This window comes from Vanellus vanellus, assembly GCF_965231255.1.
Source record: "Vanellus vanellus genome assembly, chromosome: 11".
NCBI lineage: Eukaryota > Metazoa > Chordata > Aves > Charadriiformes > Charadriidae > Vanellus > Vanellus vanellus.
Genome location: NC_138916.1, coordinates 3,384,185 through 3,507,210, shown reverse-complemented (window position 1 = coordinate 3,507,210; position 123,026 = coordinate 3,384,185). Strand labels below are relative to the sequence as shown.

At 55.7% G+C, this 123,026-nt stretch overlaps 10 protein-coding genes across 12 annotated transcripts; 5 read left to right on the top strand and 5 right to left on the bottom strand.

The window, feature by feature from the left end:
- Positions 1 to 16,741: 16,741 nt before the first annotated feature.
- On the bottom strand, positions 16,742 to 35,209 carry PPCDC (phosphopantothenoylcysteine decarboxylase). Of its 2 annotated transcripts, none has more exons than XM_082489027.1 (6): positions 35,141 to 35,209; positions 33,140 to 33,306; positions 27,562 to 27,657; positions 25,066 to 25,194; positions 22,857 to 23,025; positions 16,742 to 18,004 (listed from the first exon to the last, which is right to left on the bottom strand). In XM_082489027.1, the coding sequence occupies exons 2-6, from the start codon at positions 33,290 to 33,292 to the stop codon at positions 17,919 to 17,921; spliced, it is 633 nt and encodes a 210-aa protein (XP_082345153.1). In that variant the 5' UTR covers positions 33,293 to 33,306; positions 35,141 to 35,209; the 3' UTR covers positions 16,742 to 17,918. The 2 variants fall into 2 exon arrangements, with proteins under 2 accessions (XP_082345153.1, XP_082345154.1); XM_082489028.1 differs by lacking the exon at positions 35,141 to 35,209 and adding an exon at positions 34,395 to 34,472.
- Positions 35,210 to 37,595: 2,386 nt separating this feature from the next.
- On the bottom strand, positions 37,596 to 42,734 carry SCAMP5 (secretory carrier membrane protein 5; the record flags this gene model as incomplete). Its single annotated transcript, XM_082488940.1, has 6 exons — positions 37,596 to 38,754; positions 38,874 to 38,991; positions 39,233 to 39,334; positions 40,110 to 40,266; positions 42,287 to 42,415; positions 42,728 to 42,734. The coding sequence occupies 6 exons, from the start codon at positions 42,732 to 42,734 to the stop codon at positions 38,560 to 38,562; spliced, it is 708 nt and encodes a 235-aa protein (XP_082345066.1). The 3' UTR covers positions 37,596 to 38,559.
- Positions 42,735 to 50,964: 8,230 nt separating this feature from the next.
- Positions 50,965 to 51,603, top strand: RPP25 (ribonuclease P/MRP subunit p25; the record flags this gene model as incomplete). Its single annotated transcript, XM_082488787.1, has 1 exon — positions 50,965 to 51,603. The coding sequence occupies one exon, from the start codon at positions 50,965 to 50,967 to the stop codon at positions 51,601 to 51,603; it is 639 nt and encodes a 212-aa protein (XP_082344913.1).
- Positions 51,604 to 54,308: 2,705 nt separating this feature from the next.
- Positions 54,309 to 62,564, top strand: COX5A (cytochrome c oxidase subunit 5A). Its single transcript, XM_082488690.1, has 5 exons — positions 54,309 to 54,568; positions 58,281 to 58,397; positions 59,463 to 59,584; positions 60,892 to 61,014; positions 62,409 to 62,564. The coding sequence occupies exons 1-4, from the start codon at positions 54,493 to 54,495 to the stop codon at positions 61,003 to 61,005; spliced, it is 429 nt and encodes a 142-aa protein (XP_082344816.1). The 5' UTR covers positions 54,309 to 54,492; the 3' UTR covers positions 61,006 to 61,014; positions 62,409 to 62,564.
- Positions 62,565 to 63,367: 803 nt separating this feature from the next.
- On the top strand, positions 63,368 to 67,693 carry FAM219B (family with sequence similarity 219 member B; the record flags this gene model as incomplete). The annotated part of the gene is made up of 6 exons (XM_082488980.1): positions 63,368 to 63,439; positions 65,140 to 65,242; positions 65,554 to 65,644; positions 66,554 to 66,631; positions 66,758 to 66,806; positions 67,308 to 67,693. The coding sequence occupies 6 exons, from the start codon at positions 63,368 to 63,370 to the stop codon at positions 67,464 to 67,466; spliced, it is 552 nt and encodes a 183-aa protein (XP_082345106.1). The 3' UTR covers positions 67,467 to 67,693.
- Positions 67,694 to 68,921: 1,228 nt separating this feature from the next.
- MPI (mannose phosphate isomerase) lies at positions 68,922 to 72,708 on the bottom strand. The gene is made up of 8 exons (XM_082488834.1): positions 72,632 to 72,708; positions 72,101 to 72,228; positions 71,500 to 71,700; positions 71,263 to 71,404; positions 70,894 to 71,076; positions 70,603 to 70,776; positions 70,239 to 70,447; positions 68,922 to 69,760 (listed from the first exon to the last, which is right to left on the bottom strand). Exons 1-8 carry the CDS (start codon positions 72,645 to 72,647, stop codon positions 69,542 to 69,544), a joined length of 1,272 nt encoding a protein of 423 aa, XP_082344960.1. The 5' UTR covers positions 72,648 to 72,708; the 3' UTR covers positions 68,922 to 69,541.
- A 579-nt stretch (positions 72,709 to 73,287) lies between these two features.
- SCAMP2 (secretory carrier membrane protein 2) lies at positions 73,288 to 87,170 on the top strand. Its single transcript, XM_082488724.1, has 9 exons — positions 73,288 to 73,381; positions 79,336 to 79,416; positions 80,100 to 80,189; positions 81,185 to 81,302; positions 82,033 to 82,161; positions 82,704 to 82,863; positions 83,383 to 83,484; positions 85,212 to 85,329; positions 86,368 to 87,170. Exons 1-9 carry the CDS (start codon positions 73,325 to 73,327, stop codon positions 86,512 to 86,514), a joined length of 1,002 nt encoding a protein of 333 aa, XP_082344850.1. The 5' UTR covers positions 73,288 to 73,324; the 3' UTR covers positions 86,515 to 87,170.
- Positions 87,171 to 88,094: 924 nt separating this feature from the next.
- Positions 88,095 to 93,167, top strand: ULK3 (unc-51 like kinase 3). Its single transcript, XM_082489025.1, has 16 exons — positions 88,095 to 88,216; positions 88,473 to 88,613; positions 88,816 to 88,936; positions 89,051 to 89,155; positions 89,263 to 89,406; positions 89,513 to 89,595; positions 89,732 to 89,887; positions 89,966 to 90,071; positions 90,206 to 90,246; positions 90,396 to 90,498; positions 90,613 to 90,677; positions 90,769 to 90,847; positions 90,964 to 91,004; positions 91,090 to 91,137; positions 91,236 to 91,290; positions 92,365 to 93,167. The coding sequence occupies exons 1-16, from the start codon at positions 88,115 to 88,117 to the stop codon at positions 92,379 to 92,381; spliced, it is 1,407 nt and encodes a 468-aa protein (XP_082345151.1). The 5' UTR covers positions 88,095 to 88,114; the 3' UTR covers positions 92,382 to 93,167.
- A 4,951-nt stretch (positions 93,168 to 98,118) lies between these two features.
- On the bottom strand, positions 98,119 to 100,502 carry CPLX3 (complexin 3; the record flags this gene model as incomplete). The annotated part of the gene is made up of 3 exons (XM_082488855.1): positions 98,119 to 98,343; positions 99,880 to 99,967; positions 100,342 to 100,502. The coding sequence occupies 3 exons, from the start codon at positions 100,500 to 100,502 to the stop codon at positions 98,119 to 98,121; spliced, it is 474 nt and encodes a 157-aa protein (XP_082344981.1).
- Positions 100,503 to 110,751: 10,249 nt separating this feature from the next.
- CSK (C-terminal Src kinase) lies at positions 110,752 to 122,557 on the bottom strand. Of its 2 annotated transcripts, none has more exons than XM_082488832.1 (13): positions 122,461 to 122,557; positions 115,359 to 115,438; positions 114,929 to 115,042; positions 114,165 to 114,277; positions 113,377 to 113,596; positions 112,888 to 112,981; positions 112,721 to 112,786; positions 112,497 to 112,596; positions 112,290 to 112,380; positions 111,940 to 112,013; positions 111,628 to 111,823; positions 111,330 to 111,416; positions 110,752 to 111,187 (listed from the first exon to the last, which is right to left on the bottom strand). In XM_082488832.1, the coding sequence occupies exons 2-13, from the start codon at positions 115,371 to 115,373 to the stop codon at positions 111,005 to 111,007; spliced, it is 1,353 nt and encodes a 450-aa protein (XP_082344958.1). In that variant the 5' UTR covers positions 115,374 to 115,438; positions 122,461 to 122,557; the 3' UTR covers positions 110,752 to 111,004. The 2 variants fall into 2 exon arrangements, with proteins under 2 accessions (XP_082344958.1, XP_082344959.1); XM_082488833.1 differs by lacking the exon at positions 122,461 to 122,557 and adding an exon at positions 118,578 to 118,598.
- Between the last annotated feature and the right edge of the window lie 469 nt (positions 122,558 to 123,026).

Sequence of the window (123,026 nt, the reverse complement as noted above, 5' to 3'; positions counted from 1 at the left end):
AGCTCTTTGGCCTAGGGTTTTGTGGCCTCCTCCTCCCCGCTTCGGTTTTGGCAGCAGCAAGGAGCTGCTTTGATGCCCTCACAAGACAGATTTTCCACCGATAACAGATCCTTGTGGTTGCTCCTGTGACTGGCTCCTACTGAGTCATTCCCCCCGCGGGGCGAAATCCCGGCGGCCCCAGCTCCCTCTGGCCACCTTGGGAACGGGGTTATCTTCTTTCCCTCAGCTCCACCAGCAGCAAATAACCCTCCTCTGCTCCTGACCCCGCTCAGGGCTGCAAGCCCTGACCCAGGGCTGAGCCCACCCTTGCCCAACGTGTCCCCAGGGACTAACTGCCGCTCTGAGTCTTGGGCCGCGGGGGTCAGCATGGGTGAGCAGACGTGTCATCCCACCTCACCGGTGGGTTTTGTTGCTCCCCAGCCCGGCACAGATGGCCAAAGGCAAACATAAGACCTCGGTGAACAGATGTGACTTCTAGACCCCTCCTGGCACCCAGCAGAGCGAGCGGGCGATGGTCCTTGCGTCTTGGGTGGCTTTCTCTTCCAGGAACTGCCTTCTGAAGCCGCCCTCAGCCTTCTGCATCACGCCGCCCTACGGCAAAGGGCTTGATCGTATGGAGAAGCATCTCCTTTGGGTTGCTTTGAACCCGCACCGGCTGCTGGATGCGCTTGACGGCCCTAGTTTTTACACAACGAGAAGCAGTGAGTAATCACCCCCTCCTTTATCTTCTCGGGACCTCGGTCACGTCTGCCCCTGGTATCTCTTTCCCAGCCCGTTTCATCACCTTTTGCCCACCGTTTTCACGCAGGCGGGCAGAGGGCAGCGGCTCTCCAAGGGCGTTTGCCAGGGGAAAGCTGCCAGGGGAAGGATGCTCCTGGGATTTGGGATGCCTCCCTTGTTTGCCGGGGAACGGGCAGGGTGTGGGGGAAGGCTTGTCTGGGAACATCTCGTGCTCTCCAGCTGCTGGCGATGGGAGGCGGGGATGGCTCCCGACGGTGGTTGCCGTACGGGGTGAGGTAAACCGGATTAGTGCGGGGCGGTTGGGAAACGGTCTGGACCCTCTTGCCCAGGTTGGGGTCGTATTGCAGCAGGAGAACCAGCAGCTCCTCGCAGAGCCCCGAGCACTCAATTACCGCCCCGGGGCGCTGAAACGCCTTATTGCCCTCATAAAAAACTCCTTTCACTCATCGGGCTAATGTGGATTTTTATTTTTTATTTTTTTTTTTTTTTTAGCTGGGGTCATTACCGTCCCATAAAGGGACCGCTCACCACCTCCTCGTCCCCGCTGCCCCCAAGTCTTCTGCACGCTCTGCCCTCGCCACGGCCTCCGGTGGGGTTTGGCTGCCAGAAGAAGAGCAGCCAAGTTTGGTTTTTTTTTTCTTCTCCTTCCCAAGGCAGCCTTCAAATCTATTCTGCAGCGAGGATGAAGGGGAAAAAAAAAAAAAAAAAAAAAAAAAAAAAAGAAGAAAAAAAAAACAACCAAAAAGGCCATTTTCCCCCCCCTCTTTTCGCCTCGCGCCGAACCCGCGGGCGCAGGGAGCTGTCGGAGCAGGAGCGCTGAGGGATTTTGGCACGGTGGCTGCCTGGCCCGTCCCATATATAGCACGGGGAGGGGAGGGGGGGTGCCGCAGGATGCGGCCCCGGGGAGCCCGCAGCCCACGCAGAGCCGCGGCAGCCGAGCCTGCCAAGCCACCGGCGAGCTGGAGATGAACCTGAAGCCGTTCCTCGGCTTGGGAGCCGGCCAAGCTGCCTCGGCCAAGTGTCTTCTTTATTCCCTTCCAGGCTTTTTCCGGGCCGGGGCGTATTTCCACAGCGCGGAGTCGGGTGGAAAATTACTGGCGCTGCTCCGGCGCCAGGTCCCTGCCCCGGCAGAGGTGAGCTAAGGCTGCGCGTTCAGCTGGGGAACTCCTCGCCACGGGATGCTGCTGGGGCTGGGACGCCTGGAAGCAGCGGCTAGATCATCTAAGAAGAGAAAAAGCAAGATATTAAAACCAAATATATAACCAAAGTGTTTCCTTAGAAATGCTTCTCTGGAGACGTCCGTACATCGCAACCCATGGGAGAGGGGTTTTGGCAGCCCAAGAGCCGCCTGGGGTTTGCTCCGCAGAAGTCTCACGAGGAACAACAGACACATCCCAAACGGCACAACGCAGCAGATGATAAACCCCGATAAGCGACACACACCAACTTCCAACAGCCCGAAAACCCAACCCAAGGGCCTTGCAAACAGCCATGGCAAACAAACGCCGCGAAGCCGAGGAGCAAACAAGCCGTCAAGCTTCAACTTGCGAGGGCAGGTTTTGCAAGAGGCTTTCCACGCCAGCACGTGGCTGCTCTTGCCCCAGGGAAGGGGGCAGAATAATGGGAAATAAAAGCCAATACACCACCCGGAGGGAGGAAGGCGGTGTCGGCAGAGAGATTGGGGTGACGGGGACCACCCTGGGTTTGGTGCAACGACTCGTGGATGGATGGATGGTTGGATGGTTGGATGGATGGATGGATGGTTGGATGGTTGGATGGTTGGATGGTTGGATGGTGAGAGGAGCAGGGAGCAAGCCCTGAAGATCTCCTTTCTGCTAACCAGGGTGTGATTCACAGACCACAAGGCCGGCCAGCCGAGATGCTGCTCCTCCAAAGACACAGAGGGGAACATCGCAATCCTCCTGTTACGGGAAACCCCCGATTTCAACATGCAAACCAAGAAGCTGAGACTTGGGCGTTGCTCTCAGCTCGGGTGCAGCATCCCCGTGACCCGGGAGCATCCATCCCAGCGTGGTTCCCCAGGGGACTCGCACCTGCATCCTTTGATGCCTCCCAACGCCTCTCTGTGGGCATTTTCCTCATTAGAAGGTGCAGCAAGGGAAGGTGTGGGACACCCCCTTGGGCCGAGCGGATGCCTCCGGTGCTCAGGGATGCTCACCCAACCCAGTTCCCGCGCCGCAGGGCTCCGGGCTGGCAGAGCTGGGACCGGCGGGAGAGATGGAGCATGTCCTGCTTGTATCCAGGTCACTGGAAAATCCCCTTGACTGGGAGAGAAGCAGGACATGGACATCACATACCTCAGAGGGCTGGTCCTGGTCTCTCCCCTCCACTCCTATGGCTCTGCACCTCCAGCCTTCCTAGTTTTCCATTGAAACTACCGATTTTTGCGAGTATTTGTGAACAGTTTTGGGGGGAGTTGGCTCTTCCAGCCAGGAAGGGCAAGCCCAGGTGTTTGGTGCTCATAAAAAGCAAACATCTGTTTGGCGAACACGGCAAAGCCACTCATCACCTCCCAATCCCCTCCTTCCCACACAGCAATTTGCAGTGCCTGGAAAGGGGGGAGGAAAAAAAAAAAAAAAAAAAGAATAACAATAATAAAAATGAGTGAAGCTCTTGGCCATTGCCTGCCACAGCAGTTCTGGATGCAGACCCAAAGCTGGGGCTGTGGGACCTTCTCCAGCCCGCTCCAGGAGAGGAGGTTCCACTAGCCAACCACTTTGAAGTTCAAGCTCTCCTTCTCCATCCCTCTGTTACTGGGATGGAGGACTTTAGGGCTCACTTACTGGTCCCCAGGTTGCCTCAGCAGAGCTTTTATTGTGAAAACCCTTGGTGAAGATGGCTAGACATGAGGTGGTGGTGGGACGAGCCATGCTCTTGGTGCCAGGACGGCTTTACCACCCCGAGTAGTGGAGAAGGATGGCTGCTCAGGGCTGAAATGACCCTCTGCCCTGCACCTCCTCCTCCCAGTACCCACATCCTCATCGTCTTACAGGTCATAGATACCTGTTACAAGGAGGCTTACCCCTCTGGAATACCTGCTGCTGTCTGATCTCCAGCAGCTGGATCAGCCCTTCCCACCCGATGCCTTCAGGGAACCACAACTTGGCCCCGGCTCAGCATCTCTCCCTGGGTTGGGTGACTCCCCAGCTGGCCTCGATGCCACCAAAGTCCCTGGGGACTTCCCAGGGCTGTCCCGGCTGACGTCCAGCCCCTCCAGGGTCGGAGCTGAGCAAGAGCTGCCACCTGGGGCTGGGCAGCCTTTGAAAAGGCTCATGATGAGTCGATTAGTCTTGGAGAAGGTGCCCCCATGACACCTGGGCATCTCCTCCTCCTTCTCTTGCTTCCTGCTTTTCCCGCTCTCCTTTAGCCCCGTTCAGCAGCCAGAAAGGTGGGGACCGTCCCAAAACCCCGTGTCCTCCAAGGCGCAGCTCAGCCAGCCCTGCAGCAGGGCAAGCGATGTGATCGCACCTGTAAAAGCTGGAACCTGCCCGGGATGTTCCCACCACCACGCTGAGATCCGCATGTTGAAAGCACTCAAGAGCACCCCATCTCTAATTACCTCCCCTATTTATTTATTATCTCTCTTTGCCATTGCTCATCACCTGTCGTTGCACATTTCCTTTGATTTTCGCTGCAATACAAACCCACTTACCAGGTGTTTTCTTGGTCAAGGACTTCGATTGCACCATCCCGATGACTATCGCTACCGAGAAGCCGCTGGAGAGACATACTGGAGAGGGCAAGTTTTGACCAGCCCTGGCTTCGCAGGCCACATGCTGGTTGTCCCCACGTCCCCATCACAGCAGGCGGGCAGGAGGTCTGTGCCGGAATTAATTGATAAGGAGCTGTGTGGAGGTCCTGGCAAGGTGTCACCTAGGGCCGAAGAACATGGGACCATGGCTGGCTGGAAGGGCTGCTGTTTTGATGCCCCACGAAGGTGTCAGGTCACATCGTGGGCATCTCAGCAAGCACCAAGGCAAAGCCGTGGGAGATGCACCAAGCTCTGGCAGCGGAGCAGCAGCCACCTCTGCTCTCACCCACGGCCAATGGCCAGCAGCTACCAACACCAGAAGCTTCATCCCTATCACCCTTGGGGACTTGGTCAGCCTGGCTGATGGTTTGAAAGCTGCTTGGGCGCATTAATATGGCTACGGAGGTGCCTTTGACTTAAGAAATCAGGTGAAAAACCCCAGAGAGATGGTGTACACCCGGCCACCGGTCTCTGAAACACAAACCGGAACCCTTCCCCGCCACCAGGACACCAGGTTCCCCAGGGCACTCTTGGCTACCATGATGCCACCAGGGATGGGGACCTCCACAGACACCGGATGCTACCAAAACCTAAAGGCACAAGCTTTGCCCCTGGACAGGCAATTAGTGGGCTGGGCTTTGCTTACGCTGCTGGAGAAGCCCAGTGGCTCTGCAAGGCCTGGCAGGTCTTGGGTTTTCCAGGCCTTTCATCACTTGGCCGGTGGCATAAGTAAATCCCAGCTCGGAGAAATCTGGCTGAGCTCTCCCTGTTCTCCACAGTCACAAAACCCAGCACTTTCCCATCAAAGCCCATCACGGGAAGAAGAACTACACTCAGTGCATGGTCCCATCTGCTCTGCAGAAGGTGACTCCCATCTCAGGAGCCCGCCTTGGCCTCTACGGGATCTTTTAGCCCCAATGAGAGCTTTCACCCCCTAGCAATGATGATATTTTTGGAGAAGGCTCCATTGCCCAGCATAGCAGTGGCTGTCCCACTACCACTTCATGATATATCTCCCTCCCCACCCCAACCACCCTGCAGCAAGAGCGCAAAATTCCCCATAGCCTTTGGTCCTCCGATCATACCTCAGGGCAGCACCACCTCAGAGGCTTCCTGGATGGCCAGTCTGACCTCCTTGCTGCTCCAAACATCTCCTCCACACGTGTCAAGCCAAGTGGGTCAGTGGGTGGCCTGGGGCTGGGTCACCGTGCCCTGCTGGCTTTGCCCCCAGGGGATTGGACATGGGCTGTATGCCCTGTAGCCAGCTCCATGGCCATACAGACCAAAGCTTGGAGACACCATCCCAGCTTCCATGTTAAGCGTGGGATGGTCATAAGATGGTGCCATTCCCAAAATCCCCATCATCTTCCTCCCTCCTTCCCCACAATTGTGGGCAGCACCTGTGGAGCTCCTCCTCCAAGTCGCTTGGACACACATCTTGGTACCACCTGTGAGAAGCAGTTAGAAGTCCATGAGCGAAAAGAAATCTCAGAGGATAAATCAATAAACTGCTCCCAAACCTGGTTTTAATTATCATTATTAATACAGACTTTGATGGGAAGAAGGAGAGAAGAGCCGGCCACGAGTGGCTGGTGAGGCCGGGGGAGCAGAGGTAGCTCTGATCTACCCGGTTAAGCAACAGACGTTCATCTCCTGTTGTTTGCAGGGAGCAAAGGTTGAGAAACGCAGTGATTGCGCAAAACAGACGTTAACACATCTGTAACCCAAAAACCATGGGAAAAAAAAAAAAATACCCCAACCCCCCACATTCCTGCAGTGACACCCATCGGTTCCTCCCAAACACACATGGCTGTCGTTGACATGGGTTCCACGAGCGCGGGCAGAGGAGCGGGCAAGCTGCCCCACTGGGACGGTGGCCATCAGCCGCAGAAGCTGGGAGGAAACCTCCCCGCCTTGGAAATACTGGGTTTTGCCTTCCTAATTTCAGGGGGCTCCTTACCAATGCCACCTCACCCTGGGAGTGATCACCACCACCACCACCTCCTTTATCTGCGGCTTCCCCGTCACCCCCGAGGCGGCTCCTTCCAAGCTCGCCCCACTGATCCCGTTGGGTGGCTGCTCCTTATCGGCACGGACCAGGGAGCATCGCTTCCCTTCTTCCCTCCGGGGAGGCACGCCGAGCGAGATAAGGATCCTCTGGCTCCGAAGCTGGGGTGGGGAGGGAAGGAGGACTCCCCCTGAACCATGCGAGCGCCCTCCCCTCAAGGACGAGGTGGAGGAAACCATCTGCCATCAGATACCCGAGGGCACTGCGCGCCGCAGCCGTCCGCCTACGTGGCCGCCTGCCGGGTTGCCCATGGCCCGGGCATGCCGGCGAAGGCAGCCCTGCGGCTCGTGGAAAGGTGAAAATTGACATCAAATGAGATCAAACCAAGCGAAGAGGTACGAGAGAAGCGTTCCGCTTCGCCAGTTGGTTCCATCGCCCTTTTCTTTAGGGCTGCCGTGGAAGAACACGGATTTTCCTCCAAAGCTTTGTGCAGATTGAGATCAGCGGAGAAATGAGACCTTACCACAGGCTTGGGAAAACCCAAACCCATAACCGTGCTGGTTTGCGTCTCGTTTTCTGCTGGGCCTGGCCGGATGCTTGGGCGAGGAGGGTCCATCTCCACCACCTCAGCGGCCAGGAGGGACCTTCCTCCTCTTCTCCACCAGCCTGCCCAATGGAAGGGGAGACGTTGGGATGGTGGACCTCCATCTGGACCTTCCCACCCGCACACCCGTGAGGCTGCGACAGGAGAGATGCCGGCTCCGGGAGGATTTGGTGATGCCTACGGAACGGGGTTGGGAAGGGTTGCCGGGGAAGCGCCGGGGCTCACCGGGAAAAGCCGAGGAGCCGGAGCCAAAGGGCAGCCAGCCCCGGCACACCGGCCGGGCTGGGACGCGGCCGGCCGGGATTTTCAGCAGCTGAGTGAGCCGGCAAAGCAAACATTAGCAAAGAGCTCCCGAGTCGTGTAAACAAACAACCAATTAAAAGATGAAATAAATCTCCCCAGGTACATAACCTTTCTATTTACACACCGGCCGGCTCTGGAAGAGCTCCAGAGCATCTGACCCAGCGACGCCTGTGATCTACCTGCCGAGCTCCCGCGGGATGAAAGCGGTTGGGTTTCAGGGAGTGGCTTTTAACTTTTCTACCATTCCCCCCCCCCCCCCCAACCCCTCCCCCTTAATTATATTATGATTTTTTCCTTGTGTTGGGTTAATTCCGAAGGAAACCCCCCCCAGCCCCTTCCCTTCTGCATCCCCTTCCCCCTGCGGAGTCGTCACCGCCTGCCTCCCCATCTCAGTTCCTCCACCTCTGGACTGTGCCGACCTGTTAATTATGGGATTTAAGGCTGGCGTATAGGAAATGTAGTGGGGGGGGGGGGGGGGGTGCAAATTAACCCAGTAGCGTTAATGGAGGAGCAGGAAGAGAAAAGGCAATCTTTAAACGGAGGGCAGACAGCCCCGGGGACCAGTTGAGCACGAGGTTTTGCAGGGATGAGGATGCTCCATGTCTTCAGCAGGACAGGCCCTGGGTGTTTCAAAGCCAGAAATCCTGAAGTAGGCAAAAAAAACCCAAAAACCCAATGGGTGTGTGCAGGAGGAATGTTGATTTCCCACCACCACCTCCAAACCCCCTGTTTTGCCTTTAAGATTAGGGGTGGTTTGGCCCTCACGCCTTGCGCTAAGCGGGCCAGAGCGAGGAGCGAGGAGCCGCTGTCTGAAACAGGAGGCGGGAAAAACACCGAGGCAAAGCGGCGTATTTTGGGAGACTTGCCTTCAGGCAGGGCAAGGCGGGAGCTCGGCTTGCTCCATGCTGGAGCATCCTCACCAGAGCCGCTCGCCCCTGCAAACAGCTCCCACCGCAGCAGGACCAAATAAGCATCGTTCGCGCGGTGGCCAAAAGTGATGCTCAGTAGCCACGTGCTGGGAAGCGAGGAGGGGTAGGGTCCAGGCTCGGGGCACCTGGCCCCCTCCGAGGTGTTTGCCGTGATGTTTGCAGGGGTATTTAATAACAAATATATAATAATCCCCCCAGCACCCGGGAGGGAAAACCAACCCGCCCGCCTGGAGGGCTGCGTCCTCCTCACCAAGGACTTGGTCCGGCCTCCTATGAACGGTGACACCACCCCAAAGATTTTTACGGCGGTTTCTGTCCCCTCACGGCCCAGCGGACGGATGCGGGACGCCAGCTCGCAGCTGGTCATCCAACCCCACGGCCACCGCTCCCCTCCCGCCGGCACCCCACACCGTGTTCCCCATCAGACCCCTCGTCCGTTCTCGGTGTCCGTCCCCCCGCTCCCCGTACGCAGCCGCTCTGCTGATTCAGGGCAGCGGGGACTCACCCCCGGGCGATTTCAGCGCAGCAGTTTAGACGGTTTCTAATCCCAGGCTTAATTTTTAAGCCCCGGGGGGTTCTGGGTCCCGCAGAGGACCGCAAGCGCTCAAACATCCCCCACCCCCCCTCCTCCCAGCCAAGGTCATGGCCGAGTCACGCTGACCCTTTCCAGGAGGGTCATGGTGATGGGGGAACAGGCAGTTTTAATCAGGGGCGTTAATTGGGCTTAAACGCACGCACCTGCAGGCTGTCGTTGCCCAAAACTAAGCGTGGAGGCTGCGGCGATAAGAATGGCCAAGGGGAAGCATCGCTGCTTTTTGTGGCTGGACGTTCATTTTCCACATCAGCCTAACGCCAGAGCCTCTCCGCGCCGCCGCCGCGTCAGGTCTTGGCCATCCCTCGCCTCTTTTTATTTTGGGAGAAAGAAAAAGCTTGTTGGACAGCAGACTGGAAGCTCTTTCAACCCTTAGTTGACGGCGTTTCACCTTGAATAAAAATAACATTTATCGAGGTGCTTGGTGTGAACTGGGGCAGCTACCAAAGCACCCCGCTCTGCCCCGCTTCCAGGTCTCCTCCAGTCCTGCATGAAATATTTCGGGGGCGGGGACTGATGGGAGGTGCAGTTTGCTCAAAATATTAAAATAACTACTTAGAGGCCACACATGCGGATTCACCCATGCGCCAGGGACTGGCAGCTGTCCCCCTCCGGAGAGGGGATGGAGGGGGAGTGATGCAGCTTGGACACGTCCGTAGCTCCGGCTGGGAGCGGGTACCCCCCAAAACCCACCATGGCAGGGATGCTCGGTGGTACCCCCAAAACCCACCATGACAGGGATGCTCAGCAGTACTCTCAAATCCCAACTGCATCAGGGATGCTCGGTGGTACCCTCAAACCCCACCACTGCAGCAGGGATGCTCAGCGGTACTCTCAAATCCCAACTGCATCAGGGATGCTCGATGGTACCCCCAAACCCCACTGTGGCAGGGATGCTCAGTGGTAGCCCCCCAAACTCCACTGCAGCAGGGATGCTCAGCAGTATCCCCAAACCTCACCATGGCAGGGATGCTCGGTGGTACCCCCAAACTGCACCACTACAGGGATGCTCAGCGGTACTCTCAAATCCCAACCACATCAGGGATGCTCGATGGTACCCCCAAACCCCACTGCGGCAGGGATGCTCAGTGGTAGCCCCCCAAATCCCACCGCAGCAGGGATGCTCAGTGGTAGCCCCCCAAACTCCACTGCAGCAGGGATGCTCAGTGGTGCCCCCAAACCCTACCACGGCAGGGATGCTCAGTGGTACCCTCAAACTCCACTGTGGCAGGGATGCTCGGCGGTACCACCAAACCCCACCGCGGTAGGGATGCTCAGCAGCCCCCAGCTTCGGTCCTCTCCGAGCCCCTGTGGCAGATGGGGCACCCGCCTCTGGTGGCATCAACCCCACCCTCCCCAGGGAGGAATTTATGAGCAGAGAGCAGGGGAGGGGGGAAAAATAGACCGAAGCCCAGAAAACCTGCCCAGACAGGGAAGTGAAAGCCCCAAAGATAGCGCTCCCACTCTTTCACATCGGGGCTTTCAGTGATCACAGCTGCTTTCACTTCTCCTTCGCCCCTCCGCCTGTTCCTCCACCGGTGGGTTTTGGTTCCTCTCCGCTCCCCCACCACCTTCCCCCTTTCGAGGCCGAGCCTTCAAACCGCTTCAGCTTTTATTTCCAGTTTTTAAACTGCAGGGGTGCTGCCGGTTCCCATGTCCCGTGTGGGTCTCTGCCCGGCTCCCGAGCCGTGGTCCCCTCGGAGGAGTTGGGGACACGGTGGGGATGGGGGATGATGCTGCAGCCGTGCCGGGATCTCTCCCCTTGCTCGGATGGATGCTCTGAGGGGGGGATGGACGCTGGGTAAGGGGAGGAAGAGAGGGGCGAGAAACAAGAAGCAGAGCAGAAGGTGGAGCTCTGGCTTCTCCCACATCTTCGACTTCCAATAAACCCCCAATAAACACAATTATCGTTTTTTCCAAAGAAGCAGCGAAGAAAGCGGGCGCTGCAGGGAAGCGCGGGGCTTTGTTCTGCTCGGGGTGATTTCAGTGCCGACGCACGCAAACGCTGGCGAAGGGTCAATATTGACTTTCGGCTGAAGCAACCGGCGGGGTTCATTGACTGGAGGCGCGCGGGCGCTCCAGCTACGCCAAAACCCCGGGCTGCGGCGCCGCACCCTGCCCGCCCGCTTTTGCCCTTTCCGTGAAAACCCTTCAATTGAAAAGCAATTCCGTACCGAGGCGTAAAAGCTGCTGTGGATAACGCGTCGCCTTTTCCCCTCACCGAGGCATCCGAGCGGCAAACCTGCCGCAGGGGGTGTGCGGGATGCAGGGGTTGCCCCCCCCCGCCCCGAGGGATGCTGCCAGGGCAGGATGCAGGCAGCACAGGATCACCGGGGTGGTGAGCGGCCAAATTTTCCTGCCTTTATAAAGGCCGGGTCAGGGCTTTCCCCGCCACCACCACCGCCACCGTGGTGGAAGAAAGCCTCGGCGCTTCCCCGTCCAGGCATCCGGCAGGCACATGGCATCATCGCCCGGCAGCGTGCGGGGACCAAGGGACGACGCTTCCCTCCCTTGCCGCTCATCCGAGGTTGCTCCCGGAGCTGCCCCACGGCCTCAGAGCCGCAGCAGATTTGGGGGGACGAGAGCCCCGGCGAAGCGAGTTGCGCTTTCCCGCAGCGGGGAGTTTCCAGCTGGGTTTTTTTGGGGGGACGTGTCGCCGTTTTGCCCCCTTTTGTGCCTGATCCACCCCCATCCCCGCATCCCGGGGCTTCTGCCAGCGGCAGGCTGGGCTCCCTACCGGCCGCATTCCTTCGAGCTGACGTGGCTTTTCTTTCTTCCCCCATCCTTATCACGCTCGAGTTCGTGAATCATATTTCTCCAAAGCTATAAACCACCCAAGCGACCCGTGTAAATCAAGCAAGACAGAAAGCAGAGCCAGGCACGGGGGTTCGGGCCGCTCCGGGCGGGTACAGCTCCCCCGGGGAAAGGCTGTTTGAGCCCTGCAAAAAAAAAAAACACACACACCCCAAAAAAAAACCCTTTTATAAAGCTTTTCTCACCACGCGTGGTCCCCCCAAGGCCACAAATTCTGCTTTCCCTCGTTTCGGCGGCCGTGGGTGACTTGCCGGAGGCTACGAGTCATCGGTCCGGGGGATAAGAACACGCCGGGCTGGGGTGTCGGGGGAGACCCCGATTTTCTGGGTCTCCACGGCAGAGCCCATCTCTCTGTACTGCCTCCAGAGCGCCCGGGAGCCTGTGGTCGGGAGCAGATTGATTTTTATCTCAACCACGATGACTACACGCCTAAAAGTCAATTTATTCTTCGTCTCCCCGGCCGGCACAAAGGCTCGATGCTGCTCCTGACCCCTTTATCCTCTGTTTTCTCCCCAGAATAATCAGAAAAGGGAGGTGCAACGACAAAGCCAAGAGTCGCAGAGAAACGAATCCCAGCCACCACCTGAAGGCCAACATGACATCCCACGGACAAAAAAAAAAAAAACCAAATCCCAAAGCAGGGAACGGCTGCCCCCGCGGGATTATTTCTCTCCCCGCCTCGCGCATCTCCGAGCATCGTCCGCCCCTGCCCGACTCCCGAGGAGCCCAGAAACCCTGAGCGGCACAGCCCCCGGGGGGCAACCCAAGCTTCAAATTAAGCTCAATTACTCCTGGAAACGTTTTTTTAAACCGCCTCGGCCAAGGCGAGAACGCCGCACCTGCAAGTTTTAATGGCGAGGTCGTCCCCGCCGAAGCCGAGCTATCAGGGGGAGCTGGTGCCAAGGAGTCTGTGCCGAGCGCTGCCGGCTCCTTCGGCACCATCCTTATCACCGGCCGAGGCGGCTCGGCTGCTTTCGAACGTCTTCCGGCTCGGAAAAGCCGGAGAAGCAGGAAAAAAATGAGGTGGACGGAGAGCAAAACCCAAAAGGCACGAGGCCGGGAGCGCCGGCATCCCTTGGGATGCCTTCCTCCGCCGTAAGCCCTGAATCCAGGGAGGGTTAAGGGGGGAAGAAGCAACACAGTGGGTGACGCTGCGAAAGGCTCTGCGAAAGCCCCGAAGCGCCGAGGGGCAGGTGAAAATCAAATTTTATAGATGATTTTATAGCCACTTCCCTCCCGCGCCCGCTGCTCGCCCTGCGTCTTTCTCAGCCCCCTCCCCGGGTCCCCCCACGGTGGCTTTGAATGGGAGACGGCCGCGGGCTGGGGGTGGGCAGGATAAACCCCAAAGCCCGTAAAGCAGCGGGTTACGAATAGGCGGCTCAGCAGTTCCTTTGCTAACGGCAGCAGTTTGGAGCCGGAGACCCGGATTTTTTTTTTTTTGATTTTTTTTTTCCAATTCTCACTCGCCGCCGGCAATTCATCACCCTCCGGCGGCCACCGCCCGGCCCCGCTGCGGTCGGAGGTGGTGGGGGAAGAATAAAACCTCTTCCTGCCAACCCTCCCCGAACCCTATCCCCCGCGCTTTCGAAGACACGAAGCAGGCGGCGTTCCCCGCTCGCCGGGCGGGTAGCCGAGGTGCGAACTCCACCGGCCGGTGTGCTGCAGGCAGGTGTCAAATCCGGAGCCCCCCCACTCCCCCCCCCGGGCTGCGAAGCCGCTGCACACAGGCTCTCGAAACCAGGGGCGCCGCGGAGACGTGACTGCTCCAAAAGCTCTAAAAAGTCGAAAAGCGGGGACATTTTGTCACTTTTTTTTTTTTTTTTTAATTTTTATTTGACTTTTTCTGCAATCTGTTCACGTACCTTTACTCTGGCTGCAGGCTGTCAGGACAAAGGCATGGGGTGGGATGGGGTGGGATGGGGTGGGATGGGGTGGGATGCTTCCCCTCTACTCTACTTTGGTGAGACCCCACCTGGGAGTGCTGCCTCCAGCTCTGGAGCCCCCAACATCAGAAGGATGTGGACCTGTTAGAGAAGATCCAGAGGAGGGCCATGAAGATGATCAGGGGGATGGAGCCCCTCTGCTGTGAGAGCTGGGGGTGTTCAGCCTGGAGAAGAGAAGGCTCTGGGGAGACCTTATTGCGGCCTTCCAGTCCCTAAAGGGGCTCCAGGAGAGCTGTGGAAGGACTTTTTATGAGGGCATGTAGTGATAGGACAAGGTAGAATGGCTTCCAACTGGAAGAAAGGAGATTTAAAATAGATATTAGGAAGAATTTTCACTTTGAGGGTGGTGAGCCCCTGGCGCAGGTTGCCCAGAGAAGTTGTGGAAGCTCCATCCCTGGTGATCTTCAAGGCCAAGGTTGGACGGGGCTCGGAGCAACCCGGGCTGGTGGATGGTGTCCCTGCCCAGGGCAGGCGGGGTGGAACGAGATGATCTTCAAGGTCCCTTCCAACCTAAACCATTCTATGATTCTGTGCTGCACCTCCCATCCCAAGTGACAGCAGAAGGACTTGACATCTGGGGAGCCGACTCCTGCCCAAAGCACCGCGCTTGGAGCCAGACGCAAAACAGCACCGCGGCACCTCCTTCCTCCTCAACCTCAGGAAGCCAAGCAGCAAAGGGATCGCGCATCAAGTTTGGGATGGGGGGGAAGCAGCCGGAGAAATGGATGCTCAGGGTCATGTCCGAGGCCAGGCGAGGCCGGGTCGGAGCGCAGGAAAGGAGGAGGGCTGCTGCCTTAGCTGAGCTTTTGTCCCAGCTGTTTATCGCTCCCCAGCCAGTGCTGAGAGAAACAGTTTTAAGCAGCGTGAATGAAACTGCAACGCAGCGGGTTTCATGGGCATGCTGCCTCGGTCATCAGAGAGTTTCATGGGAAAGCGAAACCAAAAATCAGCAAGCGGCTTAAAAAGAATCATAGAATGGTTTGGGTGGGAAGGGACCATTAAAGGCCACCTGGTCCAACCCCCCTGCCCCGTCCAACCTGACCTGGAATGTTCCCAAGGATGGGGCATCTCCCACTTCTCTGGGCAACCTGGGCCAGTGTCTCACCACCCTCACAGTAAAGAATTTCTTCCTGATATCTCATCTAAATCTCCCCTCTTTCAGTTTATAGCCATCGTCCCTTGTTCCATTGCTCCCCTCCCTGATCCAGAGTCCCTCCCCAGCTCTCCTGGAGCCCCTATAGGGACTGGAGGGGGCTCTAAGGTCTCCCCAGAGCCTTCTCTTCTCCAGGCTGAACCCCCCCAACTCTCCCAGCCTGTCCTCCCAGCAGAGGGGCTCCAGCCCTCCCACAGCATCTCCGGGGCCTCCTCTGGCCCCGCTCCAACAGCTCCATGTCCTTCTGATGTTGGGGACCCCAGAACTGGAAACAGCACCACAGGTGGGTCTCTGAAGACCAGAGCAGAGGGGCAGAACCACCTCCCTGGCCCTGCTGGCCGCGCTGCTTTTGGGGCAGCATCCCTCTACTCTGGAGAGCTGAAGGAAAAGAAAAAGCCTGCAGGGAACATCTCGGGGCTCCTCCACGAACCTGAAACACACACAAAACTGCGCAGGATGGAGATGTCAATCTGTCTGCCTCGAGGAAGTCATCACTCCACACCTCTTTTGACCTCGGTGGCTAGCCGGAGCCTGGCCGTCCCGGTTTGGTGGCCGGGATGCCAAAGTCCCCTCCTAAAACCGAACGACTGGTGTGATGGCAGACAGGGCTTCCCCCCAGTTTCTCTTTCTGCCGCTTTTCCACAGCGAGCAGGCAGCGGAGCGTTCCTGCCCGCGGGCTGCCTGCACCTACCTCACCGTGGGTGGGGACGCGTGCCTGCATCAGGGTGGAAGCTGCTCTTGCTTCAGTCTCCAAAAAGGAATGTATCTGTTTCTTCTATTTGCCCCGAAGGAAAGGCGGTTTGGGCACAGGTTTATCCCAACCTGCAACGCTATCACGACCTGCCTCCCATTAGAAATCACAGCAGTTACGCAGAGGACCATTTAGCGGCACAATTAATACCTGTTTCTGCAGCAGAGATGAGACAGACCGAGAGAGGTGTCCTCTACGGAGGAGTTTTCTTTGTGGGTTTTTCGGCCACTGTGCAGTGCCCCCCTCATTCCCTCAGGCTCTGCTCAGCCACACGTTCCTACTGCTGCCCTATATATTTGCAGGACAAAGAATTAACTCCCTTTTTTCAGGGATCTGCGGGTTCCTCGCAAGCTTTAATTTAAGCCTCTCGACAAGGCTGAGAGGCAAATCTGTCTTCCTGCCTTTACAGATCAGCTCACCGGTGCTACAATCACAAACGCCAGATCTGTGTGGTACCAGGCGACCCGGCGCAAATTACGGATCTCGAAAGGCCACGTTACCCCCTTCCGCAGAATTCTCGGAGCTCGTGCTCTGCAGCATCCACCGGACACTCTCTGGTGCCAGACAATACCCACCAACGTTTCTGGAGCAAGCTTAAGCCAGCAAACCAGATTTGTAACGGATGAACACTTATCAAGGACACGGTGTTTTGACCTGGTATGAGGAACCTCATTGTCAGATTTTCTGCCCTGCCAAATGACGGCCTAGGAGGAAGGATAAGCAACCGCAACCACACAAGATATCCACGGCAGAGCCAAGCGAAGAGCCCCAAGGTCAAGTTACAGTTGCAACCGCCAGAACACGTATTTCCCTGTAAGTGGGAGAAGCAACGTTCACTACAAAACTCATGGAAACCAAGAGACATCTCTTCGACCGCCTTGAGTAAGCTTAAAGTGAGGTCCCCCAACAGGTGGAGAGCCACATGAAAAACGATGGAGGTCACACCACAAAGGCTTCATGGCAAAACGCAAAGTTCATGACCACGGTACCACTACGGCCCTTCACGGGAGCCACAAGCTCCGCTCGCACGAGGCTCTTTCTGACTTGATCCCCAGAAGCTCCGTATCCCCAGCTCCATGTCACTGGAAGAGCCAAAAATGGGAAAGTTCAGAGGTTTTTATTTGTGTGGAATAGATAAGGAAAGCAAACATACCCCGATAACCTCTTCCCTCATGCACAGCAGTCTGAAGGTTGCTCCCATAGGCAGGATGCACATTCTGTACCGAAGGCCTTAAATTTGACTGGGTCTAGTTAAAAATAAACTCTCTGGGTCATCAGTGCTCTGCTACAGCGACGTGTTCCACAGCCCCAGTTTGCTCCCATTCCCCTCAGGAGTAGGAGCATGTTTCCAAAGAAAAACTGGACTGGGGGAGCCCTGACTGGTCTAGCCCACGGGGTCAGAGGATTTCCCAATTTTTTCGTGCCAGTCGGTTAATTTTCAAGCTGAAAAAGACCGTCATAGGTAAAGTTTGACTTCACTCCCTTGGGAAACACCCACCCCGGCTTTCCACAAGGGCCCGGCCTGTTCCATTTCCCGACCGGAGCACCCAGATGGGCAGGTGTCATTTTGGTTCACAGTTGACGTCTGCATCCCTATCCAGTCAACAGATACAAAAGGGCAAAGGCTAAGCTTCTTTCAGTCATTTTTTTTTTCCCCATCTCTGATAAAAACAGCATGCAGGCACACTGATTCAGCAATGATGTTAGGTGCACAACCCCCCTCCCCCCCCTCCCCCCAGGAGCAGCTACGAGAGGCAGTTCTTCAGGGGCGGAATTAAAAGCTCTTTTTTATTAAGTTTCCAGAGGGGAAATGCTTTTTGGACAGTGACTCCTGCTGGAAAGGTGAAATCAGCACGGCTACGGCCCAGGCTTTGGAGAGCAGGGATGTCCCCACACCAACAGGCTGGAAGGGGCTGGCATTATCCCCATCATCAGGACTTGCTCTCCTCTCTAGCCGCCTTTGGAGGAACCGCTGGGCCTGAACCACACTGGAAATTCCTTCTGCGGCCTCCTCAGAAAGGAGGGCACGTGAAATACTGGGGGCCGAGTGGCCCAGGGGAACGTTACTCCCTCTCTGCGAGATACCACAGAGTTTTCCCACACTAAAGCAGCATGTTCTTGGCTTTGGTTTCTGAAAGTCTGCAGTGATGTACCACATTTTTGTGTGGCACCAGCTGGAAGCCAACCGTTTCACTCCTTCGGTTGAAGAGCGCGCTGTAGGTAGGCATGCCATCTCGACTCAGCTTCCTGTTGGTTTTATCTTCATATCATCAGGGAGGAAAACAAATACAATTTACACACCAAAGCATCAGCTCTGCGTTGGCAAGTCCCGTTCTTCAAGGATCCTTTTCACGCTCTCCACAATGGTCCACACTTCTGCCATGGCACCGCGACCTGCAGGGTAAGAGCAAAGCCACACGGTGAAATCCAGGTTCGGCAGAGACGGCACAAAGCATGCGCTTCCCCCATCTCACCTCCTTGCTTCTCCGCACACTGCAACGCTGCGGCAAATTAGATGTACAATGGTGGCACGGCACAGCAAAGCTCACCAAGTAACCCCACGTGTTTCTGTATGACTCGCCCAACAGAAAGCAACTGCAGAGGTTGGAGGATCTGCTCAGTCCACCTGGTTCTGCAGGGGTTCTGTGTTGAATGCCATCAGGGGAGGAGAGCGAGAAGAGTATTCACGCCGACTTAGTTTGGCTCGTAACTCAGACGTCTAAGCAGGAGCACAAGCTCCTCAGTCAATGGAGAGAGGCAGGAAACCTCATGACCTTAATAAATACCTCATGTTCTCAATCTTCTCCAGAGGTGTCTGCACCTAACCCTTGACCACACAGGGAGTTACTATCTTAGCTCAACGCTGCCCTGGGGGCAAGTGTGCAAAAGTGCCCCAGAAAAGTGCGTGGGCAGCAAAATACCCTATTTCACCTCCTTTCTCCAGTGTAAACATTGGGTTTTTTTTAAATGGCCTTGCCTATAAAAAAAAGACTTGCCGAATTCATACCATTCCCATGACTCTGCAGTTAGAGCCACATTAGAGAAAGCTGTCCTGGATTCGCACCAGCTTGAATCTTGGGAGTAATTCTTGGAGAAGACTGAGTACTGGACAGAACAAAATGTAAAAGCTTGTCCTTTTGGACCGGTTAGATGAACATTTAATGAACATTGCCAGAAGAACATCTAACCTGCACCGTGCTGTTGCTTCCCTCTGAAATACTTTCTAAACTTAGGTTCAGAATTTTAAGAATTAAATCATCTTGTCCAACCTCGTGTACTGAAACCAGTCCCATTCACTCCTGCAATCCGCTTGGGGCTGAGGAAAGATACTTTTCCCACCAGCATTTGTCGCCAGTGGAAGATTGAAAAAAAAAGGAGTCTATTGATCTTTTGTCCTGCTGGCCAATTGCTCTAATAATTTAAAATACGTGCCTTATTTGACATCAGAAATTAGTTCTGGAGGGCTTCGTTTTCCTCTTTTTCTGGTCTGCTTCCACAGCTGGGTTAGCCAGCACACAGATGGAACGGTTAAACCAGCAGGCTCCAAAGGACAGTAAGGATTTGAGGGCAGGCAAGAGATGGAAGGGAAGGGGACAGGCCACCCTGAGCAGCAGGGAGAGGTGCTCTTTTGTGGGCAGATCACAGCCCTGAATCTGCACGGACCCACGGTTTTCCAGGACGGATGAGCCACCCGAACCTTGTCTGGGACAGAAGGTGTAACTGGATATATCGGAGGATTTGCAATGAGGAATGACACTTGTGGAAGGTCAAGAAAATTGGGGTTCCCTGCAAAGTAAGACCCATTCTCCACAACGCCTTTTTCAGACCTGTAAATCCCAGGAGGTCTGAAGCCCCCTGTGGACAAGCCGCAGGCAGATTTGGACCCTTCTGGTCTCCTAACCTCGAGGAGAAGAGCTGCAGCTCAACAAGAGAAATTCCCTGACTGCTTCTGCACGGTTTGGCAGAGCAGTTTGTTCTTTGTTCCCTCAAGAACATTTCCAAGGCCTGCCTTTGCCCTCCACCACCCACTTCCTCAACCTCTTTGGCAATTCACAGCTGGATTTTTAGGTTTAGCAGAGCAAAACCTTGCTAAGGAGTCTGTCTTACAGCACAGCTCATGCCTACGGGAAGAAGTCTTCCAGCATGCCAGGTTCTAGACATGCAGCCAAGGACGGTGAAGCTACTAGCAGTTTGGAAACGTTTTTGCAAAGGCAAATTGCTGCAGGCCCATGTGCGGTACAGCACTTCTCAAAGCTCTCTTTATATCGTGGCACATGGATATCATCACGGCCAACAGCCAGTAGCTTAGCTTTAACTACCCAATCAAGGAAACATTTTAATTGTCAACTCTATTCAATTTGTTATTTTAACTCTCTTCTAGCTGGACTCGACGTCTAAACCCACCGATCTATTAAGGAAGAAAAATTAATCAGGTAAAGTTTGTAATGCAGAAACCCCATGGCAGTCAGGATCTGGCCCACTTCAGGTGAGACCAGCCACATGAGTGGAAGAAGATAAACCTCTTTTACAGCAAGACAAACCACAATGTCAACAGACAAAACTGGTGCAAACTGAATCTCTTTTCTTCTGCAGCAGATGTGTGAGCTTTGCTACCTACTGCTCAGGTGGAAGCTGGGCAAACCCCTTTGTGGATGAAACCCACAAAACCGAAGTTAGGGTGGATGAAGAGGCCTTGGGGTGAAAGGCCTGAAAAGAGGGGAAGAGAGGAAAAAGTCAGTGGTGAAGACTGTCTTGGGTCTTCAGAGAACGGGGGTCCATTACTGCTGCGCTGGTTTTGGCTGGGATACAGTTAATTTTCTTCATAGTAGCTCGCATGGGGCTACGTTATGGATCTGTGCTGGAATCAGTGTTGATAACACAGGGATGGTTTAGTTCCCGCTGAGCAGGGCTCACACAGAGTCAAGGCCTTTTCTGCTCCTCACACCGCCCGCCAGTGAGTAGGCTGGGGGTGCACAAGGAGGTGGGAGGGGACACAGCCGGGACAGCTGACCCCGACTGACCAAAGGGATATCCCATACCATATCTCAGCAACAGAACTAGGGGGGAGGTTGGTGGGGCACCGCTGCTCGGGGTCTGGCTGAGCATCGGTCGGATGGTGGTGGAAAATTGCTTTCATTTGCATCACTTGGCTTTCTTGGGTTTTATTTCTCTCTCTTTGTTATTTTCCTTTTCATTACAATTTATTGTTATTATTTATTTCAATTATTAAACTGCCCTTATCTCAACTCACGAGTTTTCTCACATTTACCCTTCCAATTCTCTCCCCCCACCCTGCCGAAGCGGAGCGAGTGAGCAGCTGTGTGATGCTTAGTTGCTGGCTGGGGTTAAACCACGACAACTGCTTTGCTATAATTTTTCTACATACTGCCAGCAAAATCCTGGCATTTGCCAACAGGAAAATCTTGTTGTGAATTGACTCACAAACACAAGCGGAGTCGAGTCAGATGCGGCTACAACTGCCCCAGCTGTCTGTACCATCCCTCTCCTACAAGCTCCTTCAGGAGTTTGCTCTCACAGCAGAGACAGCTGAACTGAACGCGAAGCAGCTCCCAAATGACTGCTGGTGTAACGAGGTAAATCCTGATCAACGCTGGGCTACTTTGCCATTCTGAGCTACAAACCACAGCAATTCACATGCTGCTTCTCATGTGGCTCATGCATCCCTGTCACAAAGGGCGGCAACCCCCAGGAAAGGGGCAGGGCAGAGCAGCGGAAGGTGGAAATCATGTTCACCGCCCAACTCTAATCCATTTGTGCTAGTGAGTCAACTCACACGGCCCTTTCGCATCTCAGATCCCCATCTGGGAAACAGGGATGACAACAACACAGCTCTGCCTCAGGTGCAGGAACCTGCAAGAATAAGCACATGACCCATTAGGAGGCACTCAGCTGCTTGCTACAGGAACAGAGACCCTACATACGTACGAAAAAAAGATGAAGGGTAAAAATAAAGGACAAAGAAGCTATGCCAGATGGCCTTTCCACTTGTGCCAAAACGTCTGCACAGAATGACCTCTTTTGGGCGTTTTCCCTTAACGTTATTACAAGTACGTAAGAAGTTTGATGTAATCAGGTCTAAAATCCCAGCGGAAGAATAATTGTCCAGGATATTTCAACTGATGCCTGAGTTACATGACTACACTTACCTAACTGTAAATATTTCTTAGTCTTCAGCTCCAAAAAAACATTCTCTAGAAGCACTGCATCTACCTAAGAATTCAGAAATTAAGCCAGCCCTAGAATTTAATCGTGAAGAACATTTTAACATCCTGTCTTTGCTACAGACTGTTTGTTGAACTATCTGACAGAGCGGTTAAAATCCTGCTAGAGCTGGAGATGTTAAATAAAAGTATGAGTACACTACTGTGCAGGTAATCACACATTTGCTATTATGGCTGGAACTGGGTGATATTTTACAGACAATTTGTCCAAGAAAATTTTGATAAAAAAAGCGAACCCATTCATCCAAATTGCTTGTATCAAAATCCTTCTCAAAACCTCCCAAAAGCCAAAATACCTGCGGTATATGAAAGCCGCTCCTAAAATACAAATGAGACCATTTTAGTAGTATTTCTTAGCACTGCAAGTTAAGTCTTTGGAAACCAAGCGTGGTAACTTTCCCTACCCCCCTCCCTCACTTCACAGACTAGTCTGATGTCAAAACTCCACATCAAAACTCGATTGGGAAACTGAAAAGTAACCCAGGCAACAAACAACAACAAATGTTAAATGCACATCCAGCTACACCCTCAGCCACGTCTGCAAAGCGCTTATTCTCACTGCCTGCTCTCGGGGATAAGATATTATCCCTATGTTAGAGATGAGGAACTGAGGCATGATAAAAACAGCCCACAGCCACAGCAGAGGGCACGGTCAGGACACCCAAATCCCAGGCTGATAACACTCACTGCAAAGCCTTCCTTCTCTTTGATCTACTCTCTTCTTGAATGAGTATTTCTTTTAAATATCAGGCCTATCTAACGGCTCATTTGAAAGCCTGACTTGTACAGTCTCTTAAGACTACTTAAAAATTAATGAACAAGAATAATGGATATCAGCTAGCACTGGGCAAAGCTTCAGTTTGTTTGTAAAAACCCTGGCAGTGAGCACCTTCTCCCTGCAGTTCAACATCTTGAAGGCCACACGGCAAAAGAATGCACATCCCTTCGGGATAAGAGCAGCACTCCTGCAGGAAACCAGTCAGAAGACATGCAAAAGGACTGACCTTCATCTCCACACACTAGTTTCTTCACCACACAGGGGATCTCTGTGTAGCCAAAGCCTTTCAGTTGCTCCACCTGCTGAGCTGTGATGGGATGTTCCCACATGGCCGTGTTCATAGCTGGGCAGAAGAGCAGAGGTTTGCTCAGATCCCAAGCACGGATGACACAAGTCTGTAAGAGAAGCCAAGAGGTTCAGCTCTAAGATGGGTTGTCTTTCCTTATTCCTTCTTATCCCTTTGCTGCACAGAAGCGCTTTGCCAGCCTGGGTGTCATTAGGGGGGCCAAAGCCTCAATCTGTCAGTGTAGCTGGACTAACCCACAGGGCTGCTACTAATTTGTATTACATTCCAGCAAAGCTCATCTCTGACAGGCAAGAAAGATGAGGGAGGCTACAGAGAGGGTAGATCCCATCCTACTCCGGCTTGGGGCCAAGCAAGCAGCCCAATCGCTGGAGCAAACCAAGCTGGAACATCACACGTGCAGACTGCCAGCCCATGTGGGAGACCGAGAGAAGCTGAGGGGTGGCCACAGATCATATCAGTGAAAGAGAAATCCCCAGGCAGCACTTCAGATAAGGCAGCTGTAGAACTAAACACAGAAAGTTGGCAAGTGAGTCCTTTGTAAACGATATGCCAACTGGATCCGTAACTCCTCACAAGGGAAGTGCTGTCGCTTCCAGGATACAAACAGAGGATAATGCAAACACATCTGGGCTGTTGCAGAAGATGCTGGCAGACTACAAACCATCTAGCAGTTCCTGCGTGCTGCAGGGAATCATATCTGACTCCTCAGTAATACAGAGGTTCCAGATAACCCAGTATCACCTCATCTCCTTAAAAAGATAAATGCTAGTTGCTCTTAATGTAATGTCCATCACTGTCGCCTGGCCCAGCAGCATTTCAATCATGCAAAGAGAGCATCCCAGGTAGCAACAGTCCCCAGTGCAGGGTCTCTGCTCAGATCACAAAGTACTTACGAGAATCCTGCCCATCCTTTTTAATGCCCTGTGATTTGAACCCTTCCCAGCACAGGAACGTCTGCTAGAATCTGTTGTAACTCGCCAACTGGCACCGCCAGCATTTGCTTTTCCCTTGCTGGAGGTAACTCTTCCTCTCTGAAAAGACTGGCAGGATTTTTGTGAAACCGCACGTCCCTAACATCCTTCCTGAGCTCTTCCCTCTGCTACCACCACCACATCTATAGTACCACGGGGACCCAGAAGGACAAGACATTGCTTGTCCCTCCCACAGTTCCTCGTGGCTTCTCTCTGATCTCCAGTGATCTGCTCATACAAACGAGGGCTGTTGCTCTGGGCATATTTTGACCGTTTATATGCCCTCCCTCTTACCTGAACAGCTAAGTTCGTTATGCAGGGCTCCCCCAGAGCTGACGCGGTGCCCTCCATTTCTAGTTCTAGCCTCCTCGCATTACTGAAGAGTGATGCACCACAGCAACGCTCGCAGATCTGCAGCTTCCTGGCAGACCTTTTGGGTGGTTAATGCTTATGACTTCTCCTAATAAAGACCTAACGCCTGGACACAAAGCATTCAGCCATGCTGAAGTTCCTCATCGCCCAAGAGAAAAGCACATGCTCTTTTAATACACTTTCTGATCAGCCTTCAAGCCAGAGTATCTTTAATACCAGAAAAACAAGCCTGAACAAGCAAAATCCCCCATAGCTGAAACTGGAAGGTAAGTAAGTGTGAGCATGTTTGAATTTCTGTGCTATGCAGTTAGGTGAGGGAGGAGGTGAGGTAGCAGGAAGTAAACAATTTTATCTGATCTCACAGGTGTCTTTCCAGATTGCATCTAAAAAATGCAGAGAGGAACTCAAAAGTGAGTGCAAATGTGTATGTGCACGCGGGTGTGTGTACATGCATGACGGAGAGAGGGTGGAGGTAGAAAGAGAGAAATACCACCCCTCAGAAAAAGCAGGAAAGGCACAAAGCAGGGACTGGGACATAATGGAAGAGACTGACAGAGCTGCGGAGTGGTAAGGGATGTAGGTCAGGGAAGGAAAGAACAACTGTTTGAGAAGGAATAGGGGAACCATACTGGAGGAAGAGAGACACAACATATGAAGTGGGAGCAGAACATGCAAATCTCGCTGTTCTCGATGCTGCAGAAGCACAAGAGTTTCCATGAAAGAAAGGTCAGACAGTTTAATGCCGGGAGGCAAGAGAACTCCCAGGCAGAGCTCCACTTACTCACCAGCAGGTTGTCACAGATGCCATTTGCGAGCTTTGCCAGCGTGTTTGCATCAAGAGGTGCCACTAACATAAGGTCTGCCCACCGTCTGAGCTCGATGTGCAGGACTGGGTCCGAACGACCTTTCCACATCTGTGGATGAGACAAGATGCAGATTACCGAAGGCTCACAATGAATGCTGTGAATAATTGGCACTTTATCTTATCGATCCCACCATGTAAACTTAGTGGGAAAGAATTCCTCTCACATTCAGCAAGGTCTGATTGTGTGGGGAACCAGAGACTGCAGCCAGCGCTCACTTTTCTGACTTCCTCCCTCCTTCAGCGCAGGCCATATTGCAGCTACATTTAGGAAGCACAGTTAACGGACAGCACCAGTGTGCCTGGTGCTTTACAAATGGGTATCCTTTCCCCACAAAGACAATTCACACGTCCAACCACCACAGATTCCAATGCCCAGGAAAGAGCTTTGCCCATCCACTCCCCATTCATGTCATCACTCAGCTTCAGAATTGTTCATGAGAGCTCCCTCAACACTCAGCATGTCTGAGCAGAGAGGAGAGCTCCACCCTACCGGCCAACTGAAGCCAGACAGGACCAAACCAGGGGTCGCATTTCCCGAGGAACCCATGTCATGTATAACCTTCACGTTTCTTTGAAGTGAAGCTGTCCACTGGCTTTTAACAAGGTATAGACCCCGAACTGCACAAGTCACTTTTCAATTGGGATGCACGCCCCTAAGCACACCCACAGCAGCAAAGTAAACCCTCGTAATTACAGTAGGGAACAGTCCTGTTGGCCTTCTCTAGGATGGATGAGGTTTAGTCAACTGGGTATTTCCCTCTTCTCTTGGCTCTAAACGAATATTTCTATTTGCAGTAAAGCTCCAAGTTGCTCGAGAGTCCTACTCTTTTCTTAAGAGCACAGTTAACTGGGAAAGCGTCAAGAGGAGCAGCAAACAGCATCAGGTGCTTAATCCCCAGAGGACACACGCAACCACAGGCCAGCAAGAGGTGTATCAGGGCCACAAACTGTTCCTTCTCTGAGTCACTGGAAACCACAACAAAAAGGCAGCATCCGGAAAGCTGGTGCTTCCTGACACCTTTCCCAGCTCCTCCACTCACTTCTACTTTTCCTAGAAGCACTGAAATGTGTAGTTTTATTTTCAGAGTAAAATATCTCACAAACAAATGCTGAGCAGGCTTATTTCCCACCCTTCTGTCAGAGCGGCATGTTATAAGGGCTCCATGCCTGCTTTCCGGTGTGCCAGCAGACCTCAAAGCCTGATCCGCTCCGATTCGATCAGCCCACCGAGGGTTCCTCAGAAATAACTGCCTAGAGCTGTAGCACCCTGGGACACAGCAGATCTCCACCGATCTCCTAACGGCTAATTGCCATTAGCATGCCTCTCCCCACAGAAAAGCAATGCTTGTGTGTGAGTGCATTGGCAAGAGTCCTAGTAAAGAGTAGATCACCTTGTACTCAGATCAGTACTGCAAAGTAGAGATAAAATGTATAGAGAAGCAAATGCTGATGTTTATACAATGATCCTCTGTGTACTCAGGGACTCTCGAAGCATGTCAGCAAAACTGTAGTCAAGAGAAAAAGCCATTTTACAGGGTCTAGAGATGTCCACAGCCCTGACAACTGAGTTATCCCTTACTGCAACGGCTCTTCTACGTACGCGCACGAGCTTAGATGCAGACACCTCTGAGATAAACACTACTTCCACCAGGAGAATCTCTCTAAATTCCAGCCACCTATCACACTGGTGCACGACACCCCCAGATACTGGCCTTGTCTGCACCGCTACAACCGGGGTGGCCCTACCAGCACAAGGTTACCCAGTCAGACATCAGACTGAGTTTTAAAGCAGTGTGGGAAGTTTTGTGAATGTCAGCAATGTCTGCAGATTCAGAATACGTAGCGTTAAGGAAAATTAAGCTGTGGCCTTCGTGACAAGTATGACTCATGACAAGCACCAAACACCCTCACCACGACTCTGCAGTGGCTTTCTTGACATTTCCTGATACTCCTCTCAGAGCTGCAGATAGCGGCTGAGTCCAGAGCAGTGAGAGATCACTTCTACCCTCATTGTCTGCTGCAAGTGTGCTAGGGAGGTACAAAATGCTCTGGTACAGTCAGGACAGCCTTTCTTTTCATCCTCATTTACAGCACGGTTGGAACCGCATTCTTTGAAAGCCATATTCCAAAGCATACATTACTAGAACAAAGAAGGGAGTCTTGGCCCGGGATTAAAAAAAAAATAATTAATGTGGTCTCTTGCAAAGAAACTTAGAGGAACACTTCTATTTGCTGTTAAGCACTTGAACAACTAAGTGAATCTCCCAGGGAATCTGCTTTTTTTCTGAAGCATGACCCATTGGCCTTCTGGAAGTAGAAGGCACGAGCGCACGACAGAACTACTTGAATTACAAAACATGTGGCTAGTGGGGACAGGAGAGAAGCCCTTGCGGCCTCAAAAGGACTAATAACTCACCTGCCACTCATCTTCATCGCTGTAGAGGGTGACGGGAATCTCCTGGGCATTGTAAAAATGCTTTGCTCTCTCAGTAGTGACCACCTTCACTTCGAGCTAATCGGAAAAGAAAGACAGACCGATGGTTAGACTCGAGGGCAATCCTGCAAAGCTTGGTAGAGGAGGAGGGCTTTAGCAACAAAGATTTTGAAAGCTACATGGATTCTCAGAGGACCTTCCCCTATTCACAGTTGAAAGGCCAGGCCACTGTAGGTGTTTGCGGGAGCCAAAGACTCATTTCATGCCACCCTAAAACGGGCAGGTGATTAGTCACCGCCTGCCAAACATGTTCATATGGCCAGTTCACAGTGAGGACAGCAGAGAAGACAGAGCAGGTCAGAATGAGATGCAGTTCTGCACAGAACTTCAAAGAGACTGTAAGAAGCAGCAAACCAAAGCTCTGTGAAATATACCCTTTAATCTCAAAATACGCCTGCCAAAGGGAGTAGGAGAGCATCTTGCCTCAGTGGATTCCCTTAACCACAGCACAGAGGACTGCTGAGGGCTGGCATGCCTACACGGCACTTGCAGGATCAACCTTCCCACACTCAGAGCCAAGAGGAAGCTCTCTGCCAAGAGAAAGCGCAGTGCTGAGCAATCAAGAGTCCTGCAGAGGGACAAGTTGGCTAGCTGGGGCTCAGCACCACCAGCGCAAAGCAAGCCCACCTCTGCTACACAAGGCTTCACAAGAAAGAGTGGCTTTGGAAGACAGAGTACGATTTCTTGGTCAAATGGACCGCATTGCACACCTCTCTCTCAATGATCTCCTGGTACCAAAGGTGGAGAGGTAGCTACAGACTGCTGGATACAACTTTTTAAAACCATGTTAATCAGACTTGCTCCAGCCAGGGGTAAAAATACCAGAAGCAAGTTGGGGTTATGTCTTCCAGCTATCCTTCCTCTCAAGGTAAGATGTTGGAAAGAGGAAAACCTCTGCATAAGTATGTTCATAGCACAGGGTTTCTTTGCAGCCAAAACAGTAAACCAGTAGCTGCTACAAAGGAAAGAGAGACAGGGTGAAAATATACAAAGGCTCTCTCCAAAATCTTAGATAAACCTGCCTTCCTTGTTGAAAGCCAGTGGAACCTTCAGTTATATGGTATATACTGGGGAAACCCTACCATTCCCTTGGCCGTTTATTTGACATGCACAGTTACAAGATGTTAAGATGCCCTACAACACAAGATCCTTTTATTTCCTCCTGCAGAAATCTTAACAAGTGGAAAATGGGGGTTCTCCCTGGGTTCTACATGTCGCGTGACCTTCTCAAAGCTGTAGCTCTGACTAATGTCGCAAATAGCTGCCTGCCACATGCAGTGAAGCGGAGGTGCTCTGCACACACCAGGATCAGCCGCAAAGCAGAGCCACTGTTGGACTCATGCGGCATGGTATTTCCATCTCCAATTCCTCCCAAGGACGTACCTTAAAACCAGTCAAAAAAAAAAAAAAAAAACAACAACAAAAAACCAGGCCAACGCATGGAAGGAGTGCTCCGAAAAGACTTAATGTTGCAGATGCACCTCAGGCCACTGATTACAGTGAAAAATAACCCTTTTCGTTGTTATTGGACATTTTCAACCACAGTCTGCTCCTTCAAGCAGTTCACAGTGCAACTCACCATGTCATTCTACGAGCCCAACAGAGAGATGGGGAGAAACCAGCCTCACCAACAACTCCTTCCCGCTAGAAAACTGCGAGCTGATGTACCAAACTGATGAAGCATTCAGTCTGCACACTCTTGCTAAAACAGTCTGCCAAAACCCTCCAATCTCCAAGAAGCTATCTTCAACAGTAGCGGTCAAAGTGACAAAACATGTTAACCTATCTCCCCAGCACTATCTATTCAACTGGGAATGGAGCAGTGTTGATTATCTGCACCCTACGTGACTAGAATAACAGCTGGAAGCAGCGGAAAATCCCAGCCTGAGCATATAATTGTCTTTGGTAATTTTTCCCATTTCCTGAAGAAAAAGTAAGGGAAAATATAGCTGCATATAACACCAGTGTTTGGTACCATACATTTGGTTCTTTGCCTCTTTTAAATGTCTGCTCTTTTTCAAGCGACCCTAGCTTGGAATCACAGCTGCATTTCTAGTGCTTTCTAGTGCGAAGATCACATTCACAGCAATCAACCATATTGTTTCCATATTAACCTCACCTCACAGGAAGCTTTTCGGGAGCCAAGCAACAACACCTGCAAAGGTGCTAACGCTGCTCTCTGCTACCCCATGGGCTTCAGTGAGGTGTTAACCTCACAGCCTGCAAGATACTATGTATTTGGTGATTTTAAAGAGCAAGGTGCAGTTTAAAGGGGCGTGTCTGCTCGCTGAAATGGTACCAGTAGGCCAGGTCTGCACTAAAAGTTTTCAGCAGTAATGTTTGTTAGTGCTATTCTTATTTTACAGTCAGTCATAACAGTATAAAGATTTTCAGGTGATACAACTCCATCTACCACATGACATATTTTGTCACTTGCTACTTCAATTGTGTCGTTATCCACATTTTTCTAATTTAGACCAGAAATACCCCTCTAAGGCTAAAGGATATACAAAAATGCCACTCTGCATTTTTTTTTTTAATTTTTTTAAGATAGTTTCATAACGATCTCTGGTCTTAAAAAATACTTGTTTCTTCAAAGCATAAGCCCAGGAACAGGGAATAGCTGGCTATAGAGTACTGCATCCAACCCACTACAAGCTAGAGCACACCAGAGGACTCCAGCACTCCCCAAGAAACTCTATTAGTAAGAACTCCCTTAGTTAAGTATTCTCCCTAATTAAGGTTTTCTGCTGGGGTGGTCTCCTGGATCCCTTGTTCTGAGGAAGTCCTTCATGTCCTTCAAGCTATGTTGGAAAGAGATCAGTGTTCTCAAGATCACTTTAGCCTACATAGTTTTTTCTTTCTATTTACCTGGCACACCCTCTGTTTGCCTGTGGTTATATCTCTGCTTGAACAGTAAAGTCAGTCTAGCCACACTCAAACTCCTTTACTGGAAACAGTTTAGACTAGTTCGAGTTCTTTCATTTGGACCATTTCAGCCAATGCTCCCGAATAAACTTTACTGCAAAACTGCTCTCCTGTGTTTACGCAATATCACGAATATCATCTCTGGAAGAGGATCCTCCCGTCGTAGCCATTTCTGCTTGGGGTAAGGGGGTGTGTATGATTTTTTTTTTTTTCATACTTTCCCAGATTTGACAGCAAAATCTTTACACGCAGACCTAGCTTTGATAACAACTGCTGCAGAAAAGAATGAGTGGCTCCTTTGTTAAATGGGACCTACAAGCTGACGTAGAGGGTACCTGGCTGCAGCACAATGAAATGACATGACATGATTTAAACCGAGAAGTCCAGATGACATCCTGTAGCTTCAAGAGCAATACATTTCACCCACAGAAAAACTTGCCGTTTCCTATCTTTATGAAAACCAATATTCTGCCAACGTGATTTTGGTCATCATATTCCCAGCAGGGCACTCAAAAAGTACCAGGAATTGGACTAAGACAACGCATGTGAATGTAGCACAACCACGAGAGTTACCCACAGTGTCCTGACGAGACACTATGGGCTGTCTCCCCACAACACCAGGTGCAAGGGTAATAACCTGAAAGGCGTAAGCAGATGCCATATAAATTTCCTAGATCTTCAAAGAGGTTAAACAAAAGGCAGTAAGATGTAGTCACATCTATTATCACCCTCAAGGGGATGTTTAATGAGAGCAAAATCACACTGCCAAGTTGTTCACCGAGCATCACTTTAGCCAAAACATCAATTTAAACTAACCACTACGGTTACAAGCCTCTGACCACATCTCCTTTAGTATCAAAGACTTCCTCTACTTCTGCCCTGCTTCCACCGATGGCTTTTTAAAGTTCTGTTCTATCAGTAAAAGAATTGATGCAACAGGCTTGTGCAGGACTTAACAAACTCGGTGGAAAAGTTATACTGACTCAGCAGGCTTTAGATCAGGCCTTGAAATCACATCAGAAATGAGTAAATAAACAATTTTAATTAACAAATTAAGTACCAGAAGCTCCTGGACTGGATACTTCACTTTCACTCTTTGTGCAACAAAAGCCTAAAACCAGTGGGCGCAAAGCCTGCAACGGATGTCACAGAACCTATGGGCCTTCACAGAGAATTCAGGTCCAGCCATCTGCAGTTTTTAATTATGAATCAAATGCTCAGGGAGAAGGAATGCGTTTGACCTAGATTCCTACAGTGGGTCATTTGCATTCTTCCTCTCACCTGCAAAGAAGGATGTTCCAAGCACCAAGAGCGAAGGAAAAAAAAAAGAGACAACAGGGAAGCCAATCCGAGAGACGGAGGATTAGAAGATGCATATCCTGCATCTGCCACGAACAAGAAGACAACTGCCGGAGCTGGCTCTGGTCTGGTCACCCAGAGACCGTGGCATCATTTATCTCTGGCCCTCTCACTCCAGGCTAGGACTTTTGGCCTCACTAATCATTTCAGGCCAACTCATAAATCAACTGAGGCCCTTCTTTACAACACACAATGCCAGCCCAGCTGGCAGAACCGGTGCCCAACAGCTCGCCACATCTTCGGTACCAGCTGGGATATCAACATCAACCAGATACTTCAGAGTTACTCAGGGATTGCACCTCTTCTGACTTTGTGTTCATGTATCTACAGGTAAAGCCTCCTAAACCATCCAAAAGGATATTTGTTAAGCAATCTGGCAAATATATCTGGATATGTAAATGCACGCTCTTCCTCCTGCCACTCTTTAACTTCACTGCTCCAAAACATTTGCTTCATTTCTTAAAAGCTGAAGGTTTTCTGGTTTCCTCCAACTTTATTCTACAGCAAAAGTTAGCACATTTCCCTCCCTGACTCTAGTCACTAGTGGCCTCTGCTGGACACCTCTGCTACTCCAGACAATAAACTGTAGTACAAAAAAAAACCCACACAGACACATATAGCAGCTTGTATTTTCTATTTCTGTTTTTACAAGACCTGTTTTCCCTTTGTTGGTCAGATGGCAGTGTCCATCTTTGCAAACTCCACGTCTCACCTATGGAAAACTGCAAGGTCCTAATTAGAGATTTCAAGTTCCACAAAGCATCCACCTGTGTTTGTAGCCATCTGATAAGGTGGCTGACAAGGACATATTCCAGAAAACAAACAAACAAACAAACAAACAAACAAAAAAAAACACAAGACAAGGACCTATTCAATCATTTCTGAGAGAATGAAGCAAGCTGAACTGAACAATGCTACTTTCATATTCCAGAATCTAAATGTCCGCCTATGGAAATAACCAGGAACAGTTACTGCCCTTACGACCTGATTTAAATCTAACTCCTACGTATAAAAAAAAAGTATGAAATTATATGAAAAAGTATTAACCGATTTTTAAAAACAGCAGGACCACTCCCTCCCAACAAATTTTTAAACTAAAGGACTCAAAGCCAGAAGGCACTTTTCATTTCAACAGAAGCCATCGAATCTCTCCTCCAAATGAAAAACAGGGTAACACCAACTTCACAAGACTTCTACCAATAGATTTACTCACCCCTGGGATTTTCAGCAATTCGGCAACGAGGACAGGCAGCTTCAGGGCAGCCACACTCCCAGTCACACCCACCAGGACACAGAATTTTTTCTGCAGCACAGATGAGCTCTTAGCTGCAGGAAACCCTGGTTCTGGCGGTGAGAACAGCTCCATGCTCCGATCAAACTCTAAAAGCACAGGAAAACAAAGACACTTGACTAACAGTGCCTCCGAGCGAGGCTAGCACAGCAGGGCTTGAACGCCAAAGTATTCCCAAGGACACAGATTTAAGCCTGGACTACGAAGGACCTGGAGTAATTCAGTCTGAGGATGAACACTCAGACTTCAATCCACAAAGCTTTTGAGCATTGGCAGACCTTTAAGCATAGCAGTAGTCTACTCCTCCTGTTCAACTGCAATTTTCTCTCAGATACTGGTAAACAGAATGATAAAAGCTGTGCAGGCAGGCCACAAAAGTATTCTGGTAAAGCCCATGACCCCCAAAACAAAGACACACTCTCCCACATTGAACATGGTTCAGAGTTTACAATAAATGTACCTTTCACACTGACTGCTGGGAAAACACGTGACCCCCAGCTGGGTTAGACTCCCTTCACGCTCTCTGGTGAGTAATAAACGCAGGGAGACACTTTAAAAATTACAAATTTTGGGGCCCTGAGGCAAGTATTATCATCTTACTTCCTATCCTATCACTAGGTATTTACAGCTGCACTAGGAATGACTCCCCAGCAGGCAAAAAAAAAAACCAAACCAAAACAGTGAAGAAGTAGAACACAACAGCCACCAAGTGAAAACACTTTCTTAGGGACGTGAAAGTCAGAACTGCTCACTCCCCCAGCAGCACCGAGCAAAGCAATCCACTGACCGATGTGACTGCTTCAAAAGGCAGGCTGAGCCAGCAGCTGTATCGCAGGTCTCCTGCCGCCTCCCAGCTTCCCTGCACCCCTGCCACACCGATAAATCACAAATGGCTGTTTTGGTGAGGAAAAGCGTTCCCCCCCAGAGTGGATGCGAACATCTCTGCTTCATGAGTGATTAGCAAAGAGTAAATTCACTTCTTAAAAAAATCTGAAAAATGCGTTTGTAGCGAAGATATTACACCAAGATTCAGTAAGGCTTGTTCAACGTTAGCGACATCCTTGTTATTTGGAGGAAGTGACTTGGAAGTGTTGTGGGTAGAACAAAAAAGAAGAAAGAAACATTCACCAACTCAGCTTTTGGAATGAGGGGGCTGGATTCCTGAGAGAGAATATACCCCTTTAGTCCTTCTCTGGAATGACTCAGCAGCAGGTTCAATTTAGGATCCTTCGTGGGGTGATTCAGCTCACGCCTGTGCGGCAGTTGTGCATCAGTCTGACCTCCACATCCAGCCTCCGAGACACATAAGCACCCACCAGCTGCAGCACAACAGCAAGAACATGTTCTTTCTCCACGCTCTGCTTGGAATGAATATGTTTAACTCAGGCCCCCGAGGTTTCTCAGTGTGTTTATAAAAAATTGCTAGGATAGGAGCACATTATCAGCCTGAGCTTCGAGGCACTGATTAGCAAGAGTAATTAGAGGCAAGGAAATCCAGCGTGCACATTGGCTAGGCAATTTCAACGCTACTGCAACGCTTTACGTTTATCTGTATCTAATTCAAATTAAGTTAATGCCATCTCAGCATGGAAAACATCCACTTCCCTTATGATTGCTAAATGACAATTAACTCACCGAAGCATCCAGATCTTAAAGCCTGGGGAATAAGACACAATTTTTTAATAGGCAGTTTTCAAAAAGGGCTGTTAGTGATAAAACAAGAGCGCGACGTTCTGGGCCGCGCTTTTCTCTTACCCAAACACAGCTCTGGGGAATCAGCTACCAAGCAGCTTACAGGCCTACTTAGTTATTTCACACAGATTTTTAAACAGCTGAAAACAGCTTCAAAAGGCCGCTGAGGCAGAGAACAGAACCGAGACACCCCAGGCGTTTCCAAACCGTAAAGAAGCAACGCTTATATACCGGTAGAGGCACCACGGGGCCCGGTGAGGAGAGTGACAACCCCCTGAGCTCAAGCCTCGCCGCCCGCTGGGGCCAGGCCGCGGCCTGCTCCTGAGCGGAGCCCGCCCGCGCCGTCGCCAGGCAACGGGGGCGCGACCCCTGCGTTGCCCCGGAAGCCGAAGGGCAGGCTGGGAAACGCTGATTGGCTGGCGGGGCGCATGCGCGGGGCGGCCTTGAGCCAGCAGCATGGCGGGGGCGGCGGCTGTCTGCGCTTCAATCCGTCCCAGGCCCGGCCACCCCCTGCCCTCCCCCGGGGTCCTGCCCGCCACCCCGCCGTGTCCCTCAGGTGCCGGCAGTCCCCGGAGCGCTGGGTTGGGGCGGCTGCGGCTCCGCTGCCGGCGCCTGAAGCACTGCCAGGCAGCCGCAGAGGGGCTGGCGGGCCCTGCGGCCCTTGGCATCCCAGGAACAGCCTCTCCGCAGCGCCGGGGAGCAAAAGCCTACGCGCAGGATCGCTGCAGGGGCGGGCAGGCTGTTTAAAGCACCTCGGAAAGCTGTTTAAGGGAGGATCCTGGCTCACGGCAAGGTTGTAGAGGTGTCAGAAGGCAACAGAATACTCACTGCTCGGGGGAAAACAGTGTGTGTAGGGGAAGAGGGTCGAGAACAGGGGTGTCAGACAGGCGTGGGGCCATCAGCTACTCCGGCATCCCCACAAGAGACGGTGAGCAGCTCCCAGTGATGGATGAGCCCAGGGGGGAGTTACAGACCAGGAGTGAAACCTTTCCTACGGGATTCAGGGCAGCTGCAGGGAGCTGGCAAGGGAAAAGTGGGTTAGAGGACCACTTGTTTATTGTCTTGACGCAGAAGCGCAGCAGATCTGGGGCAGCGCGTGCTGTGTGCTCTCCAAGCCTTCCCAGACACGGCTTAAAAGCGGCAGCTCTCTGGGCATCCCTCTAATGTTGTCAGCTACAAATAAGCAGCAAGAGAGGCAAGAGGCAGAGGGCTGTCCCTCACCGATGGCAGGATGTGGAAAGCAATGGGGAGACCTCAGTAACACCCTAAACGTGCTCTAGTCTGGAGCTGTCTCCTCACCCAGACGCAGAAACACCCAAGCGTCATCTCTCCCACCCCTTGGGCTTCAGTGGCACCCCGCTTTAATCACAGCCACGGCAGTCCCCACCGAAAGCAGTCGCAGATTAAAAATAAGCATGGTGAGAGCAGGGGGTACGGTATATCCTGCCTGGCTTGCGCTGGCAGGGTAGGAAGGTGGGAGCCAGAGGGGCAGGTTTCAGCGGTCAGCACTCACACTCGCCCGTTCAGGAGACACACCGGAGAGGAGGGTTAGATGCTGAAGCAATGTCTGTTAGTTACAGCTTGTTACAGTTATTATTTATGCATCTTATTGTAAATGCAAAAGGTGAAGTCACTTAATTCATCATTTCTCAGACATCGATGACAGAGCACGTGATTTGGCATAGTAAGTTTTAGGCTAGCTATAAATGAATTGCACAATATTTAAACCTGATTAAGTACATAATAGGCTCAGCAAAGGATTACTTTTCTCCTTACATTTTATACATATATATACACACACACACACAGAGACAGGCATTTTATCATTAGCTGCATTTTAGTCTTGTCAAGAGACGACAGCCTACTGCAGAGTGACTGAAGTGATACCCTTAAAAAGGAAACTATTCTTGGTGGGCTTCGCTGGAAAAGAGAGGTTCCTCTTTGGGGTGATTCTCGTGGGTAGGAGTCACAGACAAGTATCACCAGAGAGCGAGAGGGGACAGGGGGGCGAGGAGTTGGGGACACGCATAGCTCTGGCTAGCTGTGGGCACGAGCGGTGGCACGCTGAGCTCGTGTCCTGCAGCGGGCAGGAGATATTTGAGCCAAGGGTCCGGATCAGATTCTGTTTGTGCTGCTTTTCTAGGCCTTGGAGAAAAAATTGGCTTATTTAAAGTGCATTTAGAGTCTGAAAAGCATCTCTGGGGAGGAGCTTTCCCTACTCCCGCCCTGCAGCGTCCATCAGCTCCCATTTACAAACAGCTCTTTTCCAGGCTCTGCCGGTCACCTTCCCTGGCTGCCGTAGCCCAAGAGGTGTTAGTCTGAGCTCAGCTGCCTCCCGCTAAGGTGCAAGACCATTATTTAAAGCCTGACCCCGCTCCTAACTGGGCAGGGATTCAGGGCTGACAGGAGCAAGGATCTCTGCACCGGGAAAATACACAGCAATGTTTCGCTGCGCTGCTGAGAAGCGCCAAGTGAGCGGGAATCCTTCCCACCAGCCTGGAGGTTTCCTAAAGAACCTTAAATCAGCACGCACCTCAAAAGCTATCAGGGACAAATCTTGGCCCCGCTGTTTATGTGGTCAGTGAGACTGGTTGTATGTGCTTGCATACAGGGTGACAAGATTTGACCCGGAGCCTTACCCAAGAATAGGTCCTCTGAGAAACACTCTGCCAATTTTATAGCCCCTTTTCAAAACGGAAGCCTTTAATAAAAACAGACTCGGGAGGCAGAATGTGGAACGGGACGGTCGTATCCCGCAGGGAAAAAAAAAAACCCTGTCCTCGCTCCCCAACGCACTTGCACGCACACACACACACACAGAGTGCACCGGGGCTCCTGCCCACAGTCACGCACAAATACTGATCTTCCACGTCAAAATGTGAACTACTCATTTACAACACCACACACTGAGAGAAGTTGTAGATCCTGAGCCAGGGTGTAGATTAGGAATCTCTTGGCTTCCAGCATATCAACAGCAGGATTTAGGATTTCTTTTTTTTTTTTTTTCCCCTCTTTTTTTTTTTTTCTTTTTTTTTTTTTAAATGCTAAATCAGTCAGCCACCTGCTTGTTAAAAAGCAAAAAGAAAAGGGAGAATTCCCAGGATTGCTTGCCCTTGCTGAGACAGCGGCAAGTGGCTGGACACTACCAACTGAAAGAGAAAACTCACACGCGTCGGAAACCTGTGGTTCAGCGCTTATCCCGAGAGGGGAGATGGGTGCTGGTTGCTATTTTTATCTTTCCCTTTGGAGGTGGGGAGGGGGGAGGCTTTTGGCTGATGTGGTTCTAACGTACACCTATCACCACAGTAATTAAAAAACCACCACCATACACTATTTCACAGGGAAAAAGAAGACACGTGAATGTACACATACTACCACGCACAACAAGAGCCCTGCAGGTCAACTCACGGCCTCTTCAAAATGAAAAATAAAAGAGAAAGGAAGAGCTCAAGACAATAATGGGAGAGAAAAAAAGAAAAAAAAGAAAAAAAAAGAAACAATCCAAAACGATCTCGTTACAAAGACCGGGAAAAGAAGAACCCTTATGGTACACTTTGACTTTCTGAAATAGCTGCAGAAACTCGGCTCAGCCTTCCTCCTCCTCCCTTCCCCCCCTCCAGCTCTTTCGCCCGAGGACAGAGTCCCGCTGCTCACATCTCATTGGAGTAGGTGTAGTTCGGGGTGGCCGAGTACTGCGTCTCGTGCTGCATCATGGCCCCCTGCGCCGCCCCCATGGCCGCGTTCTGTGCTGCCTGCTGCACGTGGGGGTTCTTCCACGCTCCCGTGGTCCACTCCTCCTGGGCTTTGCTGAAGCTCCCCCCGCTCCCCCGGTAAAACTTATGCACCTGTAGCAGGTTGGAAAGAGAAAATCCAGAGGTGCTGAGCGACCGCAGCTTGTGCTGACCCTCCAGGGTCAGCAAATCTGAAGCAACGCGGCACCCCACTTCTCCTCCTCTTCCCGTACCATAGTGAGAGCGATGAAGGAGAAGACTGCCATCCCCGTGAACAGGACGGTGGGGATCAGCATCACCACAGCCGACCCCACGTTGGTGCCGAAGAAGGAAATGGCTGCAATCCAGCCGCTGCAAAGAGACAACAAAACAAACGGGCCGTTCAGCAGCCTGGGGCTTTCCCGGCCGGCTCTGCACACCCCGGCCTGCCAGCATCCCTCCCCTACAACCCTCCTGGCTCCTCACGAACCGTCTTCCCCAAAGAGAGAAGCTACTGAAGCACTGAGGATGTTAAAACACCGAGAGGCCGCAGCAGCAGCAGCTCGGGGGTGACTTGTCCTTGAACCCAAGATGAGAGCAGCATCTTCCTTACCAGACACCCCAGCCGGGGATTCCCACCGCCTGGATAATGCTGATCACCAACTGGGCCATGAAGGTGAAGAAGAAGGCCATGAAGCTGAAGGAACTGTCTGTCCTGCAAGAGAAGGCTCGGTCACATCCCTGCCGCGCTGCAAGGGAAAGGAGGTGCTGCCACATCTCAGACCCTTTCGGGGCAGAAGCAGCTGTGGGTTAGCGAGAGGGTGGTGAGAAGCGGAGCTGCCCGCGGGCAGCAGGCACCGGAGCAAAACTATAGGCGAGGGAAAAACTGCGAGAGGCTGAAGGTGGTGAAGGGGCGCCTTGGGAAAGCCACGGGGCAATCGCACCCTTCCCCACGGCTCGGCCAGCTCCGCGCGTCAGGCGAGAGGGCATCCGTGTTCGGACACGGCTCTCTGCTCACACTGCCCTACCATCAGACTCAGCCTTCCCGCACGGGGAAGAAATACACCCCCGCTTTTCTAGATTTGGGGATACGGCGCTGGGGATTGACCTCAGCAGCAGGGATAATCGATATAAGCACCTCGAGGGCTCGTGGGAGAATGGAAAAGAAGCCTCAAGGATGGACGGGAGGGGAGGGAAAGCTGGCACCCCAACTGCATCCTCACCGCTCCCCCTGATGCTGCGCAGAGGCACGCATAGGGCGTCTTTATATCGCACGGTCGGGGGTTTGACCCTCGGGAAATCCCAAACACCCTTGCTGCAAAGGTTAGAAAGTAAAGCTAAAGGGCTTGGACAGAAAGAGCAGAAATTCCCCCAAATATTCAGGCAACGTCCCAAGCTAAGCGCTAACTGTTTAGGGAGGAAAACAACAACAAAAACAAACAAACAAACAAAAAGACCATGAGAAGCCGGGCTCAGGTGTGACCACTTACTTGAAAGCTTTGTAAATAGGTCTAAACCAGCAGACATAGGAGCAGGGCGTAAAGAGAATGAGCCAGAGAATTGCCAGTCCAAAATTAACAGCTCCACCGCCTCCAATCAGCCATGCGAGGCAGCCAACGAGATTCACCGCCAAGGTGATGCTGTTCACTGCAAACACACACACACACACAGAGGGAGCAGAGTAGCGCGTCCGCGAGGACGTCGGTGCGATAACGAGAGACCCCCGACCCCAGGGATGCCCCGTGCGGGGCTGGCCTCCAGCGGGTTTGGCCAGCGGCGTGTCACCCTAGCCGGATTTCCCTTCACTTAACTTAAATTCAGCTGGCTGAGTCTGGGGAGCATCCCCGGGTCTAACCTCAACTAGGCAGGAGGAAAAAAAAAAAAAAAATTAAAAAAAAAAAATAAATAAATATGTCACTCGGAGTTGTGATGTCTTCAGCAGGTCCGGGGCTCGTGGGGCTCTGAGGATGGGGAAGAGCTGTACCCTCCCGCTGCCAGCGATCCTGGGCACGTTTCCATCAACGGAAGGAAACCGGAGGAAGCGAAGCGAAGCTTTTTTCCCTTGCCTCCAGCTACGGCTTCGCTGGAGGAGCTTCTGCAAGAGTTCCCTGAGCTGAGAAAGCCCTGAACTCCCCTCCCCGCCTCGCCAGTTGACTGGGGTGGCGTGTTTGCTTCTCCCACCCCTGCCCGGGGTCACGCCGTACAAGGGCTACTACTGTGAAACCCGGCTCAGCAGACGCGGGAGAAAGCTCATCTGCATTCTGACGCCTCCGATTTTTGAGAATGATTCATTATTCCCGACGAGAATTAAAACCCTCCCGCTGCCGCCCGCACGAGAGCTGCAGCTGGCAAGAAAGGGAGCTCAGTTGGCCGGGCTGACCGGGCGCTGGCGGCTCCCGAAAGCCCCCAAGGACACCGAGGGGACCTTTCAGCCTCTCTGCGCTTGCGTCTGGCTGGGTGTTTGCGGGGGAGTTTGGGGAGAAAAATGATCCAGAGAGGAGCTCCAGAGACAGAAACCAACACGCTGCGGGAGAGGCTGGAGCAAGAACTGAGCTCTATTAAATTAAGCAGAGCAAGAACAGCCAGATTGAGATGGGGAGCGGGATTTAACACCCCTAAAACAGCTTCCCCAGGGAAGCACAACTTTTTCCCCTCCTTCCTCCTTCGTAGAAAAGCTACGCTAACCCTCCTGGCGTGATGGGGGAAGTTATCCCGGGGTCACCTTCCCGATGGGAGGCGGTGCCCACTGCCCCCGGCGGTGCCAGCCTGGCGCCGTGCCGCAAGCCGAAATTCCCGCCCTCGCCGGTGGCAGCTCAGCTCCTCGCAACCCGCCTCCGAAGCCCAGGGCACTCCCCGGGCACTGACACGCTTCCAAAGTTCAGGGGAAACGCCTGCTTAAAGAACTAAGCTCTCCTAAAAAGAAAGAAAAACGGTGGTGCCAGCCGGCCCCGAGCTGCGCACGGTACGTTCCCAGGGTGCGATGTGTCCCTCCGGCTCTTCTCCCCGCCCGGGGTCGGTACGGAAGAGAGATGCGGGATAATTTTAAGAGTTAGAAGACGGTGACAGCTCTGTTAGCGCAGCACGGCACACAGAGGCATGCAAGAGGAACCCGGCTTTGGGGGAAGCCCCTGGCTCCCCTGTTTTGGGAAGCAGGCACTCTGGCCCTCCAGTCCAAGCGGCGTTCTCAGCCTCGGGCCGCTGCCAAAAGGCTCATGAGGAGTTTGGGGTGGCAGAGGAAAGCCCTTCCCCAGCCCGGCTGCCAAAGAAAGCCGGCGGAGGCTCGGCAGCTCTCCGGTGGGGTGAGGCCGGCAGCTGAGCGAGACGGAGAGGGGAGTAGTAAATCCTTCAGCAGGAGGACATGTGGGTGCTGAACCATCTCCTCCTCCTCCTCCTCGCAGCAGGCTCCAGCAGGACATGAAGGTCACCACCAACGGCCCTTGGACACCGAGCCAGCTCCACACCTCCATCCTGGAGGCTGGAAGGGCTGAAGCTCATGAGATCCTCCAGCCCCCATCCCCACCGGGTTTTAACAGGAGACACCATAGGCCTGGAGGGGCAGAAGGACTTCCCCTGCCCACTGCTCTTTCAAGCTGGTGACTTCTAGAGGAGAAGCCTTCAGAGAGGCACACGCAAACCCACCCGAGCCATTCCCCGCCCAGGGACTCACGCATCCAGAGGTAGTAAAGCCGCTTGGCCATGGTACGGTGCTGCGGTGGGATCTCCGCATCGAAGTCCTGGTAGAAACATGGCTTCAAGGGGATGAACTTGGGCAGGGGAGGGAAGTTGTTCACTTTTTCTGCAATAAAAAGTTTCACCAGCATTGGGCACTGCACGGAGCTGAGAGTAAATCGAGTCTTCCTAATTAGTCTCGTTCAGCCGCAAGAACTGAGAAGTTTCATGCAGGAATTAAGGATTTCCCCTCGCAGCCACCAACAGCCCACCCACACGCATCGAGACAAATTTAGCCCTTGCTGGCCACGTGGATCCTGCAAGCGTGGCCACCCGCAACCCCACCGGGGACTAACAAGGTGACATTATGGCCGGTAAAGCCCCAGATGGGCTTCAGAGACAAGGGGCAGCCCAGCCAGAGACCCCCCCACACCCGTACCTGCCATGCCGGCACGTGCTCAGCTGCTCTGTTCCACAGGAAAATTAGGGGAAAAAAAACGCAGGAGCTTTACCAAAGCTGGAAGAAAACGAGAGACAGAGTGATGTGAAGCGGTGAGGCGCCTCCCCGAAGAGCCTTTACCTTCCCCGCCGCTCCAAAGCGGCTCCAGGACAGCACTTTATTTCCGCAGACACTTTCCTCTACAGGATTCGCACGCCCGGGCTTGCGGCCGGCACCTGGCCGGCGGCAGGATAAATCCCAGCTCCTCCAGCCCAAGGCTTACGTACCCGTTAAGGCGGAAGATTAAGAGGAGATCCAGCGATGTGGGGCAGGGCGCAGGCTTTAACCTCCCACTCCCGTCTGACCTACATGCGGCCCCGGGAGAGGGGCCGGGCTGGATGCTGCGGGCAGGCTGAAATCCTCAAGTTCATTACCTGGCCCCAAAACCAATTTTTTTTTTTTTTTTATTATTTTTTTTTTCTTTCTGCAAAGAGCCTCTGTTCCAGCACGGGGAACTACCAGACAGCGTCGCAGCTCCCCGCGCATCCTCTGCAAGCGCGAGCCAGAAACCAGGCCAAAAGGGAGCAGGGAAATCAGCTGAAAAAATATCAGCTGGGGAGAAATAAATAAATAAATAAATAAATAAATAAAATCAGTGGCGATTGTTACTAATGAGTCACTCGAGCGCTGTCTTAACGATTACTCAGTTCGTTTGGCACCTTGTTGCCGTATCTTGCAGGTGGGAGAGGTGGGAGCTGGGCACGGTCAGCCCTGCTCAGCCCTGTCCCAGCGATGAAAATGAAGGAAAATTAAAGCGGGGGCTGAAAAAAAAAATTAAGCGGTGAAGACGGCGGCTCTGCGTATCCCCCACCCGCCTGCGGGTTTTGCCCTCTCCCCGCGCCGTCTCGGGCAGAGAAATGGCAGCAGCCGATGCATTTCTCACGACAGGGGGGGTCCCGGCGGTCGGCGCTTCGGAGGAGAAGGGAAGTTTTTGGGGGTGCAGCCCTGCAGCCCCCCACCCCACAACCATCACCCAGTGCCAAAGACACCGGCCAGGCAAAGCAAACCCCCGCGGCTCGCCGACGCGCCGTCTCCCGACACCCAACGGCAGCCCACGGCCGGCTCCATCGCCCCGGCGCTATAAATACGAGCTGACGTCTCCCCGCCATGACGGAAGGCAGCGGCGATGCACTGGGGGTGTCGTGTCGTGTGTGTGTGTGTGTGTGTGTGTGTGTGTCCCTCCTGTGGCACATGTGCTGGCAGTGGGGACACATGGCCAGGCGCGCCCTCTGCCCCGACGCCTGCCCTGCTGTTGCCAAAAAAAAAGGGACTTCTTTGGCAAAATTTGGGTTTCGTTTTTTTGGTTTTTTTGGTTTTTTTTTTTTCTTGCAAAACTCGGGAAGGAGGGGGAGGGAAGTTTTTGCAATGCACCACCCCATTGATCACCCCAACATCCCCTGCGGGTGCCGGGGGGGGTGTGAGCCCCACGGTGCGCTGCCCCGGGGGGGGGGGGGGGGGGTTGGAGAGGGCACGGATTGCCTTCCGTGGGTTTCCACGGGTGAAGGGCCGCGTACCCCCCCCACCCCCACTCCCACCCGACCCTCCCACCAGCGGCCCGGCTAGGGGAGGACAGAGACTTACCTCCACGCTCGGTCCCCGGCTCCAGGCGGCTGCACCCACGCGGGTTCGGGGCGGCCCCGTGGGCGTCCCCACCCCCGAGTAGGGTGCAGGGGGGGGGGATCTGACCTCTCTCCCCCCTCTCCCGATACAGCCCCCCCCCTCCTCTCCGGCCCCGGGGACTCACCCGCGTGGCGTGGCGTGACCCGAGGGGTCCCCTCCCGCGGCGGGTGGCGGCAGCCGCCCGCCCGGCTCCGGCTCCTGCCCCTGCCGCAGCGGCCGAGTTCTCGCGAGACTACGGCGCCGCCCGCCCGCCCGCCTATGGGGCAGCCCAGAGATCTCGCGAGAGCTGCAGCACCACCACCAGCCGCCGCTGTCCAGGGTCCTGCTGCCGCCGGCGGGGAGGGGCGGGGACGACGGAAGGGGGCGGGGCCTCTATAGGGACCGCATGGGGGGGGGGCTCTATGGGGTGAGAAGGGCTCTACAGGGTGGTGGGGGCTCTATGGGGCAGAGCAGACCCTTCATTGGGCATGGGTATCATAAGCGCAACATGGCTAGGAGGAGACCCCCCTATGGGGCAGGGGAGATCCTCCATCGGGCATGGGTGTCATAAGCTCGACATGGATAGGAGGAGAACCCCCTATGGGGCAGTGAAGACCCTCCATTGGGCATGGGTGTCATAAGCTCGACATGGTTAGGAGGAGATCCCCTATGGGGCAGTGGAGACCCTCCATTGGGTATGGGTATCATAAGCTTGACATGCATAGGAGAAGACCCTCTACAGGGCAGCGGAGACCCTCTATGGGACAGGGGAGATGCTCTACAGAGCAGGAGAGACTGTCTATGGGACAGACCCCAGCAGGGTGGGCAGGCCCAGGTCAGCACAGGTTGCCCATAGGTAGGGCCAAATTTCGGGGACCCCACACCCTCACCCTGCTGCGCTCCAAGCCAGGGTCACACAGGGCCAGTGTCTGCCCACCCTGCCCTCAGCTCTGTGACACCCCCTCATCTCAGCTCAGCTGTGCAGCTGCAGAGACATCAAAAAAGCGTCCCACGTGGCTTTTTCTTAGGGTAGGAAGTTCCCCGTTGTCCCATGCAGGTCTGAAGCCCCTGTCCCCATCACCTTGCTTGGGTTCCCATGGTGGTCTGCTTCACCCCCAGTGCTGCTCCATGCAGCAATTAAGGGTTTGCACAGAAGGCTGATTGCATTTGCCAGCAATGCTCAGGTGGGAGGCAGGGGAAGGGACTGGATTGGCTCACAGATGGGCTGCAACAGGCACAAAAAGCTCCTAAAGGGGACATAAATCCCAAATTGGCTTGAGGACTCCAAGCAACAGGAGGACTCTAGTTACCATCACTTGTCCTCAGTGTCATCAGGAATCCGGTGCAGATCTCTTGGACCTCCTGCCTCAGTGCTTGTATGTTGATGCAGCGTCATGAAATTGGCTTTGACAACGAAATTGTCCTCCCTTCCCGGGATCCAACCTCCATTGTCAGCACAATATCACACTTGACTGGGCACGGAAGGTCAGCGAGGACAACGTCCCACCATGGAAAGGTGCGAAGAGCCGCACAGGGAAGCGGCTAAGTCTCTTTACACCACCAAGCCCTGTTCACCAAACAGCCCCAGCAGATGACCAGCATCCCTCTGTGGGGATGCTGGGGAGGAAACCTGGCAGAAACAGGGAAAACGCTTGTTTCACAGATGGCAAAGTGAAGGGAATCAGGAAAATAAGCGTGCTGCAGATGACCCCATATCTGAGGACCCGGCTGTCCACTCTAAGCACCTTCTGGGTCTTGGCCCCTGAGCTGCTGTTCCCTGCAGAGAATGGGACATCCATCTCATGTATGACAGCAGGAGAGCAAGGGCAGGAACACAAGCAGCAAGAGGAGATAGGAACGTGGCTGTGGATCCCCGCTCTCGCCAAGCGCCGCTGCTCACCCACGTGTGAGACCTCACGGGGGTGCTCCGAGACCTGGAGTGGCTGCGCTGGCTCTGCTCACACCCACCCTGCCTGCGGGCATCCCCACGGGCACCGAGCGCCCCGGGGATTTGGGGTTGGCCACAAACCCAGCCCTGCCTCTCTGGGGAGGATTTCTTGGCAGACTCAGCTCAGGCCCCATTTCGCCACAGATCAGCTGCCAGATCCTTCCCCTGGGTCCAGAACCACGGGAACTGCTGTGTATCCTTATTTCTTGTCTCTTGAGATTTTTCTGCTCTGGATTTGCTCCCTGCCTACCTCAGGTCCTCCAGCATCTTCCCATCTCGGTGAGGCTTTGGAGACCAAGGGCAGAGCTGTTCCTTGCCCTCAGCACCACCACATTGCTATCTCTTACAAGAAGAGATATTCAGAAGTCAAAAGGGTATGTGCTGCCCTCACTCATGGAGGACTTCTAGGGAGCCAAGGAGATAACACAAGGCTAGGATAAGAACCTTGCTGCCCAGTACCCATCCCGCACTACCTGAGGCTGGGGCGGGTGGTCAGGTCCAACCAAGAGAGTCCAGATCAGCCACCAAGTTCACTGCAGGTTCAAGGTCAAGCCACAAAGCTAGGTCAGGTCCAAGTACTGGTCAATCCACTGGTGTGGAGCAGCAGGGACAAGGCACAAGGATGGCTACAGCTGAACCAGAGACCAGACACAACATAGCTCAGACCAGGACTGACCACCCTGGGCTGAGCTTAAATAGCCACAGGCGGGGGGTGGGGTGGGGGGGGTGTCCCAGGTGGGGCTGGTCAGGACCATTAGGGTTTATTAGTGCCCTCAGGGCCCTTACAATGTTCTTCTGCTCTTTGCACTGCAGCTTTGTCTTGTAAAGGGTTTTTTTCTCTTTTCTTTAACTGTCTGTCCACTCAAAATTGTGGAAGCTCCATCCCTGGAGGTGTTCAAGGCCGGGTTGGATGGGACTTTAAGCAACATGGTCTGGTGGGAGGTGTCCCTGCCCATGGCAGAGGGGTTGGAACTAGATAATCTTCAAGGTCTCTTCCAACCTAAACCATTCCATGATTATCTTGAATTCTGCTGTTTTCTGTTTATAATAGGGACAAGGCCTTTCTCTTGCTGGCTCGGTTAGCAGGGAGCTGGTGCTACCCTAGGATGCTCCTAGGGTTCCTCTGGCATCTTGAGACAGCCCCAGCACCCCTGGGAGCCTGAGGCTGCATCCCCTGGGAGCTGATTCCCAGGAAGCAGCAGGTCCCAGACCCTAGTTAGGATCAGGGCAGGGGGGGGTCCATCTGTGTTTTCCCCTGGGGCTCCAATCCACGTGGGCATCAGCCTGCTGCCGAGTGCAACGTGATGAGCGCCTGAGACCCGAGCCGGGCCGATGTGACGCAGAGATGGATGGCAGCACCGAGACTTTCCTTGTATCGGATGCTTCGACTTTCCGAGCCGCTCCCGTGCAGGGCCACCTTGGATGAAAGAAAATATAGAGAGGGCAGGTGGAGGACAGGGGCTCGGGTTACTGCTCCTCTCCAGCTGCCCTCTGCTCCGTTAGGAATATGTTTCTGGGGTTTTTTCCCCCCCTTTCCTTGGCTGCGGCCGCTGTCAGCTCTGGCTCCGCGCTGTCCCCTGCATCCCTCTCCATCCCTGCTGCTGCCAGCGTTCCTCTCTTGGCTCCTCAGCCAAATGGTCCTCCCAAGCTCACACCTCCTGTGGGGTCAGGGCCAGGCAAGAAGGTCCTGCAGGGATGGGGACCCCCACCAGGATGGGACCTCCAGCCCTGCCGGGTGCTGTCAGCCCGTGGCACTGGGACACGGCACGCTCAGAGAGAAGCTGTAGTGGGGAAAGAGAGGAAGAAACCAGTCCCTGTGTCCCAGTGTGACCAGAGCGGATGCTCAGGGAGGACAGGCATACGATACGCAGCGTGAAATTGCTTTATTCCTCTTCTTTTTTTTTTTTTATCTCCCTTCCCGCCTTTACCATCTGCCTCTTCTCCATTTTAAATGACTCCCTGTCCTCTTTCCCAGTGCTTTTTTTTTTTCCCCAGTCCTGTGTCCCGTCCCGTCCCCCCCAATTGGGGCTGTCTGTGCCTGTGTGTGTGTGTCCCCCCCGTCCTCTTTTTCCCACCCCGCTGTTCGCTGCGGCGGAGCTCATTTCAGCTATTCCTTTGGCTTGGAATAACCCATCCACTCTGTTGTCCTCCAACAAATAAGCTGACAGGCTAATGAATGGCTTCGGATGGTAATTAGCAGTGGAGTTGCTAATAATGAATTTCATTTACATTTTAAGCACTGCAGAGGCAAAGCAAGACCCTGTCATCAATGCCCACCCCCACCCCCCCCCCTCGCCGCAGCCTCTGGGGGGTGCGCACCCCTCCGCAGCCCTTTGAGGGACGCGGGAAAGCTCAGCTGTGGATCGCACCTCGTCTGCCTCCATTTCGGAGGCTGCGATAAGCAGAATTTGTTAAGCAGCAATTAGGGAAAGAGGTGGGGGGGGGGAAGAAGCTGCTGCCGCCGTTTCCACCATCCGATGGGCAGTGGAGGCTCCCCAACGCCACGAAAAAATGGGCCACGGGAGGCAAGAGCTGGTCCCGGGGCAGGAAAATTGGGATGGGCGGGTTCACCCAGCACCGGGGGTTCATCCGGCCGCACCGAGCAGCCCCGGCGTGGTCAGCCCTCGGGTGGCCGCGTAACCCTCCGGCGCTGCCGGCGGCTCTTTGCACACCTCAATAACGACACGGAGGATACCGCGGAGCGCCGGGGGGGGGCATCTGGGGGATGCTCAAAGCCCCCATCCAGCAGCGGGGGTGAGCCTGCCTCAGTTTCCCCCTCTGTGCCAAAGGGGCCTCGCCGGGGGTGTCCGCCGCACCGGGAAAAAGATGCTCTCCATCCCCTTGGGTTTTCCCGCACCGCTCGCAGGCGGAGCATCCCGTCCCACGCAGGTGAGGCACCCTCACCGTCCTTCTCCCCGCACCCGCAGACCCCGCTGGACCCCAGCCTGGGGGTGCTTAGATCAGGGGGTGTCCCATACCTGCTCCACCCACCCCCACCCACCCCCATTTAGGGCAGCGGTACCCACAAGAAAGCGGCTTTGGGGACCACGGGGATGCAGGGGTTCGCCCCGGCCAGGAGGGTACGGCCCCATCCTGCCCTCACCTCTGCGGGCATCGGGTCGATTGATTTATTTATGTATTTTTTCAAGCCCTGCTCGGGGTGAAAACAATCCAGGGGCCTCCGGAGGCCGATAAGATTTGACTGCAAGTCAATACTCGGCGCGTCTTTCCGCCGTGCAATGATCCCCCTGGCAGCAGGGTGGGCGGGCAGGGGACAGGCAGGTGACAAGGGCAGGGACATCGCCTCTGCCCGGGGAAGGGATTGCGGGGGGGGAGAAAGGGGAGATTTTTTTCCTTTTTCCGGCCTGCCATGGGTATCTCCTGGGATGCATCGCCACTAAATGGGATGGTGACCCCCCCCCCCCCCGGCGGGGATGTGGAGATGAGCAAGGGATGGGGTCTGAGGAGAAGGGAGGGATGGGGAAGGAGGAGGTGGAGGGAGACAAATCGCCCGTGAAAACCGGCTCTGCTGCGACATCTGCTCCTCGGGGCTTTTGGGACAGAGAGGTTTTTCCTGCAGGCAGAGGAAAAACTCAGAGGCTGAGGCTGCGGGGTACCAGAGATTGGGGGGGGGGGGGGCGGGGGGGAGAGCAGAGACCTGGCACGCTCGGTGCATGCCCCCACAGCCGGGTGCAGCCGCGATGCCATCTGCCAGCAGGATTTCTCCTGCCTGCGGGTGCCGGTAGCTTCTCTGATGGCTAATAAGGGTTGAGCTCAGGCTGATGGCTTTCCCAAGGTACCTCCCACCTCTCCGTGCCATCACCGGGACCCTTCATCCCTCCGGGGATGCTGCTGGGGAGAGGCAGGCAGGCAGGCAGGCAGGCAGGCAGGGAGGCAGGCCAGCTGCCCGTGCTCCGCTGACATTCTCAGTTAGCACTTGGCGTCCTTGAGCCGAGCAAACGCCGGGAGAAGGGACCAGGTTCTCTTTAAGGGGCAGGACTCCGGCAGCATCATGAAGGCAAGAGTGAGCTTTTCTCCTCCTGCTTTCCACCTTCTCCTCTTTTCCCTTTCCCTTCCTTCCTTCCTTCCTTCCCTGCCTGCTGCTTCCCGCCCGGGGACCGGGGCTTCTGCGGCTCTGGGTACCAGTCAGGGATGAAGGCAGAGGCTGGGTGATGGGATGGGAGGCTGAGCGAGGGGAGGAGGAGGAGGTGGAGGAGGAGGGGAGGGAGAGGGGGAGGATCTGCTAATTACACAGAACAGCTCTGGGGGCTGCTGAAGTCCAGAATGAAGCAAAGAGCGGCAGAAGCGAGTGCTGCAGTGGGAGCGGAGGAGCCCAAGCACCACCGAGAGCCGGAGCCGATCGTTGTCCCCACCGGCAGCAACTTGGGGCACCCAGGGGATCCTGCAGCCCCGTTCCCCCCAGGGGACAGCCTCTGGCACAGCCACCAAGCCCGCCGCCGGCTCCTTCGCAGCCAGCCCCCGGTGAGGAGAGGGGAAGGGGCTGGTGGTCCCGGGGACACAGGGTTAAACTCAGCCCTCCTGTGGGCTGGGCTGGAGGGCAGCAGAGTCAGCCCCGCCATGGTCCCGGGGGGCTAGGAGCCCCAGCAGATCCATCGGGAAGGGGTGAAGGATGGCTGCCGAAGGAGGGGGAGCCAAGCCCGTTGCCCAGTCCAGGATGGAGAACTTCCGAAAGGTGAGGACCTCGGAGGAGGAGAGCCCCTTGCCCTTCCCCGACCTGCCCCCAGACGTGGTGGAGATGAAAGTGAAGGAAGGCAGCAAGATCAGGAACCTGATGAACTTCGCCATGGCCCAGATGGAGCTGAAGGGCAGCCGGCAGATCGTCTTCAGCGGCTGTGGCAGGGCGGTCACCAAGACCATCACCTGCGTGGAGATCATGAAGCGGAAGCTGGGAGGTCTTCACCAGGTCACCAAGGTACGCTACAAAACCTTGCTGGAGGTCTGGGAGAACCAGGACCCGCTGCCCGGTGGCCCGGCGCAGAACCTGACCGTCCACAAGAACGTCCCCTCCATCTGCATCCTCCTCTCCCGAGACCCCCTGGACCCCAACCAGACAGGCTACCAGCCCCCGGAGCCCCGGACGCAGCTCAGCGATGCAGGAGAAGACACATCCAGCTCCTCCACCAAGGGGCTGAAGCGGTCTCTGCCACCTCCCCACGAGGAGCTGCTGACCAAGAAGTTGCAGGTACAGGTACCCGACAGCCCGAGGGGCTCGGAGACCACCGACCACCGGCTGGACTGCCACCACTGACCCCACCACCACCCGTCCCGCTCCCTATATACGCCGGGTATGTATAGGCAGGAATATACCCTCTATATAGGCAGGAGAGAAACTCCGCTGGGGGGTTTTTAGCCGCTTTGCTGTGGATAAAGGCAGTGCTGTGCTTGCTCCGGCGTCACCGGTGTGCCGCAGCCTCCCACCGACACGCTGCCGCTGCTCCGGGTGACCCCCCCCTCCGGTGCACGGGGGCTTGCTGATGGGGAAGGGGGGGGGACATGGGACCTTGTGTCTGTGGAGCCCAGTGCTGCGCTGCGCTGCGGGACAGCCGGAGAAAATAAAACAACCTTCCTTCCTCCTCTTCCCGCGTGGGTCTTTGCCTCTCCCGGCAGCGTTGGTGGGGTCTGGAGCTGGGGGTGATGTCGGCAGCCGGTGGGAGCGTTCGGTGGGTCGTCGTCGTCGAGGGGTTATCAGTCATTTAGCGTGATTAAGTTTTAATTAGAATAAATTACGTAGGGTTATAATACGGTGTGATTTTTGCTGTTTGCTTAGCTTCACTTAGTAGGAGTAGGTAGATTTGCTGACGCCTTCGGGCCGCCATCGGGTTATTTTTCTTAGTAATTTTCCTCGCAGCTGGTACGGCGCTGCGTCGAGTCTTTTAGCACGGGGAAGCGTTTTGGTGTCGCGCTGATGTTTTGGGAGTGTTTTTGTCCCCAGTCTGGGACCACCTTCCGTTCCCCACCTTCTGCCAAGCGGGCCCAGGCGCACGAGGAGTGTAAAGCAGAAGATACGGAGGCTCCAACCCTCGGCTGAAACCACAAATCGACAAGTTTTAGAGCAGGCCTGCCCAGGAAAAAGAATCCAAGAAGGTGTTAGAAAACCAAAAATCACCATTGGACTAAAAGGCAGGTGTAGAGATCGCAAGGGTGTCACTGCCCAGGGATTGCTTTGCTCAGGGTCCCTCTCGTTGGAGGCACCCAGCCCGGGCTGTCCTTGCTGCTGCGCCTTCTAATTAAATTAATTATTTTACGCAACCCGACGCCTGAGACTCTGCTGCGGGGAAACCGAGGGTCGGGCTTGGAGGAGTGAGCGTGTGCGACACCACGAATGGTGCGCGAACGCTCGGGGCAGCGGCTTCCCCTTTAGCAGCCGTGGTGGCCGGTGCAGGATGGGGAGGTTTTGGGGTCGGCGGGCTTGGCTGCGGGGGAAAGACCTTCGCAGCCGAACCCCCCCGCGTCTTCCAGGTGGTGGAATGAAATGAATAGAAAATAAAAGCTCTTTGGAAATTGTTGAAATACGTCTATGGGGAAATGGAGGTGGGGGGGGGGGGAATCATCTTGGCTACGCACCAGGGCACAGCGAGTGGGAATGAAAGGAGACAAGGGGAATGAAGAGGAAGAGGAGGAGGAGGAGGAGGAAGCAGGGGGCTGTTTTGTCTGGCGATGACCTTGTTATCTCTCTCAGCAGGCAGCTGCTCCTCCGGGCCGGAGCTTCGCGCTTATCTGCCCTGCCGCAGATTGATTCACTCCACTTCTCCGCTGCTGTGTAGTTGAATATTAATTTCCGATTGTTATTATTGTTTTATTATATAATTATTTTTTTGTGGGGTCGGGGCTGGGAAAGCTTCGTGCTCCCTCCCACCCAAGCAATCGCTGTTCCCAGCCTCGTCGCTCCAGCACAGACGCCATTCTGGTTCAACCCTCCACCCCGCATGCGAGGGGCAGCACCCAAATGCACTAAAAATCACGCTAATAAATAAAACCCTCTGTAAACGCCCCGATCGGAGCCCAAAATCTTTCACGGCTGTGCAGCTGAGAACTACCAGCCCTTCACCAAGCTCCCCCCGCCGCTGCCGTCCCACGTCGCTCCCAGCAAGGAGAGGGAGAGGAAAAAAAAAAAACCAAAACAAAAAGATCATTCATTTCTCCTTATTATATTTGTTAATGTGCAAAATGACTTTTAATTGATTTTACACGCAGGCAATTTCTAATCCTGGAGGCAACAGGAGCCTGGGGATTTTGCGCTCCTTGCTTTGTTGGCTGCGGACCAAGGCTTTCCTGCATGAGAAAATGGTTAAAAATAATGACTGTAACCCAAAACATGAAGCATTTAAAATAGCACCGTAACATCTGGCTCCACGGGGTCCTCGAGGGGACGCAGCGAGCAAAATTATCACGATGGTCTTGCGCTGCATTGCTGCGGGACAGCCCCAGGAACAGTTTTGGGGGTCATTTTGTGCGGCCAGTGGTGTCCCCGAGGCTGGTGGCGGGGTCCTGAAGGCACCTGGAGCGATGGAGGCGGCGGGCAGAGGTTTGGGGACAAAAGGGTGACAGGCGCCAGGGCAGAGCCACTGAAAAGGCCCCCCAAGAGCTGCTGGATGCTGCAGCCAGAGCCAAGCTGGCTCCCATCTTCCCCTCACTCACTGAGAAGCAGCCAGCCGATATCCCCTTTGCCAGAGCTGGTGGCAAACAGCGACGGCACTCAGGGAGAGCGAAGGGCCGCCATCGCTTCCCTGTGGGAAACCACGGGGGAACACACACAGGGAGCCGCACACAGTTAACGGGGCCGCACACAGTTAACCGAGCAAACGCCACAAAGCCCTACAGCTCCGCCGCTAGACGGTTTATTTTCCCGAGGCGAGGCAGGCCGGCCACCCGCTAACCCTCCCCGCCCTCGCCACAAAATGGCGGCAAGCCCCGCCCCAAAATGGCGGCCGGCCCGCCCCAAAATGGCGGCCGACCCCGCCCGCCGGGCGAGGCGCTAAGCGCCTCCCCACTGCGGCCGCCCCGCCGTGTGTCCCCGCCGCCCCGCCGTAGCCGCCCCCACCTTCCCGCCTTCCTTCCCTCCCTCCCCGTCCGCTGCCAGGGGCTGAGCGGCGCGCGCCTCCGGTGCTGCCTTTCCCCCCCACCCCTTCCCGCCGCCATGCTGGCCGCCACCGCGCTCCTCCTCCGCCGCTGCGCCGTCTCCGGCCTCCACGCCGCCGTCCGCCGCCCCGCAGGTGAGCGGCCGCCCGCGTCCGTCCCTCCTTCCGTTCTTCCCCACCCTGCCGCGGCTTCGGGCTGGGCCCCGGCGGGTGGTGGTGGTGGGGCGGTGGCGCCGTGTCCTTGTAGCGACCCGCCGGCGTCACTCGAGGGCAGGCTGCGCCCGCGGCCTAGTGCGGGCCCCCCCCGCCGGGCCCGGCCGCCGCCACCGGGCACCCCCTTAGACCCCCCCCCCTCCCCAGCCGTTACCGGCCCCGCCGCCTCCGCGGGGGACGCCAGGCCCCTTCCCGGGGGCTGTACCGAGAGGGGCGGGGGCGGCGGTGCTGTCACCGGGCCGCGGCGCCAAGGTGACATTGAGGGAGGACGGCGGTGACCTCTGCAGCCGGGCGGCACCGGGCCTCGGCCCCGCTCCGGCTCCTGTCCTCTTCCTCTCGCTTCCCTCATTAACGCCCCAATTAAGAGGAAGAGAAGCAGCCACGGGCAGCGCGGTGTGTGGATGCTGACCGGGGAACCAGGGGGGAAAATACACTAAGGCAGCGTCTGTACATCTCAATTAATAGCTAATTAACAGGCAGCGATGGTGTTTAAAACGTTTGCGGGGCGTTGTGTGCGCCTCTCCTGTAACACAATTAACCAGTTGCCCTGGGGGGTGGATTGCTGTATTTTCTTAAAAATGCAGAGCAGTAGGCGGTGGTCGTTCTGTTTGCACGCTGGGATTTCTTGGCTGTGCCCTAAAACTCCCTTTGTTTTATTATTTATTATTATTTTAAATCCCTTAAAATCCTTTTCTCACAGTGCCTCTGTACTCCTGCAGAACCCCGGCTGCTGGCAGCCCTCGCTTCTCCCCGCCTTTGCTAACAAACAGCCTCCATGTTCTTCTCTTCCGAGATCCTGCCTTCCCAAATTCCCTCCCGTTACCCTTCCGGCACGGTTTGCCTTCCCCACCGCCATCGGGGGGGCTGCGTTTCGGCAAACCGAACGCCCTGGGTTCACCTCCTGAGCCCCTGGGTCTGTGTTGATGTTCTGTAATGCTGCAAAACATTCTGCATATAATGCAGATGCAACCCTGCTCTTCTCCTTGCCAGGCCGGCCTTTTTTGGTAAATTACCGCTCTTCTTAATGCAGGTTTTTCTTCTGGGCTCGTTAACAGGGAAATCTGACAAATTCTGGCGCTCAGGGAAGATTTAACACATGTTTATGCGATACTAGATGGCATCGGGCTTCTCGGGCTCTCCACGCTCGTTAAGTTCTTTTGAAAACATGCCTCTGCAAACATACTTGCCCTCTGCTGCTTCCCCAAGTTGGGAATCTCCACACGGATGGGTTGGCATGCTTCCACCGTCACACAGGCATGGCGTGTGGGACGGTGACCTTGATGGACCCCGCGGAAACGTGAGGCACCCGGCTGGCTCCTGCTTTGCCGGGGTGGCTCGCAGAGTCCTGTCTCCAGTCTATGCTTCCAGGCCGTTGTATAGATACAAACATTAGTATGGAAAACAAAAGGTGGTAAAGAAACATAGCAGCAATTGAAAAATGCCTCCTGGAAATCCAGGGTTTAAATTCCTGTGGTCTTTTTTTTTTTATTTTTCTTCGGGATCCTGTTTGTCTAGCCAAGTCGTTCCTTTGTTGAAAGGGAATGGTTTCGTTGAGCGCTCAGTGGAAAGAGACTTTAGTTTTTCGACTTAAAAGATGGTATTCGAGAACTTCAGACTAGGCTTTTCTCAAAATGAGATTTGCTCTTTGTAAGATTTGCTTTGTGTTTCGAGGAGAGGAAAAAATGGATAAGTATTCTCCCCCAAATGACCCATATCTGAGAGCTTTTCAGCAGTGTCCTCTCACTCTCTGCCTGGGCACGGGAGCCCGTGCAGAGGAGCGCTCTTGCTCTGAGCTCGTCTGTGCGTGTGATTTATTGGAGAAAGCAGGGTCAAAGGTCTGTTTTGGAGCTGGGGAGGGGATAGGGAATCTCCCTACAGTATGGCAAAAAGCGTTATAATTCAGGCTTGGCCTGTCATTTACTTTTCTCTCACCTAGTTATGTAGATAAAACTATTGAAAATATTTTCATGGTTTGGGAAGCATTGCATACACCAGAATTGCAGGTAAAATGTTGGACCGCCTTAAATTTTGCTAAGAATCTGCATTGCATTCTGATTGGGCTGTCATTTAATGCAACTAAACATATTCCTGGAGATTGTTGTCGTTCCTTCTGTTACATTTTGTGTAGAATTAGAATGCTGCTTCGCGATATGCTACTCACTGCGATCTTCAGACTAGAAAAATGTATCTGGGATGGATTCAGAAATGCAACACAGTCTGGTACCTTGTGCGCAAGGTACGTGGTTTGGGGGTTTCTTCTTTTATTTAAAACTTTGTAGCTGGTCAGCACTAGTGGTTCACTCTAGGTTAAGAAAGGAAAAGTAACCAGCTCTATCTGACTTCCTCTGAAGCGGAGCTTCAGGCTTGGCAAGGTCATATCTGGTGTATGACCCCTCTGCAAATATTAGTGGAGTGGAATTACCAGCAGGGAAAGGGAGCAGCCCCTAGCCAGGCTGTGTTTTGCTGGTAAGGCAGCTTGCAGAGCGCTCAGACTTTGCAGGGAGGACTCAGTACTGCTCTGATGCCGGTGGAGCCGCCTGTACTCCGGGTTTTAGTTCCTTTTGGAAAGATCTTACACCCTTGTGGGTTAAAAAAACAGCCCAGCAAAAAAAGCAATTTGTGGTAGAGTAGTGTTGAGGGAATAAATGAGTTTATAATTGTGTCAACCTTATTTGCGCATTGGAGAACAATCCACTTTTGTGCTTTATTAATTATGAAATATTAATGCAATTACAACCTCGAGATCCAGGTGTTTTATCTGGGATAGACACAGGGACAGCAGTGATTCTGTTTTCTCCTTTAACTCTTCAATAGCCTGTGATAGCTCTCATCCCTCGGGCTCTTGAGAGCCTTGGTAATTGGGCTCAGGTCATTTTGTTGCAGTTCCCTAAAACCACTTTGAAACAAGCTCAGAACTCGTGGTGGTATCAAAGACCTGCAGCTCGTTGATATTGAGTCATCCGTCACAGTCAGTGTGTTGGTTGGGAAATCTGCTTTTCCTGGGTTACAAAATTGGTTATGGAGCAATTTCAGGAGTTGTCTACAGTGGGAAGTTGCTCCGGAATAAACCAGCATGTTCATCCGAAGTGGATAACGGTATAACTAATAGGATAGAGGGGTTTATTTCTGGAAGGAATGCCACTGAAACACTGGTGCGTGTAGCTAAACCCACTGCACGGACAAGTCCTGTGGTTTTGAGAAGGGTCTGATGTGGGGAACAGAACAGTTGTGCTGCTTCAGCGTGGCTGTTGATGGAGTACACGCGTGTTATGTTTCTCTGGCTTGCTTGGTCCTTGGGAAAGGGGAAGTAGGGCTCATGGAAAAACTTCTCTTAAGGACTGGTTATACAGAATTGTTTCTCTCTTGCATTTTCCCATCTCTCTTAAATAATCCTGCTCTGACCAAAGGAACACTTCGGAATTCTGATGTAGAACAGAAGATGCACGCTTTGCCACAAAACACACAACAGGTATTGAATAAGCTATATTCGTCCAATGCTTGTCCAGGCTGAGGACTGATCTGGATTCCCCGAGCGAGTGAAATACATATATTATGGCTTTTGTTTTCTCGATGAGGACTGAAGTCCACTTATTTTCTATTTGCTCAAAGCCTCCTGTTTTCTTTTTGCATTCAGCTGTACTGCATGCCCGCTGCTACTCTCATGGGTCACAAGAATCAGATGAAGAATTTGATGCTCGCTGGGTGACGTATTTCAACAAGCCAGATATCGATGCCTGGGAGCTCAGGAAAGGTATGTTGAATGAAAAGGGAAGAGTGACATGCAGTAAACGGAACTGTCTTGTGACCAGAAATAAGAACTTATTTTCACTTCGCTGTTGGAGAGCAGAAATAGTGAAAACTTGGGAGTTTGGTGTAGGAGAGCAATCTTGCAAATAGCCAGGGGGCAAGGCACTACGTGAGCCTTTCTTTATCTGTTCTGAGTCACCTGGCTGCTCCAAGCGTGCCCGTGGCTGGCGTGCTGCTGTTTGCTCAGCTCTGAGCCTGTTGCAGCAGGTGATGGCACCTCACCAACCCAACACGGGGGTCGGAAGGAACCGCGGCGTGCAGAATGAGGGAGGGTGGGGGCACACGGCGGGTAGGAGTCCAGGCTCTGTAAATCTTAGTCCCCCGGAATATGCGTTTTAACACCTGGATGGGAGGGAGAGAAACATTTGCTCTGAGGAAAGTGTATTTGAGCTCAGCTGTTGCGTAGCGAATAACCACACGCGCTTTTCTTTGGACTTTGACTTAATAGCTTGGCCATAACTCACTGTAGACTGTCTGCTTGTCTTCGGTTGTTATTTGCTGTGGAGTTGCCAGCTCCTATTAAACTACCCCAATTAGAGCTTATAAATGTGTTTGCATAACAGCCAGAGGGATCATTCCAGCCTCACCTGGATGCCTAGGTGTTGGGCTCTTCCCTTTGAAAGCAGAGGAAGGAAATAGACAGTAGCTCAAGTTCTGGTTTCATTACACCTGTAAAAATGAAGTCATTTGGATTTCTTAATGATTCCATAACTCACGTGCTGTGGTATAGACACTGACTCCTTTTGGGAGCATGGATGAAACTGGTCCGCTGGGAAATCCACTTAAAATCTACAGTAGGGAGCAACAGGGAGAGGGAGAAGAGCAGAAGAAAACCCTTGGCTGTGTGTGTATGGCACCAAAGTAGCCGTGAAAACTGTAATCGGCTTTCTGGTGTTGCTGTAATACTTAATTCTTTCGTAAGGTGGAGCGAAGAAATGCTCAGCAGGTTTCTTTGGATAGCATGATGAGCCGATGCCAAGTTCCCCTTGGTGTTTCCTTATATTCACAGGCATAAACACGCTTGTGGGTTATGACCTGGTTCCGGAACCAAAAATCATCGATGCAGCTCTGAGGGCGTGCAGACGGTTAAACGATTTTGCCAGTGCCGTCCGCATCTTAGAAGTTGTAAAGGTGAGTGTGAAATGGCAGCCTGGGGTGTAACTGCTGGGCTGGCGTTGCTGACGCAGCAGCGGAAGGGTTTTTCTTGCCTTACTGTTAGTGGTGCAAAGGGAAACCACCATTTCCTGCTGCCAGAATCAATAGCTTCTTTACAAGCTCGGTGGCTTGAAATAATTGTTTTGGGGTAAGAGTGCTCCACAGCACAGAACGAAGTATAACGTTCTTATTTTCATATTTTCCTGATAATGACTCTGGTGGGAAAGCCTTCTGGGATTTTTCTTCCTTTTTTTTTTTTTTTTAACGAGCATTACTAGAAATATCGCAATTCAAGGCAGTTCACTGGCTTCTTCAAGGACCACCAGGTCCACAAGGAATACTGGTCTGGCTGGGAGCGGTAACTCAGGGAACTGCATAGGCTTGAAAAACAGCACAAACCAGTGCCTTGAAACCCGAGTCCTGCCTTCACTTACCGGGGAGTTAAAACGGGTGGGGATGGAGGTGGGAGCTCTTCTATTTCAGTCGTAGAAGCCAGCCGCTACGCTTTTCCAGGGACTGGCGTGGAGGTCTTTGCTGCCAGCTGCTAAATCCGCTTGCTTCAAACTCTGCTCCGCAGTTGGTTGCCTCTCGGTTTGCTATTTCTGCATTCTTCTGTAGAACTGAAACTCTTTCAGTGGTTTTAGGGACATAAGACCAACAGAAGAATCATCATAGGTTCAGTTTATCAGAACTCGGGGGCAAGTTTACGGTCTTCCTGGAGTCCTGCTGAAATATTATTCAGGGGATACGATGTTTTTCCCCTACTTTCCGAGCAAGTTAAATTTTCTCTCAGGTCTGCCCAAAAGCTGATTTTATTTTGTTTCCCCTTTTACTGATCAGATACACCTTTGGAAATGGGATGAAAATGGTAAGCAGTCTGTGGGCTGGTTTGCAAAGCACCCCTTCTTCGAGGAGCTTGGCTTGGCCTTCAGTTTTGCGTGGTGTGACACCCGCGTCACGGGTCACGTCAGCCTGACGTTAAGCGAGGGGAAGGTGTAGAGTGTTACGAATAATATACAAATCCCCCAAAGGGGTGTTCAGCGTTATTCTGGGGTGCTTTGCAACCACGGTCAATTAGGAGGAGGACTTTCCAGCGTAGCTGTGTGCCAGCTGCGTTGACTTGGCGTGCAGATGAAGCTGGGCTGTGCTCTCCTGTCCTGCCCCATCGTGAGCGATCAGTGGATCGGACCACGGAACATTTTGTGACCGTGAGTCCCGGTTGCAAACCTGGTCAGTGCAGGGTGGAGCCTGCTGCCGAAATAACACCGTTCCTTTTCATTTAGGACAAGGCAGGACCTCACAAGGAAATCTATCCGTACGTTATCCAGGAGCTTAGACCAACTTTGAGTGAACTGGGAATCTCCACTCCAGAGGAACTGGGCCTGGATAAAGCGTAAACCTTATCGGTAAGGGACGCCGTTGCTTCCGATACTCTTGGCATGGAACTCCACTACCCTAAAATGCTACCCTAAAACTCTCCTGGCAAAGACAGGGGCCTCTTCCTTGCCTTCCTGGGTCTGTGAAGTTCGAACGTGGTTCTCCAAATGTCTCTATGACTATGGGTCTCCTGGAAAAGGCAGTAACCTTTCTCTAAGAAGGGTTAAAAAAAGACCCGCGCGGTGGCTTGAGGAAGGGATGGGGTGGTGGGTAGCCATGCCCAACCTCCCAGAAATTTCTAGATAGAGGTTGCCAAGACAACAGGGGTTGCAGCACTTCTTTGGCAGCATGGCAACCTTTGCTCCTCATCAGCTTTTCCCCAGAAGCATTTTCTTTTTTTTTTTTTAGCGAATGGCAGGATCATTTCCTCTGGAAATGGACAAACTTTCATTTTATTGTCACAGTGTAGCCAGTTTAGGAAAATGGGAGACGCTAATTACAAGCTCATGCTGGAAACTGGGCCCTGCTGATGGTAGTCACCCAATGACACTGAGGTTTCTACTTAAAATAGCATCTTTTTCTGTAATTAAATGCTAATTTGGAGGGCTCCTTGCTTACAGAATAAACAGATCGGCTGTAGGGTAGCCAGAGCTTAACTGCTCCGTGCGCAGAACGCTCGTGAGCCTCAGGAGGTGATTCCGGGAGGAGGACACGCAGTATTTCACCCTGATGGCAGGGTGATGGCACCTCAAGGCTCAGAAAGCCGCTTGTTTTACTGGCTTTTTAGAGCTGAACTTCTGGCTACTTTCTAAAAGTTGGAAAAAAAAAAAAAACCAACCTATAACTTAAGGGGTTTTGATCTAAATGGTAAATGCCAGGCTCTTGCGTGAACTGCAGCGTGTGAAGGCGTCATTCCTAAGCAGCAGCTTGTCTGGTTAATGAGGATCTCTCGTTAAGTATAGGCAAGACCTAACATGCTGTAATCCCAGACTAAACCGAAGCCCTAAATAAAAACCCCCGTGGAAGCTACGTAAAGGCAGGCTCCTAACTCAGTCCCTTCGGGAGACGGCCAGTGTCATATTCCAGCCTTTTTCTTTTTTTAATACTACGCTTAGAACAGAGCTATCGGGTGTCGGGCTGCGCATCGTGCTTCAGTCGGGATCTTTTAAGTCCTCTGCCCTTCTTCTTCTTTCTTGCCCTGGGAGATGAAGTTGGGAACGCGGTCGTTGCGTTCGGAAGCTGTGCCGGGTTAAATTGGGTTTCGAGTGTTAAAAAAAAACAACAACAAAAAAAAAAAAAAAAAAACAAAAAAAAAACAAACCACCAAGCAATAAAAAGAACACATCGGAGACCTCGCGGAAACTTTGTGGAGATGACAGGCTGCTGCTTTAATGGCTTTTCTCTTCTTTTTTTTTCTTCCCAGGTGCATTACTCAAACATTTTACTGATGTTACCTGATTGTCGCCCGGAGACAAAAATGTTAAAATATTACCTTATTTGAAAGAACTTCTTCCTTTATTGAGTCACAGTGTAGGTGATGTGAAGTTGGACCTAATAAAGGAGAAACTGGTTTGACTGACGCGGCAGCAGTGGCTTGCGTGATTATTTTTTCCCTTTTAGGGAGGAGAAAAAAAATGAAGAAACAAACTATAAATGTGCTTTTCCGGGGAGGAGGTGCCAGAGCTCCTAAAAAAAAAAAAAAAAAAAAAAAAAAAAAAAAAAACCAAAAAAACCAACCCTGGGTTTGGCAAAGCCAAGCGGGAAGGGAGAGGTGAGGAGCCCTCCTGTACCCGCAGCTTTGGGCCAGAGGAGGATAAGGACTTGCAAAAACGTCCCCCCTGCCCTCGGAGGGGTCGTTTCCCCGTGACGAGGTCGGGGCTTAACGAAGCCCCCCAAGGTGGGCGGCAGGCTGCTGTTGGCACGGGGCGCGCTCTCCCTCCGGTGCTGCGCGGGTCTGGGAATCTTTCCTGGGACAGAGCCGTTTTTTCACCTCGGTTCTGGTGCAGGTGGTGATTTTGGTTTATAAAAAAATAAAATAAAATAAAAAAAAAAAAACCAACCAAACAAACAAAAAAACAACGGGGCGGGGAAATTCCTTTTTCTATTTATTTAGTTTTTTTCCCCAGAAAGGGGGATTTTCTTTTTTAATTTTAATTTTTTCAGTTTTTCAGAAAAACATGAGTTCGGGCAGGGAAGCGCCTGCCCGGGCGGCACTTCGCGGTACGCCGATGTCTCGATATCCCGGTGCCCCGCTGTCGGGCGGGCGCACTGCGCATGCGCGGCGGAGGGGCGCGCCCCTACCCCGCCTCCCATTGGTTATACGCAGCCGCCGCCGCGCGTTGCCATTGGCTGGCGGCGCGGGGGCGGGGCGGCTGGGCGGCCATGGCGACGGGCGGCGGCGGCGGCGATGGCGGTGCCGCTGGGAGCAGAGGCGGCGGGCGGCGGGGACCGGGGGTACGGACCGGGCCGGGGGGTACCGGGGTGTGGCGTGGGGGATATAGGGCTGGCGGGGGTGTGCGTGGGGCAGTATGGCGTGTGTGCGGGGGGGGGGTATAGGGCTGGGGCGCGTGTACAGGGGCGGTATGGGGCAGTATAGAATATGTACATAGGGTATATAGGGCTGGGGTATGTGCACAGACGGTATGGGGTATATGCATGGGGGCTATAGGGCTGGGGTGCGTGTGTGGGGCAGCGTAGGGTGTATGCATGGGGTGTATAGGGCTGGGGTGCCTGCGTGGGGCAGTATAGGGTACGTGGGGGGGGGGTATAGGGCTGGAATATATTCATAGAACAGTATGGAGTATGTGTACGGGCAGTATAGGGCCTGGCTGTGTGCGTGGGGCATATGCACGGGTAGTATAGAGCTGGGGTGCATGTGTGGGGCAGTATGGGGTACATACATGGGGGTGGTATAGGGCTGGGGTATACTCATGGGGCAGTATGGGGTATGTGCATGGGGGGTATAGGGCTGGTGTGTGCGCGTGGGGCAGTATGGGGTATGTACGTAGGTGGTATAGGGCTGGGGTGTATGCATGGGGCAGTATAGAGTAGGTGCATGGGGGTAGTATAGGGCATGTGCATGGGGGATGTAGGTCTGGGGTGCGTGCGTGGGGCAGGATGAGGTATGTACATGGGTGGTATAGGGCTGGGGCGTATGCATGGGGCAGTATAGGGTATGTGCATGGGGGGTATAGGCTGGGGTGGGTGTGTGGGGGGCAGGATGGGGCTGGGGCATACCCAGAGAGGAGCAGTATAGGGGTAGAGCGCCTGCGTTTGGCTGTAAGGGGGTATACGCGTGGGGGCAGAGCGCGTGCAGGGGGCTGTATAGGGAGGGGTACAGCGCATACAGAGGGGTACGGGGGCAGACGTTTAATCCCGCCGGCCGGGGCGGCCCCGCTCCCTGCGCCCGGGGTTATTCCCGCTAATTCCCGCTGAGACACCGAGGCTAATCCCGCTTGTGCTCACCCATCGCCAGCCCGGGTCGTTAGCTCTAATTCCCTGTCCCTCCCGCACACCGACCCTCCGCTCATTATTTTCTAGTAGTTATTGTATTTGTAGAACTTTTTTTTCTGCCCGTTGTCATTTAGTGGTGCCGCCTCTCCTTAACGATAATTGCTTTACAAACGGGGGAGGCTTTTCCTTAAAGCTTTGACACGCAGACACTGATTTTGTTCTAACGATATGGTTTTATTATTGCATGGGGGGGGGGTTGTTATTGCATGAAAGGCTCAAAACCCGCGGAGAAATTAAAATAAAGTGTATTTACATTTTATTTGATGAACCTGCTCGTTAAATCTCCTCTATCGCGTCTCCTCCTGGGTGTTATTAGAGGGGGGCTTGCAGAGAAACCGCCGGTCACCGCGTGCGCTTTTAATTTAGCGTCGCCATCCCCAAATAATCCCTTCGTCCGCTAATAGATCTGCGTATTCCTCTTCCTCTCCTTCCTCCGGCCGCAGCGCGGGACTGGCGAGGAGGAGCCGTCCCCGGCCGACGTGGTGGCACGTTTCCCCCCTGATCTCGAGTTCCCGAGAATGACTGAGGCCAGATGCTCTCCAAGATGACTCTGCTTTACTTTGTCCCCATAGAGAGATGCTACTAAATCGGTTTCTTTCCCTTTTGGTTTTTTGTTTTTTGTTTTTTTTTTATAATTTAAGCTGATTCGGGCTGAAAACAAGAGGCTGAACAAGGCGACGGACGCGGTGGAGAAAAGGGGACCGTACCTCATGAGCAAACCTCCCTCCCTTCACGCCAAGCTCCGTAAGCCATGCTCGGTGACACCCCGAGGGTCTCTGCTGGGATTTGGGGTGACATCTGCGCCTCTCGCCCGGGGCGGGAGCGACCAAACCCCTTTTTATTCCTTGCTGGGATAAAACCGTAAAAAAAACCCAAACAAACCACCATAAAACCCTATAGGTGCTGCGTATGGAAAGCGCTGCAGTGCCCCCATGCTCTTCCTGGGACCCACCTGCAATACCCTCCCCCACCCCCCAAAAAAAACCAAAACAAACCCACACTTTTGGGGGGCGCTTGAGGGTATTTTGAGCTCTGCCCCTGTGCTTGGCTTTCAGAGCGGCAGCGGGAGCTGGCGAGGGCAGCGCTGCGAAGGCAGGGGCTGCTGGGGGGACCCGCGCCGCACCAGCCGAAGCCGGCGGCGAAAAGGTCTGATCCCATTTTTCTTTTCCTCGGATGGATTATATTTTTTGGTTTGGTTTTGGTTGGGTTTTTTTTGTTTTGTTTTGTTTTTTTTGTTTTTTTTTCTTATCACGTTCCTTGGGGAGAGTGGGAAACCCGGCGGGGGATTGCAAAACGAGCCTGGGACCTTGCTCTGCTGGCTGTGTTGTGGCCAGCAAGCGGCCGATGTAATAAAAGGTAGAACTTTTCCCGCAAAAAAAAAAAAAAAATGGGCTACAAAGATGATGAGGAGACTGGAGCATCTTTCTTGTGAAAGGGGGGAATCTTATCAACGCTTATCAATACTTACAGGGAGGGTGCCCGGGGGATGGGAACAGTCTTTTTTCAGTGGTGCCCGGTGACAGGACAAGAGGGAACGGGCACAAACTTGAGCATAGGAAGTTCCACCTAAACACGAGGAGGAACTTCTTCCCTTTGAGGGCAGCAGAACACTGGCACAGCTGCCCAGAGAGGTGGGGGGAGTCTCCCACTCCGGAGCCATTCCAAACCCACCTGGACGCCGTCCTGCGCCACTGCTGGAGGTGCCCCTGCTCTGGCAGGGGGAGTTGGAGGAGATGCTCTACGAGAGGTCCCTTCCAACCCTGACCAGTCTGGGATTTTGCGTGGAAAAGTGAGGAGATGCTCTCCGAGGGGCTACGCTGCTGCTTCTCTTTGGTTTGGGGATGGTTTGGCGTTAAGGATTTAACGGGGTAAGCCTAGTGCTTAGGTGGGGTTTGTTCTTAGGTGGTGGTGGTGGTGGCCCCGGACAATGCCTGGGTGGGGAAGGGACATTCAGGCCAGGGGATTCCTGCCCCGGCTCCTCGGTCCGTCAGCTCTGGGGCTTCATTTTCACATGGAAATTACCTGTCACGGGCTCACTCCTCTGCTTTCCAGCAGATCGGTGAAGTTTAAGAAGGGCTACACGGGGCTCAGCCAGACGGCGGATGAGAACCTGGTCTCCCTCGATTCGGACAGGTGGGGACTGGGCAAATATCCCAGGATTATTTTTTTTTTGAGGGGGGAGTGTGGGATTCCCTTGTCGGCATCCCAAGCCAAGACGCCGTTTCCCACCAGGCTCTGACCGTTTCCTTCTTCTCTTAGTGACGGGGAGCTGGGATCCAGATGTTCCTCGGGCTACTCCTCCGCCGAGGCAAGTCCGGGGGTTTGATCCCACCGGCGCGGTCCCCCCGTGTCCCTTTGGGGTCTGTATAGGGGTCGGGGGGAAGGCGGCATCACCCTATGGGGTGTGTACGGAGGGGGGGGGGTGTCCATCCCGCAGAGCTCTGCTTTGCCGACTGCTGCTCCACACGTTTAAGCCGGGCGTAAATCCCCCTTTTGCACCGAAAGCATCATCTCCATCGCCCCCACCACCGGGCAGATGATGAGCTCCATCCTCTAAAGGTGTTGCAGCCCATGGTGGGGGGTGGGGGTGGGTTTTGGGGTGAGCGGGGGATGTGTCGGGGTGCCGCAGCCCGGGAAAAACTCCGTGGTTTTTGCTTTCCTCTTCTCTGCTCCGGTTGTGCCACTTCTTCCCGGGCAAAGGCACCGGAGGGAGGACACGAGGACCTTTTTGCTCGAAGCCCTGGGACCTAAATTTGAACTAAACCGGGACTAATTTTAACTGGCTCTGCCTCCTTCGTTCCCCCCGCAGCAGGTGACCCAGGACCTGAGCCGGCAGCTGCTGCAGGACGGGTACCACCTCGACGAGGTCCCCGACGACGAAGATCTGGACCTCATCCCCCCGAAACCTGTCGCCTCTTCTTCTTGCCCCTGTTGTTTCGGAGAAAATCTCTCCTGCGTGATCCAGTAACCGGGGAAGGGGTGACCCGGGCAAGAACAGGGCAGAAGCCAGCGCTTTCTTTGTCCCGTGGGATGGCTGTTGGTGTCCCCGTCCCACCACGCCGGGATGGCGAGGAGAGGACTGAACGACGCTGACGGTGCCGCTGGTGGTGAGCGGCAGCGACCAACCCACCCCAAAGGACTTTTCCTTGCGCTCAGCAATATCGGGAGAGGTGGCCCGGTGACGTTGAGGTGGCCTGGAGGGGACCTGGATGGGTGGGGAGGGAGGAGAGGCAGAGCCCAAGGAGGGGTGTAAAGGGAAGGAATTGGGAGGGGCGGCAGCAAACGCTCTTCGGTTCGCCTGACCTCCTCTTTTCCCCCTTGAATTGGCCACGTCGAGGGTTAGGACCTTGCCCCGGCCCCGGGTTGCCCTCCCCGGTGATGGTTGACGGTGGGGTCGAACTGCCGTGACGGGGGACCGGGCTGGGAAGCCCCGAGACCCTTTTTCTATTTATTTTCGCTTCTGTCACCCTTCCTCCTTGGCAGGCTGAGGCCAAGCCGGCGAGGTTGGGGTCGGCTGGGAGAGCCGCTTCATTTATCTCCTTGCTGCTTGCAATTAATTGCTGCTGGCTTTCCTCTTCCCGAAGCCCGGGCTGATCCGAACCAAAGATCACAGCTCCGATGGAGAAGATGAGATGGGGGGGGGGGGGGGCGGAACCCACCGGAGTGGATTGGGGTGGTCTGCTGAGCTTTAGAGCATCTGCCTTTGGTATATCCACCAGCAGCTACCGCTCGGGCTGGGGGACCTCCTCGCTTTCCGCCTCCTGAGGGACCCCTTAAATTCTGGGTTTGGAGCTAATGGTCGTGCCAGCTCTGCACAGGTCCCTCTGGGCGCGCGGATTTGGGGAATCTACCTGCTGCGAACCTTAAAAGCTGCCTTAAACCATGGTCCTGCTCTACTCATGGAAGACAATCAGCTGCTTATAAAGAAACCTTATTTAAATATTTCGTGTTTAGAGAACTGAACTGGTTTGGGGGCTTGTTTGGGGTTTTTGGTTTTTTTTTTTTTTTGGATTTTCCTCAAAGGGAGCACTCAATAAACCCGATCTCGTTACTCGGAGGGTGCGTTGGTGCTGTGGCGGGGAGCTGAGCCCCGCTCAGGGGTCTTCTTCCTTTGACCCCCCCCCGCTGCATTTCCGCAGCGATCCCGTTCCTCCCGTCACATTTTACCCCCCCCCTCCCCATCCTTTTTCCCTGCGGAGCTGCCGTCTCGCGTGGGCTGATGCTGCCACGGGGCGAAGCGGGGAAGGTCGGTCGCGGCCGGGGGGTTTTGGGGGGGGGCGGGGGGGGGGGATGCCAGAGCTGCCCCCAACCTCCTCCTCCACTGATCCCTGCAAAAACCAACGCCAACTTCTCCCCATCCTCCTGCTCCCTCCACCACGCTGCCCTGCGCCGGGGGGACAAAGTCACCACTTTTATTCACAGCACCGGAGGCTCTCCAGCTCCATCATCCCTTCCTCCCCCACCGCCCCCCCCCCAAAAAATAATAAAAAGAGCCCCTTTTTACAGCCAGGGAAGGGGGGAGATGGCTCAGAGGACTACCTGCCGCCGGCCGGGCTCGGGAAGAGCCCACCGAGCACCCAGGAGCAGCAGAAAGCCTCAGCATCCCATTTGCGGGGTTGAAGGGAAGGAGCAGCGGCTCCTAAAAGCCGGGCAGAGACGCCGGAGAACCCGGGATTGCGGATGTCAGGCGTCGCTGCTGCTTTTCGGTGAGAAGGAAAAGCAGAGGCGGGGGGTGGGGGGAAAAAAGAAAGCCCAAATAAAAGGAGTCGCCGTACGGCGTTAGCAGCACCCGAAGGGGATGATGCTCCGGGGACACGGCTCACGGGCTGCGGCGGGAAGATGCTCTTCCTCTGCCCGCTCCGCGTCCGAGGAGGCGACGCGTGGAATTGCTCTGTCTCTAGGTGGGGTGCGGGCTGATTTGGGGGGTTTAAGAGATGGAGGGGAGACTTCCAAGCGAGAGGACTTTGCCCAAGCCAGTTTCTATCTATCTACTCAAAGGTGGAGTGATGGTGGGGCGGTGGGTGGGGGGGTCCCGGGTGCCGCTCAGAGGAGGCAGCAGGCTCGGAAGAGCAGCATCCCATCCGGCGAGGAGAGATGGAGGGAGATGCTCTCGTTGGCGGAGATGAAGAGCACGGAGCCACGCCGCAGAGTCATTTCGGAGGCTGCGGCTGTGGAGGTGCCCACGGCCGTCCCTTGGATCACCAGCAAGATGCTGGCAGAGTCCACGGCGGAGACGAGGTACAGCTTGATGGAGGCGGGGATCTGCAATGGGAAAGGGTCACCACCGGCCTGAGCCTCCTCCAGCTGTGCTTCTCTTGGGAGAGCTGGAAGGGGGTCATCCCCATTCCCACCCTGCCGCAGCCTTCGCTGTGCCCAGGCCACCCTGCGCCTGCAGCCGCCCAAAACCCGGAGACCTCGGCTTCGCTGGGGATACCCGAGCTGCACCTCCAAGACCTTCTCCTGGTCCTCCCTCTGCCTAGAGCTGCTGGAGAAGGCGACCGAGCCTTAGGCAGGGAGAACAAAGGAGGGAGAGGAGCCTCCAGCGCTGTCCAGAGGTGACACAAGCATCCCCGAGCATCCCTCCATCCTCGCTGGACCACCAGCTCCAAGGGCCAGCAAACCCCTGGCCAAGAAAACCCCCAGCCAACACCGAGACGTCCTACCAAGAGCGTAGCCAAGACGGAGGGGAAAGCTGGTGTTTGTGTCCCCTCCACCGTGTCCCCAAAGCGTCACCGCTCACCTCTATCCTCATGATGGCGAAGTCTGGCACGGGCGGGTCGTAGAGGTAGACGCTGGGGTCGAGCTGGCTTTGGGTGGCCGGGAAGATCTTGGAGCTGCTGGGCGCCGGCGTGTAGTTGAGCATCTCGCACAAGGTGAGGACGTCGATGAATTTGGGGGTGAGCCCGGCGCGCACCGTGTTATCCGAGCACGCCATGCACTCCACGCAGTCTGCGGGGGACGAGGCAGCGCCTTCAGCCCACCCGCACGTCCCCGGGGAGGGGGGTGGCGGTGTCAGGTCCCAAACCTCGTGCAGGAGAACCGCGGCCACCCCGGGGACAGTCCCTGCGCGGTCCTGGGCGAGGAAAGCCCGCCGTGATGCTCACCTCCGTGTAGGTAGGCGTGGGGCTCGTTGGCTCCCAGGAACATGGCCTCCCCCGGCTCCAGCCTCACCAGGTTGAGGAAGTAAATGGTGAAGCAGCCGATGTCCCCCGGGTACTGGGAGTGCAGGCGCAGCAGCAGGTCCCCGTTGCTCCCCGACGTGTCCTTCCCTTCCGCCGCTGGGTGGGAAGAGACCGGGAGTGCTGGTGGGGATGGAGCTGGGGAGGGAGCCCCCAACCCCTCCCCTAAACACAAGCCCCCACCCCCAAAACCGTTCTAGGGGGGAGAGGACCCACCTTCTTGGGAGATCCTTTTCACCAGCATGTTGAGCTGGTCAACGAAGAACTTCTTCTCGCTCTTCATCAGGCGGGTGAAGCAGACGCGGAGGGCGGCCGAGACGCCGCGGGGGTCGTCGCTGCCGCTGCGCTCCAGCTGCTCCGCCGCCACCTCCCCGATCAGCGCCCGCAGCTCAGGGACGGCTGCCGGGGTGGCCAGTTCAAGTCAGCCCCGGTGGCCACCACCGCCGGGAAGTGTGTGTGGGGGGGGAGAGCCCAGCACCCCATCCCGAGGGGGCTCAGCCACCGTCCCCACCCCGAACCCACCGCAGGGAGGGAAGGTGGCCTCGGGGTCCCACCTCGCCACCCCCCTTCCCTCGCCATCCTTACTCTGGAGAAAGGAGACGATCTCCTCCACCGGCCGAAAGCCGCACAAGCCCTCGAAGGGGGTGAGAGCGATGGCCATTTCGGGCTTGTGGTTGGCGTCGGGGTAGTGCTCGGGGAACTGGGCGTGCAGCTTCGCCGCCAGCTCCTGGAGAAGGTGGGGGGGGGGGGGGGGCAGAGGAGCTGGGTGAGCTCCCCGGGGTCCAGCCGGGGCTCCCCAACTCTTCCCAGGGTTCTCCCTACCTTGTTGGGGTGCGCCTGGATGGAGAGGGCGGTGTTGACCGACAGCACCTTGAAGAGGAAGGGCAGGCGACCCTGGAAGGCGTCCTTCACCTTCGCCCCCAGGCAAGCGGGGTTGTCGGCGATCCACTGGCCCAAGGTCTTTTGGGGGATGCGGTTATCCCGGATGACAGCGTCGCCCCGGGGGTGGGCGCCCATCCAGAGCTGCGGGAGACAGATAGACGGACGGACGGACAGATGGATGGACCCCTGAGCCGGGCAGCCAAGGGGATGACTTGGGGCTTTCCTCGAGCCTGCTTGGCCCTGGAGGCAATCGAGGCGGCCAAAGCAGCTCCCTCGGGGGCTGAGTCATGCCGGGCTTCTCCTCTCCTCCTCCCGGGTGGCCCCGCAGCCACCGGCGGGTACAGGGGACCGGGGACGGGAGCCGCATCCCGGGATGGCGAAAGCTGCAAGTAGTTGGGATGGACGCAGGGGTGGGATGGATGCAGGGGTGGGATGGTCGCAGCGGTGGGATGGTCACAGGGGTGGGATGGATGCACGGATGGGACGGATGCAGGGGTGGGATGGACGCAGGGGTGGGATGGACGCATGGCCGGGAACTCACCTCGGCGTAGGGCCGGTCGGGCTGGATCTGGACCAGGGGGTCGCTGGTGGCCAGCAGCTTGGCCACCTCGCTCTCCAGCCCCACCTTCCCCCAGGAGTAGCTCTGCACGGCACAGGAGAGCGGGAACACTGCGGGGGGGCGAGCCATACATTAGGGGGGGGGATGTCAGACACAACCCTCTGCCCCTCCCCCCCAAACTCCCCCCCGGGGCACCCAGGCGGGGGGGGGGGCGGGCAACCCGGAGCCCTCCGGTGGGGGGCGAGAGGTGGCCAGGGCAGGACCGAGAGCTTTTGATATAGGGGACTTGGGGGTCCCCGGGCTGCGGGCAGGGGTGGCGGTGCCACCCCGGGGGGGGGGGGAGGTAGGAATGGGGGTCCCCATCCCCGTGGGGGTGCCCAGCACACCCAAGTGTCCCCATCCCCAAGGGGGTGCCTGGGGACAACCAGCGGGTCCAGGGGTCCCCCGGGGAGGAGCCCACCGCGCCCCCCCCCCCCCCGTCCGTGTCGTGCCCCCCCCCGGGGCCCGGCTCACCGCGGATCTCCGCCATGGCTCTGCCGGCACGGCGGGGCAGGGCAGGCCGGGAGCCGTAGTCCCGCGGCGGCGGTGGCGGCGGCGGCACCGGCACCGCCTCCCCCGGGCCGGGGCTGGGCTGGGCGGGGGCGGGGCAGCGCCCCTACGCGCACCCTATAGCGGCCATAGGGGAGGGCAGTATGGGGGCTGCGCGCCCGCGCGAACCTCTGCGGGGTCTGTAGGGGATATTCTATAGGGGATATTCTGTAGGATGTATTCTATAGGGCACATTCCATAGGGCACACTCTATAGGGTATATTCTATAAGGAGCATTCTATAGGGGGTATTCTATAGGGGACGGGTTATGGGCACTATAAAGTCACCCCCTGCAGAGCCTCCTACCCCTCTGTCCCCCCACATAGGTTTTTCTATAGGCGCGCCCCCCCCCCGGGTAGCGCGCGGCGCCGCCTATAGGGTTAACACGCCCCGCCCCCGCGCGCCCGCTATAGGCGGTGGCCGCCGTTGTGACGTCGCGCGGCTCCGCCCCCCGGGCCCCGCCCGTCGCCGGCGGCTGCAAAGCGCATGCGCCGTTGGAAGGGGGCGGGGTCAGGTGGATCACGTGGGTGGCGGCGCAGGCGCGGCGGCTGCCCCGGAAGTGGCTGGTGCGGCGGCGAGCGCGGAGCGGACCGGAGCAGCGCAGCGGGGACCGCGCCCATGTCGGGCTTCGACACCAACCCGTTCGCCGACCCGGTGGACATCAACCCCTTCCAGGTGGGCGCGGGGACCGGGCGGCCCCTTTCCTCCCTCTCCCCTTCCCTCCCCCTTGCCCGCCGCCGCCGGGACGTGGCACTGACTGAAGCGTCGCTGGCCAATGGCGGCACCGCTCTTCCCCTCTGTGGCCAATCAGGGCCAGGGGGTGGGATTAGGGGGGGCGTGCTGCCACCGGGGCTGGGGCCCCCCGGGCACCCCCCTGCCCAGGACCGTGCTGTGGGGCCTGGCCCCCCCCCCCCATTCCGCCCTCAGGGCCGTACTGCGGGGCTAGACACCCCCGCGACCCCCCCCACCCAGGACCGCGCTGTGGGGCCTCGACACCCCCTAAGAACCCCCCTTCCCCCCCACTAGGGCCGTGCTGTGGGGCCTGGACACTCCCAGGACCCCCCTCCCTTCCCCCCCCACTAGGGCCGTGCTGTGGGGCCTGGACACTCCCAGGACCCCCCTCCCTTCCCCCCCACTAGGGCCGTGCTGTGGGGCCTGGACACTCCCAGGACCCCCCTCCCTTCCCCCCCACTAGGGCCGTGCTGTGGGGCCTGGACACTCCCAGGACCCCCCTCCCTTCCCCCCACTAGGGCCGTGCTGTGGGGCCTGGACACTCCCAGGACCCCCCTCCCTTCCCCCCCACTAGGGCCGTGCTGTGGGGCCTGGACACTCCCAGGACCCCCCTCCCTTCCCCCCCACTAGGGCCGTGCTGTGGGGCCTGGACACTCCCAGGACCCCCCTCCCTTCCCCCCTAGGGCTGTGCTTTGGGGCCTGGACACCCCCTGCGACACCCCTCCCTCCCCAGGGCCATGCTGCGGGGCCGGGACCCCGGAGCCCTCTGGGGTCGTCCTGCCCCCATGTCGCTTATTGCCCTCTGTCCGTGGCTGGAGGTCCCCACCAGCCCTGCAGGTCCCTGCTCCCCCTCCACGGCCCCCTGGGGGTCACCCAGGGACAGTGTACCCCAGCTGGGGTCCACCCCTGCTCTGCCCGCCGGCTCTGGGAGCCCTTCCTACCCTCCCTTGCTCGAAGCCCCCATTTCTCCCCTTCCCCTTTTAAGGAGGGGGTCTCCTGTTGTCCTGTGCTTCGAGACCCAGTTGACCCCCATCTTTCTAGGCTTTGGGGAGGGGGTTTCAGCTCCAGTGGGCTGCCCCTGCCTTGGAGGATGCCGAAACAGTTGCGGATGCTTAAGTTGTAGAGGTATTAAAAATAATCTGGTGAGAGACCTCTCTTGGCTGTGCTGTGTGGTGGTCTAATCGCCTGTTGGGTCTCTTTAGGGTTTGTTTTTAATGTGCTGTAGCATCAGCTCTTAAAACTGGGCTTATAAAGCAAAATGCGCCCTTTGGCTGTGTTTTTTGGGGACCAAAGCCTTGGAGGATCTTGGAGACTTTTTCTCCTTTCGCTGAGTTTCTCTTCTATGGGATTAACCTCCGTGCTCTGAAATGTGGGGTCATTTACGCAGGGAGTTGGCCTGGGAATGGCCTCTGGGACCTGACTGTCGTCAGTGAGCGGCTGCAGACGCTGCTTTACCTTTGCTGTTTGGTTGGGACGTAATCTGCAGGAAGGGGTGATTTCCTGACCGCTGATTTCGTGGCCAAGCCAAAGTGAAACTGTTTGGTGATGGGGCCAAGTGTTTCGAGGAATCAAAGTGAAATCGGAAGGAAAAAAAAAATCCTCTTTCTCCCTCACCGTCACTTTAACGCACTCTCACGTGTCTTGGGGAGGGTTTGGATGATCATGTTCCTGTAATATTTCTTCCATGGGGGGGAATATAGGGTGGCTTACATGCACAGTCGTTGTTCCTGTAGGGATTTATTGCTTCGGCACTGAGGAAGTAAATATTCTGTGGCTTCATGTGCATTATAGCTGCTCCAGTATCTGACCGAACAGGGCCGTGCTCGCACTTTACTCACTCTTTAAACAAAAAAAAAGATTGGACGCAATTTACAACAGGTAACGCTGATGTCAGGCTTACTTTTTAATGAGGACAAAAGTATGAGGCACCACGGTTGCCCATGCGGTTATCTGATGGCTCTTTACAGCTATAGCTGGTCTTTGTAGCAGGTTTTATATCCGCCTTTTGGGAGTGTGAGGTTTTGCGTTCACTTTTGTCCCTTTTTTTAAAAAAAAGAAAAGAAAAATTCCCCCAGTCATCAGCAGCTGGACGTGAGGAATCTCCGACTGCTGCTGCCCGGAGCCTCGAAGCCCTGTCTCTCCGATTTGAAAATGGCATCTCATGATGTAGGACGGTGCTGCCCCGGTCTAGTTAATCTGATGAAACGAGCCTGTTCCCTGCCGGCGTTGGGATCCACGTGCTGGTTTGGTGCTGTGCAGGACTGGGGGGGGGTGGTCTGCCTGCCCGGCAGGCTCTGACATCCCCTTCCACACGCTCTGGAGATCTTGCTGAAAGACTAGAAGCGGCTTCGCCCTCCCAGCCTTGTCGCGCTGATGAGTATCTCTTGGGCAGAGCACCAGGGTTGTCTTTCCTCATTGCGGATATAGCACTTTGTACTCTGCAAATACTGACATCTTTGCCTTTTAAGGAGACTTTGTTCGTGATGTTCAATAAGCTTGGTTTAAAATAAGCTGTTTTGGTCCCGTTAAAAATATCTCTGGCTTCTCTTTCTGTGACTTATTCTAACTGGTTAACAAGAGATGATTAACTGCCTTTGTTTACTCAGTAACCTGCTATAAGTGGCAGCGACCTCCAAAACTTTGATGCAAGCCTCAGACAGGGCTGGAAACCTCCATCCTCTTTAGAGATACTGACAATAAAATCCATCGAGAGACATCCCAATGTGTCTTCAAGGCAGTGGCAGTGCTGTGAGGTCTTGCGCTGGTGGTGGACTGCAGGACTGGTGATATTTGGGGCAGTTACTGTGACATTTAGGCAACCGTCGTAAGTTCCTGGTGATTCTCGTTTGAGATCTCTTGCCTTGGTCTCCTCTAGAGAGGTATCTCGTTTTGGTTTGTTTCTTTAACCTGTGGGAGCAGAGGAAAACGGAAGAATATAATTTTTTGCACAAACCTGTTGTATCAAACCCTTTTAGGAGCACTGTCAGCCGGCACAGCGCGACAGGAGCTTCGTATTCGCGTTAAATGCTGCGTTTGGAAACAGTTGGAATCTCGATGTCGGGGGCGTTTTGGTCCAAACACGAAATTATTCTGCGCTGGGGCGTTTGAAGTCATGAAAAACGGCACCGTGTACCCCTACCGCTTGTGGAAGCGACGGTAGGGAGGGTCACGAGTGGGGCATCTGCTCGCTGGCGTTGTGCAGATCAATCTGATGATTGACTTGGGAGCACGAGGTGTGTGGCTGGCCGTACGTATTCAATCAAGAGGAACAGCTGGAGAATGACGAGAGGTTCAGGTGCTCAGGGCTCTTCCTTAGCTCTGAAGCAGGAAACCAGAAGAATTGGTCGAGTTTAAGTGGGGATCCTAACAACTAAACCCCCCCGAAAGGAAAGGCACGCGGGGCCTGTGGAGCAGAGAGGAGAGTGCTGTTACCTCCTTGGAGGAGGGGCAGGGGGATAACATGGCTTGAAAGTGGTTCAGTGGCTGAATTAAGTCCCCGTTTCCCTGTTTCGCACTATAAAGAGTCAGGCCTGTGCTTGTTTCAAGAGGGTCAGCTGTCTTTTAGTCTGTAGCTCGCAGAAAATAACTGTAAAATGTGAAGCTCGTGGGGCAACTTCTCAGTCATCTCCCCTGCGTTTCTCGCGCTCGCTCATCCGTCACGCTGCGTCGTCCGGGCTTGCGGAAGCCGGTGCCTTTATATCACCCTCTGTTTCACAGCGGCTCTTTTCCTTCCTGCCCTATCCAGGACACAAAGGCACATGTCCAAACACACTGCAGCGTTCTTGCAAGTTCCCTGCTCTTTCTACCTCTATTTTAGAACACGCTCGCGCAATGGCGAGCGAGTTAAGCTGAGCTGCCTAATTAAGTAATTTTTTTTTTTTAAGCTATGCAAGGAGATGAGAGGTTGTCTCCCGTTGAAAGCAAGCTGTTCTGCAGCTGGAAGTAGTGAAACAGTGCTGCTGCTCTCCCTGTCTGCTTCCCTTTCGGTGGCAGTGCTGCGCTGGTGAGCCTCCGCTTAATTCGGGGGCTCTCTTTTTGAGTGGAGAGCAGCGACGGGAAGAGAAACATGTGCTTTGCCTAAGTATTCTGGTGTTTCTCCTTATTTCCAAGCGCTTTCCTCCCAGACTCCTTCAGACGGTTACGCAGCCTTTGCTTTCTTCTTCCCGTACAATTAATGGAGTTTCTCTTCCTGGTGCGGTCGTCTTCTGCTGGACTTTAGTCAGGCTGGGACCTCGCCTGGTCTGGATTAAAGGGTATCGTGCTAGCACACAGTAGCTATCGTGCGTTAACCGACTCGTAAGCTTGTGTCGACAGCCCGTGCGTCTGCAAAACTGGTTAAGCTAAAGCTTCTGGAGGAGTAAGCAGTGAAATAAAACTTCTGCCTTGAGTTCTTGCAGCCCTTATTTCCAGTGTGGCAGTTCTGCTGATGCTCCACAGGTTTTTTTTTTTGTTTTGTTTTGTTTGGGTGTGTTTTTTTGTTTGGATGTGGTTTTTTGGGTTTTTTTTGTTTTGGTTTTTTTTTTAACAGCCCTGCCTGGTCGGGGAGTTGTACTTCAGCAAGCGGCAGCCGAAACATCATCTGAGATCCCTCAGCCCCTGGGGTGATTCATAAACTAGTGCAACCTGTTGCGTGGGGAGTGCCTGCTATCGAGGAGATGTGTGAGGTTACTCATTAACTGTTCTGTATGCATCTTGTTCGGCGGAAGGCTGCGCTCGAACCCCGAGGAACGGCTCTGGCGGGTTGCAGACGCGCCGAATGACTTTTTCTGCAGCGCGCGGACTCGGTCAGCCTCTGTACACCTCGATTACTCGCTCTTACGTTGTCGCAGCCTCAATTGCTTCTCACCTCATTAACCACAAAATTAAAATGACTGATCTCGAGGCACGGGTCGCGGGGGGAGGGAGGGAGAAAAATCCACTCTTTTTATTTATTTTTTTTAAAACCCACACCCAGCTATCAGGTTGCCAGGCTGTTCTCGCAGTAGGATTTCCGAATTCAAAAAGTACCTTGTTTCTCTAATAACTGGGGAGAGAAACACTCCGGAGGTCCAAGTCTGGTTATTAAAGAGGGATCTTTTATGGAAAGTAGTGTGTATAAAAGAAGAAGCAAAAATAGCGAGGGAAGACAGGCATTTTCAGCAGAGGTACTGAGGAGTCTCTCTTTTTTGTTGTTTTTTTTTGTTTGTTTGTTTGTTTTTTTAACAATCAGACTGTTTGATGGAGACGGGTAGGAGGTGCTGCGAGTACTGGTGAATGCAGCTGTAGAATTATGCCGGCAGAATTAAAACCTTCAAAAGTGATTGGTGTCACATCTCCAACTCAACTTTCCTGGGGGTTTTGCCTTTTCGGAGCGTTCGCTGGCACTTTAGCTTGCTGGCCCGAATGCCCTGGGTGGCCGCTGACATCTGGCCGCCGGGACCAGTTGTAGCTGGAAGCTCATTTTGTGAGGTTCTGCCGTGCTTTGTGGATTCTCGCTCGCTTTGCGGTGCGAGTGGGGTTTGGGAGGTGGTCCTGGGTGTCCAGCCACTCTCTGACCACGGGCAGATGAGTCTGTGTCCTGCTTTGAGTCCCTGGAAATTAGGAATAACTCGCTGTAGGTAAGGCATGGTAATCTGCAGAAAGGGCTCCTGTGCCGAAAGTTTGTTGTAGTTCTTCAAATATACCTCTGGGCTGAATAGGAGGTTACTTTTGCCTGCAAATCTTGCCTTGCCGATAGTCATCTCCTTGGTTATTTAAATTCATTGCCAGCCAAGGCCATCCGTCTGTGGCGGGGGTGCGTTTTGCCCCGTCCTGTTCCCAGTTAACAAGTGAACGGAAGGCAGGGCGGCGCGGGTAACGTATCAGCTAATGATGACCTGTGTCCGATGCTGATTTGTCTTTGCTCTCTCTCCTTTCAGGATCCCTCGGTGACACAGCTCACAAACACTAGCCAAAGTGGCTTGGATGAATTCAACCCCTTTTCTGAGAGCTCCCAGCTGGTACGTGCCATGTATCTTTGCGCTAGGTATCTCGGTGGCGGTTTTAGCAGCGTAGAAGGTCCCCTGGCAGGTGCTGCTTAAAAGAAAAAGAGTGAGGCGTTCACAGCTGATTTCCCCATGGGCAGTAGTTCATTGCGTGCGTGGCAAGCTGCAAGCAACTGCTCCTACGCTGGAGCACTAATAAACTTCCAGCTGGAGCTCTCCGCTCGCGCGGAACAGCTTCTCTCAAACTCCCTGCTGGCTCACCGGAAAGCCATATGAAGTGTGAAGGGGAAGATGTTTTGTGGCAGGACACATCAATATTTATTTGGTCTCTGGGTTGGGAGCTGAACTGCTGCAGCGATACCATTGACGGATCGCTGCAAGAACTTCATCCTTATTTCCCGGCTGCTGCCGCCGCCGCCGCGTGTGAGATGGGAAAAGGAGAACAGGAAACCAGAGTAAAGCAATATTTGTGGTTTAAATAACTGATCAAAATCCCTTTTTGTTTCTCCTTTGCCTAATACCTGTCATCCTCATGTGCCACTCCCCCAGTGCGTTAAGGAACTAACAAACTTTTGAAAACGCAGAGTTGCTTCCTGCTCGTGCTTTCTGGTTTAGTAGCGCTAAAACTTGAACTATTCTTGGCTAAAAGAAGCCGTATCTAATGTTTTTTTGCCTTGTTGCTTGTGATTTACCTGCAGACAAATGCAGCGCGGACGACGCCAGCCACGCAGCCCTCCGGCCACTCGCAGCCTGCTGTTCTGCAGACGTCGGTAGAGCCCACTCCCCAGGTATGGCAACCCCTGGCCGCTGCCTTCCCACAGGGCTGGAGAGTGTCAGGGAGCTCCTGGGGGCCTCCGGAGGCACGTGGGAATAGGAGGGGAAGAGGATTCTCTGGGGTTGGGGGTGGGAAGCTGCAGGTGGTCTTTTAAACTTGCGTTTGTCCCCGCCTCATGAAGCGGATCTCTATAGGGAATACATACATGCGATTCTTTTTGTGCCTTTTCCCTGTCCCTCTGGTGGCAGAGCTCACTTTGCCTCGTTCCCTGTTTGCTCTGGCTTCCCTCTGTAAACACTGGAACGTATCCTGCTAATGCTTTTAGCTTAGTTCTGGTGACTGGTCAGACGTATTCGGTTCCAGGAGCATAAATGCAGTCTAGCTATACGTTGCAGCCGCTGCTTAGACCGGCTGGCAAGTACCTGATGGCCAGGACCACCTCATCCAAAGAGTGGAGAAGCCGAGGCTGCTAGGAGAAAAGATCAGTTCTCAGAATAGCAAACAGGGAGAAGACATGCTGAAAAGATGTGGTAGATGTCTGCCTTACCTTTCCTTCGAACCTCCTCCCCTAGCTGGGAAGGGAATTGTCCTGGTAAATTCCCGAGTCCTGCTCACTGCTCTGTTGTAAGAGCACTTAGAGCAGTGTGGCGAGCTGGGAGGCAGAAGGAGCTGCAAGAAAAGCATGGCTTTGAAAGGGGAGGGCGTAGAGAACGGGCAACAGGCTGGATGGCTTCTTGAGGGCTCTTGCAGCCTTATCTTCCTATGGTATAGGAGAGGAATGTCTGGGCGGCGTTCTGCGTTGATCTTGCTTTTTCTCCTGCAGCAGGTAGGGCAGAAAGCCTCAAGATGTTTCAGATCAGCCACGGGTATTCAGCTTGCAAATTGTCCTCGACCCTCGCTATTGAATCGCCATCGCTTCCGTTCCAGTTTGGCATCTGGTGTGTTTGCCGGTGGTGTTGCCACTGCCTCGCTCGGGGAAGGACTTACCTTTTTCTCCCCCTTCTTTAGGCTGTGGCTGCGGCAGCGCAGGCTGGGCTGCTTCAGCAGCAGGCAGAATTGGAGAGGAAGGCAGCTGAGTTGGAGAAGAAGGAAAGGGAATTGCAGAGTAACGCAGCCAGCATTAATAGTGAGTACTGCTTCCTGCAAGAATTTTGATGCCCGGGGAAGCCTGGGTCGCTTGGTTTGTGAGAATTTGGTGAAGGCTCAGCCTGTCCAAGTGTACGCAGCCTTTTTTTTTTTTTTTTAAGAAGCCGTAGGTCTTTCCTCTAGTCCTTCGCAGCTGTGGCAGCCCTCTGGGCACTGGACCTATCATCCCATAACATAAGGTGGGAAATGAGCGCAGAGATGAGATGCTGGAGACCAGGTCTGGACCAGCTTAGCCACGTTAAGGTCTTCAAAGACCAGTTTCATATCTGTGTCCGAGCTCTTGTGTGATGCTGCCACGTTAAGGCTTTTCACTGAGAGCGACAAAGCTTTTTTTTTTTTTCCCAGTCTCGAGGCTCTCTTAACCGCAGCAAAACCATATTGTCCCCTAATCCTGGTTTTCAATGACTGAATGTGGGCTTGTGGTGCCCAGTGGCGATGGTTGTGATGGCCCTTTGGCTGTTGCAGGGGAATTCTGCCTCCCACAGAGGAAAGCCCTCAAACCAGGCTGACCTGCCTCAGCGCTGCCAGCAGAGTTAACGCCTCCCTGCTGTGCTGCCCGCTCAAACCTAGTTACTCGTGAAGACCTAGCTTCTTCCAAGGTTTTAATGTCAGTATAATAGATGAACGGCTACTTGCAAATTACGGCGTGTGAATTAGTCTTTCAGTGAGAGAAGAGGGAGTGAAGAACTGCTCCTTTCTCCTTTCCACAGCGCGGCAAAACAACTGGCCGCCTCTTCCCAAGAAGTGTCCCATCAAGCCGTGTTTTTATCAGGATTTTTCTGCGGACATCCCGGCTGACTACCAGCGGATATGCAAGATGCTGTATTACTTGTGGATGCGTAAGTAATAGCTTGAACTGCAATAAAAACTCTTCCTAAGAAGATTCTCTATCAAATGCTGAGCTTTGACCTACAGTAAATTCTGTGGGTGTTACCTGCAAGGGTAAAATAATGTCTCTCTTCCTTTTTTACGAAGGCAGATGTAAAGGACTCCAAGTTTTATGCTTTGGGAATAGCTCATTCGTGACGGAATTTTGATTGTTGTTTAACGGAGACTTTTAACAACTCTCCTGAGGCTCTGGAAGACAACGGATATCACCGTTCAGGGATCCGGGTGCAGAACAGTCTCAACTGTAGTCATTAGTTTTGGTGCTCTGGAAAGATTTAAGATTTGGTTGTAAGCAGCAGGATCAGAGGAGGTTCTTAAGTTAAGCTCCGTTTTCCTTTCGAGAGAGAGAAGGAAATTAGATGGCCCAAAGTCGCCTTAATTTCGGCAGAGCTCCACGTGTTCAGTGAGGGATTAGGGGTGTCTTGGGGGACTTCGGAGTTTTCCAAGAACTGACTGATGTTTCTTCTCTCCCTCTCTCTCCCATCCTGAACAGTGCATTCGATTACCCTGCTCCTAAACCTGCTTGCTTGCCTGGCGTGGTTCACAGTTGATATGCAGAGAGGAGTAGACTTTGGTCTCTCGATCCTGTGGTTTGTTTTATTCACCCCTTGTGCCTTTCTCTGTTGGTACCGACCAATTTACAAGGCTTTCAGGCAAGTACCATTTCCCTCTGTAACGGGGATGGAGCTTTTAGTGGGAGGAGTTTTGGGTTTATCTGTTCCCATCCTATATTGCCTGCAGGATTTTTCCAGCTCTTTGAGTCATTAAATAGATCAAACCCCCATATTAGAAGTATCTGATGGGGCTTGATTGTGGTGATCCTTTTTCATCTTGCAATCCAAGCCTAACCACGCACAGGGTCCTACTTTTTTTTTTTTTTCTTTAATTGATTTCTGAGGAACTGTTTGGTACGTTAATGTGCTGAGCACGCTGCGTGCGTTAAGGAAGCTGCCTTCACCCCATCTTGCACTAGGCAGAGCGGTGGTTTTGTGATACGCAGTGAACGTGTTATAAGTCGCGTTGCTGCACGAGTTCCTCCTGAAATCGCCTTCCCTTAGCGGCTTTCTCCCGGAGAAAGGAGTTTGCTGAAATTGTTTCCCTCCTTTTAGAGAAGGGAGTACGTGCGGGGATCACGTCCTTGGGTTTCACTCCTGCTGCCATCTCTCCTGCAGGTCTGACAGCTCCTTCAGCTTCTTCGTCTTCTTTTTCATCTTCTTCTGCCAAATAGCAATCTACATCATCCAGGCTGTCGGCATTCCTGGCTGGGGAGACAGGTGAGCTTGGCTTCACGGGCTGGCAGGTTGCAGCCCTTACACGGATGCTTTTTCTCACCAGGGCTGTGACTATCAGAAGCTTTGGGGTGGGTTTCTGACAGCTGTCTGTTCTTTCTCCCGTGGTTTTCCTCTCTCTCCTGGTGCACAGCTTTGGCAGGTCCCAGCTGGGCTGCCTCTCTCCTCCGCTTTTCCCATCCTCGTCCCGCCAAAGGCGTGTACGGCTTCTGCTGCGAGCCAGCGCTGAAAGGAGCGTGTGAAATCTCCCACGGCCTTCTCTGCTCGCCCCCCCTTCACTTAATACATATAATACTCACCCCTTCTTGATGCTGAGCCTCTAATGTTGACCGCGTCTGCCTTAAAATTGAGTCCTCCCTGATGGAGGCTGTAGCGTGGGGGTGAGGGATCTTTGATCCCGGCGTCTGGGTACTGCTTAACTCAATACTGCTGCTAACAGCCCGATTCTGTCCCCAAACCCTTCCCGAATTTCGCTCGAGTGTGTTGCCAGTGGGCTGCGCTTCAAAAATAAAATCAGCAGAGAGGGTTTTATCCTCACCCTTTATCCTCAGAAAGGTGAGTCTGGGCTTCTGGAGCGGGTCCAACGGGCCTCTTTGTCAGCAGTTGCCCCCCTGCAGCGAAAGCCCCGGCTTTCTTTTTCGCCTTGCTGCGTTGGCCGCCGCTCAGATTCCCGAATTACTGCGAACAGCGAAAAGGTTAAGAGCTAGTGGTTTTTGGTCTTTTTTTTTTTTTTTTTTTTTCCTCCTGAGGGGGAGCCTTCAGGTGATGAGCGCCGTGAAACTGCTGTCTATTTTTGCCCGCCTGCCTGCGGAACGGCTCATGGGCAAAGCTGTCCTCGTGCTCCCTCCCCTGCGAGCTGGCGCTGCCTTAGTCATGGGGGACGGGGAGGGGGGCACTCCGTTTTTAGGTTGGCTTTGGAGAGCATACGTTGAGCTTTCCGCTGCGTTTCTTCGAGCCAGACAGCCGCGTTTATTTTTGGCTGTAGCGCATGGCGTGCCTTTCCGCTTCCTTGTAACCAGCAAGAAGTTGTGCGGCGCGTGGAATGGGACGGTTTGGCTCGCTTGATTCCCTCTCTCCTGGTGGCACGCGGCTTGCTTGGTTTAGCAGTTGGAAAGATTCCTTCCTCCAGCACCCGGGAGGGTGTTTTGAGTGAGGCATCGTGGTATTTTCACCCACAGCACTGATGACTCCTTCCTGCCCCTTCCCTTCAACAGCTGCCAGTCTCCTCCTTTGTGTAGCTCTAACTTCATCCCTTCCTTCCTCTTCCTCCCCCTCCCAACGCTTACATCCCTGGCCACGCAGAGCTGTCAGGGTGACATGGAGGTCTAGGCTCCAGATCTGCTGGCTGACCTCTTCCAATTTAGGTGTACCAGCCTGTCTTGGCTGAGTTTTGAGAAGGTGTTCGTGGAAGTGACTCCATTTATGATGCCGCTGCCTAAGGGGGGTGGTCCAGGGGCCGGGACTGTAACGTGGGTGAGTGAGCACGATTCTCTTCTGTAGCGCTTCTAAAAGCGACAGTGGAAACCCTGGCTCCAAAAATGAGTGCCTGGGTGAGCTCTGCGTCCCTGTTAACACAGCCGTTAGGTTTGGGTCTGCTCTTTCCCCGTAACCATCCCCCAAAAGCTCTTGTGTGACCATCGGTGCCTCTTCTCCCACCTCGCCCTCAGTGGAACGCTCGCCGTGCTCATCCTGCTCTCCTCTCTCTCCCGCAGCGGGTGGATCGCGGCGCTGTCTGAGCTGCACGGGAACCTGGCCGTGGCTGTTATCATGATGGTGGTGGCAGGATTCTTCACCCTCTGCGCGGTTCTCTCGCTCTTCCTCCTGAAGCAGGTGAGCGGCTCGGAGGCAAGGGCGAGGTCTCGGTGGAATTGCGGATCCGCAGGTCAGGCTGCTCCCAGGGTGTCCTTGGGGGTTGCCACCTCCTCTCATCTGTTTGTGGGGATTAGCTTGCTTTTGAAGACATCATCGGGGCACCGTCAGGTCGAGAGTTTTAACGAAAGTGGTTTTGCTCGTGCTTCCTGCGTCGATGCCAAGCCGCTGGAACACTTGCAGAAGTGGGAACTTGCCTTTAGGGGAGGGCACAAAAAGGCACAGATGCTTCGGTAAGGCACACACCGTGCTCGTGAAGGGCCTCAAACACACGTAGGGATAAAGGAGGGTGTGGAAAAACTCGCTGCGTCGGCTGCTGGCCGGAGAAGATGGCCAGCGAGGTCCCAAACGTCACCCTCATCAAAACATGGACATGCAACTTCTCACGCCTCCCTTTTTAGCTTGAGTCTATCCGGAGTTGACCGAACAGAGAAGGCGGTGGTTTTGTTGGGGCGTGCAGGGCTTTCCAATCACTGCTGCCACAACGCTGTGGGACTTCTCGAAGCCTGATGGAATCCAAACCAGGGCCTTCCCGCTGCCTCTCAAACACAAGCCCTCCGTCTGATCGACAGCGCAAGGATTGCGTTCCTGCGGTTAACAGCAGCGACGTGGCTTTGGGGAAGGCGAGGACAGACGGGATTGGTCCTGTTTCTGTTGCTTCCTCCTCCGTTTCTCCTAAATTGTATCTCAAAGGCAATACCTGATGCTCGTAGTCACAGGTACCTTCAGCTCCTGCCCTGCCGGTGTCTGTGAATGCAGGGGTGAAGTATCCGTACCATCACAGTGCGGGGAGAGGAGTTTTTGGCCATCGGACCCGCCCTTTTGCCGAGAGCTCCACGTTTTACAACAAATGAGGGTCTCCTGAAATCTGCAGCATCACACGCCGGGAGAGATGGAGCCAATGGCTCCAGCCCGTCCTCTCCAGCTGCCGAGAACCCACAATTGCCTGCTGGTTTATTTTAATTTTATTTCCCCCTCCTCTCACTTTCTGTTTCCCAGGTGCATTCCCTGTATCGGCGCACAGGAGCCAGTTTCCAAAGGGCCCAGGAAGAGTTTTCCCAAGGCATCCTCACCAACAGGGGCTTCCAGAACGCAGCCGCCGGGGCGGCCTCTTCAGCCGCACAGAGCGCTTTCCGAGGAAACTAGCCCTTCCCCGAGCTGCCTCCCCTTCGCTTCCTCTGCCATCGTCACCCCAACCTTCGGTTTGGTTTTGTTTGTTTGTTTGTTTTTCTAAAGATGCACTTTTCGGGGGTACCGTGTTAGCTCTGTGATGCCGACTCCAGATGAGAAGAGGTCTGGGGTGGGTTGGTTTGTTGTTTTTTTTTTGGGGGGGTTTTTTTAAGCTTCAGCTGGCCTACATTTATGACGATTAGTTTTCCCTGTCTTGTTTTAGGGTGTGGGGAGATAGGGGAGACATTCTCTGAAGCAAATATATTTCTCTATCCAGGACGTACCTGAGTGTTTGTCTCTCTTCCTTCCCCCTGCCCTGTCCGTAGCGGGAAGGCGAGAGGAAGCAGGTTTTCAATTTTACTCTCTTTGCTATGAAGAATTTGATTACCTGCTGGTTTGGGGAGGGGAGGGGGCGCGGTGGTGTAACTTGCATGTACTTCACATTGTTAATTTGAAGAGCAGAAACTCTTACTTCTGGTTTATTACACTTACACCATGCTGCGTTTGGACCTCTTAACTACCTGGCTTCCTAAGAGTCGGGGTAACGAAGGAAAGCGTGGGAGCAGGGGGATTAAGAGAGGAGGGGAAACATCTTTCTCTCACTCCCCCCCCACCAAAAAAACAGATTCCCCCCCCCTCTGCTTCCATGAGGATCCTGCAGATGATGGCCCGGGGGCTCCCCTGCTCCTTCCGCAGCACCCACAGCCCTGGGCGCAGAGAGAGGGAGAAGGGGTCGGCGGAGGCTGAGTCCTCACCGTGGCCTTAAACTGGGGGACAGAGAGGGGAGAAATGGAGTTTGGGGGGGGTGTGTTTTTTTTTTTTTTTTTTTTGTTGTTTCACTCGCCAGCTCCGCTGTTCGGCAGCAGCGGCACTAAAGACTCCAGCTCAAACTCCACACCGTGCCTGCGACCTCCTTCTCCGGCTATAACCTCGAGAGCGTGAATGAATTTTTCTCCAGGGATGACTCCTCCCTACCTTCCTCCTCCCACGTATTATTTTAATTTAATTCCCCCCCCCCCCCAGCTGGGACAGAACTGGTTTGGGGTGTGTTTAGCTTGGAGAGCAGTCTCCCAGGGCTTGTGCCAAGGCGTTATGGGGGGGTGGTTCCCCCCCTAAACTCTCCAGCCCCGTTCACGTATCGATGCTGGAATGGGTTTTTACTTCCAGACTTGACTTTGTGCTGCCCCTTTCTCTCCCCTCCTGTCTGGTGATGGGGGGGGGGGGGGGGGGAGAAAAATCACATTTTGTGCCCCCCATCCTTTGATGGCAGAGCAGGTGCCGGTGGGCGGTACACCCCTTTCCTCCTGTATTATTTCCCCCCTCTTCCCCCGCGTCTGATCTTTTCCTGTATTAAAACGACAAAAAATATTCATAATAAAATGTATATGTGCTCATAAGAAAATCCCCCTCCTGTCTGCGGGGGGGGGGGGCGTGGCCGGGAGCCGGGGGCGTGGCTCCATGGGAAAGGGGGCGTGGTTTAGGGGGCCGGGGCGGGGAGAGGGCGTGGCCAGGGCCGTGGCGCGCCGGGAAGGCGGAAGCGCTGCCGGCGCCGGCGCCGGGGTCGGTCGGGGCGGGCATGGCCGGGTCCGGTTGGGCCCCGCCGCGCCTGGACGGCTTCATCCTCACCGAGCGCCTCGGTTCCGGCACCTACGCCACCGTCTACAAGGCCTATAGGAAGGTAGGGCCGGGCTCGCTGGGGGGTGTCCCCCTCCAGCTCCCCCCAAGCCTGCTCCCCCCTCCCCTTTTCACAGCCCACCCATCCCTATAGCCCCCATATGGCACCTGCTGCCTCCAGCCTGGGACCTGTTTCTCCCTTCCCAGGGGTTTCTCCCCTTCCCTTCCCCCCTCGGGACGCCCCTGGCAGGCTGGGGAAGGACCCCGCAGGGTGGCTGTTTGGGTGGGGTGGGGGCCGCAGGGCTGGTTCCCCTTGGCAGAGGGACACGCGTGAGGTGGTGGCCATCAAGTGCGTGAGCAAGAGGAGCCTCAACCGGACGTCGGTGGAGAACCTGCTGACGGAGATCGAGATCCTGAAGACCATCCGCCACCCGCACATTGTGGAGCTCAAGGACTTCCAGGTGGGGCTGGGGGCTTCTTCTGGGGGGGGAAGGCACTGAGCCACCATCCATTTGGGTCAGGTCCTGGGGTCCATCCTGGCTCCCCAAGGGTGTATCTGTGGGGCTGGGTGCCAGCAACCAGGCAAACCAGTCCAGGCGGACCCTGCGTGGGTGGGAGACGTGGTGGGACGGGCTAGCGTGGCATGACGGGGTCATCTTGCAGTGGGACAGCGACCACATCTACCTGATCATGGAGTTCTGCGCTGGGGGGGACCTCTCCCGCTTCATCCGGATGCGCAGGATCCTCCCCGAGAAGGTGGCACGCATCTTCCTGCAGCAGCTCGGTAAGGGGACCCGTCCCGGTGCCCGCGCCAGCTCCGTTGGGCACCCTGCCCGGGGGGTTTTGGGGGCCAGAACTCCTGGCACCGAGGTTGCCACGTGCCCCTCTGCCCACCCAGCCTGCGCCCTGAAGTTCCTCCACGACCGCAACATCTCCCACCTGGACCTCAAGCCGCAGAACATCCTCCTGAGCGCCCCGGAGAACCCCCAGCTGAAACTGGCAGGTCAGGGCAGGTCTCCAGGGAGGCGCTGGGGGTGGCGATTCCTTGGGTATGTGTGTCCCCCCCTCTCCCTGCCCCGCCACGAGCTCTCCTCGCCCCTTCTCCTACAGATTTCGGGTTTGCTCAGCACATGTCGCCCTGGGACGAGAAGCACGTTCTGCGGGGCTCCCCGCTCTACATGGCCCCCGAGATGGTGTGCCGCCAGCAGTACGACGCCCGGGTGGACCTGTGGTCGGTGGGCGTCATCCTTTACGGTGGGCTCTGGCTTTTATCCCCCCTCCCCGAGGGCTTGGCTCGGGGCTGGGTTCCCCCTTTCCATCTTCCCCTCCCCCCACTGCTCCCTTTCCCTCTTCCCTGCAGAAGCACTTTTCGGGAGGCCGCCCTTCGCCTCCCGCTCCTTCGCTGAGCTGGAGGAGAAGATCCACAGTGACCGGGCTGTCGAGGTAAGATGAGATGGGACGGGACGGGACGGGATAGGATGGGATGGGATGGGATGGAGCCGGGTGGGATCTCGCAGCCTGTCCCCCACGCCGGGGTTGCGGCGAGGACCGGTGGTCTCAGCCCCCTTTCCCTCCCCAGTTGCCCAGCCGGCCCCTGCTCTCCCCGGAGTGCCGGGATCTCTTGGGACAACTCTTGGAGAGGGACCCTTTGAAACGCATCTCCTTCGAGCGCTTCTTCGCCCACCCTTTCGTGGATATGGAGCACGTCCCCGGCCCCGAGAGCCTCAGCAAGGCGGTGAGCGGGGTGCTGCTCCCTGGGGGGACGATGCTGGGGGGGGCTGAGCCCTGAGCACCCCCTTCTTGTCTCCCCCAGACCGACCTGGTGCTGGAGGCGGTGAAGAAAGACCAGGAGGGGGATGCCCCCGCCGCCCTCTCCCTCTACTGCAAAGCCCTGGAGTATTTTGTGCCGGCTCTGCACTGTGAGTCCACCCCAGTGTGGGGGGGGGGGGCTGCGTGGGTCCTGGGTGTGTTTTTGGGGGGGGGGGGCAGCACCCTGGGGGAAGCCACTTTGCAGCCCACCCGGTGTTGAGCCCCTCTCCCCCCCCCCCCTCAGATGAAAGCGATGCTCGCCGGAAAGAAGCCATCCGGGCTAAGGTGAGCCAAAAATCCCTAGGGGGGAGGTGGGGACAAGCATCACCCCTGGCTTAGCTCGGCCAGATGCCCCCCCTCACCCCCCATCCTCTGTCTGCCGTGACGGGGGGTCCCCTCAAACCACCCCCCCCCACCGCTCCGGCTGTGGGCAGGTGGGGCAGTACATCTCCCGAGCGGAGGAGTTGAAGGTGTTGGTCACCTCCAGCAGCAAGAACCTCCTGCAGCAAAGGAACCCGGCCAGAGAGATCCTCAAAGGTTTTTTTGGGGACAGCCACCCCATACTTTGGTGTTGGCGGAACGGTGGGGTTTCGGGTTGAAGGGGGGTGCCTCCCCCCGGGGTCCTCCCCCATTCAATGTCCCCTCTTGCAGAGATGGCCAAGGACAAACCTCGGCTCGGCGCTGCGCTGGAAATGGCTTCTGCCGCCATGGCTAAGGTGAGTCACGGATTTTGGGGGGGTCCCCTCGAGGGGAAGGAGCCGGTGTGTCCCCCCCCTCTCCCCGGCTGCACCCTGGGGTCTCTTTCAGGAGGAGGAAGGCAAAGATGATGGTGACACCCTGGAGCTCTACCAGCAGAGCCTGGGGGAGCTTCTGCTCCTCTTGGCCGGTGAGTTGTGGCCGTGACGGTGAGTTGTGGCCGTGACGGGTGCTACGGGGCAAAGGTGGGGGACGGATCCTGCGCCCGGGGGGGGGGCTGACGGCGCATCCCTCTTCCCTCCGCAGCGGAGCCCGCGGGGAGGCGGCGGGAGCTGCTGCACGCGGAGGTGAGTGCCCACCGTGGGACGGCGGCGTGGCCACCTCGGCGTGGCGTCCGGGGGACTTTCCGCTCTCTCTCTTTCTCTCCGCCAGATCCAGACCCTCATGGCCCGAGCGGAGTACCTGAAAGATCAGATGAAGGTATGGCTTTTTGAGGGGGAGGATGACGGAATGGGACAGCTCTGAAGCGTGCTCGGAGGGGTTTTACAGGCTGGAAAACAATTCCTGTTCCTTGGCAGATGCGGGAAGCACAGTCCATGGGCAAGGAGGCGCTGGCGGAGCCCGTCCGGAGCAGTGAGTCCCCATCTCTGTCCCTTCTTGTCCCTTCCAAGGGGGTTTGGGGAAACGTCCCCCACCTTGTACGTGTGGTCCTGTGGCGGGGAACATCCCTAGGTTGGGGGGGGACATCCCTACAATGGGGAACATCCCTAGTGTGGGGGACATCCCTACGGTGGGGGACATCCCTAGGGCGGGGGACATCCCTACAATGGGGAACATCTTAGGGTGGGGGACATCCCTATGGTGGAGGACATCCCTACAATGGGGAACATCCTAGGGTGGGGGACATCCCTACGGTGGGGGACATCCCTACGGTGGGGAACATCCCTACAGTGGGGGACATCCCTATGATGGGAGACATCCCTAGGGCGGGGGACTTCCCTACGTTGGGGGACATCCCTACGTTGGGAGACATCCCTAGGGTGGGGGACATCCCTACAGTGGAGGGCATCCCTAGGGTGGGGAACATCCCTACAATGGGGAACATCCTAGGGTGGGGGACATCCCTAGGGTGGGGGACATCCCTAGGGTGGGGGACATCCTAAGGTGGGGGACATCCCTACGGTGGGGGACATCCCTACAATGGGGAACATCCTAGGGTGGGGGGCATCCCTACGGTGGAGGACATCCCTACGGTGGGGGACATCCCTAGGGCGGGGGACATCCCTAGGGCGGGGGACATCCCTAGGGTGGGGGACATCCCTACAATGGGGAACATCCTAGGGTGGGGGACATCCCTACGGTGGAGGACATCCCTACGTTGGGGGACATCCCTAGGGCGGGGGGCATCCCTAAGATGTGGGACATCCTAGGGTGGGGGACATCCTAGGGTGGGGGACATCCCTATGGTGGGGGACATCCCTACGGTGGGGAACATCTTAGGGTGGGGGACATCCCTAGGGTGGGGGACATCCCCACGGATGCCGCAGCCATGGGGATATTCCTGCCCGTGGGTCATCCCGACCCCGGCGTGGGGGATGATCCATGCCGGGGAGCCCACCCAGGGCTTGGTGACACTGTGTGCAGCTGACTGAGTCCCCTCTGTGTCCCGTCCCCCCCCCAACCCCATCCTCGTCGCCCCCGGCACAGCCTGTACCTTGCAGTGATGAGCCGGCCGGCGGGATGCTGCTCGCCGCGCGCAGAGATGCCGTCGGAGGAAAAGACGAAGCTTTCAATCCCGACCGCGTGGGGCGAACCACCCCCCCCCGCCCCCCCCTCCTGGGGGGCTGGGGGCTCACCCGTGGGCTGCCGTCCCCGCAGGAGCCCCGCAGGACCATCTTGCTCCCCCCGGCCTCCACTCCTTCCCCTCCCAGCCCTGCCTCGACCGTCTGCTGCCGCAGCCTCCCCTGCCCGCAGCCGGCGGGTTATTCCACTCTAATTCCCTCCGCTGCCTGCGACGGGCTGAGTATTTTTATCCTGGCACCGGGCTCCGGCAGAATATTCCCTCCCCGCCGACCTCTGCCAGCCGCGTACGTCTCTTGCCTTTCCGGCTGGGTGTTTTTTCTCCACCTCCCGCATTTTTAAATTTTTTAATTTTTTTTTTTTTTTTTTTGGGGGGGGGGGAGCTCAGCCCCTCGAAATCCCACCGGCGGCTCCGGGCTGTCGGTGACGGCGGCCGGCGGAGGGTCTGGGACGCTGCCTGCCCTTCCGCTGTGCCTTTCTCACCCGGCGACTACCTCTCTCTGCAGCCGCCGTCGCCGCCGCTCGCCCCCACCCCGAAAACCCCATCGCGTCCTCCCAGCCCGTCCCATCCCGACCTCCCTCTGGGATGATGGAGCATCGGGGTTTGAGGCTTATTTCCTTCCCAAAACCCGCCTGCGCCGGGCGAGGGCTCTTATTTCAAGGGAACGTAATTTATTGTCTTTAATAAACACTGATTTTTTTTTCCTCCAGTTGCTCCAGTGATGGGTTTGTACCCCCCCCCCCACCCCCCCCACCAGAGGGGGCTCCAGCCAAGCCCGGGGCTGGAGCCAGTGGCGGGGGGGGGGGCTGAGGACCCCCAGTCCGTATCCCCCTGCCCAGCAGCGATGCCAGGAGGGTGTCCCCCCTTCTCCCCTCCCGCCAGCGCAGTGCCCCACGGCCCCCTCCTCCCTGGGGACAGGGGGCAGCCGAAGCCGGGTCTGACCTTGTTTTCGCTTCAGATATTTATTTCTTTATTTAATTAATGATTATTTGTGGTTTTGTTTGGTTTTGTTTTTTTTTTTTCACCCCCCCCCCCCTTCCCGCGTGCGCGTGTAAAACACGGAGCGGAACGACAGGAAAGGTTACGTAAAATCGCATTTTCCCCACTAGATTTTTATGGCAGGTGAGGAACGGCGGCGCTGGGAGGCGGCAAGTGGGGGGGGGGGGGGGGGTGGAGAAGAAGGCAGAGAAGGGCTGGAGCAAACGACGGGGTGATTTTTTTGGGCCCCCCCCCCGACAGCGGGCTGCCTTTGCCGCTGATGCTCCCCAAAAATATGTTGGTTTTTTTTTTTTTTTTAGCCCGTTGCTCCGAGGCGCCGCCGGAGAGTTTCCCGGGCAGATGTGGCAAAGCATTTCTATGTCTCTTTTTTTTTATTATTATTATTATTATTATTATTCGGAGCAGAGATTATATCCTGAGGCTCTAAAGAGCTTTCAAAGCCCCTGCCCTCCCCCGGCCCGTGGCTAGCGCGGTGCCGGCGGCGATGGCTGGAACCGGCCGGCTGCGGCAGCCGGCGCGGATAATCGCATATGCCTTTACGCTCTGCCGAAGACGCCGAATCCGGAGCCTTTGGAAAATGGGGGGAGAGAGACAGAGAGGGAGAGACTCCGGCTGCTTCTGCTTGGGGGGGGGAGAAGGGGGGGGGCGGTGGAATTGATGGAGCGCGGGGTTGTCCCGGCGTTGTGTCGGGGTGGATGTCCTCACCGGGTGGCTTTTGGGTGGCATTGTCACCTGGAGAGGGACATGGAGGTGGCAGATGGGTTTATCGCCCTCCTTGTACCCGCCTGTGGGTCACCCGGTGACGTGAATTCAAACCTTTTTAGGGAAAAAGAGGGTTTTGGGGAAGCTGGGTCAGTGTGCGTGGAGAGCATCCCGGGCTCTCCCCCCGGGCTCCTTAATCCGGGTTAATCCCCACATCTGGACCAGCAGCGCGGTGATGCTGGATGGGGCCACCCCTTTCCCGCAGCGGCTCGGGGGGGCAAGCCGGCTAAGGGCTTGCTCGGATAAATCCACCCCAAACCCGGCCCCAGAGGTTGGGGAATTATGTAGGGGTTTATAGCATAGAAGAGAAAAAAGAATAGATTTTTCTGCTTTAATCCGCACTAATTTGAAGGGTTTTTAGCCCGTGCCGTTGATGCCCGGAGTGGTCGTACGGTGCGCAGGCAACTGGGACGCAGGGATGCTCGGGGAGCCGGCAGCGGGGAATGCCGGCAAACGGGGTGCAGCTCTCGATGGGCAGGGGACAGGCAGGAGGAGGGCTGCCTGCCCCCGCTCTCCCCCATCCCGAACTCTCCTCCTCCATCCCGAACCCTCCTCCCTCCCGAACCCTCCTCCGTCCCGAACTCTCCTCCATCCTGAACTCTCCTCCTCCCTCCCGAACCCTCCTCCGTCCCGAACTCTCCTCCGTCCCGAACTCTCCTCCGTCCCGAACTCTCCTCTGTCCCGAACTCTCCTCCTCCATCCCAAACTCTCCTCCTTTCCGAATTCTCCTCCATCCCAAAGTCTCCTCCTCCACCGTGAACTCTCTTCCATCCTGAACTCTTCTCCATCCCAAACTCGTCTTCTCCATCCCAAACTCTCCTCCTCCATCCCAAACTCTCCTCCTTCCTGAACTCTCCTCCTTTCCGAACTCTCCTCCATCCCGAACTCTCCTCCATCCCGAACTCTCCTCCTCCACCCTGAACTCTCCTCCTCCATCCCGAACTCTCCTCCATCCTGAACTCTCACCCTTCCTGAATTCTCCTCCTTTCCAAATTCTCCTCCATCCCAAACTCGTCTCCTCCATCCCAAACTCTCCTCCTCCATCCCGAACTCTCCTTCATCCCAAACTCTCCTCCTCCATCCTGAACTCTTTTCCATCCTGAAGTCTTCTCCATCCCGAACTCATCTCCTCCATCCCCAACTCTCCTCCATCCCCAACTCTCCTCCATCCCCAACTCTCCTCCATCCCCAACTCTCCTCCCCAGTACGAGCACCGGGCCAGCGCTGGGAAGCGGGGGTGGGGACGTGCTGGGAGCATCCCCGCGCGGCTTTGCCGGGAAGGTTTGGGGGAGGCTGAGGGCCGAGCGTGCCTGCCGCTCGCTGTTTCACATGCCTGGGGGTCACGGCGCCTCCTAAAATAAACCCGCCGAGCTTCACGCGGCCTTTGCGTGGGCGGCACGTGGACGCCGGGAGCGGGCGCGGAGCGGAGCTGGAGGGAGGGGGGAGTAAAAATTAAAAGGTGATGGTGGTGGTGGTGGTGGGAGACGGTTTGGGTGGTGTCCCGGTGGGGTTACACCGGCTACGGGTGGGGGCGAACCGTAGGGCTGCATCCCCCAACCGCATCTCCACCTCCCTCCGCTCCGGCGGGAATCCCGCTCGCCCGTGGGATGTTTTATTGATCGAGCCTGGCCGTCGGCCGGGGATTTAAACGCCGAGCGTGGCTTGGAGGGCTCGGCTCGGTCTGCTATCCCTTTCCCGGTGGGGGATTAGGCGAGCTCGGGCTGATCCTCGATCAGGTGTGATCTCCCGCCAAAGCCAAAGCCCAAGCGCCGGCTGATGTCTTCTCGGAGGCGAGACGACCGCTCGTTTTGGAGGCTATGGGGAATTTTGGCAGGATGACCCGACCCCAGCAACGGATTACCGGGTGGAAGAGGGGGGGGGGGAGGGGCAGCAAGCAATCTCCCGGCCGTACCAGGCAGCTTCGTGCCGCCCCAGGTCCAGCATCCTTGCTGAAATAATAATAATAATAATAATAATAATAATAATAATAATAATAATAATTATTATTATTATTATTATTATTATTTTAATAATTTAATAAATTGATAATAACGATAATAAAATAACTTGATAAATTAATAATAATGATAAACCCCATAATAATAATAATAGAATAACTTAATAAATTAATAATAATGATCAACCCCGACATAATAATAAAAAAATAACTCAATAAATTAATAATAACGATCAACCCCGACATAATAATAAAAAAATAACTCAATAAATTAATAATACCGATCAACCCCGATAACAGCTTTCCAGCAGCCTCCTCTGCCTTTCCCTGGATGACACCCCCCCACCCCCACCCCCCACCCCCCTCCCCCCTCCCCTCAGCCGAAGCAAATCCGCCGCTAAGCCGCCCCGTCGGGATTTGGGGTGGCGAATTCCCAGGCGGTGCCAACTCTTTCCAGGAAGGCGCCGCTGCGGGAGCGCCCCCCCCATCCCCCTTCCCCGGACCTGTACCTCTCTCCGTCTCCTCCTCGCTCGGAGCGTGAAGCGGGGAGCTGCCGAGCGATCTGAAGCCTTTGGGCCAAAATAACCCGAAATATTGGGGGTTCGTTGGCTTTTTGCGGGCGGCTGCTGACAAAGAGCCGTTCGTAGCATCCGGTGGGTACCAACCGTGGGGAAAACACCCCACCCCACCCCGGCGCGATGCTCTCTCCTGAGCGATGCTGTAGATTTCTTCCCCCCCCCCCAGCACCTCTGCCCTTGTAAAGGGGATGCGCTCCATCGCTCCGCTTCCCCCCCCCCCCCTCGCGGCACCCCGAAACCTTTCTGGGGAAAGTACTGCTCGAGGAGAGAAAGAAATTGCATAGACATCGCCTGGTATTTATTCCACCGGTTAATAACGGTACGGCGGCGCGGGGGCAGCACAGGAGGTGGGCACACACTCGACACAGCGCACAAACTACAGCACGACGGAGGAGATTGTTGTTGGGTTTGGTTGGGGTGGTGGTGGTGGGTTTTTTGGGTTCCCCCCTCCCTTATCACTTTGTTCTTCGGACAGGAGCGGATCCCACCATGGGAGACGGAGAGTGCGCCGCTGCCGCTCCGGGGCGAGGGCTGGGGCGGGTTCGGATGAGCACCGGGGAGAGGTTTTATTCCCTTTCCGGTGTTAATTTAGGATTTATCCCTCGGGTCCTCGACACTTCCCCCCCCTCCCCTCCCCTCCCTCCTTTCCCGCTGCCTAGATGGGATCATATAGCAGGTCCTTCCCGGCTGCCTCCTTCGAGAGGGGCCCTCAAGGGCAAAGCGGTCGGGGATGGGATGTTATTTCTCGGGTGATGGCTATGGAGGACCGGGGGAGGGGGGGGAGAAGATGAGGGGGGGGGGGGGACGGACGACGACGGACATTTCTCATTGCGCCTCGTCCTAGCGAAGCAAATCGGAGCCTCCCTGCGGTTTCTGGGAGGCTCGGGCGGGATTTATAAGGCAGGACACCGCTCCGCTGGAGAGCCTTCGCCTTCCCGTGCCGATGGGGTTCAATGACACGCCAAGGTCACGCGGGGCTTCATTTACCCCCCCCCCCCCCCCCAATTCTCACTAAAGACAGCCACTGCCACCGGCACAGGAGGAGGAGTTGGGGTACGGGGAGGGGACACACGGGGACATGCTAGCAAAAAAAGAGGGGAAGAAGGAAACACCCCCCCCCCCCCCCACATCAGGAACATCTGGGGCGGGGACTGGAGGGCTTCGCACGGCTCGGAAGGAGGACCCGGCTCACCCAAAGACAAACATCAGTGGGGTCCCCGCCGCGGGTGACAGCCACCGCCAGACCCTTCGCTGCGTTGCCCTCCCTTCTCCCCCACCGTCACGTCGACGGGGAGCCGGGGGGGGGGGGGGGGGCGGTGGGGGGGGTGGGGGTGGTGGGGGGTGGGGAAGGATGTTCCACCGGGTCACATCACGGCGCATTTCTCAGCCGATTGCTTCAGGTCCTCTAGCGTGGCCGAAGCTTTGTCTTTCAAGGAATCAAGGTCCAGGTTCTGGATGTTGCTGAGCTGGCCGATCACCGAGTTCTTCTCTTCCTCCTCCTCGTTGTCCTGCTCGATCATCTTGGCCAGCTCTTTGGGCAGCTCCACGTCGCCTCCCACCAGCTGGATCTGGTTGTCATCCGTTTCGTTCTGAAAGGGGCCAGGAGAAGGTCACGGGGAGCAGGGGGTGGGGGGGGGGGGGTAAGACGCCACGGGTGGGAAGGGGGAAGGTGGGTCTGGAGGCACGTGCAAGGTTCACAGCGGTATCTACACGGGCTTTGGGCCGTCTGCTCGTTTTAAGGTCCACGCGGGTTCATCCCTGGGGCTCACAGCCGTCCTCGTGCTGCGGGGCGGATGGTGCCCATAAGCTCCATCACCGCTGACCCGGAGGGGACACGGCTGAGCGGAGCTCAGGCAAACGCCAAGAGCCGACGTGACAACCCGAGTGCGGCAGCACCGCTGTAAATTGGCTTTTTTTTTTTTTTTTTTTCTTTTTTTTTTTTTTTCGGAGCGGCTGGGGAGGTTCAGGCACCCAATTAAGCTCCGCTTATGCTTAACGACTGCGCCCCACCGGAGATGGGGGGTCAGCTCTGCGCCCGGGGAACCACGGGGGAGACTTGGCAGCCCGGCTGCCAAGCGGGATCAGGAAGGAGAAGAAAAAACTCGTGGGAAGATTAGAAGGGACATCTCAAGCATGAGAAAACAGCAAAAGGATCGGGGGGCCAGATCGGAGCCAGTCCCCATTTCCCCTGGAGAAACAACAACAACAACAACAACAAAAAATCTCTCCATCTCTTCTGGTTGTTTTTTTTTTTTTTTTTGGGTTGGTTTTTTTTTTTTTTCTGCCTTTTCTCTTTTTTTTTTTTTGGCAGGGGAAGGGAAAGAGGGGGGTGGGGGAATAAATTCTCCAGCTGTTTATTTCCCGGCAGTAAAAAGGGGTGTGAGAAGCGGCGGGGTGCGCATCCAGGCTGGCGGAACAATATCCAACAACCTGAACAATAACCCCTCGGCTTAGCCGACCTTTCCAAACTAAAATTAGCCCCGGCTCCAATTTAGGGTATTCACCACCCGGAGTGAATAAACGGAATAAACGGATAGGGTTTGGGGCGGGGGGAGGGGGAGAGGGAGAAGAGCTTGTGGCAATTCCAAGAACGGTTGAATTCTCCTTGATTGAATTGTTTCTGGTGAGTCATTCATCGGGCGGAAAGTCCAAAATAGGAGTTTCGCTGGGAAATATTTGCCAAATAATCCGGGGAGAGGAGTTGGCTAATCCAGCCGGGAAGGTGTAACTCCGGCTCGGCTCCCGGCTACGGGGCTGGGATTTTGGGGTGAAAGCAGCTTTCCCTTGTCCAGCTGGATTTAGGGGATGAAAGAGTGGTGGTGGTGGTGGGGGGGGGGTGTCGGGGGGTTCCGCGGTTTGGGGCTGGTGGCTGGCGGTGCTGAGGGGTGATGGGAAGGGGCTGAGATTTGGGTGGGAGGATGCTTTTTAGGGGAACCGACTTACGCTTGGGCTTTGTAGCTCAAAAAAAAACCCTACCCGGGCAAGGGGGGTCCTCTGTCGTGTTGTGTCCCCCCCCCCCTCATCCGCCAAGCCCCCCTGTGAGGGCTGCGAGGGGCTTGGCTCCTTGTGTGGGGGTGTGGGGGTGTGTGTGTGTCCCAAATCCTCCATGCCCGGCACGGCCGTACCTTGGGGAGTCTGTACTTGTCTCGGAAGTGGGACCTGAACGTGGCCCTCTCCGCCTTGCGCTGGGCAAACTGGGCATCTCTCTCCATCCTGCGGACCACGTCGGGGTAATTACCGGCGGCTGATGCCCCCAGTCCCTGGGTTTGAGCATCTCTACCCGCCGCCCCCTCCCCTCCCCCCCCCCAACCCGCGTACCCCCCATCTCCTCTGCAAAGTCCCGGTTCCCCACAATTTTCTCCCCCCCCCCCCCCCCCCCCCAAGCGCAGCCTGAAAGGAGAAAACAATCCCATCTCCCCGGCGAGGAAGCGGATTAAGGGATTAGGGGGTTCATTAAACTCCCTCGTGGCCCTGCCGCCCCCAGCGCTGTCTCCCCCCAAACCCTCCCACTCACGGGATGAGGGGGGTCGCAGAGGGGACCCCCGGGGGTGCAGCCCACCCCGGTACCCGGTGCCGGTCCCACTCACTTCTCCTCCACCAGCTGCCGCTGGTATTCCTCGTACTCCTCACGGGTCATGCCCTGCGCCTCGGCCGGAGACTTCTCGCTCTCGCTCTTCTCCTCGCCGCCCAGGCCACCCGTCAGGTTCTTCAGCTGCCCCCCCACCATGCTCTTCACCATGAACGCCATGGTCACGGTCCCGGGAGGGGCCGGGGAGAGGGGGGACACGGGTGTCGGGGAGCCGGGGTGCGGAGTTACCGCGGAGCTGGGGTGCTGGGAGGACTGGGGTTAATGGGGAGGTGAGGTCCTGGGGTACCGGGGAGGGGGGAAGGTGGGGATGCTGAGTTATGGGGGAGTCCGGGGAACCCCGAAGTGCCGGGGAGTTGAGGTACACTCGGCGCTGGGGTGCCGGGAGTAGGGAATTACTGGGAAGCTGGGGTGCTGCGGGTAGGGGTTCCCAGGGAGCTGGAGTTATGGAGGAGCTGCGGTCAGCGGAGTCGAGCTCCCAGGGGTTGGGATGCTCTGGAGGTGAGTTCCCGATGCGCCGAAATACTGAATTCCCGGGATGCCGGGATGCAGCCGAGCAGAGTTCCCGAGGTGCCGGTGTACTGGGTTATGGATGAGCCGGGATGCTGGGTGTACCGGGTTATGGAAGAGCTGGGGTGCTGCGGAGGGGAGTTCCTGGGATGCCGGGGTACCGGGTTATGGAGGAGCCGGGATGCCGGAGGGGAGTTCCTGGGATGCCGGGGTACCACGTTATGGAAGAGCCGGGATGCTGGAGGGGAGTTCCTGGGATGCCGGAGTACCACGTTATGGAGGAGCCGGGATGTTGCAGAGCCGAGTTCCTGGGATGCCGGGGTACCGGGTTACGGAGAAGCTGGGGTGCTGCGGAGCCGAGTTCCCGGGATGCCGGGGTACCGGGTTCTGGAAGAGCCGGGATGCCGGAGTACCGGGTTCTGGAAGAGAGCCGGGATGCTGCGGAGCCGAGTTCCCGGTATACCGGGATGTCCGGGCTGCCGGCGATCAGCGGGACGGCGCCTCCCCGCCGCCCATGGCGGGACCGGTCTCGCCGGGGAGCGGAGCAGCCGGTGCTGCAGCACCGGGGCGCGGACAGCTCCGGTGTGCGCTCGGCGGACGGCGGCACCGCCTCCCGCCGCCCCCCGCCGCCCCCCGCCGCCCCCCGCCGCCCGGCAGAGAGGCGGAGCCGCCGCCGTTCCCAACCCGCTCCGGGGGCGCGGAGGGTCCCCCGACCTTCTCCCCATCACCGCCCCCCCCCCACGCACACACCGGGGGGAACTTCAACCCCCCCGCCCCGGGAGGCAGCGGGGCCCGGCGGCAGCCCCTATTACCGGCCCCGGGGCACCGGGGGATGGATGAAGCCGCGGTGGGGGCTGCCGTGAGCGCTGCCTGACCCTCCCGGACACCGTGGCCTCCTCCCCTCCTGTTTGGCGACTGGGCAGTTCAGCCCTTGGAGGAGCAAACCCGCAGAAACATATATATATATATATGTATTATTATTTTTTCCCACCCTATTCCCCATCCTTTGGGAGGAAAAAACGGGATTTAGCGCTCTGTAAAAGCCATATGTACCACAGGCTCGTCGCAACTGTTGTTTGCTTGTAGATCTAAGGGCTGGCGCGCACAAAAGCTTGTTCCTCTCCTTCCTATTAACGGCATTAATTAATTCTAATAATTAATTCGCCACGAGCGCTGCCTTCGCCGATGTACCGGAGCCGGCCCAGGGACCCACGCACTCGATGAGGTCACCTAACCGAGGACGGAGCAGGCATTGATTTGGCTGCGTAAATCCCCTCCAGCTCTCCTGGCGCCCGTCCTACCCCCACTCCCACTCCCACTCCCACTCCCGCCGTTCCCTCCGACTGCAGCCGTACCGCGGGCCTCGGGGAGCGCGCAATTAATGGCAGGAGAAACGCACCTCCCTTCCAGATGGCCGGCCTGGCTTATAACATCCATTTCTCCCTTTTTTCTTCGCCGCTCACGAAAAAAAAAAAAAAAACAAACAAACAAAAACCAGCACCCATCCAAAGCTCAATCCCGGCTTGCGGGGGAATCATTTCATTTCCGAAATTTAAAGACAATCTCCGCAGATTAAAATGATGGAACAGCTGTGAAGCGATAGAGTAAAGCGAAAGAGGGAGGGGGGAATGGGCCTATCTTCTCCCTCCCCCCCCCCCCTTGCCCCTTTGCCCAAGGTAGCACCAGGCAAAAAATTGTCTTAAAAGTAAAATTTTAAAAAAATCAGGTCTTTTTTCTTGGATAACAACCTGGTCAGCCGTTAGGCAGCGGCCACTGCTGTCAGGGATCGGAGCCCGCTTTTGGAAGGGACAAAGGGGGTTTGTCCCAGTGGAGGTTCTCCGGGGCTATGGCTAAATCCCGGTGGAGAAGAACCCCTCGCGTGATGCCAGCAGTCGCCCTGAGTTCATCTGAAGGTGCGAACGGCCTTTCCACGCAGCCGTGGGGCAGAGGGACGCACCACCCCAGCGTCACCCACAGCATCTCCCCATCACCCGGATGCCCCTCGTGGCTGCTGCCCGCCCCGAGCCAGCGCCGAGCTGGCCGCTCGCGACTCCTGCCAACTGTTTGGGGCAACGATTTTTGCTTTTCCACGCTGCTCTCCGGACCCACTAAGCATCTTCCCGCGGGCGGCCGGTGGAAAATGAATTTTAACCCCCAGTGAGCGTTCGCAGCCCGCTTAGAAACGGGCTGAGCGCCCCAGGCACTCGGCAGAGCGCCCGTCGCCGACGGCGTGGCCAAGTTCTGCCTGTCAGCCAGACGAGGACGGGATGAAAAGAGAGGCGGGGAGGAGGAAAAGCATCCCCGCTCGCGGCCCGGAGCCGCTTTGCCCATGGATGCCGGGCGGGTTTGAGCCTTGGGTGGGTTCAGAGCAGATTTTTGACGCGGCTGGTCCTGGGAGCTTTGCTCAGTCCGAATTTCTATCTAAGCGTTCGCTAACAGTAAGAGACTTGAAGTCAGGACCGATTTTTTCCAGCTGGGTTAGATGGGTCAGCTACCACGTAGCCTCCCTGTCTGAGAAACTAAGGGAAAACAGCTCCTGATGAGCAGAAACGCTCGGCCAAAGCAGCTAGGTGGAAATTAGCACGCCGTTCCCGGCGGTGGCGGCTGGGATGCGGTCCCCCGTGGCAGGGATGCTCACTCGCCGAGACGTGCCCCGCGGAACGGGGGACCACGAGGTTGTTCTCGACAGCCTCTTGCAGCCCAGGGGCGGTTGGGCAACCGGTTTTGTAGGGACGGAGCGAAGGGAAGGACCTCCAGCGAGGGCTCGCCGCTGCCGGCAGCCCTCCCATCCCTTCGGCTCTTTGGCCCACGGCCTTTCCAAGGTGGCCAGTGTCCTATGGGGAGGCGGAAGAGGGCAACCAGAGGGCGCGGGAGGGCTGGTGGCCGAGCCGGCGGCGCCGCTTCAAGGCGGTTGGTTTCCCGTTTGCTTTTCTTTGGGCGGCTGAAGCGTTCCTTATCCCCGAAATATATTCAAGTAAGAATGACTCATCCTTCCTCCCAGGACTCTAACCTGCAGTAATGAGATGTAAATCCTTGCATGACCCATTATATTAGCTTATGCTATATCACACATCTCCGTGGATTAGACGGGAGGGGGATGAAGCGTCCCCCGGTAGCAGGCAGCCTCAGACGAGCCGGTGGAAGTTAAGCGGATCCTCTCGCCCGGCGTTGACACCTGATTTGAATAGGACGCGAGCGGTTCGCTTTCCTCCGCCGAGGTGAGAGGGATCATTTCGGAGCTCTTCGCTCCGGGTAGGGGGGAGAACTGGTTCCAAAGTCAGACCTGGAAGCTCTGCCTTCAACCAGGGTTTCATAGGATGCTCCAGAGATCCCTGGAGGGGACCAGAAATGGGCAGGAATTCCCGCAGCGGCGGGTTCTCGGCGTCGTCCCGTAGATTGTGGAGGGGAGGGGAAGGGTCCGTCACCTCGCCTCGCGGTGCGACAGCACTAAGGCCACCGAAGGGCAGCGCTCGCATCCTTGCCAGCCCGAAATCCAGGGGAAGGCAAAGGTTTAAACCTTTGAAGACCCTGAGTAGGTGAGTTAATCCTGGAAAGACGTGTGTGTGTGTGTGTGTGTGTGTGTGTGTGTGTGTGTGTGCGTGTGCTGGAGCCGCGCCGGGGGAGGAAATGAGAAGGCATTTCTAAATAAAGCAGGCGGCCTCTCCGCTGGGAGAAGTCACGCTTGGGCTCGGCGGCTGATTGTCACTTCTTGCCACGGGGACAGGCAGGGCAAAACGCCAGCGACCTCCGCGCTCAGCCCCGTCCCTCTGCTCTCCCCACCTGCGGACGGGGATGCTCCCAACGGGACCGGGGATACCCTCCTCTGCCCATCGCTGCCACGCAGCCGCCTGCGTCGAGGCACAGTGACATCCGTCCCGTGATGACGGCGTCTGGAACAGGCCCGGGTGGCTCTCGCCTTGAGGACAGTGGGGGACCATCTCTGAGGTGTCCACCAGCGACAAAGCAACAGAGCGGCCGCTGGTTAAACCCCAACGCTAATTAATCTCTGCCGAAATATCTTTTTTTTTTCCCCCCATAGAGCAGCCGATGAAAGTATGTCGTGTGCCCTCATCAGCGCAATCAGCTTTTCCGTGTAAATTACTTACCGGGAAGAAGGTAACCGTTTCTCCGTGACAGCTACCGAGAAGTTCTTAAGAAAATGCCGAGGCACCGAAACGCTGAGGTTTGGGGGGGGAAAAGCAAGGGGGACCTCGGGGTGGGGACAGCCTGGACGGAGGCTCCCGGCGCTTTTATGGACCACCGTAAGCTTCAGCTGCCGAAGTTAAGGAGAAAACCTCCCGTGGTCGCTGGGGTAAAAGCGCCACCGTGTCATTAACATAGGAAATAAAGAAAGTTTAGGGCCAGGGTGTTGTAAATTGTCAGAGCAAACGACTTCTTTTCACCTTGCTTGCTCCTCATTAAACAAAGCCAAAAAAAAAAAAAAAAAGCCTCTGGAGTTAGTTTGTCTTGGCCGAGGAGGATGACAGGCGAGGCGGCGGTCAGCTTCGCGTGGGAATGAAGTCAAAGCTGCCTGTCCGTGACCTAGGGAGGCCATTTCAACCTAAAGCCTTCCTACTCCTATAGAACCAAGCCTGGCCGTTCCGAAAATCCGTCGTCGTCGCCTAAGGACGAAGAAATCCCCAAAGGAGGGGTTATAGCCGTCCTTATTTGATGTTAAGCCTCAATTCTGCACAGAGAGGGCTGTGTATCATCTATGCTATACCTCATATGTTGTGTCGTGTGATGATTTTTTAGGAATTAATTTATTTATTTTTTTAAGAACTTGTATTTAATTGCATCCCAGGCTCTCCTGCATCCCTGTGCCTCCGGAGCAGCCCTCGGCGGCGATGTCAACCGCCTCTGCTTGTGGCAGCGCGGGCTGAGCTGCTCCGTGCAAGAGATCTCCCGCAAACCTCCGTTCTGGCTACGCACACGCGTACGTACACACACACACACACACACACGCACACGTTTAATGCCAGCCCGGGGACAGGATCGGGCCCTTCCCTCCCCCCCCCCCTCCCTCCATTTATTTCCAGGCAGGAGGAGATGTGACAGCTGGGGACCCTGACAAAGCCATCACCTCCGGGTGGCCCTCCCCTTCCTCGCCCTGGGGTGGTCCGGCAGAGCATCCCCTGGGAATTCCCCCCTCCGTGGTACCCGGGAAGGGAAGCCGGGGACGGGGATGCTGCTGAGATGTCCCCCCGCTTCCCTGCGAACCCCTTCGTCTCACGGAAGCGTAGAATGGTTTATGTTGGAGGGGACCTTAAAGACCATCACGGTGTCTGGCTGAGCCCAGGCTGGGAATTAGGGTGGGGTTTTTTTTGGGGGGGGGAGGGTTGGGAAAGGGTGGGATGGGAAAGGTCCAGGCAGAGCGGTGGGCAGGGGGGCAGAACGCATCCGCCCCGAGGGATGGGGGAGGGCGTTTGGGGTTGCCGTGGGCGCCTTATCAGAAAAGAAGGGTGACCAGGCAGGGTGACATCATGGATCGGGATCACCGAGAGATGCTGTTAGGGGGTGAGGAAGAAGAGGAAGGAGGTGATGGGGGCGTATGTGTGTGTGTGGGGGGGTGTCACTCAAGCAGTGACACAAATACACCCGGACAAGACACACAGAGCATGTAAACAGGCACATGGGGAGACCATGTGCTGCGTCGCTGCCGGTGGTGGAGAGCGAGCCCCGGAGCAAAGGCACACGCCAGCCGAAACGCGCAGGCAGCCGCACACACCGCACGCACACGCACACCCACGCAGAGTTTTCCCACGGGGCATCTTTCCAGCCTTTGCCTTCGTTTCCCGCAGTGCTCGGTATGGGAAAAAGGCGGGCAGCGGCGCCGGAGAGGGTGAACGCCGCCGCACGGGTGACGGGAACAGCTTTGTATACATCACGCTAAAAATAGTTCCCCCCGCGATAAAGTCAGTAGGGGGGTAGGGGGGAGGAGGCGCGGATGCTGGCCAGGTCTGCCGGCGGTCCAGGAGCCCCCTCGTCAAGGATGGAGCCTCGTTGAGCCTTAATTAGACCTGGTAATTTGCTCCGAGCAGCGCTGCGGGGATTAAGCAGCGGGCAGTTTGGGAGATGGGGGAAAGATGGGGGGGGGGGGAGGGGGGCGCTTCCCCGGGCACGTTACATCCCCCCTCCTTTTGGGATGGATGCTTTGGGAACCTGGGAAATGGGAAGCAGCGAGTTGAACGCCGCAGCTGGAATTGCGCTGGGAGCAGATGGGCGCTCCGGTTTCCTTTGAAGCGAGCCCGGGTTTTTCGTTCGCGGAGAAGAGGAAGGCTCTCGGGGTGTGGAGGAGAAGGCAGGCAGGCAGGGGCTGGGATGTGGGGATGGTGCTCAGGAAGAGCTCCGATGGAGAAGGGAAGAGCCCCGATGGAGAAGGGAAGAGCCCTGATGGAGAAGGGAAGAGCCCCGATGGAGTAGGGAAGAGTCCCGATGGAGTAGGGAAGAGCCCCGATGGAGTAGGGAAGAGTCCCGATGGAGTAGGGAAGAGCCCCGATGGAGTAGGGAAGGGTCCCGATGGAGTAGGGAAGAGCCCCGATGGAGAAGGGAAGAGTCCCGATGGAGAAGGGAAGAACCCCGATGGAGTAGGGAAGGGTCCCGATGGAGTAGGGAAGAGTCCCGATGGAGTAGGGAAGAGTCCCGATGGAGAAGGGAAGAACCCCGATGGAGTAGGGAAGAGTCCCGATGGAGTAGGGAAGAACCCCGATGGAGAAGGGAAGAGCCCCAATGGAGTAGGGAAGAGTCCCGATGGAGTAGGGAAGAGCCCCGATGGAGTAGGGAAGAGTCCCGATGGAGTAGGGAAGAACCCTGATGGAGAAGGGAAAAACCCCGATGGAGTAGGGAAGGGTCCCGATGGAGTAGGGAAGAGTCCCGATGGAGAAGGGAAGAACCCCGATGGAGTAGGGAAGAACCCTGATGGAGAAGGGAAAAACCCCGATGGAGTAGGGAAGGGTCCCGATGGAGTAGGGAAGAGCCCCGATGGAGTAGGGAAGAGTCCCGATGGAGTAGGGAAGAACCCCGATGGAGTAGGGAAGAGTCCCGATGGAGTAGGGAAGAGTCCCGATGGAGTAGGGAAGAACCCCGATGGAGAAGGGAAGAACCCTGATGGAATAGGGAAGAACCCTGATGGAATAGGGAAGAGTCCCGATGGAGAAGGGAAGAGCCCCGATGGAGAATGGAGGGACCAGAGGGAACCCAAGAGGAGATGCTCCGACCAGGGTGACCTCGGGGCTGGGGGGGAGCAGGCGGCGAGGCGATGGCTGGGGAAGGCAGAGCAAAGCACGTGCGACCAGAGATGGTCCTCTTCACCTCCCGAAGCTTCTGCAGGCCAAGTCAACGCACCGGTCCCCAGCCTGGCCAGCAGGTCCCCCTTGAGCCGGTTGGGGATGCTGAGCTCCAGCCCGAGCTGGGATGGCGCCCAGGGGCGCAGACGGGAGGGGGAAGGAGGGCTGCCGGACCCAGAGGTTGGATTTTCGGGATTTTTTTTTAACCCCCCGTGCCTCCGTCCTCCTCACCCGCCGCGTGGCGAAGGCGCAGGGAGAGGCAAAGTCCGTTTGGGCAGCGCTGGCCTCGCCGGCAGCAGAAATAACTCCCGACGATGATTCACCCGGCGAACTGGAGGCAGGATGGGAGCTGACACAACTGGGCCCAGTGCCGATCTCCTCGGCGCCGACGGCAGGAGGAGGAGGAGGAGGAGGAGGAGGAGGAGGGGGGATGTGTCGCGAGCCAGCGCCCCAGAGCCACAGTAGCCCCCGGGTGTCACGCGGGAGCCGGCAGCGTGTCCCCTCTGCCCAGCCAGCCGATGGAGATGGTCCCAAAATCCCTTGGGAGACACCGCGGTGGGAGATACGGGCTGTCCTTGGCTGCGCCTCGCCGGGCGGCAGTCGCAAGAGAGAGGAGTCGGGAGCAAAGAGCTCTGTATGGGGGAAACTGAGGCACGGACACCGGTGGCCGGGGGGGCCCGGCAGGGTTAAGGCCACCTCTTCACCATGAGGAATGGGTAAGGACACTCCACGGGGCACAGGGAGCCGTTCCCCACGGATTTCCTACAGCTGATCTCTCCTGGCGTCCTCCAAAGACATCCCGGGGGATGCTGAGGATGGTGGTACGGCACCAAACCCGCCCCACGGGACCGGGCACAGCCCCCGCCATGGGCAGGGCAGTGCCCTTTAGAGGAAAACCAAAGGTCTTAAGGGAGTTTGGGGTTGGGTTTTCTCCCCGTTTTTCGGATGCCCAGCTGGGGTCCCTCGGCCAGCCGTAACCCAGGGCAAGCGGTCCAGAGGGGATGCGATGGGGGACCGGACCAAACATCCCCCCCCCACCATCACCACCCCCCGGCTCGCTGATGTCAACCATGACGTGAAGGCAGCGGGTGCTTTTCAAAAAGCATTTTCAAAAGCCGGGTACATTTTCCAAAGCCCCTATTTTTGGCCGGGGGAGGGGGGGGGGCGGGCGAAGGCTGTGCCACTCCATCCTCCATCCCACCCGCACCTGAGCTGTGCCCGCTGTCCCAGCGCTCCCTATTTTTTTTTTTTTCCCCTTCAACTCCCCCCACCCAAAAAAAAAAAAAAAAGAAAAAAAGAAAAAAAAGAGTAGTTTTGGTGTCAAAACCAGCCTGAGCGCTCCCGACTCCGACGCGGGCAGCAGGCAAGGCGGTGACGCCGGTGCCCCGCGCATCGTTTAACGCTGAATAATTCTCCCTTGGATGCAGGGGGACTATTTTAAACCCGCTGAGCCCTGCGTGCCAGACACCACCTCCACCCAAACACCCCGCCAGACGGCAGGGACTCCGTGGGGACACCTCCTTTGGGGTCGGGGCTCCGGGGGGCTCCCGCTGTCGGGAGGAGCAGGGCGGGGAAGAAAGTCTCCAAGGAGCAGGGATCAGCCCCAAAATGCATCCCTACCTGGTCCGAGCATCTTCCAGCATGGGAAGTAAAGCCCATCTTGAAGGAGAGCTCAGCCATCACTGGGTGGCATCATCGCTGCGGTGGCATCATCACTGTGGTGGCATCATCGCTGTCACAACCTCGCCAGTTCTCATGGGGGGAGGATGGGCGGAGCCAAGTGGTACCCAGGCTGCTCATCCCCGGGCAGAAATGGGAGGGGGGAGGATGACCACCCCCACTTTGTACCCTGCCAGGGGACCCCAGGACACTGTGTCATCCCCCCCCTCGCAGAGCTGCATCCCAGATGGGATGTACCACATCTGTATGGAATTGGTTGTGTGTTGGTTTTGGTTTTTTTTTAATTTTTTTATTACAGTTTTAATCTCACAGTCGGTAGCATTACATGAGAATAAAGCACTGGACAGGACTGGAAAAAAAGGCCTCTGGAGACAGCATGCAAACATTGCAACGAGTTTTAAAGCAAAACAACCCAAAAAAAAAAAAAAAAAAAAAAAAAAAAAAAAAAGCGCGTCTCGCGGGGACGTGGCCGCGCGCGCTCCCGCGACGGGGCAGCGGCGAATCCAGCGTCTCCCCTTTAACCATCACTTCTGTCGTTGGGGTTTCCTTTTCATGTGTCCATTTCATTGGCTTATTTATTTTATTATTATTCTTCTTTTATTAACCTTCTTCTCTTTCTCTCTCTCCTTTTTTTTTTATTTTTTTTTTTTTTTGTTCTTTTAATTACATTAAAAAATAAGATTCGTACTTTAGTAAAACGCCCAGCGCTCAGCTGGGCCCTGCTTGAAATAATAAAAAATAACAACAACAACAACAAAAAAAAACAACCAACAACCCCCCCCCCCCAAAACTGAGAAAAAACAAAACAAAACACCCCCCAAAAAACTAAAAAAAAAAAAAAAAAAAGAAAAAAGCGCCTGGGAGACTAAAAAACCCCCCAAAACTTTAAAAAAAAAAAAAAAATTAAAAAAAAAAAAAAAAAAAGATTTGGAAGTTTGGAAGCGACCAGGAGAATTGAGGGGGGGGGGTGGAGGGAGGGGGGTGGGGGATGACACAGCACCCCCAGGGCGCTCCCTCCCCCCTCTTCCCGGTGCCGGAGCCGGGCAGGGGGGATGCCCACATCCCAGTCGTGTCCGTTCCAGTCTCCCCTCCTCCCCAGCGTGGGTGCCCTGCCCCTCCCCCCCCTCCTCCCCCCCCCTCCATCCTTGGGCTGCCGGGGGGTGGGTGAGCTCCCCCCCCGGCCCCCCCTCACAGGTAGAGCTCCTTCTCTTTGATATGCACTAGCTGTTCGCGGAGCTGGTGGAAGGACGGCCGGTGGCCCGGGTCCAGGGTCCAGCACTTCTTCATCACCTCGTAGACGACGGCGGGGCATCCGTCGGGAGCATCCATCTTATAGCCCTTCTCCACCCGGGGTACCACGTCCTTCAGGGGCTGGGGGTACAGGGGGAGGGGTTGCAGGATGCTCAGCACCACCACCCCCCCCAAAAAAAAAAAAACAAAACACAAAACCCCAAACCAAACAAACCCCCCAAAAAAACCAGCCCTGAGGGAAGGGGAGGTGGTCCTCGCTTACGATTCTCGGATAAGGCACTCGCCCGAAGGAGTAGATTTCCCAGAGGAGGATCCCGAAGCTCCACACGTCCGACTTGGTGGAGAATTTCTGGAAGGGGAAGAGGGGAAGAAGAGGTTCCGTGAGTAGGCTTAGAGCGGGGGTTGGGGGGCAGCAGATCTTCCCCACCCTCAGGGCAGGTCGTGCCGGGGGGTAACCCAGAGGGGACTGGGGCTCATGGCATGGAAAAATTTGGGAAAGCCCAGGACGTCAACCCCTTCCTCCAGCCTGGGGAACCCCTCCCCTCCGCTCACCCACCCACCTTTTCTCTAAGCGCTTCTGGCGCCGTCCACTTCACCGGCAGCTTCCCCGTGTCCTGCGTGGAGGAGGCTTCCTTGGTCAGCCCAAAATCGCTGACCTTGGCGATGTTGTCCTCCGAGACCAGGACGTTCCTCGCCGCCAGGTCCCGGTGGACAAAGTTGTTGGCTTCCAGGTACTCCATGGCTTCACAGACATCTCTGGTTGGAGGGATGGGAGGGAGAAATGGGGTTAAGCGAGGCGGCCCCAAAACACTGGTGGGTGCAGGTCGGGGTGGTGGGCACGGCCAACCCTTGGAGCTTCGCGCTGGACTTACAAGGAGAACTTCAGCAGGCAGTCCGCACCCAGGACCGACCGCCCGCGTGACCGTAGGTAGTCTACTAGGCTGCCCTGGAGGGATGGAGAGAGATGGTGGTATCAGGCTCAGCATCCCACCCACCACCCCCTCCCACGTGGGGCAGGACCTGGGGATGTCATCCCACCCTTGGAACCAGCGATGAGCCGCGCAACGGCGCTGCCACCTCCAAACGCCGTGGTGGCCCCCGGGGAGATGCCACCCAAGATGGGATGACCCAGTTGGGTCTGCCAGGGTGACGCTTTGGGGGGACAACGGGAGCGGAGCGGGAAGGCAGGTGCCCTGGGGTGGTGGTGGTGGTGGGGTCTCACCTTGGCCATGTACTCGGTGACGATGTAAAGGCCGCTCTTCTCCTCCACGATGACCCCCAGGAGCTGCACCAGGTTGCTGTGTCGGAGCTGCCTGCGCGGCGCAGGAGGGTTCAGGGGGTTGGGGGAGAAGACTGGGGGGCATCGGGGACCACCCACCTCCGCTCCGACAGACGGAGGTGCCCCCCCCCTGACCCCAGTAACACTCACGTCATCACGGACGCCTCCGCCAGAAAGGCTTGCGCTGTGGCGTCGTTTTTAATGCACTTCACGGCGACTTTGTTCCCCCGATAATCCCCCAACATCACATCTGCGGACCGGGAGAGACGGGGGGGCGGGAGGCGCTGAGAAGAATCCTGGCGCCCCACCATCACCTCCCCACCCCGCACCCCAACTCCTTGGGGCCACCGCAGCGTCGGGGACACGGGGCTCACCTCCAAATTCCCCTTTGCCGATGATCTGCAGCAACTTGAGGTCCTTCATGTTGAGTGCCCAACCGCCTGGGGGGGTGGGGGGAAGGGTAGAGGGAGAGTGAGGTGGGGGGGTGGGGGGTCCGGGGGGGATGTCCCCAAGGAGCCGGGGAAGGGTCACGGCCACTCACTGCGGGAGAACTCGTCCTGCGCTGCCACCGTCCCCTCCATCACCTTGGGTTTGATGAGGCGGGTGCAGAGCCCGTCCGCGTCCGTGGTGTAATGCTGCGGGGGGGGGTGGGGGGGTGGGAGGGAGAGGTGGGTGAGCCGCAGGGGTGTCACGGCCACGGCGGTACGTGGGTGACACCCTGGGGTGGGGGTGTCCCCGCCAAGGCAATGTCGGGCTCTGGGATCCCACCAGGTGGCAGCACGAAGCCACGGATGGGACCGGTGGGGGTCCCCACATTGTCTCCTCCCCCCCCGCGCTTACCCCATCCCCATCATCCCCAACCCACGGGGTCAAGCAGAGAAGGTCCCACCATCTCTGGGGCTCCGGACCCTCAAGCCCCACAAGCTCTGACCCCGCTTGTGGAGGTTCCCACCTCCAACCTACGGTCCCCGGGTTGGCCAGGAGCGTGGTGGGAAGCAGTTCCCTTTGGTGGGGCAGCCCATGACCTCACCTCCACCAGCTGCATGAGGTTCTCAAAGTAGACCTCCTCGTCGATGCTCAGCTTGCTGGAGGAGTAAATGATGCGGTAGTGCTCCACCTTCCCCTCGCAGCTGACGCACAGGGTGTAGTCCCCGGGGTAGTTGGTGCTCTCCCGCACCAGGAAAAGCCCCGTCTCCGGCGGGTACAGCAACCGCTCCGCCTGCTCCCGCGTGATCTTCCCGTGGAACCACCTTGCGACGGGACACGCAGGGCAGGTCAAGGACCAGGGACGCGCTGGCCCGAGGGAAGGACCCCCCTGGGGCGAGGGGGCTGTGGTCGGGGGCGATGGGGGACGCGGAGCAGCCTCAGTCCCTGCCCGCCCGGGGCCAGCTCGCCCGGCTCCTCCAGACTGGGAGTCACTGGTGGCTGTGGGAAGCAGCGGGGACGCCACCGCCATCCACCTGCCTTCCTATCTGCTACCCCTCCTCGGACAGACCCTGTTCCCCATCCGCGACTTTGGGTAAAAGACCCGTTTGGAAATGCAATCCCACCATCCATCATCTTCCCGGCTCTGCAGGCAGCCCCGAAGATGCTCAGAGCTTCCCCCGGCGGCAGCGGGTCCCAAATCGGCGCTGCCGGCAAAGCCCAAGCCCCTGTCCCACCTTTGGACCTCGCCGAGCCCTGCGAGGGATGCTGCTCCTGTCGGGACGCGGGGTCATCCGGATCTTTGGTCCCACACAGCGGGGATGCTCCAGACCAAGCCAGTTCACACCCCCACCCCCAAAATTCACTTCGGCAGCATCCCCGGCGGATACTCACGGCATGAGGCTGAGCTTGATCCCGGCTTTTACTCCTTCCCGCTTCTGCACGTAGTTAGCGGGGATGATGCCCTCCCGGCCCACCTTGTTCTTCGCTTTGTACCAGTTGGGATCCTGCGGGGACAGCAGGGATGTCACGACGAGCCTGCGACCCCCGGCCACGGCAGCATCCCGCCAAAGCCACCAAAGGAGCCCAACGGGGGTGTCGGCGCTGCCCCTCTTTTCCCACCTGCGTGTCCCCAAGCACCGCGGTACCCTCCCCCCCGCCCCCCCCCCCAGCCTGGATGCAGGCAGGATGCGGTGGGCAGAGGACAACCGCAGAGGTCGGGGTCGGTGCCGGGGCCACCAAACCCCGAGGCCGGTGGCCCCGTGGGGGGGGTCACCGTGATCGCCCGGAGCATCCCGGAGCCACCCGACCCACAGCCTCTGTGTTCTTCTTCTCCCCCGGCGCTGAGCACAGCATCACTCCCCGATCACGAACCTCTCCCCTCCCTCCTCCTCCTCCCGGGAGGCGCTCAGAGAGGTTTACATTTCGGAGAAACCTTAACTAAACGAGGCCGCGAATTAATTAAGCGACCGCGTGGCCCGATTCCCGCCCCGCTGGCTCCGCGGTGGGACTTCCAGCGGGATAAAGGAGGATCCCAACCAGCACGGCTAACGCAGCGCCGCGGGATGCAGGGATGCTCTCCGAGGGCATCCCGCGGAGACGCCGGCACGGGGGGGTGGGGGTGGGGGGGGGGGTCCGTGGGGGGGCGATGGCCTTACCTTGGTGACAGCGACAATGGTGAGGACGTCTCCTTTGCTGAAGGGCAGGTCCTGCTCGGCGGTACCGTGGAAGTTGTACTTGGCGATACATTCTGTACCGGACGGCCAAACGGCCTGGCCGGGGAGAGGGGGACGGACGGACGGACAGTGTCAGAGCCCAGATGACCCCTGACCCCCCCCCCGCCCGAGCCATGGGGACACCTTCCCCCCCCCACCCCAACAGGGTTCCCGTTCCTCTGCTGCAAACCCAAACGGGATCCGCTTAAACCAGAAGCGTTTTGGGGGATTTGGGGAGATTTTGGGCAGTCTGGGAGCTCACCGAACCGCAGGTCCCCCACGAGCGACCCCCACGTCCCTTCTCAACCCTGGGGTCACCTCGGAAGGAGATGGAGAGGTTGGAGACCCCGCTCCATCCCTGCCCGGCGCTCACCTGCATCCCTGACATCTTCTCAGGAGGTGGTGGTGGGCACGAAACTCACGGGGGGGACACGTCACTCGGTACCATGAGACCTGGAAAGGGGGTGGGGGGGAGGGGGGGGAAAAGGATAAGGATGTCTGAGAACCGGGCACGGAAGGACCATGCGAAGGATGCTCCCCGGGCTGCGCGAGCATCACTTCTACCTGTCCTGTCCTGTCCAGGTCCCGCCCGAGGCGCTGCTGCTTCCAAAACATCCCCAAATTGACAGGAAAAAGGGAAAGACGGGTCCCCTCAGTGCCCCCCCCGCCCCCCACCCCGCTCCGCTCACCCGAATTATTATGATGTATTTAACTTAAGGGGCTGCTGAGAAGGCGGTTCCCAGTCCCTGCAGCACCAAAAGGGGGAAACTGAGGCACGGGGGGCGGGGAAGGGGGGTGGGGGGGGTGGTCCGGCCGGCATCCCGGTGCCGGATCCCCCGCTCTCCCACGGCACCCCGTGACCCCACGCGTGGAAGCATCCAGCCCTGGGAGCCGAAAGGAATTAAAAATAAATCTATTTCCTGCAGGAAAACAAAACAAAAAAACAAACAAAACAAAAAAAAAACCCAAAAAACAAAAAAAACACACCCCACCCCCCCCAAAAATAATAATAAAAAAAAAAAAAAAACAAAAAAAAACCCAAAACAAAACATCGGCACTGCAGGACACAGGAGCTCCCGCCGGCTCCGAAATCCCAAGGGGATGCTCCAAGATGGGGTTGCTGTGCCCCTTTTCCCCCCCACCCCCCCAAACCTCCGGCGCGTGGGAGGGGAACAAACCCGCCTTTTATTCCCGCCGCTTCCATCCCCAGGGAGAAGAGATGAAGTCACCGCCAGCCGGGGTGGCACCGGGTCGGGATGCAGGCAGGGCATCCCTACCCCCGTGCCCCCCCCCCAAATCCATCATTGACTCATCCCCCGCATCGATTCGGGGCCAGCGCTGTGGGAGCGGCTCAAGAAATATTTTTGGGAAGGAGGAACCGAAACGAGAGGCAAAGCCGGCGGAGACGGGAGGAGGAAGAAGATAAAGGGCAGAACCGCGGGGAGGAAGAGAACGGGCACCAACGCGGCTCCGTTGCCACCCGCAGCCGTGCCCGGACCCCTCCGGAAAAGGCGTCACGCTGCCGCCTCCCTCCCTCCCTCCTTCCACTTCCACCTCCACCAAATCGCTTCATTTTGGGTGTCGGAGAGGAGAAATCGCGGCTCAGCCGCTCGGCCGGCAGACAAGAGTTTGGAAATCCCAGCGCTCGGCTTCGGGTCGCCAGCGAAGCCCATCACCGTGGCGTCTGGGCCCGGCGCGCGTAAGGGCGGTTTTCTTCCCGGCCGGCCCCAAAATGATGAAAAACTTCGAGGCGACACCTAAAACCCGACACGGTGGCGGTCCCCGAGCCTCGGGGACGGCGGTGCCGCGGAGGTGGCCGGGACCAGCGGGAGGGCAGCGCCGGATGATGCTGTGGAGCGGGGAGAGCATCATCCAAAAAAAAAAAAAAAAACCAAAAAACCAAAAAAACCCACCCAAAACACAGTGTTTTCAAGCTCACTTGTGGTTAAATCCTGAATTTACACCCGGCAAATTTCAGCAAAGGGGCCGGATAACCGCCAAGCCGAAACGCATCCCAAGAAGAAAATAAATAAATAAAAAAAAAAATAGGGAATAAATTACACCCCCTTCCATCCGTTTAAGAGAAAGTGCCCCCGCATCCCGGCGGAGGGAATTTCCCCACTGCGGAGAAACATTCCGCCCCGTTCCCCGGTCCCGGGGTTGGGGGGGGGGGGGGGGGGGGTTGGTTGTTGTTGCTCAAGGAGCCGTTCCGTCCCCAAAGCGCTGAGTCAGCGCTTCCCACCGGTTTAAAATAACCAAAGGAATTAAAAAAAAAAAAAATTATATATATATATATATAAAAAAAAAAAAGCAGTGGGGCTGGAGGTTTCATCCCCACGCGATTCCGGCTGGATGCCGAGCGTTCGCCCACCGGAGCCGGGTGGGGACGGCGGGTAGCATCCCCTGGAAGGGATGCTCCATCCCTGGACCGCAGCCCTTCTGGAGGTCGGAAAAGCCATTTCCCCACCCGGATCTTTCCGATCCGGGAGGTCGGTCGGGCTTTCAGCTGACGAATGTCACCGGCGTTTCTATTTTATAAAAGGAGAGAGGATAGGAAATTTATAGCCCGCCTTCGGGCTTTCGAGCCGTCGTAAGGAGTATTTTTATTTTTATTTGCCTCTTTTTAAAGAGGAAACTGTCCCGCTGAAAGGAACGCGCTCCGGTCGGTGCCAGCATTTTTTTACCTTCCTGGACCGGGGAGGTTCACGGCATCAGGCGGTGCCATTGTTATAAATAGAGCACACAGGAAAGAAAAAAAAAAAAAAAATAAAAATTTGCTTCTCGGTTTTACAGGGGGAGGGGGTTAAGGGCACCGGGGAGAGCCCCTGATGCCCTCTTCTGTGTTTTGGCGCGGATCTCCTTCCTCCCGAGGGTGACTTCTAAGCAGCAGCCCGACTTAAAATTTTAACATTTTTTTGAAATTAAATATTTTTTTAAAATTTTAAAAATTAAAATTAAAATGTTTAAAAAATAAATTTTGACATTTTAAATTTACAAATGAAAAATTAATTTTTTAAATAAAAACGTCAAATCTGAAAATTAAAAACCGCCGTCAAATCTGAAAATTAAAAACCGCCGTCAAATCTGAAAATTAAAAACCGCCGTCAAATCTGAAAATTAAAAAACCGCCGTCAAATCTGAAAATTAAAAAACCCGTCAAATCTGAAAATTAAAAAACCCGTCAAATCTGAAAATTAAAAAACCACGTCAAATCTAAAAATTAAAAACCACGTCAAATCTGAAAATTAAAAAACCACGTCAAATCTGAAAATTAAAAACCACGTCAAATCTGAAAATTAAAAAATACATTTCAAAATAAAAAAATATTAAAAAAAAAGAAAGAAAGAAAGAAAAAGTCGTTACTTAATTTCTGCCTCAGAGCCGAAGGTTTCCGAGGAGGAGGAAACCACACGCCCCCGCGAGCGCGGAGCTCCAGGGCCGCTGCCAGCCGGCCCCCCGAAAGGCGCCGCTGCCTGCGGTGGCCTCATGTGACAGCCGGCGGGCCAGCGGTTCCTGCCGAGCGCGTCACCCGCTGTCACCCGGCCGGCCCCGGCCTCCTGCCCGCCTGCCCTTCCGTCGCCTATGGGAATACCGGGTCGGGAGAAGGATGCGGCGATGGCGAGGCGGATCGAGAGCCTAAAGGGAAAGCGTTCCCCGCGGGAGAGGTCCGGGAAAACAGCGGCGTCGGCCTTTCTGTCCTAAACCAGAGGTGCTTCCCCGAGGAGGACGCGTAGCGGCGGAAGTCAGCTTGAGGAAAAAAAAAAAAAATAAATAATGATAATAAAAATAATTTGAAAGTTAAAGAATAACAATAAAAATGATTAAATAATAATCAAAAAAAAATAAGCAATCATTTGAAAACAGATCATAGTAAAAGTAATTTTAAAAAGAAATGAGAGTGATTGAAAAAGAAATAATAAGTAAAAAATAGGAGTGGGGAAAAAAGGAAGAGCAGTGGGGAAAAAAGGAAGAGCAGTGGGGAAAAAAGGAAGAGCAGTGGGGAAAAAAGGAAGAGCAGTGGGGAAAAAAAAGGAAGAGCAGTGGGGAAAAAAAAGGAAGAGCAGTGGGGAAAAAAAAGGAAGAGCAGTGGGGAAAAAAAAGGAAGAGCAGTGGGGAAAAAAAAGGAAGAGCAGTGGGGAAAAAAAAGGAAGAGCAGTGGGGAAAAAAAAGGAAGAGCAGTGGGGAAAAAAAAGGAAGAGCAGTGGGGAAAAAAAAGGAAGAGCAGTGGGGAAAAAAAAGGAAGAGCAGTGGGGAAAAAAAAGGAAGAGCAGTGGGGAAAAAAAAGGAAGAGCAGTGGGGAAAAAAAAGGAAGAGCAGTGGGGAAAAAAAAGGAAGAGCAGTGGGGAAAAAAAAAAGAAATAGGAATGGGAAAAAAAAAGAAATAGGAATGGGAAAAAAAAAAGAAATAGGAATGGGAAAAAAAAAAGAAATAGGAATGGGAAAAAAAAAAGAAATAGGAATGGGAAAAAAAAAAGAAATAGGAATGGGAAAAAAAAAAGAAATAGGAATGGGAAAAAAAAAGAAATAGGAATGGGAAAAAAAAAGAAATAGGAATGGGAAAAAAAAAGAAATAGGAATAGGGAAAAAAAAGAAATAGGAATAGGGAAAAAAAAGAAATAGGAATGGGGAAAAAATAATTAAAAGAAAATTTAAAAAAAGAAATAATAATTTAAAAAATATTTTAAAAAGAAATAATAATTTTTAAAAAAATAAAAAAATAATAATTTTTTAAAAAAGAAATGCCAATTAAAAAAAAAAAATAGCCCGGGAGGAGCCCGACCGCTTCCGCAGGGCCACGCGGGAGGTTTGGCTATTTGCGGCCCTGCCCAGGCAGGGTTTTGCCCACCCCCTAAAAAAAAACAAACAAACCAAACCCAAACCTCCCCATCCCCAAAACGGGGCTCGGGGAAGCGCAGGAGACCTCTGCAACCTTTTCTCCGCCGAAACCCACCTCCTTTGCTTTCCCCCATCCTCCTCCTCCTCCTCAGCATCCTTCCAGCCCCGGCACCCCGGTGAGGGACCTCAGCCCCAGGCTGCGCCCCCAGCAAGGGGGGGTGGGGGTGGTGGGGAGGGGGTCACCTACTGCTCCCCACCACCTCCTTCCCAGCCTGGATTTCCCGGCGGGAAGCCCGGCTCGGCAGCCGGCCGGGGAAGGCGGGTAGGGCAGGTAGGTTACCTTTGCCATCCCGATAATCCAAAGGGCAGCGGGGAAACACCTTCCCTCTCCCTTTCTCACCCATATTTCCTCCTCCTGCCGAAATCCCGCCCCGTCGAACCGAACCCCTCGGCAGGCTGGGATCGACATCCCCGGGGCGGGGTATTTTTTGGCTACCCCAGACCCAAGAGCATCCCCCCCCCCCCCATATCCCACCGGGAAAGAGATGCGGCGTTTCCATTTCAAACCCAATTCAGCGGAGGGAAAGGGGGAGGCACCGGCTGAGGAGGGCTCTACTTGACCTAAAGTTGAGTCGGAGAAGGTCGGAAAGAGGGGCGCCGCCGCCGCCCACCCCCCAAGTTCGGCTCATCCATCCCGCCCACCCCAAAAATACATCTCCCCCCGCTCGACGACCCCGGTTCCTTTCTTCTTCTTTTTTTTTTTTTTTGTAAGTTTAAAAGAAAAAAAAAAAAAGCCAACCCCAAAACAGACAACATCCTCAACTCTCTCTCTCTCTCTCCAAAAGATCTTATCGCCTCTTATTACAAGTAACACCTACGATTAGTCTAATCGAAAGAAAAACGTTCCTCCTTTATCTCATCAGCGAGCTGCTCCCCCCACCCCCACCCCCCCCCTCCACGTCGAGGGGCAGGAAAAGTTGGTTTTTTGTTTTTTTTTTTCCCCCTTCTTTTTTTTTTTTTTTAAACACCTTATTTTCAAAATTCTTTTAAAAAGGAAAAAAAAAAAATAACCAACCCCAAAACCGGCGCTGTTGGGACCGCGGAAGGCGCCTGGGGGATAGTCGGAGGGCTGGAGAGAGATGCTGCTCCCGCCCTCCCCGTCACGGAGGGGTTTGTCCTGGTCCTCCTTTTTCCTACGAAAAAACCTCATCGGGGTGATTTTCTCTACCACCACCACCACCACCACCTCGTTACCCCACAAACGGTCCCGCCATCCCCGGTACAGGTCCCGAAGGGTGTCAGGGCATCTCCGGGGATGGGCACGTGGCATGGAGAGGAGCGGTGGCCGGTGAAGATGCCACCAGGATGCAGTTGAAAAGGGTTTTTTGGGTTGGGTTGGTTTTTTTTTTTTCCTGTTTGTTTGGGTTTTTTTGCAAACACCCACCCAAAAATAGAAAGACGGGGTGGGGGAGGCAGCGGTCGCATCCCAAAATCGCTGGGTTCCTGGAGGGAGTTTGTCCCCTCCCCAGGAGGCTCTGCTTCATCACCACCGTCCCGCTGATGCTCCCACGAGAGGACGGGGACCTCCCGGGGATGCTCCCGAAACCTCCTGCATCCCTCCGCCCCGCTTCCATGCATCCCAGGATCGGGATGGGCTCCCGCGGGGTGGGTCCCATGGGAACACCCCTCCGTGGGAGCGTGATCCCCTCTGTCCCGGGAGGAAGGCAGCCATCGCCCTCCTCCCGCTTCCGTGGCCCTTCTACCTTTGATTTTTAATTTTTAAAATTTTTTTTTTTTTTACTTTTTTTTGTGTGTGTGTACGTCCGCACGATGGCACGGCCCCTTTCTCTCTCAATAAACCTACGAGCAACAGCCGCGGCTATAAATAACCCGTCACCGCCTTATTGACCAAAAAAAAAAAAAAAAAAAAATTATTTAAAAAAAAAAAAAAAGATAAATTTTGCTGCCAGCCCCTTTTGACGCCCGCGGACCCAGTTCCCTCCTTCCGCCCCAACCGCTCTCAAAACCCCCGCCAACAGCTCGGCCTTTGTATGGGATGGGGGGAGCCCCCCCCAAAACCTGTGCTGGGTGGTGGGTTTGGGGGAGAGGGGGGGGGATCAGGCGATAGTAGCATCCCCCCCCCAATCCCATCCCATCCCATTCCCAGGAGAAGGGGATGCTGCTGCGGGGGGGTGGGGGGGTGGTCCCTCGCTGGAGGTGGGAGGATGGGATGCTCCCCGCCCCTCTTCATCCCCCCCCCCCCCCCCCCAAACACTCGGCCGGGGGTCCCGGGGGACAGCCGCTGAGCGGGAGGAGAAGCGGCCCGTGATGGAGGAAAGTGTGCGTGTGTCGGGGGTGTTTTGGGGAGAGGGGGGTCACCCCCCCACCTCTGCCCCCACCCCACCCCCACCCCATTGTCTGCGCTCCCCCCCCCCCCCCCCCCCCCCCCCCCCCCCCCAAACACCGGGAAGGAGGGGGTGGGATGCGGATGGGGGGGACGGGAACCACCACCCCCCCCCCCTCCTCCTCGATGTGTGCCCGTCCCCGTCCGTCCCGTGTGTCGTCCCGTCCCCCGTCCCCCCCCGTGCCCCCCCCCAGGCCCCTCCCCGGGGCTCTCCGGTGCGGTCAGCGGTACTCACCTCCCTCCGGGCCGGGGGCTCAGCCCGCCGCCGGCTGCTCCATGCGGCGCTGCCGGGGGCCTCCGGGCTCGGGGGTGGCGGGGAAGGTGTGGGGGGGACACACGGTAAAGGGGGGGGGGGGGGGAAGGGGGGGGGCGGAAGGGGCGGAGGAAGCCGGAGCCGCCGAGCCCGGTGCGGCGGAGGAGCGCGGTGTGGGGTTGGGAGGGAGGGGGAAGGGGGGGGGGGGGTAAAGCGGGAGGATGGAGGGGGGGGGGGAGGGAAGGGGATATGGGGAGGGGGGAGGCTCGTCGGTGGGGCGGCGGGGTGCGGCGGGGCCTGCCGGAAAGGAAGCGGGCGGGCGGAATCGGTGCGGCCCTTAAGAGCAGCGCGCCTGCGCCGGCACGGCCGGCAACGGAACGGAACGGCGCCCAGCGGAGCGGGGCCGGCGGCGGCAGCGGAGCGGGGCCGCCACCTGCCGGGCACCGCCGCACGCGCACCCGGCACCCCCGCCGGCAACACCACCCGCACCCACACCGGGACCCCCATCGGGACCCCACACCCCCACCCGGACTCCCCACCGGGGCCCC

Coding starts and splice junctions, on each gene's coding strand:
- PPCDC (XM_082489027.1), bottom strand. CDS start 33,292: ATGGAGCTGTTCTCACCGCCAGAACCAGGGTTTCCTGCAGCTAAGAGC. Junction 23,026..25,065: donor GCATCTGTGACAACCTGCTG/GTGAGTAAGTGG, acceptor CTTCTCTTACAG/ACTTGTGTCATCCGTGCTTG. Junction 18,005..22,856: donor ACTAGTGTGTGGAGATGAAG/GTCAGTCCTTTT, acceptor CTTACCCTGCAG/GTCGCGGTGCCATGGCAGAA.
- COX5A (XM_082488690.1), top strand. CDS start 54,493: ATGCTGGCCGCCACCGCGCTCCTCCTCCGCCGCTGCGCCGTCTCCGGC. Junction 58,398..59,462: donor TGCCTGGGAGCTCAGGAAAG/GTATGTTGAATG, acceptor TTATATTCACAG/GCATAAACACGCTTGTGGGT. Junction 59,585..60,891: donor GCATCTTAGAAGTTGTAAAG/GTGAGTGTGAAA, acceptor CTTTTCATTTAG/GACAAGGCAGGACCTCACAA.
- MPI (XM_082488834.1), bottom strand. Junction 71,701..72,100: donor CCGACCGGCCCTACGCCGAG/GTGAGTTCCCGG, acceptor TGTCTCCCGCAG/CTCTGGATGGGCGCCCACCC. Junction 71,077..71,262: donor GATCGTCTCCTTTCTCCAGA/GTAAGGATGGCG, acceptor CCACCCCGGCAG/CCGTCCCTGAGCTGCGGGCG.
- SCAMP2 (XM_082488724.1), top strand. CDS start 73,325: ATGTCGGGCTTCGACACCAACCCGTTCGCCGACCCGGTGGACATCAAC. Junction 79,417..80,099: donor TTTCTGAGAGCTCCCAGCTG/GTACGTGCCATG, acceptor ATTTACCTGCAG/ACAAATGCAGCGCGGACGAC. Junction 85,330..86,367: donor CGCTCTTCCTCCTGAAGCAG/GTGAGCGGCTCG, acceptor TCTGTTTCCCAG/GTGCATTCCCTGTATCGGCG.
- ULK3 (XM_082489025.1), top strand. CDS start 88,115: ATGGCCGGGTCCGGTTGGGCCCCGCCGCGCCTGGACGGCTTCATCCTC. Junction 89,407..89,512: donor GGTGGGCGTCATCCTTTACG/GTGGGCTCTGGC, acceptor TCTTCCCTGCAG/AAGCACTTTTCGGGAGGCCG. Junction 90,499..90,612: donor GGCCAGAGAGATCCTCAAAG/GTTTTTTTGGGG, acceptor CCCCTCTTGCAG/AGATGGCCAAGGACAAACCT.
- CSK (XM_082488832.1), bottom strand. Junction 112,982..113,376: donor ACCTCATGCAGCTGGTGGAG/GTGAGGTCATGG, acceptor CCCCCCCCGCAG/CATTACACCACGGACGCGGA. Junction 112,381..112,496: donor GCGGAGGCGTCCGTGATGAC/GTGAGTGTTACT, acceptor TGCGCCGCGCAG/GCAGCTCCGACACAGCAACC.